At 45.4% G+C, this 144,179-nt stretch overlaps 1 protein-coding gene across 1 annotated transcript; it reads left to right on the top strand.

Annotated features, from left to right (window-relative positions):
* The first annotated feature begins 27,150 nt into the window (after nucleotides 1-27,150).
* On the top strand, nucleotides 27,151-142,367 carry LOC121276753 (paladin-like). Its single transcript, XM_041185299.1, is given in 15 exon segments — nucleotides 27,151-27,277; nucleotides 39,873-39,913; nucleotides 40,558-40,611; nucleotides 50,059-50,193; nucleotides 52,712-52,798; nucleotides 53,689-53,868; nucleotides 59,249-59,430; nucleotides 62,974-63,046; nucleotides 63,531-63,727; nucleotides 64,766-64,907; nucleotides 76,180-76,251; nucleotides 79,072-79,131; nucleotides 79,133-79,213; nucleotides 135,721-135,870; nucleotides 142,254-142,367. Coding segments are annotated over 15 exon segments (1,695 nt in total).
* Nucleotides 142,368-144,179: the final 1,812 nt, after the last annotated feature.

Below are 144,179 nucleotides of genomic sequence, written 5' to 3'. Positions count from 1 at the left end.
CTACCCTGAGGAACTCCTGCAGTTACGTCCTGGGACTGAGATGATTGACCGCCAAAAACCACAACTATCCTCCTTTGTGCTAGGTATGACTCCAACTAGTGGAGAGTTCTCCCCCGATTCCCATTGACTGCAGTTTTGCTAGGGTTCCTTGATGCTACACTTGGTCAAGTGCGGCCTTGATGTCAAGGACAGTCACTCTCACCTCATCTGTTGAGTTAGACCATAAGACCATAAGACATAGGAGCAGAAGTAGGCCATATAATGAGATCATGGCTTATCTGATAATCCTCAACTCCACTTTCCTGCCTTTTCCCCATAATCTTTGATTCCCTTAATGATTAAAAATCTGTCTATTTCGGCCTTGAATAGACTTAATTACCGAACCTCTACAGCCCTCTGTGGTAAAGAATTCTGCAGATTAACTATCCTCTGAGATAAGAGATTCCTCCTCACTTCTTTCTTAAATGGGAGACCCCTTATTCTCAGATTATACCCTCTGGTCCTAGACTTTCTCACAAGGGAAAACAGCCTCTCAGCATCTACCCTGTCAAGCCCCCTAAGAATCTTATATGTTTCAATAAGGTCGTCTCTCTTTTTCTAAACTCCAATGAGTACAGGCCCAACCTACTCAACCTCTCCTCATAAGAAAATCCCCCCATACCCGGGATCAATCTAGTGAACCTTCTTTGGACTGCATCCAATGCCAATACATCTTTCCCTAAATGAGTGAACCAACACTGTTCACAGTATTCTAGGTGTGGTCTAACTAGTATCTTTTATAGTTTTAGCAAGACTTCCCTATTTTCACACTCTATTCTCTTTGAAATAAAGGCCAACATTCCATTTGCCTTCCCTGTTACTTGTTGAACTTGTATGCTAGCTTTTTGGGATTCATGCATGAGGACCCCCAAATCCCTCTGTGCCGCAGCTTTCTGCAGTCTTTCTCCATTTAAATGTTATTCAGCTCTTCTATTCTTCCTCTCAAAGTGCATAACCTCACATTTTCCCTCATAATATTCCATCTACCAAGTTTTTACCCAGTCACTTATCCTGACCGTAGACTGTAGACTCTTTGAATCATCCTCACCACTTGCCTTCCCACCTATTTTTGTGCCATCTGCAAACTTGGCAATAGTACGTTAATTTCCCTCATCTGAGTCATCAAGATATATTGTAATTGTGGCCCCAGCACTGATCCCTGTGGCACTCCACTAGTTACAGGTTGCCATCCTGAAAATACCCTCATTATCCCAACTCTCTGTCTTCTATTAGTTAGCCAATTCTCTATCCATGCCAATATCCAACCCCTAATACCATGGGCTCTTATCTTATTAAGTAGCCTTATGTGGAGTACCTTATTGAAAGCCTTTTGGAAATCCAAATATATTGCATCACTGGTTTATCTATCTATCCTGCTTTTTACCTCCTCAAAGCATTCTAATAAATTTGAGAGGCATGATTTCTCCTTCATGAAGCCATGCTGACTCTGCTTGATTATATTATGTATTTCTAAATGCTCTGCTATTAGATCCTTTATAATAGAGTCTAACATTTTCCCAATGATGTTGTTAAGTTAACTGGCCTATTGTTACCTATTTTTGTCTTCCTCCCTTTTTGAATAAGGGTGTTACATTGGCAGTTTTCCAATCCTCTGGGACTTTTCTGGAATCTAAGGATTCATGGAAGATTACCACCAGCACCACCTGTGACCCTGGCGGAACACAAACTGAGTGTCAGTGAGAAGGTTGTTTTTGAGTAAGCGCTACTTGATAGCACTGTCAACGACCCCTTCCATCACTTCGCTGATGATCCAGAGTAGACTGATAGCATGGGTAGAGGGGTTGGGGGATGGGATGGTGGGGTGGTGTTGGGGTGTAATTGGCTGGTTTGGATTTGTCCTGCTTCTTGTCAACAGGACATACCTGGGCAATTTTCCACATTGCCAGGTAGATGCCAGTGTTGTAGCTGTACTGGAACAGCTTGAGTAAGGGCACAGGAAGTTCTGGGCACAAGTCTTCAGGGCCATTGCTGGAATTTGTCAGGGCCCACAGCCTTTGCAGTTTCCAGTTCCTTCAGCCTTTTCTTGATATCATGCAGTGAATCGAATTGGATGAAGACTGGCATCTGTGATGCTGGGGACCTCAGGAGGGAGCTGAGATAGAGCATCCACTCGGTACTTCTGGCTGAAGATGATCGCAAATGCTTCAGCCTTGTCTTTTGCACTGATTTGCTGGGCTTCCCATCATTGAGGATGGGGATATTTGTGGAGCCTCCTCGTCCAGTGAGTTGTTTAACTGTGCACCACCATTCACGACTGGATGTGGCAAGACTGCAGAACTTTGATCTGATCCGTTGGTTACGTGATCACATAGCTCTGTCTATTGCAGCTGTTTTTGCTGTTTGGCATGCAAGTAATCCTGAGTTGTAGCTTCATCAAATTGACACCTCATTTTTCGGTATGCCTGGTGCTGCTCCAACATGCCTTCCTGCACTCTTCATTGAACCAAGGTTGATTTCCCACATTTGATCGTAATGGCAGGGTGGGAGATATGCCAGGTCATGAGGTTACAGATTGTGGTTGTATACAATTCTGCTGCTGCTGATGGCCCACAGTGCCTCATGGATTTGTGTTTTGAATTGCTAGATCTGTTTGAAATCTAACCCATTTAGCTTGACAGTATCATATAACACAATGGACGGCATCTTCAGTGTGAAGACGGGATTTTGTCTCCACAAGGTGGTCACTCCAACCAATATTGTAATGGGCAGATGCACTGATGACTGGTAAATTTGTGAGGACAAGGTCAAGTAGGTTTTTTTCCTCTGTTGGTTCCCGCACCACCTGCCATGGACCCAGTCTAACAGCTATGTCCTTTAGGGCTTGGCCAGCTCAGTCAGTATTGGTGCTACCGTGCCACTCTTGGTGATGGACATTGAAGTGCCCCACAGAGTATACTCTGTGCTCTTGCCACCCTCAGTGCTTCTTCCAAGTGGTGTTCAACATGGAGGAGCACTGATTCATCAGCTGAGGGATGGTGGTGGTAATCAGCAGGAAGTTTCCGTGCCCATGTTTGACCTATGCCATGAGACTTATGGGGTCCAGAGGCATATTGAGAACTCCCAGGGCAGCTCCCTCCCGACTGTATATCACTGTGCCGCCACCTCTGCTGGGTCTTGTCGGTGGGACAGGACATATCCAGGGATTTGAGTTTTGAATTGTTAGATCTGTTTGAAATCTAACCCATTTAGCTTGACAGTACCATATAACATGATGGAGGGCAACTTCAGTGTGAAGACAAGGACTTCGTCTCCACAAGGTGGTCACTCCAACCAATAATGTAATGGGCAGATGCACTGATGACTGGTAAATTTGTGGGACATTGTTTGTAAGGTATGATTCCATGGGTATGATTATGTCAGGCCATTGCTTGACAAGTCTGTGAGACAGCTCTCCCAGTTTTGTCACAAGACCCCAGATGTTAGTAAGGAGGGCTTTACAGGGTCGACAGGGCTGGGGTGCCATTGTTGTTTACGGTGTCTAGGATGCTGCTGGGCTGTCCATCCGGTTTCATTTTTTCTTGTAGATTTCATAGTGATTTGCTACAACAGAGTGACTTGCTAGGCCATTTCAGAAGGCATTTAGGAGTCAACCACGTTGCTGTGGGTCTGGAGTAACATGTAGGCCACACCAGGAAAGGAAAGCAGATTTCTTTCTCTAAAGGGCATTAGTGAAGCAGATGGGTTTTTCCAACCAGTACTGGTTTCATGTCACTATTACTGAGACTAACTTTTTAATTTCAGATTTATTTACTGAATTTAAATTCCACCAGCTGCTGTGATGCGATTCGAACCCATGTCCCCAGCACATTAACCTGGGCCTCTGAATAGTCTGGTGACATTACCATGAGGCCACTGCCTCCCCGCAATACCCATTCACTGCTGCACTGGAATGTTAGTGGTCAAAGCTGTGGTCCTGAACTCACAACCTTCTGAGTTAGACCTCAATTGATATTACTGAGCCACACTGTACATCAGGAGCAGGTATCGATGAAGAAAGAGGCCTCGTGATTATTTTTATGTGCTGGTCCATCAGCAAGCTTTTGGTGCACTTCTGACACGGGCCTATGCCTGGCAGGGACTGGTTCTGGTAAGTACAGCAGGTAACAGATCTGCAGTTGCAGCCCTGAGAGTCTTTCAGCTGCCTTCCTATACCTGTGGTGAATAGCCGCTTTTCCTCAATCCCAGACTCTGTACAATTATTTTCATCCCAGGAACCCTTATTTGTACTGCTGAATTCTCATACCTTCTGCTTGTTTCCAAGGTACAATTTGAAGGAAGAATTTCAAGTTCATTGAGCCTTCTCCAAAGCATGTGCTCTACAGTTTGAGCATCTATTAATTGCTCAAAGAGTAAAGTTACATTAATAAGGATTAGTGTGTTATGCTGCAAGTAACCAGGAAATGCATCAATCTGAGATATGTCTAAAATTAGGCATCATCTAAATAGCACATTTATAATATAGTCACACTGGGAAAAGACACCCTGCAGTGTTTGTTATACAAACATCTCCATTAGCAGCATGAATGAGCCACTATTATATCCTTAGTGATCTCCTATTCATTTCTCCCAAATTTTTTTATGAACAAATTGATTCATGAAGATGTACAGTATAGCTCTAACCCTTTAAGTGCAATAATTTTGATAAAATGTCAAATAATTGGGATTAAAAAACCAACAATATTGTAAGTCTGCTGTAGATTCAGAAAACATGGGTGACTCTTTCCTCAGTCAAACTGTGTGATAAAGTATTTCAAATAGGTTGTGAAAAATACTCTGGGTGAGAAATTCGATTGTGTTGATTTTTGGGCACAGGGGCTGCGGTTCACAACTTATCCAGGGCCAATGCAAATAGGATGGTTAAGAGAGAAAATTGGTCCATCCACCTCATTTCCATGAGTGTGGCATGGAAAGGTGCCACCTGCGTACAGTCATGATCTCCATTCTTGTGCAGGCCTCCAGGGGGCTGAGCGCTATTCTGTAGAAAGCATGTGGTCCAGGTAATCTCCCCTAATTAAAAGGTCAGTCCCTATAGAAGAGAGGTAGCAGCAGTGCACTGATGGCTGTTGGATAATTGCTTTTGGCTACTGACAGAATTGCCTTGTAACAGCAAGGGAAGGAATGGTCTCGCAGCTTTAATGAGGCTGCCCTGGGAGAATTCTGCTGAGAGGCTAAAGCCAGGAAGAAGGCTATGTTTCTGGTGTGATGAGGATCAAGGATCCCCCACAGTTACCCTGTGAAGCAATTGGAAGCATGTGGCGAGGGTAGTGAATGTCCAGAGTGTAGCACCATGCACCCAGCAGCAGTGGTGAAAAATTTTAAGGACTTCAGGGATCAAGATGAGCGAATGAATGAGTACACCACATCTTGCAATAACCACACCAGCCTCACTGCAACACAATGCAATGTACCCACATCACTTACCCAGCACCACTTCCTGACACTCAAGACCCACCCATAACATTTTTTTAATTCATTCATGGGACGTGGATGTTGCTGGCTAGGCCAGCATTTACTGTCCATCCCTAATTGTCCGTAAGAAGGTGGTGGTGAGCTGCCTTCTTGAACCACGGCAGTCCATGTGGTATAGGTGTAGCCACAGTGCTGTGAGGGAGGGAGTTCCGGGATGTTGACCCAGTGACAGTGAAGGAACAGTGATATATTTCCAAGTCAGGATGATGAGTGGCTTGGAGGGGAATTTCCAGGTGTTGGTGTTCCCATGTGTCTGCTGCTCTTGTATTTCTAAATGGTAGTGGTTGTGGATTTGGAAAATGCTGTCTAAGGAGGCTTGGTGAGTTCCTGCAGTGCCTCTTCTAGATCCTACACACTGCTGTCACTGTGTGTCTGTGGTGGAGGGAATGAATGTTTGTGGATGAAGTGCCAATCAAGGAGGCTGCTTTGTGGTGTCAAGCTTCTTGAGTGTTGTTGGAGCTGCACTAATCCAGACAAGTAGAGAATATTCCATCACACTCCTGACTTATGCCTTGTAGATGGTGGACAGGCTTTGGGGACTCAGGGGCTGAATTACTCATCGCAGGATTTCTAGCCGCTGACCTGCTTTCGTAGCCACAGTATTCATATGGCTAGTCCAATTCAGTTTCTGGTCAATGGTAACACCCAGAATATTGATAGTAGGAGATTCAGTGATTATAATGCCATTGAATGTCAAGGGGCAATGGTTAGTTTCTCTCTTGTTGGAGATGGTCATTGCCTGGCACTTGTGTGGCACAAATGTTACTTGCCACCTGTCAGCCCAAGCCTGGATATTGCCCAGGTCTTACTGCATTTGGACATGGACTATTTCAGTATCTGACGAGCTGCGAATCGTGCTGAACATTGTGTAATCATCAGCGAATATCCCCACTTCTGACCTTATGGATGGAAGAAGGGTCCTTGATGAAGCAGCTGAAGATGGTTGGGCCAAAGATACTACCCTGAGGAACTCCTGCAGTGATGTCCTGGAGCTGAGTTGACTGACCTCCAACAACCACAACCATCTTCCTTTGTACTAGGTATGAATCCAACCAGTGGACAGTTTTTTTCTGATTCTCATTGACTCCAGTTTTGCTAGGGCTCCTTGATGCTACACTTGGTCAAATGCAGCCTTGATGTAGAGGGCAGTCACTCTCACCTCATCCCTGGAGTTCAGCTCTTTTGTCCATGTTTGAAACAAGGCTGTAATGAGGTCAGGAGCTGAGTAAACCTGGTGGAATTTGATAAGCAAGTGCCGCTTGAAGCAGTATTGATGACCTCTTCCATCCCATTCCATGATGATGGAGAGTAGACTGATGGGCTGGTAATTGGTCGGGTTGGGTCTGTCCTGCTTTTTGTGGGCAATTTTTCACATTGCCGGGTAGCTGCCAGTGTTTCCGCTGCACTGGAACAACTTGGTTAGGGCGATGGTAAGTTCTGGACAATAAGTCATCTGTTCCATTGCCAGAATATTGTCTGGGCCCATAGTTTTGTGGTATCCAGTGCCTTCTGTTTCTTGATATCAGATCCTCACACTCCACCTTACCTACACACACCTTGGAAGCATACCAACTGCACACACCTTTCACCACCTCCACATACCTCAAGCTATTTGGCTATGTAGGCATCACCCAAACATTCTGACATAATCAATGACATTCTTCCCTCTGTCTGGGAGGAGAAGATTGTTCATAGCGGCTGTGAAAAACAGAGTACTGGAGGAGGACGAGCATGAGTGCATTCCCTCAGGTCCCTGAAGGAGATGGTTCAGTGTATCATGGTCAGCAATTCTACAGAGTCAGTGACATTTGGTGTAGTGGAAGCCATCCTGGATGGCAGTAAATTGCACCTTCTCCACTCACTCCTCACCCTCATCCTGAAAAGTCCCAGGAAATGGAGACTGTTAGAGTGATCTTGGGCTCCTGATTTCCTCCCCACATCTCCGTCCCTAATCTCCAACTTCCCCTTAGGGGAAGAAGTGCTGGCAACTCAGTCCCTGCAGAAACAAGTGGAAGGATGAGAGGAGGATGATGCACCATCATTCGACCTAACCCTTGCAGCCACCAGCTCAGATACTGGCACTGAGCACAGCTTACAGGCCAGTTTCGTGTCAGGATCTACACATGGTGAGTCATTGGGTATGAGTGGTCAGCAGCTAGGACGGGGGATAGATCAGCTTGTGTGTAAACGCGAGGTCGTATTCAAGTCCTGCTGCATGGAAATCAAATTAAGACTTTGTTGGAACAGATTGTAGGTGAACACTGATGACCATTCTTGATGCATTGACTAGCCTGCCAGATAGCAACAGTCACTGGCTAGGACCATGGAGGAGTTTGGCGTCATTATGGCACAGGGTATTACACAGAGCTTGGAGGCCATTCTTGCCATTGTAGAAGTGATGGGCACCTCCATGGCAGCACTGCCAGGCTGGCGCATAATGATGCATCTGTTGGCTGCTGTCTCTGCTTCCAGTGCAGCGCAAGTGAGACCTCCTGATGTCCATATTGCTGTGGAAGCTCAGACAGAGGCCATGAGGTCCCTGGCTGCTGTCAGGCAGGCTCAGGCTGCTACCATCCAGTCTACTGCCATTGTAGATGCTGATCTCACTGCTCGTCATGGAGTGCAGGCTTTCACAGCAGTCCAGCAAACACTGCTGCGCAGATTGAGAACTGTTGAGTTGCTGCCTCGAGGGACTATCAGTTGTTTGGTGGAGCACACTGCTCTCTCTTAGGATGACAGCATTCATGTTGCCACCACTGCCACTCTAACAATGCCTTTGCTGTTGCATCTCAGCCAGCAAGACCTGACTGCTCCTGCCCAGGCCCAATTGGTGCAGTCTGAAGCCAGGCTCACAAAGTCCAGAGCTGCTCGAGGACATCTTGCAAGGCCATCTGCCATTTCACCATTGAAGGACAGCAGCCCTATACCAGCCATGCTGCAGCCACTGGAGTAGAACTGCATAGGAGCACCAGGCAAGGGTACCCACAGGACAGACACGAAGGGAATTCGCAAGCGTAATTGGTTCTTCTTTTTGTATTATTGATGTATTTCTGGATAGAGTTGTTGTGTGAAGGTTATTCTATTGGCCTTTATTGAGTAATATAGACCAAGTGGACTTTGTCATGGAAAGTGGGGAATTGATGTTTTGTAAGGGGATGGTGGGTCCATGTTGGGGGTGGAAAGTTCCTTTCAGCTGAAGTGAAGCCTCACTATACAGGCCCTCTTGCTCTGGCCAGTTGCAGTTGGTGCATGTGATCTTCTCCTTTCTTCTTTCTCTTCCACCCTCCCTACCCACCTACCCACCCCCCTCTCCCCCACCTCCGAGATTACCTCCTGAGATCTGGAGGCTGTGACTAGGCCCTCATTACAGAAAATTGTGGACAACACAGCACACTGTCAAAATTATTGGAGACCCTCTTGGACATATACTACAGCGACAATCCCAGTGAAATCTCTTAGCAGACTAATGGCTTGCTCTGAGATGTTACATGTCGCTTCATGCCTCTTTGAAATTCCTTCAGCCTCTCTGTTGTCAGCAGAAACCTTCAAACACCTCCAGCAACTCAGGACAGTGTTTCTACTAATTTTGCCTCGGCACAATTAAATTAAAAGTACCTCTGCTGCAACCTGTTGTGTAGCCCTTTAAATATCCCCAGAAAAGGGCCCAACTGGCTTTCTAAGTCTTGTTATTTCAGAAGTGAATAAGAGAGATGTTACCTGCACACTTGTTGTCCAAGTTTAGCATTACATCAGCCTGTTCACATCTGTGACATCTGATCTTGACATTTCAACCTCTTCAAACACACGCAGTGGACACACCTGCATGGTCAACTCCAGTTGCCTGAAACCACGTGGCCCACATGGGGAGGGACCAGCGACACCTCCTGTGCTATGCAGGTGGAAGTATGTCTGCATAGCCCTGCTAGAAATGGTGCTACGCGATTAAATTTCACACACACATACACACACACACATACATACATACACACACACACACATACACACACATACACACACAGTTGTATAGGACAAAAAAAACTAGGACATTGACTACTTCTTTGTGAAAGTAGTTAGTAGATTTGAGTTTGACTCCTACGCCTTTTTGTTTCCTCCTCCATTGTTTCCTCCACCAAGTCCCAAAATGTCTACCATGCAAAAGTAACTGTTTTTGTCTCTCCCTGCTAATTCTCCTGCAAGGTTAAACCTGAAATGTTAACCTATCCTTCTGTTTAATTTTCTTCTCTTATTTTAGATTTCCAACCTTCATGCTTATCCTTCTACACTTTTTAACTCTCTATTCATGAAATGTAGCTTTATGCTTAATTTTTTTCCCAATCCATCTTCAGCACTGTAGCTAGGCAGTCAGGGGGCAGAATCTTACTCCTCGCAGGCAAGCACGCGCCTGACCCGATTGGGCATAAAATAGCGTGAGGAGATGTTGGGCCGGTGTCCCGATCCCATCCCGCACACGCGCAATCTTCAGGTCGGCGGATGCGCATGGGTGTCGGAGCCACGCCCATCAACCACAAAGAGGCTGTTTAAGGCCATTAAAAACCCAATTGAACCAGATTTTATGTTGCCCATGTGGTTTCGTGCTCGTTGCACAGGCAAAACAGGCAGGCAGGCAGCCCACATTTAGCAAAACTTCATCCAAGGGCGTGATAAAAAGGGTCAGCAGCATTGTCACTGTGAGTAGTGAGAGCTTTAGGAGATAGTTTGCTGCTGGTTGCTTATTTGAATTGACAGCTTCATCTCTGTTCTGAGCTTCATTCCCAGCATTTCCAGGCTTAATTTCAGGACTCATTGGTGTCTCCAAGGCCCCTGGAGGATTTTGACCGTGTGGATGCTTCCAGGTATCAGATAGCCTTGTGCTACCCTGGTAATGGGGATTGTGGTCTCCGCTGGAGGCATCTCCTTTGAGGAGGAAGAGAGGATAAGAAGGGAGAGGAGGCCAGGGGTCCCAGTGCAGCTTCCAGGGGGTGACCTGTGAGAGGAGACATGGCACATGGGGCTCATGGCCAGCAGTTAGTCCAAGGTGGAAGGGGCTGCAGAAGACGCCACTATCCTGCTGCCAGGGCTTACAGCTGGCGATGCAGCTACTTCAGCATGTCTGAGGTGCAATGCTGAAGGAGGCTCTGCCCCTCCAGGGAAACTGTGACCTCCATTTACCAGATAATTGGGCCTGAGATCAGCTCCGACTGTGTAGGTAGACACCCCATGCCAGTGGCTCTGAAGATCACAGTGGCCTTCAACTTCTATGCCTCTGGCTCTTTCTGTGGCTTAGTGAGGGATCTGTATGGAGACTCCCAATTAGCTGTCCATAGTTGCATCAAGCTGGTGACAGAAGCTCTGTTCAGGTGGGTAATGACCTTTATTCTTTACCGTATGGACGAGGCCAGCCAGGTTGAGTGAGCCGGAGGCTTCGCAGCCATTGCTGGCTTCCCCCGCATCCAGAGTGCAATAGACTGCACACATGTGGCCATCAAGGTGCCAGCGGGTGAGTTGGCTGCCTTCGTCAACAGGAAGGGATTCCACTCCATGAACATGCAGATAGCGTGTGACCACAGGATGCAGATTCTGCAAGTCTGTGCAAGGTACCCTGTCAGCTCCCATGCAGCTTACATCCTGAGACACTCACAGGTTCCGAGGCTCTTCAGTGCTCCAGCCCAACTGGATGGATGGCTGCTGGGTGATGAGGGCTACCCATTGAAAAGATGGCTTATGATTCCTATCCGCCACCCAAGAACAGAGGCTGAGCAGCGTTATAATAGGAGTCATGCCTCTACAAAGGCGGTGATAGAGAGGACTACAGGGTCTTCTGAAGATGTGCTTCTGATGCCTGGGCTGTTCCTAGGGGTTCACTACAATACCCCCTGGAGTGGGTGTCACTGATTGTGGTTGCATGCTGCGCTCTCCACAATCTGGCATTGGCAAGGGCCACAGTGGACGAATCCAGCAGTGAGTCAGAAGAGGAGCACGGCGAGGAGAACACTGAGGGCGTGCAGGCAGACCTCTGTAACCTCCAGGGAGTCAGTGACATCAGGGCCTTGATCCAACGCTCCTGCAGCTAGGCAGCCAAAGATCTGCTTCCACCTCATGCCAGGGCTGCTGCCTCCATCCCAGATGTCTGACAATTTCCTTTGACCCCAAAGTCCACTCAGTGCCTGTGTAATAAAGTTTAGAGCCATTCGCGTCCAGCATTAGACATTGGCATACACTGCACCAAAAAAAAAGGTGAAGCATACTCAGGCCATGATGACAAAAACAAAATTTATCTAATGTTGACAATGCAAACAAATTAACATAACCTTCTTTGGTCTTCATTCACAGCCCAGTAAACATAAACAATACACATTACACAACAGAAGATCACCTGTGACCAGTCCCTCTTCTGCTAATGGTGCCTTAAACTTACGTTTGCAAGTGCTACATCCCCCCTGCCCCTTTGCTGGCGCCCGCATTGGAGACAGCCTGCTGTCTCTGCTGTCTTGTTGGCCTTGATGACCTTGGTGGTCATCCTCTGGCCAGTGGAGCCTGTGCTGGCCCCACCTGGGAGGGAGCAGCCAGTGCCACGACTGGCATCCCCCCAGTCATCGCAGCCTCAAAAGATGCCATGATAACTGGCTGAGGGGTGGAGGAGCTGCTGCCATCAACCAGAGTGCCCTGAGAGAAGCATGCAGAGGCCACAGGCAGCTCGTGTGCCGATGTGAGATCGCTCTGCACCTCTCTGCTCACCGTTGATGGATGGGCACCTAGCTGGGATACTAGGTGCCTCATCCATCTCCCACACTGGCACTGGCCATCAGAGGTCATTGCCTATGTGAGGGCTTGAAGGTCCGAGTGCAACCCCAAGAAGCCCTGATTCTATCCCTGGGGCTGCCTCTCCATGAGAGTCACCACTCTCTCATTGGAGGCGGCAGTGCGCTGGGTCATGAGGGTCAACACAGTGCACATGCTCTGCATGGACTTCTTCACAACAGGAACCATGACACACATACCTTCATGGATCTCCAGATCCTCCCGCACATCACGCTGGACGTCCGGCATCTGCCACCTAATGGACGACTTCAGAGGTTCATCATCAGCCTTTGACTTAGCATCGTCCTGGTCTCCAGCAGTCCTCTGACTGCCAGCATCCTGGGCGTAAAGTGCCCTCACCGCTGTGCTCCAACATTCTAGCCGAAGATCTAATGCCCACTGAGGTGCTGGTATCTGCACTGGTTCCTGGTTCAGAGAGTGGGTGTGACGCAGGTGCATGTGAAGCCTGGTGGTCCTCTGGGGTCAGGGTTGGCTCTTCGGGGTCCTGCAATTGAGTGCATGCTGGTGAATCTAAGGGAGAAGAAGGACATGCCATTAGTTAAAGTCATCATACTGTCACTGTGCATGCCAGCACCTTGGTGAGACAATGGAGATCTGCATCATGGTGCCATCGTTTTTCAATGATCAGTGGGGAATCCAGTTCTGAGACTCCCATCAAAGAAGAGACTACAGAAGAATGTTTGCAGCATCCGAAACTCTCACCTCTGTGCACTGCACTCTTAACTTCATCTGACACCCCAGCCGCTCTGTGGCCAGTTGACCAAGGTTCCTCTCCAGCTCCTGCTCGAATCTGGTTAGGATAAGGAGGTTAGTGGGGCCTCTGCAGGTCCTTGACCTTTCTATGGTGTTAAGGGCCATCTTCTCCTGAAAGGACAGAGAAGCATTGATTAGTCCATTCTCTACCTGCAGCGCCATTGCAACCTGGCCAACCCCAGCTGAGGAACACCTTGCAGGGCACATCCGAGTCGTGGCCCTCAAGCTGCAAGGCACTCAGTCCAAGTAGCCAGGGCTCACCCCCTTGGCCAGCTCTGGTGTGATTGACAGTGGCACTCAGACTCTAATACCCTTGAGCTCCATGGGGGGATGGCCAGACTTAACACTTCAACACACTGATCCATGCCAACACGGTACTCACCCTTCCTGAGTGCAGCAGGTCATTAAACCTTTAGCGGCACTGCACCCATGTGCGCTGCACAATTTTGTGGCTGCTGACCTGCACTGCCACCCCCACCCAAGCTCTTTTTGTCAGATGCGGTGGCTTCCTCCTTCATCTCTGGGATGAGTTTGGCCCTCCTGGCAGCCTCCAGGAGGACCGCGAGGCACTTGTCCGAAAACCTGGGCGGGGGCGTGGGGATGGGGGGGGGGTCCAAGTGCCCACCAGATTGGCCTTCCCACCTGGCGTCTCCAGCCACACTTGAGGCCATGACTTCAGTGTTCAGAACACTGCAAATGTGTTCTTCCCTCGCAGCCTTCAAGGAGCTGCCTGTGCAGTTTTTCAACCAGCGGCCAGGTCGCCATTGGACTCGGCCGCTGACAGGCTTTCACCCTGCCTGGCCCTTCCTGACCATTGGGAAGACATGTTTCATGCTGGGCAGGCCTTAATTGGTCAGCCAATGTGAAATCGTGGTCGGGGGTTGATCGCGGGCAGTGGCCTATCTCCTGACCTATCACAAGCCTGCCTTTCACATGTGCCTGCCAAGGTTAAAATTCAAGCCAGGCTCTGATATGAGTGCTTGCATAGTTTGGATTCCGAGAGAGAGAAAAAAACAAAAATACCTGGCAAAACTCAGCAGGTCTGACAGCATCTGCGGAGAGGAACACAGTTAACGTTTCGATTCTGTATGACTCTTCAACAGAACTAAGTAAAAATAGAAAAGAGGTGAAATATAAGCTGGTTTAAGGGGGAGAGGGGTGAGTCAGTTTGCATTGAGCTTCACTGGAGCAATGCAGCAGGCGAAGGATGGACATGTGGGCATGAGAGCAGGGTGGAGTGTTGAAATGGCAAGTGACGGAGATTTGGGTCATGATTGTGGACAGACCGAAGGTGTTCCGCAAAGTAGTCACCCAGTCTGTGTTTGGTCTCTCCAATGTAGAGGAAACCACATTGGGAGCAGCAAATGCAGTAGACTAAATTGCGGGAACAGCACCTCATCTTCTGACTAGGCACTTTACAGCCTTTTGGACTGAATATTGAGTTCAACAATTTTAGATCATGAACTCTCTCCTCCATTCCCACCCCCTTTCCGATCCCCCTTTTTTCCAATAATTTATATAGATTTTTCTTTTCCCACCTATTTCCATTATTTTTAAATGTATTTCCATCCATTGTTTTATCTCTACCTTTTAGCCTATTTCGTCCCTTCCCCCCACCCCACCCCCACTAGGGCTATCTGTACCTTGCTCGTCCTGCTTTCTACCCTTAATGTCACCTATTAGCGCATTCCTTAGATAATATCACCACCTTCAACACCTCTTTGTCCTTTTGTCTGTGACATCTTTTGGCTATCTCCACCTATCACTGGCCCTCTATCCAGCTCTACCTGTCCCATCCCCCCTTAAACCAGCTTATATTTCACCTCTTTTCTATTTTTCCTTAGTTCTGTTGAAGAGTCATACGGACTTGAAACGTTAACTGTGTTCACCTCCGCAGATGTTGTCAGACCTGCTGAGTTTTTCCAGGTATTTTTATCTTTGTTTTGGATTTCCAGCATCTGCAGTTTTTTGCTTTTATCTTGGATTCTGAGAGGATCTTGTAAGCACTTGTGAGCACCCCCCTGTGTTTACACAATTACATCCAACACCCCCAGCAGCAGAATCTTAGAATTGAGAGATAAATATTGGCCAGCACACTGGGAATAACTCCTCTGTTTTTCTTCAAAATAGTGCCATGAAATCTTTTACGTCCACCTGAGAGGGCAAACAGGGGCTTTGGTTTAACATCCCTTAAGAGAGACAGCAGGTGGAGGCAACAAGCACCTCATCTGCCGGCTGGAGAGCCAGCGGGACCCCTTTGTTGCCTCTTTTTGGGAAGGCCCTCTGCATCCTTTGCCAATCAGGCAACTCATAGGCCAGCAACAGGCCTGCCTTCCTCTGGGATCAAGGATCCTGGGGGCATACATCCAATCACAGGCCAACAGCTCTATTGAATGGCAGTGCCACTGGATGGTGGTGGCTGCTGTGAATATCGAGGATGGATCCAGGCCAGAGGTGAGAGATGGGGGAGGAGGGCCTGGCAGCAAGGGTAGGGAATGTTTCTCAGTGGCAAGAGAACAGGGGACTCTGCAAACAAACTCATCAGGCTTTGTTTGTCATGGTCCCTGCAGCTGAGTCCCCCACCATTGGGTTAATAATGGGTCAATTGATGGTGAGGTGGGAATGCCTTCCAGACATGGCTTTAATTGGGGTGGAGGTGGGATTTGCATGCCCCACCCTCCTACCTGATTAAGTGGCCTTGCCCCACTAAACTCACCACAGGGGAGGGCACAAGATTCCACCCAGCAATTTTGGCAGTTTAGCACTCCCTAATTTCTTCCTGGAGCATCAGCCTAGATTGCTATGCTAAATGCCCTGGAATGGGACCTGAACTCAGAGGTGAATGTGCTATCAACTGAGCCATAGCTGACACACAGGGGAGAATTTTTGCCACAGCGGGTGGGCTGGGCCGGAGCAGGTGGGGGTGGACGCAGAGCTGATTGCCACCCATGATCGGTTGCATGCTAGCATTTTATGCGGGCGGGCCAATTAAGGCCTACCCAGCGTAATGCGCAGCTGGTAGCGCACAGCGCTATCTGTGCGGGTAGGGGGAGGAAAGAGATTCAGGGCTTGCGCTCTTTCGTGCATGTGCGGGAAAGGGCGCAGCAATCTCCCTGAGGCACAGAGCTGCCTCAGGGAGATTAAGTTGATAATAAAACTTTTGAATAAATAAAGTGAAAGATTATTTAAACATGTCCCCTCACGTGACAGTGTCACATGAGTTGGGATATGTTTGTGAAGTTTGCAAAATTTATTTAATTATTTTATAAAATCTTCAGGAAACCTCAGCTTGCCTGTGGATGAGGTTTCCTGAAAAACGCGAAGCCTGCTTAGGCTCTTCGCCTGCCTGCCAACCTTAAGGTTAGACGGGCAGCATTCTTAACAAGGATAATTGCTTTTTTAATGGCCTTAATAGGCTGTTGACAGTTTAGCGGGCGTACAGCCACTGAACGAAATATCGAAATGACGCGCGATGACGTGGGGACGCATGCCCGGTGTCATCATGTGTCATTTTATGCGTCAGCGTGTAAGGCCCACCCCCGCACACCGATGGCAATATTCTGCCCATGAGCTTGGGATAACAAACATATTTCAGAGAGGAAGGATGTACCTCAATGTCCCTTCTCTCCACTGCTAATCAGTAATATTGAGCAGTTACACTCAGTATTAGTCAATGACTGATATGTGAGTCATTGGGTACGGTCTTTTACTCGGTACCACACAAAACCCAAAGAATGAAAATGTTGGTAACTATAGGACACATATTATAGTACACATATTTAAGGTACACATATTTGGCAAAGGAACCGGTGGTGAGGAGTGGATGGGGCATGTGGGGACGGAGAGATGAAGAGAACTTCCTTTATGAAGTGAATTATTGTGGTGTGGAATGCAGTGCCTCAAAGGGTGGTGAAAGGACTTCCAATAATAACTTTTGAAGGGAATTGAATACACAATTGAAAAGAAAAATAATTGCAGAGTTACGAAGAAAGAGCAGCAAAGTGGAACTAATTAGATGGTTCTTTCTAAGAGCTGGCATGACCCTGATGGGCCAAATGGCTTTCATCTGCACTCCATGTTTTTAGGCATCTGTGAATGGACAACTGACAGTTTATGCCATGTCACTGGATAAATTTTAATGAGCAAGAGGTTGAATGTAAAATGATTTTGCCAAAAGCTCCAGATTCTATTACTGGAAGTTCTTCATGTATATTTTTGAGAGAATACTCTTTAATATTTGAAAATATAACAAAAAGGATTTTTTTTGATTGACTCCTTAACGTTCATCTAAAATACCTTTATCCAAATCTTCAAACTCCAGGAAATCATTTGTTTCAATGTTTGAGCAGAGCCTGTCATTTTGTTTCACCAAGATGATGATTTTATTCCTTACACCCCACGTAATCACAGTGACCTGCAGGAAAATCTCTACAGTTTATCTCCAAGTGGTCAAGTGGGAAAACTGGAATTAATCATTAAAAATGAGATATGAGAATTTCCAAAGTTTTCTAAGTGACCATTGATATCTGTTAGTTATGTTGATCATTGCAATTATTTAAAGGTTTAATTACTACTTGTTTATCTGTAAAGTGAAGCTTTTAAAGCCTTTGCTATCAATTGCACCTTGTTGATCTGTCTGTAGTGTGACACAATCTCTAGATGTGGACTTGGTCCATTCTGTGATGGTCACTGTACCACTTCTGAAATCTGAAATGTTTTTGGTATTAATTTGATGTATGTGGATGTCACTGGTAAGGTTGACATTTATTATTCATCCCTGGTTGCCTTGAGAAGGTGGTGTTGGACGACCTTCTTGCATCACTGCAGCTATTCTTTAAAATGCTTTGATATAACTGCATGGCTTTCTAGCCCACTTCAGAGCACAATTACGAGTCAACTATATTGATGTGCAACTGGAGTCACACATAGGCCAGACCTAGTAAAGTGAGCAGGCTTCCTTCCCTAATGGACATTGGTCGGCAAGTAGGAGCTTAGGAACAGGAGTAGACTATTTAGCCCCTTAAGCCTTTTCTGCTCACCTATGGTTCAACTCCATATATCTGTGTTTGCCCCATATCTCTTCATACCTCTGGTTAACAAAAATCTAACTTCTCTGATTTGAAACTTGATTTACCTTCAATTGCTGTTTGCAATACAAAAACAGAATTACCTGGAAAAACTCAGCAGGTCTGGCAGCATCGGCGGAGAAGAAAAGAGTTGACATTCCGAGTCCTCATGACCCTTCAACAGAACTGGTGTTTGATTCCAAACTTCCACCACCCTTTGTGTGAAGAAGTGTGTCCTAATATCAGTCCTGAAAGGTCTAACTTTAATTTTTACACTACGCCTGCTGACCTAGGGCCGGATTTGACTCCTGAGGAGAGTGGAACAAGGCGGGAAATTTCCTGACTCGCTGGATCTGCCTTGGTAAAAAGTGCTCCGAGTTGTGAGATTCCGCTCCAGGAAGTGGGGGAAGGGCATGTGTAGGATGAAGGCGACCTCTGAAGCAGATGCTAGGAGGACACAGGGATGGGTGAATGCCGAGGCGAGCAGATTAGAAGGTCTGCCTTTGTGCCAGTTCTATTTGAAGATTTTAGGCCCTCAAGCCCTCCCCTCTAATACCCCCTCATCCGCACCCAGCCCCCCCCGCAAGGGCCTTCATATCCCCATTCCAACTCAGTGCCAACTCATCCAGTATTCACCATAAACTTCAAAAAATCAAATACAGCTCCAACAATACAGATTTGATAGTGGAGCAAACTCACATTCATGAAAACATCAAAGCTTTTAAATCTCCTCAAGTGGTTAAACTCTTATAAAAACAAACAAACTTCTGTTCATACACCTAATTCTTTAATAGCCTCACTAAGCTGTCAATCAAACTGTGAAATTAGAACCCCCTGCTAAGATAATTGCAGCTTTTGAAACTCTTTCAACAAATAACTCTATTGAAACTGCTGAAACAGATCCTACACTAACTGGCCTGTCAATCAAAGCAGTCCAGCAGAGATTTTTTTTAATAATCACTGACAGCTACAGCCAATATTTTTCCAGTTTAAAAAGTGGGAGATTTTTAAAAAACTTCAGGTTATGATAGTTAAGCAAACCTTAACTGCCCTTCAAGAGCATTAAGGTCTTTCTATCAATTTGTGACTCACACTGTAATTTAAGGCCCTTGGAACAGCCAAAATGGGTTCTGTTTTATCGCAGCACAAGGTTCAAATGGCTCTGCTGAGTTTGGGTTTCCCACCTGTGTGAATTACGCCCCACCCACTTTGCCTACTGGCAAAAATTGGATCTGTTGGAGATGGGGATGGGGCTTCTGTATCTGGATCCTGCCCACCATTTTTAAAGGTCTATGGAGTCTTCCTGACTCCGAAAAAAATGGCCCCTAGACTTCCCGATCAGCAAAAATAGTTTCTCTATCCTATCTGTTTGCCTTAACATCCTGAACATTTTGATCAAATCACACCCATAAACTTCTAAATTCCAGGGAATAGAAGAGTAGTTTGGTAATCTCTCCTCATAATGTAACACTTGGAATCCAGGCATAAACCTAGTAAGCATATGCTGCACACCCTCCATGGCCTTCCTAAGGTGTGGTGCCCAGAATTGCAGTGCTCCGGGTGTGGTCTAAACAGAACTTGGTATAGCTGAAAAATAATTTGTTACATTCCTCTAGATATACATGCATTCCATTTGCCTTCTGTTATTTGTTAAACAAGTTGTATTTTTACAACAGATTCATGGTCACTTTTACTGACAGGTTTTTATCTCTTGAATTATTTTTAAGCTGAATTAAAGATCTCCATCTTCCATGGTGGGATTTAAACTTATGTCTCTGGATTATTAGTCCAGTAATCAGACAACCAATTTAAAAGTTTGATGTGTTTCAAATTACTGTCAGAGGAAGCTCAAATGTAAACTGAGGGTAATTTTATGAATAGAACAGTAGGCAGCCTCGTCTGTGAACAGCAATACCTGACCTGTTGGCTAGATTCCTCCCAGCAGGATTTGCAACTGCAGTGCACGGAAAAGGATTCCAGCATTGGTCGCAAAGATCTCAGTTGCTCTAGCTGTGATGAAGTGGGGTACTGTGTGGCCAATTGATTATTAAGGCTAGGATTGGCACCGATAGGGAAGACCGAACCTGATCATGGGGCATGAGATTTGGATATGCAACACCACTCAATGTGAGGTTAATTACATCATTGCTACACCCAGTCTCACTGACTGGGTAGCCCACTTGAGGATTCAGTGATACGTGTATGCGCTAACACTAGTATAACCACACCTGATGTGAAAGAGTTGACACTTAGCGGGTAGGGCAACCTGTGTTCAATGGGTCAGTTAATGCACTGCTGGCTCAGGTTCAGCTAGGGTACTACACATAGTTAGAGAAATAGGAACATCTACCCTTGTACCATTTGAGATTCAGCACCTTCTGTAAGATGGGAACCTTATGGCTGTTATTGTTCATGAAGAGAAAATTTGGGCGATGACTTAGAGTCAGACAAAGGCTGGGGAGCTGAGGGAGTCAAAAGTAATGGTACACCAGCTGCAGTGCCGAGTTCAACACTCACAGTTCTAGAGGCAATAGTTAGATTTTGGTTTGAGGAGGATCCAGCCACAAATAGTTTTTTTGATGATGCCATGAAGGAAATACGTTTTAATTCTCTACGTTGTAGAGGAAACTTTGGTCTGAATCCTGAGAAAATCTGTACAAGGCAAAGTAATCCTTCCTTTTCTGATATATTTAGCTGTTGGATTTTGCTGCTTTGAGCAACAAAACTTACTTTGTATACAATGGTACTGAGCAATTTGTCGCTGAGGCTCTCCTGAGGACGATTGAGAATGAAGGTGACGTTCGTGTCTCAGAAGAGATCTAAAGATGCCACACCCTTATAGTGCCGTCCTTCAGGTGGTTTTATTAATTCGTATTTTGGATATAGTGGTTGAGATTTACTTTCAACTGTTGATTCAACCTCTCTTACTTTCCCCCTGACATTTTCAGCTGATATTGTTAATGGTTCTTTACCAGTCCGCAGTCTTGGCATTGGTTAACCACACCATACTTCTGCAATGCCTCTATTCCATCACCCAGCCAAATAGAGCTGCCCTCTCTTGGCTTCATTCCTATCTGCCCAATCATGGCCGGAGAATCAGCTGGAATGCATTCTCTTCCTGTTCCCACACTATTACTCTGTAGTCCCCCAAGATTCTATCCTTGCCCACCCCCCCATTTCTTATCTTCAGGCTGCCTCAGTAACATCATCTGTAAGGGGGATCATTAAGGGGCACGCGAGGAGACAAGCGACTATGCTGGAGTGAGACGGAGACTGAGTGAATAGCAATTTAGGTTCACATGGAAATTCAGTGCATGGGGAAAAGAGGTGTGGTTTACATAGGAATTATTCTAAGTTAATTAAGTGAGTAATTAAATTAAGTTAACTAATTAACATAAATAACACTGGGAAGACAGGTGTTATGTTGCAGCTGAGGAATGCGGGAGCTTTTAGACGCCAAGGCAATTCAGGACAAACACATCTGCATAAAGTGTAAGCAGCTAGAGGAATTCTGGATCAGGATTATTGACCTGGAAGCCAAACTACAGAAACTGTCCAACATAAGGGAGGTGGAGAAATAACTGGACACTTTTTATTCCAGAACAAAGTCACAACTCTTAGAATAGGGTCATCTGTTTTGGTCAGCAGTGAGGGACAGGATGTGACTGTGAATGTGGAAGGTAATGGGACTGAGCAGACAGTTGTGTAGAAACCTTAGACCTTGCAATTGTCAAACAAGTTTGAAGCATTCACAACCTGTGTGGGAGAAAGTGAGGTCTGCAAGGTGGATAAGCAGGCTGGCCATGACACCATGGCACCGGAGCCATTCAAGTGGGGGGAGCAAACAGGAATGTAGTGGTAATAGAGGACAATATAGTGAGAGTAAAGAGCGAGAGTCCAGAAGGCTGTGATGCCTGCCCAGTACCAGGGTTTGGGATATCTGCTCAGGGCTGGAAAGGAACTTGCAGTGGGAGGGGGGCGATCCAGTTGTCATTGTCCATATAGATACCAACAACATAGGCAGGACAAGGAAGGAGGTTCTGCATAGTCAGAATGAGAAACTAGGTACCAAGTTAAGAAGCAGAACCTCAGAGGTAATAATCTCTGGATTATTACCTGAGCCACATGCAAATTGCCTTAGGGCAAATAAGATTAGAGAGTTAAAGGCATGGCTCAAAGGCTGGTGTGGGAGAAGTAGGTTCTGGTTTGTGGGGCACTGGCACCCAGTTTTGGAGAAAGTGGGGTCTATACCATTGGGATGGTCTACACTGAACTGCGCTGGGATGCATGTTCTTGCGAATTGCATAACTAGGGAAGTAGAGAGGGCTTTAAATTAAACAAGGGGAGTGAGGGATCAAGCTTGGGTAGATATGGGAAATCAAGGGGTAGATTCAAGGCAGGAGACCATAACAATAATATGGGAAATGAGGGTCATAGCATAGCAGGAAAGGACAGAGAGATGAAACTTAAGAAAACATCAATAGTCAAGACTAGATGTTACAAGGGTAACAAAAAGACAAAACTAAAGTCTCTATCTGAATGTGCATAGCATTCATAACAAAGAAAATGAATTAATAGCACACATTGAAGTAAATAAATAAATGTCATAGCAAGTTCCAAGCTCTCATTCTCTCTGGTTAAATAAATTTCTCCTGAATTTCCTATTTCATTTCTTAGTGAATATCTTATATTGCTGGCCATTAATTTTGCTCTTCCTCGCATGTGAAGCCTCTCTCTTTTTCAGTTCACTCTGTCAATACCTTTCAAAATTTTACTCATTCACTCCTTATCTTCCTCTTTTCTTTCTAGAGAAAAGATACCCGGCCTGGACATCTTTTTCTGAAAAGTGCAATCTACTATTTATATCTTCCACCCTCTCCAGTGTTTCTCTATCCTTTCTATAACATAGCAACCAGAATAGTACGCAATAGTCCAACTGTGGTATAACCAAGCTTTGGTACAGATTTAGTATAATTCTCTACTTTCCAACTCTATCCCTCTGGAAGTAAATATTAGAAGTGCTGGTTTTGCTTTTTCTAATTAAGCTGAATTGCTGCTTTTAGTGTTTTTAATGATTTATGTATTTGTACTCCCAGATCTTTTTGCATCTCTACCCCATTTAGATTCTTAGTTTCCAAGCAATATCTGACTTAATTACTTTTCTTACCAAAAAACAATAGCTCATATTTATCTATGTTGAAATTCATTAACTCCCAAGCATTTATACATCTTGCAAATGTATTAATGTTTTCTTGTAATGCGTTGCAGTCCTCCTCAGTACTGGCTGTCCTGCCTACTTCCTCTCCACTGCCGCCCCCTCCACCACCCTCCTGATTTGGTGCCATCTGCAACTTTAGAAATTATCTTTCGGATTCCAAAGGCTAAATTGTTAATATAAATTGTGAACAACAGTGGTTCCAGCACTGACCCTTGTGGGAACCCATTTTACACCTTCTGTCACATTCAATAGCTACCTTTTGCCCATACTCTCTACTTTTTGTCTTGCAGCCAGCTCACTACCCATTCTTGATACTTGTCCCCTGACTCCACATGCTCTGACCTTATTCATTGGTTTATTATATCGTACCCTATCAAAGGCCTGTTGAAAATCTAGTTAAGTTACATCTACTACATTGCCCTTGTCTCTTCAAAGAATTCAATGAGTTTGGTCAAGCAAGACTTTCCCTTTTCAAATCCATGCTGACTATTCATTGTTATATTTTTTGTTTTTAAATGTTTTTAAATTCCCTCAGTTAGTAGGGGCTTCATTATTTTTCCTACCATGTTGTTAAGATGACTGATTTTAATTCGCTGGACATCTGTCTTAAATATAGATATTGTGATAGCTATCTGGCACTACACCTTTTTCTAATTAATTACTCAACCTATGCAATGGTGCCTCTGTTATGTCTTCTCTAAATTCTTTTAAAATGTGCAGATGTAATCTGTACGGCCTGGGATTTTACCTTTCCGTTTGATTAGTTTATTTAATATTTCTTCTCCTTTTATTTTGAATATGATTATATCATTTCTAGTCTCCCAATGTCACGTTTATCTGATCTGTCTCCCTTGTAAATATTGAAGCAAAGCAATTATTTAATATTTCTGCCATTTCACCACTGCTGCATTTGATTCTATCATGCCCAGCCCTTCATTCCCATCCAGACTTTTTTCTTATTTATATGCACGTAGAATATTTTACTATTTTGTTCCATGTTCTTTGATAAATGGCTCAGTTGGCAGTATGCTCGCCTCCGAGTCAGAAAATGTTGGGTCCAAATTCCACACCAGGACTTGAGCATTTAATCTAGTCTGAGCCTCCAGTGTGAGGAGTCCTGCATTGTGCAAGGTGACATCTTTTGGGTGAGGTGTTAAACCAAGGCCTACCTGGTCTGGTGGTTCAGATTAATGGCAAAAATCCCAGAGCACTTAGAAGTACAGTAGGGGTTCTCCTGGTAGACCAACCTGCATCCTTCTTTCAACTAGCATCGCTAAAAACAGACTGATTGATTCTTATTGTATTTGGGATATTGCTGTGTACAATAACAGCCATTTTTCTTACATAACAGCATTGAGAATAATGCAATATAAAATGCTTTAAAAACGATTAAATGCAACTTTATTTCAGCACATGAATAAAACACATGATTGGCCAAAGTGCAGCTAACTAATTAATAACCTGCCCTACGTATTGTTCTCCAGATATAGATGGTTACCTTTGCCATTTGATGCTGCAATGGAAGAAACAGACTTTCTTAATACATTCAGGGTAAGTCGAGGGCATTTAATGAGGATAATGTGAAATGTGATCAAATAAATCATGATTTAATTAATTTTCACTAGGATGGATGCCAGACATGAAGAGATTAAAGATCTCCTGATTTCTCGGGCTCAAGGAGGTTACAACCCCACCAGATGTTGCAGGCTGAAAGATTAAACCTCACCAGATATTCCAGGCTCAGAGATTACAATCTCAGCAGATGTTCCATGCTGAAAGAGGTTGAAACCTGCCAGATGTTCAAGCACTTTGAGAATGAATATCTGCAGCAGATCTACATTCTATTAGGCAAAACAAAATTTGGGAGAGGTGCTAAAACTTTTTTCCAAATACAACATTGCAATCTAAGCAATTAACTGAATTCATACACCAGACAAAATAACTTCATTATCAATAAGTAATGTCAACAAGCACTGGAGATACAGAGGATGTGCCTTACAGGGGTAGTCTTGTATTTAAATACAGCATTGAGACTTACCACCCCGTTTTCAATATAAACTCAACAGTCACCATTTTAATTGCTCATTACAGCATGGTGGCTGAGGAGTGCATCTCACCTGTCTATGCACATCAGAGTTACATTACACCAATGCAATCCTGATTTGCATATTAACCTGTGCCTTGTTAATGGTATAAATTAAGGTTAAGTGTCTACAGGTCCGGGCACTCACTGGATTTAGTTTACTCAAAAGACTATGAAGAGGCACTCCACATGGGTCTGGAATGCATCATCAGGCCCCAAAATATTATTTAATTTTAATTTAATTTTGTTAAGTTTCCATTGAAGTTTTTGCTTTTAATACTGCGTCCCTTTAAGAGACTGTTAATTTGTTTTATTGGTGTACTCAAAAGAGTATAAAGAGACACTGCTCGTTACATGGGAGTCCTCCTTTTTCCCATCAGGGATTTGGTGTGGAGAGTGTTGCACACAGCAGTCCCGTGCAATAGGAGATTATATCGGTACATGGACTCCCAGAACGCCTGCAATTTCTGTGGCCTTGAGGAGCCCGTGTTCCATGTTTATATAAGTTGTGTGAGGTTGCAGCCCCTGTTCCACTATTTGAAGGGGCTGCTCCTCAAGTTTTGCTTGCACTTCAGCCACACGCTCCTGATCTTTGGCTACCCAGTGCATAAGGGGCCAGGGAGGAGGACCCATTGGCTAGGTGGTCATAAACAGATCCAGATAGTGGGCAGTTGAGGGGATCATTCGGTCTAACTGCCTGCCCCTCTTCCATGGTTATATCGCGCCTGGATATCCTTGGAAAAGGTGCATGAGATGTCTGCTGGTACGCTTGAGGCCTCCCATGGCCGATGGGCACTGCAGGGGCTGGAGTGCTTCGTCTCTCCTCAAAATGTTGTTTTAATTTAATTTGATGAGTTTCCTTTAAAGTTTTTGTTATTGTTACAGTGCCCCTTTAAGGGGCAATTCATTAGTTAATTAGTTTATTTGTTGTACTCTAAAGCATATAAAGAGGCACTTACTGAGACTGATGATGGTTTGGAGATTTAGGAGCTATACATTTGTAATGTGTAATTTTGTGAATAGATTTAAAACAGAGTAAAGATTGGCTTCTGATCTCCTCCTTCATCAACTGCCTATAAGAAATTTAATATGGTAGCAAAGGATCATTGCTTAAAGGTGAAGAAAGTTTTTTAAGACTGAAGGTTACAACCTGAGTAGTTCTTGTGAAGAATGGCTGAAAGAATGTGTAAATTCTCAGGGCATGATTACCCAACGATGTTCTCAGAGTCTGAACTTTATGAGTGCAGTTGAGGAAACTGAGTGCAGACTTGGAGTTTGGTGAGAGTGGGAGATTCAAGAGTTAATTTTATTCTTAAATTTTGCTGTTAAAATCTAATCTAGTGTGTAATTAGCAGTAACTGAAAAGTACTGTGTATGTCCGCAGTAAGTAATTGCAACTCGGGGAACTTCCACTCAGAGTCATTGAGCTGGAGGCTGAGCTGCAGACTCTGCGACACATCAGGGAGGGGGAAAGTTACCTGGATACTTTGTACCAGGAGGCAGTCATACCACTTAGGATAGGGTCTTCTGATTTGTTCAGTGGCCAGGGACAGGAGGGTGTGACTGCTGGTGAGACAGGTAAGGGGACCCAGAGGGCAGGAGTGCAGGAATGTGAGCCTCTGGGGTTGTACACTAGGTTTGAGGTTCTCCCAGCTTGTTTGGATGAGAGCAGGGGCTGCGGAATGTATGAGCAAACTGACCATGGTAACGTGGTATGGGAAGCCATCAAAGTAGGGGGAGCAAAAGTGAATATAGTCGTAGTAGGGTTCAATATAGTGAAGGGGATTGAAGCTGTCCTCTGCAGCAAAGGTGAGAGTCTAGACGGTTGTGTTGCCTGCCCAGTGCCAGGGCTTGGGACATCTGCTCGGGGCTGGAGAGGAACTTGCAGTGGGAGGGGGAGGATCCGATTACCATGGACTATGTAGGTACCAACAACATAGGTAGAGATAGAAAAGAGATTCTGCATAGAGAGTATGAGGAGCTAGGCACTAAATTGAAAAGCAGAACCTCAGAGGTTATAATCTCTGGTTTATTACATCTGCAAATTGGCATAGGGTACATAAAATTAGAGAGATGAATATGTGGCTTAAAGACTGTGGGGGAAATGGGTTCCAGTTTGTGGGGCACTGGAACCGGTACTGGGGAAAGTGGGGGCTGTACCTTTGGGGCGATTCACACCTGAACCGGGCTGGGACCAGTGTTCTTGTGAACCACAGAATTAGGGAAGTAGAGAGGGTTTTAAACTAAATATTGGGGGCAAGGGATCAAATGTGGAAAGATGCAGTGTATCAAAGAGTAGAGACAAGGGCCGGGATTTTCTGTGCCCGTCAGCATCGGGTCTGTTCAGTGGTGTGAACAGATAATATGGCACGGCCTGAAACCAGTTTGCGATTGTCAGCTCAGCCCTCCGATGTCGGGCCATGTTCCCTGCCATTGGACATCAGGAACCTCATTGTAATACATCTGCATGTCATTATTAGGCCTGCGTGCCGGAATTGTCTCCCCTCTGGCTGGATCGCCTGCCCACTTTGGCGGGAAAGCACATCCAATGTGTTTCAGAATAGCCCTTGGCGGGTTGCACTTTGAGGAGAACTCGGAGGCGAATACACAGTAATGTTGCACAGCGCTCCCCAGGGTTGCCCGTTGGCCTTTAAGCTTGAGGTATATTGTGGGGGTTGGCAAGGGCGGCTCTGCGCTGGAGGTGACTTGGGGGTGGGGGTGGGGGTGGGGGGGGGTGCAAGGGCAGCCGTGTGGTTGAGGGAGCTTGGGGGAGGGTGGGGTGGGCTAGGGCTGTCCTGCAGTTGAATGTGGTGCCCAAGCATTCAGGGTGGGGGTGGTGGGCAAGGGAAGTGACCATGCATTAGGGTCACCTCATATAAAGTGACTATTCCTCTGCAACTGAGACAGTTCAGGATCAGCCATTGATATGAATGGAGCCAGGCCTCTAGCTTCTCTGTCCATTCAAGCAATGCAAAGGCATCAAAGTGCCACAAGTGCTACAGAGCTTTTCACTCCTTGAGCACAGAGAACAAAGTAATGAGTGTTTTAGTGGCTTCAGATGACTGGGCACGTTGTACAATCTCCTTGCTAAAGCTGGCCATGGAGCAGTTACTGGTGGAGGTGCTCACAGCTCCTTGCAATGTCATCATCTTGGTTTGAACTAGTCTCCCCTATGGTTCAAGTTAACAGTGCAACCTTGCAGTGTGGGTTAGGACAATGCCTGTGTCTGAGCTGAGAGCACAGTGTGCAGTCCAGTGGGCAAAGCTGCTGCCAATTGGTCAGGTGGAGTGGGGCGGAGGTGGTTTGCGTTTCGGGCAGCCATGCAGCACGCTAAATTCTGGCCATTCAAGTGTTTACCAGCATTTTCCATGAAGTGTTAAAGGGCCTTCACACTTAACCAGGACAGATTCTTAGTACACCCATGCTAACCCAGGCATTTCTCTCTTTCATCCTCCAGGAGGAGTACATCAGAACATGGAGACTGGTGAACTAGCTGAATACCTCATGGTGTACAGAGAGCAAAGATGATGAAGGAGAGAGGGACAGAGGCACCTGGCTGCACAGAGGGAGGAGCAGCGCCCTCCAGTAGGAGGGGTGGCTGGGGCTCCCGCTCACACTGCTGAAGAGCCACAGTGAACCATAACTGTTTGGTGCTTAGTGATACCCAGGGTCTATAGACGCCGCCGTTCATTCCTGCAGATGACCAAGACCCAGTGTTGCCAAAGACTGCGTATGTCCAGGGAACTGGTCGGTCACATCAGCCAGCTACTGCAGGATTTGATGCCACGTGGAGATGGAGGGCAACCACTGTCAGTGGTTGTGAAAGTGACGTGGCACTCAATTTCTATACCAGCAGCTCCTTTCAGGGCTCCACAGGTGACCTCTGTGGGATCTCACAAGCCTCCACTCACAAATGCATTCATGAAGTCACAGATGCCATCTTTGCGAGGGCACACAACTTTGTGCATTTTGCATGTGACCAGGGCAGCCGAGTTGCAACAGTAATTGGATTTGCCCAGATCTCGGGTTTCCCACAGGTGCAGGGTGCCATTGACTGCACTCAGGTGGTGCTCAGATCTCCATCGCAACACACAGTCAACTATGTCAACCGCAAGGGCTTCCATTCGCTGAATGTGCAGCTGGTGTGCGAACACCACAAATACATCCTGCAGGTCTGTGCAGTGTTTCCAGGCAGTGTGCACAACTCCTACATTCTCAGTCAGTCACAGACTCCTGACATCTTCCAGGATCCACAGAAGCTGCAGTGTTGGCTCCTCGGGAACAAGGACGCAGAGGATGTAACTGATGACACCTGTGCAGCAGCCTCAGACTGCAGCAGAGTGAAGGTACAATGCTCGTGCTGCAGCTCACAACTTAGTGGAGCAAACCATCAGGATGCTGAAAAGGTGGTTCTGGTGCCTAGATGGTCTGGTGGAGCCCTGCAATATAGTCCACAGAGGGTGTCATGCATCACCATTGCCTGCCGCGTCCTTTACAACCTGGCGCTGCAATGCGGAGAGGGGCTGGCTGAGGAGGAGGTGGGAGAACTGGTGGTCTCCTCCGATGAGGAGGACATTGACCATGATGAGGGTGAGGAGGTCCTTGAAGGCAACGACGATGGTGATGAGGCCCTTGCATTGGCCAGATGAGGCAGGCTCTCTTGGGAGGCCCACATACTTGCTAGATTTGTGGATAATGATGATGCCATGCAGTGAGGAGACACACATTGATCCTCACATTGCATCTATCAATGTTTGACTCCAGTCTGGCTTATGGCAGCACACATACTCTCTGTGATATGCTCTTGTCATGGAGACACAGTGAAGGCCCTAATAGTTGCTCGATTACAGGAGGATGATGACAACATGCAGTGAGGACACTCCATAGGTCTTCACATAGCCTCTGAGAATGTCTGGCTCCTGTCTGGCTGAGGGCAGCTTGCTTGCACTCTGTGATCAGGGTCATATCATAGAGATGCAGCCATGAAACTTTAGGAGCATCTGATCCTTTGTCCGCTTTCAGCACCTGACTCCCTCAGGAGCACAGCATCACTGGTCACAGATGCTGAAGAGGTGGTAGCCAGCCCCACCTTAAAGGTGCTGAGAGCACATAGAGAGAATGAAGGACTATGTGGCATCTGCCCACGACATTCTGGCAGCAATGACAAGCACCATCAAGGTGCAGGCATCAGGAATGTGTCCAGTGAGGGTGAGGCTGGACCATCACTTTGGTCTGAATGTTACATACTGCATAGGGAAGAGGCCCTGGACTGAGACACTTGCATTTATCTCATGCAGAAAGGTTGCACATCTGAATGACACGAACACTGCTCATCAGAACAAGAAGCCATAGGCAGGGAGACATTCTTGGGAGTTTATTTACAATAGTGAAAATTATGTGCAAGTGATTAACACCCATGCCCAGGCTGTGCAGTTACATCATCCTCACCTTCGTAACCCTGCTGCTACATCTTGTTGCTCCCCGGACATCTACAGCAGAGGTGGAGGCAGCCTGCTGACTGACTGCGATGACCTTGGCAGGTTTCCTCTGGAGGGCTCTGGCTGCTTTCGAGGTCCTGCTGTGTGGCAGTGGCATCCTCCTCGGCCTGTGGAGCTGGAGCAGTGAGGTCACAGGAAGAGGGGAATCGGATGGGCTGGACACTCCTGCAGTCACCTGGATGGATGGTGCCGAGAGGGTACACCTGCTGATCCTCCTCCCAATTGGTGCCAAAGGGTCCTTGGTTGACTCCTTGCGAAGAAAGGATAGCTGGAGTGAGGTCGAGCTGCCCAGCACCCCTCTCACGTAAACACTGTTGGAGGCCATCTATGGTGCGGTGATGGAGTTGAGCCCGTGCAGCAGTCCAGGAATGACTTGCTGGACCAAGATCTCCATGGCAGTTGCCATCCTACCAGTGTTGACCTCGATATGTTGGCATGTCAGTGCTATCACCTCAGTCTGAAGGCAGACGGACTCCTCCACCATGCTTTGCAATCTTAAGAATGCATTACTTCCTGATGTTTCTGAGCTTGCTTTTTCAGCTCCAGCACCTGTGACATGACTGAGTTCAGAAGTTCATCATCTGACTCAGACTCAGCAACGTTCTGGCTTCCAGCAGTCCTCTGAGTACGGGGGATGTGGGAAGCCCCTGTCTCCGTCTGCTGTGGATCAGAAAGTACAATGTGCTTACCAGGTTGTGACCCCGAGTCTACTCTAAAGCTAGGTCCTACCGAGGTGTGTGTCACTGCCCTGGTGCAGGGTGTAGGTGAACGCTGTGACAGGACTTTAAGGTGGGTGCCTCCAGATTCCTCTTCAGAGGTTTCTTTGGGGCTTGATTGGAGACCCTGGTCGTGGACTCTGTTGGCAGCTTCCCCGGTGTGCCTACAAAAGCAAGGAGAGATAATTAGTGTATGGCAGTGGCCTGTGAAACAGGACACATCACTCACAGTCTGGTTGCCTAATGGACATTGCACTGCTGGATCCTTACCGCCATCCTCACTGTCAGCACAGGAATGGTCCAGATCATCGCTGTTTTCAAAGTCCGTGAGGACCTTAATTTCAGGCATTTCTCCACCAGTCAGTGACCTCTCCCACTTGTTGTGAGCCAGCTTGTCCTGCATGAATACAGATGGAGATAGTGCAAGCAGGATGCCTGCCAGGCCAGATGATAAGTATAAAAACAGAATTACCTGGAAAAACTCAGCAGGTCTGGCAGCATCGTTGGAGAAGAAAAGAGTTGACGTTTCGAGTCCTCATGACCCTTCGACAGAACTTGAGTTCGAGTCCACGAAAGAGTTGAAATATATTTCAACTCTTTCTTGGACTCGAACTCAAGTTCTTTCTTGGACTCGAACTCAAGTTCTGTCGAAGGGTCATGAGGACTCGAAACGTCAACTTTTTTCTTCTCCGCCGATGCTGCCAGACCTGCTGAGTTTTTCCAGGTAATTCTGTTTTTGTTTTTGTTTTTGATTTCCAGCATCCGCAGTTTTTTTGTTTTTATCTCAGATGATAAGTATGCCTGGCATGTGTGGGTGGTGAGTGGTCCTATGGATGGGATGAGGACAATGAAGGTGAGTGTGAGAGAGTGAATGGCAATGTCCCTTGAACTGGCCTGTGGATGTGTGATGTGGTTGTAAGTGTGTGAGTTGAAAGTGATCAGAAGAGTGACTTACCCTGGCAGAATGGAGGAGTTCATTCATCCTCTTGTGGCACTGGGTGGCTGTCCTGTTTTGAAGGGCGTTGGTGCTGACCACTGCTGCCATTGCCTCCCACGCCAGATTAGTGAGGCTGCGGTCCATCCTGTGGCCAGAGAGGGGGTAGAGGACAACTCAGCGAGCCTCCACTGCATCCAACAGGCCCTCCAGGGATGCCCCATTGAAGCCTGGCGCTGCAGTTTTCCTGCCTTTCGGGGCCATATCTTCCATGCAGCAGTTCTCGCTGGAAGCACTGAGAGGTGTGCACACAGCTTCACTTGAAATATGGCACCTGGCGTGATGAAACGGCGAGATGATTGGGTGGCGGGTGAATGAGAGCCTGCCCACCATAGTAACGATGTGTTTCCCAGGAATGCATAATTAATGCAGCAGGTTTGGGACAATACGGCATGAGAAGCCGCCACTGCGGCCGGCAGGTAAACCATCATTTTACCCATCCACTACGGCACTTAATGCAAATCTGGGATGATTCTGCCCGTTGTTTGTGAATATTATTTGTTAGGTCCTGTTTAAAAAGCAAAAAGGGTAATTTGTTAATTGTATAAATTAAGGTTCAGTGCCTACAGTGGGGGATCCAACATTGGATAATGATTTATGCACAGATAAAGAGACACTTATTGACACTGGTGGAAGTTGAAGAGTTAGGAGCTATACTTTTGCGATTTCTCACTTTGTGAATAGATCTAAAGCTGAGTAAAGATTGACTTCTGGTCTCCTCCTTCACCAACTGGCTATAAGAAGTTTAATATACTTGAACAAGATACCAGTGCAATAGTGGTCTGGAAGGATGAGAAAGGTCTTGGAGCTAAGGTTAAAAACTTACCTTTGTGTAGCAAGAAGTGCTCCTCCAATCTCCACAAGAAATGTTGTGGTCTCTCCTGTCCTAGATATTCCACTCCTCGTTACTTTCCAAAATCCCCTTCATGTGCCTGCTTGCTGGTGAACCTATATAGCATCAGAAAGGGTAATTACGACTTGGCTTGATGGTGTAAAACAGATAATACCGATTAAGTTGTTGGTTAAAAATATCTCCTGAATTTGTTTTCAAATGCCAGCAGAGTGGAAGTGGCTGTTAATTGGCCAATTAATTGATTTAATTGGTCACCCACCATGGCATTCGGTTCCCCTTCCAATGCCTTCTGTTACCATTTAATGAAGCTTCTCGTCTTCCAGCCCATCTCCAGAGGGCTGGTAACATTCAGTCCATTAACTATCATTGGAATATCAAGTAGATCCATTTTTTGATAGTTCTGGTGTCTGCCCTTTCTGTGTTATTTGACGTTCTGATTTTCAAGGAGTGTCCAAGCATCACCTTCAAGGACAGTTGCAAACCACCTCCTGCCCTCCTCTTTAACTGTCAAACGGGAGTGGGACGCTCTAACCTTGGAATGATAATAGGTGCGCTGCTGATAGCTCACAGAACAACATTTCCTCAGATAGAAAGATAAGGCATTTGAGATGGGCTGATATTGTACAAAATAGTGATTGCAATATGAGGTTGTTTCTGTTCTTTAATCAAAGAGTACAAAGTTTCATACATATCTTAGAACATCATTAATTTGAGTAAATAAAATTATAATAAATGTAGAGATTTGATCACACTCTGAATTGCTGAAAAGGTTCTTCCAATATCCTCAAAATGCTACTTCCACGTAGAGCAGAGGCATTTTCCACAGTTGCTAGACCTTTGACAGAGTTTTCAGCACTGATCCGCAAAATCTAATTGCAACACTATTTGGGGGCAATTTTTGCATAATCATTCCAAAAGCACCATGCAATTTGGATGTTTTATCAAAGTGAAAGGACAAGGTTAAATCGTTTACTTTGCATACTGTTTATCACTCATCTCCTCCTTTGCTGGAATCCAATAATCCTGGTAAACTGTTGGGGAGCTAAGAATTGTGGGTTTTGTGTGCCACATAATTCTGTCCTATCTCAGCACACATTTCCCCCTCTCCATGCTGTGTCTTCCAACTCTAACCTCCTCTTCAGTCCATGAGCGACAGCTTCTCTGGAACTTCCTCCCTAAATCCCTCTGCTCTCTATTTCACTGCTCAAATGTCCAGTGTGTATCAGCCTAACTGAGGGAGGGATTTTACCCCTTCTTACTTTGGCTTGTTCACTGGCTTCAGAGTTGGTTAAACTGGTAAATTATTTGCCATTTGCTGCTAATTATTTTGCAGCACTCTTCCAGTGCCGTGGTTAGATGTGACTCATTCAGGCAGAGATTGCAAGGCTGAAATTCCTTGATTAAACTAGAGCAGATCACACCATGGTGGGACTGGAAAATGGAATGCCACCCCAAGTTTTAGCTCTGGGCAGGTTTGGTCGGGTGGGTGATAAGGTGACTTGGAAGATCATCTGCTGCAGAATCAGCTAGCTAATCCCTGGCCTTCATTAACCTACAGCTGGAGCTACTACCCTCCCTTTCCAAGTGGGAAATGGATGGAGAGTTGCTGCCAACAACTGAATAATCAGGAGGCCCATGGAAAGTCCAGCTGGAGGGAAGTGGGGTGGCGGAATAGAGGGAAGTCTCGTGCAGGGAGATTTAATATTTCCTTGCGGAGCCTGGAGGAGCACCAAAGCAAACAGCTTTCCTGTTTGGCCTCTTCACCTTAACAACAGGTCCCAGTTCATCTCAGCCTCATGGAAACCATAGCATTTTCTCTGCCCAGGCCTGAGTTAAATTTGCATTGGAAATAGAATCTCCCCACTCCCACGCCACCTCCCCCCAACCACCCCCTGACCACCACACACTCCCCCCACCTCATCATTAACTTCGTGTATAGTTTAGCCCATCCAAAAGCCTGTGTAAAAATTACTGTCAGCAAGATCATGGCAATTTGTGGGTGATTAAATAATGTTTGTGATTTTAGTCCTCCTTACTAACATCTGGAGGTTAGTGCCAAGATTGGGAGAGATGTCTCACAGACTAGTCAAGCAACGGCCTAACATAGTCATCCTCATGGAATCATACCTTGCAGATCATGTCCCAGACACCACCATCACCATCCCTGGGTATATCCTGTCCCACCGGCAGGATAGAAAGAGCAGAGGTAGCGGCACAGTGGTATACAGTCAGGAGGGAATCCTCAACATCAACTCTAGACCCCATGAAATCTCATGGCATCAGGTCAAACATGGGCAAGGAAACCTCCTGCAGATTACCATGTACTGCCCTCCCTCAGCTCCTCCATGTTGAACACCACTTGGAGGAAGCACTGAGGGTGGCAGGGGCACAGAATGTACTCTGGGTGGGAGATTTCAATGTCCATCACCAAGAGTGGCTCAGTAGCACCAATACTGACCAAGCTGGCTGAGTCCTAAAGGACATAGCTGCTAGACTGGATCTATGGCAGGTGGTGAGGGAATCAACAATAGGGAAAAACATACTTGACCTCATCCTCACCAACATACCTGCCGCAATTGCATCTGTCCATGACAGTATCAGTAGGAGAGACCACTGCACAGTCCTTGTGGAGGTAAAGTCCCACCTTCACATTGAGGATACCCTCATAGTGTGGCACTACTGCTGTGCTAAATGGGATAGATTTCAAACAGATCTAGCAACTCAAGACTGGGCATCCATGAGGCAAAGTGGGCCATCAGCAGCAGCAGAATTGTACTTGAACATAATCTGTGAGCTCATGGCCCAGCATATCCCCCATTCTACCATTACCATCATGCCAGGGGATCAACTCTGGTTCAATGAAGAGTGCCAAAGGGCACGCCAGGAGCAGCACCAGGCATACCTAAAAATGAGGTGTCAACCTGGTGAATCTATAACACAGGACAACTAGCGTGCCAGACAGCATAAGTAGCAAGTGATAAGCAGAGCTAAGCGATCCCACAACCAACGGATCAGATCTAAGCTCAGCAGTCCTGCCACATCCAGTTATGAATGGTGGTGAACAATTAAACAACTCACTGGATGAGGCGGCTCCACAAGTATCCCCATCCTCAATGATGGTGGAGCCCAGCACATCAGTGCAAAAGATAAGACTGAAGCAGTTGCAACAATCTTCAGCCAAAAGTGCCGAGTGGATGGTCCATCTCAGCCTCCTCCAGAGGTGCCCAGGATCACAGATCCCAGTCTTCAGCCAATTCAATTCACTCTACATGATATCAAGAAATGGAAGAAGGCACTTGATACCGCAAAGGCTATGGGCCTTGACAATATTCCGGCAATAGTATTGAAGACTCCAGAACTTGCTGTGCCGCTAGCCAAGCTGTTGCATTACAGCAACAACACTGGCATCTACCCAGCTATGTGGAAAATTGCCCAGGTATGTCCTGTACACAAAAAGCAGGACAAATCCAACCTGGCCAATTACCGCCCCATCAGTCTACTCTCGATCATCAGTAAAGAAATGGAAGAGGTCATTAACTGTGCTATCAAGTGGCACTTGCTTTGCAATAACCTGCTCAATACTGCATGAGTGTCCTGGGCCCAACCATTTTCAGCTGCTTCATCAATGATCTTCCTTCCATCATAAGGTCAGAAGTGGGGATGTTCGCTGATGTTTACACAATGTTCAGCACCATTTGCTACTGCTCAGATACTGAAGCAGTCCATGTCCAAATGCAGCAAGACCCGGACAATATTCAGGCTTGGGCTGACAAGTGGCAAGTAACATTCGCACCACACAAGTGCCAGGCAATGACCATCTCCAACAAGAGAGAATCTAACCATCAACCCTTGACATTCAATGGCATTACCATCACTGAATCCCCCATTATCAATATCCGGGGGGTTACCATTGACCAGAAACTGAACTGAGCTAGCCATATAAATACTTTGGCTACAAGAGCAGGTCAGAGGCTAAGAATCCTGTGGCGAGTAACTCATCTCTTGACTCCCCAAAGCCTGTCCACCATCTACAAGGTACAAGTCAGGAGTGTGATGGGATACTCCCCACTTGCCTGGATAACTGCAGGTCCTGCAACACTCAAGAAGCTTGACACCATCCAGGACAAAGCAGCCCACTTGATTGGCACCCCATCCACAAACATTAACTCCCTCCACCTCTGACGCACAGTAGCAGCAGTGTGTACCATCTACAAGATGCACTGCAGGAATTCACCAAGGCTCCTTAGACAGCACCTTCTAAACACATGACCACTATCATTTAGAAGGACAAGGGCAGCAGATAGATGCGAATACCACCACCTGGAAGTTCCCCTCCAAGTCACTCACCAATCTGACTTGGAAGTATATCACAATTCCTTCACTGTTGCTGGGCCAAAATCCTGGAACTCCCTTCCCAATAGCACTGTAGGTGTACCTTCACCACATGGACTGCAGCAATTCAAGAAGGCAGCTCAGCACCACCTTCTCAAGGGCAACTAGTGATGGGCAATAAATGCTGGCCCAGCCAACGAAGCCCACATCCCATAAATAAATAAAAAAAAACTACTGACCCCATGACCTGTTTCTGTCAGTAGATATCCATGTTCCTTCGTATGCCTTTTCCCAGGAGGTAGAAGTGGCATGGGCAAATCTTCCGCCTGGTCTCTGATCCATACCAAGTAGGTGAGGTAGGCGGACTTCTCAGGCAACCTCAGGAATTGTATCCTTTATACTTTTAAGAGATTTCAGCAGAACTCTTACCAACTGTGAATTGCGTTAATCCCCAAGTTTGCCTGGAGAAAGGTAATTTTACAACGGAGGAGAACAAATACCTCAATTTAAACACTGATGGCTCCGATTGTAGCCAACGTTACTTTTAGGCCTCTTCTGCCTTCAGCTTGGAAGTTCCCTGGGGCCCTCTGAATTTTGTTTCTGCCTCATGGTTTTGTCAGTGCCATGAGCTCACCCCATTTGTGACAATCACCTGGTCACCACAATTTATGATGGGATCGCACTTCCACCCATGTAGCATGCCCATTAGGATTAGCTAGTAGCCTATGTGCTGCTTTATTCTAAGCCTGCCTGACATTGAGAAAGGAAAGGAGTTAGGCTGTGCCACGATTTCACTGCTGCCCCTATTTGTGATTTAATCCCATTTTTGAATAAGATTGAAAAGTTTGTGCGTGGGGTGGTTGGGCAGCAGCAGACATGAAAACCATGTGGCAGCTATTCAAAGGCTGTAGCATAAAGTGAAAAGGAAATTTGTGTTGGTGGTAGTGAATGGACAGAGTATAAGGTGACATATCTAATTTGATGTTTGTGAATGCTGAGCACAAGTTAGCTGCTGTGCCTAACCCACAAAACAGCAGTGACTGCACTTAACAAATTGTCATCCACAAAGTATTTTAGGGCACCTTGGCCTGAATCTTCCAAGGGCTGGCAATCACAATCGGATTATCACTCCGCCCTGCCAGAGCTGGAACTCTGCATTTCTGGCTGGGACTTCCGATCCCGGTTTCTCCAGAAATGTGGGGTGTACCTGAAATGGAACTGTTTCTGCGTAGTGCTGGGTCATCAGGGAAGACCAGGCTCTGCCCCTTTTTGCAGCACCAGCTGTCGTATTCTGGTTAGTAAAGAATTTAAATGTCCCAAAGCTTCTTTGAAAAGCTACAGAGAGAATGTGGCTGGGTGAGGGGGTAGGTTGGGTGAGGTAAGTGATTAAGGGTAGGTAGGTGGGTGAGGGCCGCAGTTGGCAGGGTTATAGGTGAGTAGTTAGGTAGAGTGGCAAGGCGGTAGCTGGTAGGGAAGTAGGATGGCAGGTGGGCGAGGAGGTAGGTGGTTTGGGGGACAGTTAGAATGGGTTGGGAGGGGTTGGCAGCTCAGGTGCTAGTCAGGTCGGATTAGGGTGGTGGGGGGAGCTGGGCAGTGGGGGATAGACAGATTGGGTTGGAGGCTAGTCAGGCCTGATCGGGGTGGAGTCAGGCATCAAGGGGAGTTGGGTGGTGGGGTCAGGTCATGTCGGGTGGGGGCGGTGGTAGGTGGTGGGGGCTAGCCAGGTTGGTTTGGAGGGAGTTGACAGGAAAGGGGAAGTAATTTTCTTCTGATCAGTATTAATTTTTGTTTGATTACGCTCATGCTTTGAGATGTTTCACTGCATTAAAAGTGCTAGGCTAGATAAATACAAGTAGCTGTTTTTGAAATTTTGCTGCAGGAATTTCACCTAAAGAAGGTGATAGCATTTGAGACTGATGACCACAATCCAGTAAAAGCAGAGGTAGCAGCTGAATGGAGGGTGGTCTCAGTCTCAGACTGCACAGTCACCCATGTCCCTTGTACCTGGCAGCAAATGGGAAAGAATGTATTGATATCAGGGATAAAGTGAAGGTGAGTATGTTCCTCAATTTTTCTCACATTTCTTGTGAGCCTACCAAGTCTGGCACAAACTCAAATTGGGAGCTGCCAAATCCTCTAGGTGGTACCATTGGAAACACTGTCCACAACTATTGCTTCTTTGCATGAACTCTAATTGTTCCTGAGACGCATGGCACACCTGGAATCCCGAAAATAATTTGATCATCATCCACTGGCTAAGCTGTTGAGTCAGGAGCCATTCCTTTAGATTGGAAATTTGTGCATGTCAATCCACTGATTATAAAAAGTGAGGAAGGGAATCCAAGGCACTATAGTCCATTTAGCCCAATGTCTGTTAATCTATAATTAAGGATAGAGTGACTGAACACCTTGAAATTTTTCATCAGAGAGAGTCAGTATGAATTTGCAAAGGGTAGGCCATGCCTGATGAATCTGATTACATTTTTTTGAAACGGTGACTAAAGTAGTGAAAGGGTATTGTCTATGAATGTTATTCATATGGATTCCCAGAAAGCATTTGATAAAGGCGCTCCTAAGAGGCTGTTAGCTCAAATTGAGGCTCATGAAATTGAAAGCAAATTATTGACTTTGGTTAGGAAATTTGTTGAGCACCAGGAGATAGTGAATAGTGATAATTGTCAGTTTCTCTTAACTAGCAAGATGTGACTAGTGGTATCTGCAAGGATCTGTACTGGAACTTTGACTATTCGGTATTTTTCCTAATCACTTTATGATGGCATAGGAAGTCACATCCAAGTTTGCTGATGATATAAAGATAGGCAGTATTGTAAGCAGTGCGGATAAAATTATTAGATATTAATAGATTAAATGAATTATAAACTGTGGTAAATGGATTCCAATGTAGGCAAATGCATGTCTTCCACTTTGGATCTAAAAAGCATAGAACAAAATATTTTCTAAATGGTGAAAAGCTAGAAACAGTGGAGGTCTAAAGAGATTTGGAAATCCAACTACAAAGATCATTGAACGTAGATCATAAACAGGCATAGAACATATGCTGGCCTTCATATCAAGGGGACTAGAATACAAGGAGGTGCAAGTTATTCTACAGCTAAACAAAGCCCTGGAGTACCTAGGGTGCTGAGATCAGTTCTAGACAACAAACTATAGGAAATGTATATTGGACTCAGAGGGTGTGCAGATTTAAATTACAAGGAGAGACTACCCAAACTGGGTTATTTTCTCTGGAATTTATAAGGGAAAGGAAACTAATATTGTAAATAGAGAGAAATTCTTTCTGTTTGTTGGGGAGTCAAGGACTAGATGGTATAGGCAAAAAACTAAAGCCAGACCTTTCAGGAGTGAAGTTAGGAAACATTTCTATGTGAAAAGGGCAGTAGACATCTGGAACTCTCTTCGCTAACAGTAATTGATTGTTAATTTAAATTTGAGATTACTAGATTTTTGTGAAAAGGTATTAAGGAATGTGCAATTATGCTACAGATCAGCTATGATCTCACTGAATGGGAGAATAGGCTTGAGGGGCTGAATGGTCTATTTCCATTTCAATGTTCCTAGAGTGAAAGATTCACATCCCTGGAGACAAGTTAAATTGAGGAAGTTGCAAGTAAGAAGGGAAGTCAAGTGAAATGCTTTCACCCAAGGAGTAATGTTGTTGAATGAACTAAGAGAGAAGGATACTGAAGTGTACAATAATCATGGGGGTCAAGAGACTGTTTGATGGATTCCCAGAGCGGGTAACGATTGAGGGATATGGGAAGAAAGTTGGTTGGTTTGATTGAGAGATATAGGAGAAGGCCAGTAGGTGGGATGATGGTCAGAAGTTGAGATTGAGGGACATGGGTAGGTAGGGTTAGTATTGGAAAAATATTCCTAAAAATGCTCCTGTTCTATTTTTATAAATATGATGCATGAATTTCGTCCTGATATCATTCAGTTTCATACATCTTTCATCTAAATGAAATAGCTTTTAGTTCTGTTGAAAGGAAACTGCTTGGTTTCTGTGAGTTTGATTCTATTATTAATAACCAATAATATATATTTTTAAACCTTTTCAATGAGCCATCTTTGTAATCTGGCGACATGCTAATGAGTGGTTGATAATCACATGGTTATAAACTTAGATATCAAAAGAGAGGAGTTTCTGGTCAAGAAAGTCACTTGCACATCATTGAAAGCTACAGCACTTCATTCCCAAATGGCAGGAGAATTGTTGAAGAAGTGAGTACACTTTATTCTCTGTATTCTTAGTATTTTTTGTTGGGTAATCTTATATTTGTGTTGTCTTATCTATCATCTCAGAAATCTATTGGTCCTTATTTCAGGGCTGTCCCAACTGTCAACTCACCTCTTATCCTTCTCACCTCTAGCAAAAGAAATCCTGAAGGTATTCTTCAGTACGGTATCTGTTCATGTAGTATTTGGTAACACCCTGGTGTATCAATGGCTGGAGCCCATAACCTTCCAACTCAGTGGCAAGAGTGTTACCACTGAGCCAAGGCTGACACTTATCTTTACTTTGTAACTGGTGAAATGTGGAACAAAGTATTAAAATAAACTTGGAACACAAATCTGAACTGCAATTTATTTTTAAACTACTTATGTATCCTGACTGGCTTTAAAAGAACAACCACCAACTTAGAAACAGAAAAACACATTTACAAAATAGACAAATTAAATTAATCGCAAACCCAATTAAAAGGGGGGTTAGAATAAATTTGATCTTGTCGAGTTTAGCAGAATGTAGAATTTTCTGCTACTTATGTTGTACTTGGTGTATTCCTGTATAATACATTTAACCCCAAAGCCTGGAGGGTTCAATATTACTCTCCATAGATCCAGAGAATGCTGAAGTACAGGAAGGTAAAAGACAATAAGGTCTCTGTCACTTTTTTGTTGCCTTGGGATGTCCAGATGGCCACAAAGAGGGAGATCAAATTCTGTGCCTCTGGCATGCATAGGACAAGGGTGAGCCCTAGAGGTGAGATGATTTAAGGTGAGATGTTTCTCAGACTTCCTGCTGTAGCTTCTTCTCCGTAGGATGGAAGAGCACCCACTTTACATGTGCTTGAAAAAAATAGGCACTAGGGCTTATGCATTAGTTTCTATTGGATTGGAGAGTCTGAGAAACCAAGCAGCAACACGAGAGATTGGAAAATTAAGCATTACCTGTCTCTTCCAGCATCATGGCCCATTCCCACCTCTACTGGCATCCCCAGATAAACCTTTAACCCTGGAGGATCTCTGGCTGCTGTTGGAGATCAGAAAACTCTGAGGCTGGCAGCTAAACCCACAGTTCCAACTATGCCCCAACAGCTGTTTCCCAGTGCAAGGCCCTACCATGGCACGGGCGTGGCAAGGCCATGCAAATGACTTGACCCATCAAATTTGTTCTTGAGATCTGGATAAGCACAGTATGTTTTGAATCTATGGTACTTGTTCAGTGTAAAGGGGAGGCAGAACTTTGGGGCTTCACAGGATCACAGAAGTGTTACAGCACAGCCAGAGGCAATTTGGCCAGTTGTGTCTGTACTGCTCTCCGAATGAGCAATGCATTTAGTGCTATTTTGCCACCTTCTCCACCAAAACCCTGCACATTTTTCCTTTTCAGATAATAATCTAATTCCCTCTTGAATTGCACCTCGCCACACTCCACCACACTCTCTGGCAGCATATTCTAGATTCTAACCGCTCAGAATCACAGAATCACACAGTCCAGAAGAGGCCCTTCAGCCCATCGAGTCTGCACCAACACGTGAGAAACACCTGACCTACCTACCTAATCCCATTTGCCAGCACTTGGTCCATAGCCTTGAATGTTATGATGTGCCGTTGCTTATCCAGGTACTTTTTAAAGGATGTGAGGCGACCCGCCTCCAGTACCCTCCCAGGCAGTGCATTCCAGAGCATCACCACCCTCTGGGTAAAAAAGTTTTTCCTCACATCCCCCCTAAACCTCCTGCCCCTCACCTTGAACTTGTGTCCCCTCGTGACTGACCCTTCAACCAAGGGAAACAGCTGCTCCCTATCCACCCTGTTCATGCCCCTCATAATCTTGTACACCTGGATCAGGTCACCCCTCAGTCTTCTCTGCTCCAACGAAAACAACCTAAGTCTATCCAACCTCTCTTCATAACTTAAATGTTTCATCCCAGGCAACATCCTGGTGAATCTCCTCTGCACCCCCTCCAGTGCAATCACATCCTTCCTATAATGTGGTGACCAGAACTGCACACAGTACTCGAGCTGTGGCCTCACAGAGGTTCTATACAACTCCAACATGACCTCCCTACTTTTGTAATCTATGCCTCGATTGATAAAGGCATTTCCCCTGCTCATGTGACAGAATCACAGGAGGGGATATGTTTTTAACATTGCTAATTTTTTATTTCTGATTTTTAAAATCTTCAACTCCTTGAGGCAGCTCTGTGCCTCAGGGAACTATCATTGTGCACATTCGCGCACATGCGTAATCTCCTGCACTCGCCCTCCTCCTGACCCCGCCCTGGCAGCGCTGAATGCTGCAGCTCGCGTTTCACACTGGCTGGCCTTTCTAGAATACTGCCGCACTGGAGACCTCAAGAAGTGTATCAGTACAATTAAACTGGACAATTTATGAAACACAGGGGAGAATTTTTACTCCCTGGGTGAAATAAATAGGCCAATTGCCTGCGAGATTCTGTGAGAGACCCAGTCTATTTTAATAACCAGGCCTCATTATGGTGCAATGGATGAGGTGCCCACCCAGTTCCGTATCTAGAGACAGATCCCTTGGTTCCAATTCTCATCAAGGGGATGACAGCTGAAACATCAATTTGTCTTTACTCTGCACAGATGCTGCTGAGTGCTTCTGGTATTATCTGTCTTTGTTTCAAATTTTGCATTTGTACCTCTTTTACCAAACCTTTTGTTCAGTCCTCCTAATATCTCCTTCTTTATTGCTGTCCATTTTTACCTGATTATGCCTCTGTGAAGGGGCTTGATGTGTTTTTCTACATTACAGGTGCTATGACAGGCTGCTCATGGGAATGCTGTTGTTTCCATGGAATAAAAAGCTATAAACCCATCTGCATAATGGAAAAGAGCCACAATTGTTTATGTCACGAGATTCAATGCTCGAACAAGAACTGAGAGCTCATTAATATTTGTCATGTTGTATTAGATAGTATGTCAACATGTGAAAAAGCAGCACTAGAAAAGATTTCCATTCAACTGGCCAACTCCAAAAACTCAATCATCTACTCCCTCAAATATCCATCCAATTTTCCTTTAAACCTTTCTGCACCTCCTTGGCAAACCTCCTTGGCCAGTCTATTCCAGCATTCACTTCCTCCTGTGTAAAGTAGTTAAATCTAAATGGTCTATGAAGTTTTCCTGCTTCATGTTTGCAATCTCTAACATATTGGAAATCAATTTACCTTTTCACTTAAAAACCATGAATACTTGAGTAAAATTACCTCTGAATCCACCCTTCTCCAGAGTAAAGATTTGCAGGACATCTGATCTCTTCTCATAGCTTATGTGCTTCATTTGTATACCAGTTCCTCTGTCCTTAGAGTTGCAAGCTATCACGAGATGTCAGCCTTGGTTCAGTGCCAGCGCTTCCACTCTTGAGTCAGAAAGTTGCTGTCCAACTCCAGTGCCTTGAGCATATAATCTAAGATGACAATTCGGTGCAGTACTGAGGGAGTGTCGCATCATTGAAGATGCTGCCTTTCAGATGAGATGTTGAGCCAAGCCCTCATCCGCCTCCTCAGGTGAATATAAAAGATCCCAAGGCACCATTCAAAGATGAGCACAGGAGTTCTCCTGGTGTACTGCCAAAATATAACCCTAAAGTAACATCACTAAACACAGATTATCTTGTCTTTTCTCATTCATAATTCTGGGACCTTACTGCGTACAAATTAGCTGTCATGTTTCTCCTCATTGTAACAGTGACTGCATCTCAATAAGTAGTTCATTGGGTGTGAAGCACTTTGGATCGAATGAGGTGATGAAAGGCGCTTTTTAAGTATGCAAGTTCTTTCTTCCTTCATCCTTTCAAGATCTATATTGTTCTTCCATTCTCCCTCACTTTGTGCTCCTCAAGACATATTCAGCAGTTTAGGGTAGACCAGTCTGTAGCAATTACGGCTAATAGAGGAACCGGTTCAAAGGGCTCGATGGCCTAATCCTGTTTTTCTGTTCCTAATCTCTCATTAGTCTAGGATCTAAACTCTGTTCCTGCTAAAATTTAAAAAAAAATTCTGGAAACATTCAGCATGTCCTGCAACAACTGTGGAGAGTGGAGAATAGGGATCATTTTTGCAGTATCTGTAGTATATTGATATTTATCTCCTCCCCAGCTAATTTTGCTTTTTGAGATTCTTGGGACTATAGTCACTCAGATCTCCAGATAATTTTAATTTGTTTCTCAGACATGAAAAAAAAATTGCAGCAAGTTTCTGGAAGTTCAATGGCAATCAAGTTCTGTATTTTTAGTACTTATATAATAAAATGTATGCACTAATTCTTTATACAGTAATGCTGGGATGTTATTTGTGATAGACTTTGCCTTGTGTGTACTGGGTCTGGGAGATAAGATTAATGGATTTAAAAAATTTGTGTTCAAATTGGAAAGATGCTCTCAATAAATAGTGAAATCTCTTCAAAACCATTTAAACATATATTGTAATTTTGACAAAATTAATATCAATTTTTAGAAAAATTGTCTTGCATTTTTTTAGGGAATCAGTTCGCGAGAAAACTTGATCAGCAAAACCTTCCAGATCTTTCAGAGATATTTGTACCTAATTGCTTTCAACAGCTACCTCCATGAACAGAACAAAAACAGAATTACCTGGAAAAACTCAGCAGGTCTGGCAGCATTGGCGGAGAAGAAAAGAGTTGACGCTTCGAGTCCTCAAGACCCTTCAACAGAACTGATTTTTCTTTACAAGGAGAGGGTTGAAATATAAGCTGGTTTAAGGTTGGGGTGGGGGGTGGGGGAGGGAGGGGGGAGAGAAGTGGAGGGGGGGTGTTGTTGTAGGGACAAGCAAGCAGTGATAGGAGCAGATCATCAAAAGATGTCACAGACAAAAGAACAAAAGAACACAGGTGTTGAAGTTGGTGATATTATCTAAACAAATGTGCTAATTAAGAATGGATGTTAGGGCACTCAAGGTATAGCTCTAGTCGGGGTTGGGGGCATAAAAGATTTAAAAATAATGGAAATAGGCGGGAAAAGAAAAAGCTATATAAATTATTGGAAAAAAAACGAAAGGAAGGGGGAAGAAACAGAAAGGGGGTGGGGATGGAGGAGGGAGCTCAAGACCTAAAGTTGTTGAATTCAATATTCAGTCCGGAAGGCTGTAAAGTGCCTAGTCGGAAGATGAGGTGCTGTTCCTCCAGTTTGCGTTGGGCTTCACTGGAATAATGCAGCAGGCCAAGGACAGACATATGGGCAAGAGAGCAGGGTGGAGTGTTAAAATGGCAAGCGACAGGGAGGTTTGGGTCATTCTTGCAGACAGACCGTAGGTGTTCTGCAAAGCGATCGCCCAGTTTACGTTTGGTCTCTCCAATGTAGAGGAGACCGCATTGGGAGCAACGAATACAGTGGACTAAGTTGGGGGAAATGCAAGTGAAATGCTGCTTCACTCGAAAGGAGTGTTTGGGCCCTTGGACGGTGAGGAGAGATGAAGTGAAGGGGCAGGTGTTACATCTTTTGCGTGGGCATGGGGAGGTGCCATAGGTGGGGGTTGAGGAGTAGGGGGTGATGGAGGAGTGGACCAGGGTGTCCTGGAGGGAACGATCCCTATGGAATGCCGACGGGGGGGGTGAAGGGAAGATTTGTTTGGAGGTGGCATCATGCTGGAGTTGGCGGAAATGGTGGAGGATGATCCTTTGAATGCGGAGGCTGGTGGGGTGATAAGTGAGGACAAGGGGGACCCTATCATGTTTCTGGGAGGGAGGAGAAGGCGTGAGGGCGGATGCGCGGGAGATGGACCGGACACGGTTGAGGGCCCTGTCAACGACCATGGGTGGAAAACCACGGTTAAGGAAGAAGGAGGACATGTCAGAGGAACTGTTTTTGAAGGTAGCATCATTGGAACAGATGTGACGGAGGCGAAGGAACTGAGAGAATGGGATGGAGTCCTTACAGGAAGCGGGGTGTGAGGAGCTGTAGTCGAGGTAGCTGTGGGAGTCGGTAGGCTTGTAATGGATTATGGTGCACAGTCTATCACCAGAGATTGAGACAGAGAGGTCAAGGAAGGGAAGGGAAGTGTCAGAGATGGACCACGTGAAAATGATGGAGGGGTGGAGATTGGAAGCAAAATTAATAAATTTTTTCAAGTCCCGACGAGAGCATGAAGCAGAACCGAAGTAATCATCGATATACTGGAGAAAGAGTTGTGGAAGGGGGCCGGAGTAGAACTGGAACAAGGAATGTTCTACATACCCCATAAAGAGACAGGCATAGCTGGGACCCATGCGGGTACCCATAGCCACACCTTTTATTTGGAGGAAGTGAGAGGAGTTGAAGGAGAAATTGTTCAGTGTGAGAACAAGTTCAGCCAGACGGAGGAGAGTAGTGGTGGATGGGGATTGTTCGGGCCTCTGTTCGAGGAAGAAGCTAAGGGCCCTCAGACCATCCTGGTGGCGGACGGAGGTGTAGAGGGATTGGACGTCCATGGTGAAGAGGAGGCAGTGGGGGCCAGGGAACTGGAAATTGTTGATGTGACGTAAGGTGTCAGAGGAATCACGGATGTAGGTGGGAAGGGACTGGACAAGGGGAGAGAGAAGGGAGTCAAGATAACGAGAAAGGAGTTCCATGGGGCAGGAGCAAGCTGACACGATCGGTCTACCGGGACAGTTCTGTTTGTGGATTCTGGGTAGGAGGTAGAAGCGGGCCGTCTGAGGTTGGGCGACTCTCAGGTTGGAAGCTGTGAGAGGAAGATCCCCAGAGGAGATGAGGTCAGTGACAGTCCTGGAAACAATGGCTTGATGTTCAGTGGTGGGGTCATGGTCCAGGGAGAGGTAGGAGGAAGTGTCTGCAAGTTGACGCTCAGCCTCCGCGAGGTAGAGGTCAGTGCCCCAGACAACAACAGCACCACCCTTGTCAGCGGGTTTGATGACAATGTCAGGGTTGGACCTGAAAGAACCAGTGCAGTAAGTTCAGAGAGAGAGAGATTAGAATGGGTGAGAGGAGCAGAGAAATTGAGACTACTAATGTCGTGCCGACAGTTCTCAATGAAAAGATCAAGAGAAGGTAAGAATCCAGAGGGAGGGGTCCAGATACCTCCATGAACAGGTCAGAAATGTTACTTTTTATGTGCAACTCAGTATGGATTACAGTGTAGATTATATTGATAGGAATTTAAATGTCCAAATTCATTCGCAAATGAAAAAGACATGAAGGGTACTGTCCTCTGAGGTCCTACCTGAAATTGAATAGGATTAGGATGGATTACATGCAATGTGCATCCAAAATTCCGATCTATGTCCCGGGCAGATGAGACTCCCTGTTGGGAGCAAGAAAAAAAAACTTGCATGTATAGCACCTGTCACGACCACAGGACATCCTGAAGTGTTTGATAACCAATGTAGTACTTTTGAAATGTAGACACTGTCGTAAAAAGTGGAGACCAACTTAAACACTCAGACAGATCCCACATAAAATGATAAGATAATGAAGTGGAGCTGCTAGCCGGACATTGCTGCGGACCTTCCTACTGGACCTCCTGCTTCCCTGATCTGCCTGCCATCCTTAATTAGATGGGGCTCCCAGAGGTGACTTCATAATTAGCCACCTCTAGAACGGTTGCGATCGATGTCTCGTCGCAGCCATTTCTGGGTTCTCGATCCAGAATTGAAGCCGACTTTGGGATTGGGTGTCAACTTTAAAAATTCAGCTCAGGGTCTTGGTTTAATGTCTGATTTAAAATACAGTACCTCCATGAATACAGAACTCCATCAATGCTGCACTGAAGCATTAACTTAGATGATGTGCTCAAATCTCTGTATTGGGACCTGAACCCACAGCCTTCAGACTTGGACATAAGAGTGCTATCACTAAGTCAAGGCTGACATCTTGGAACATAAGGTTATTGGGGTATTTAAAAGGCATTAAACATCTTGTGACACCTTTAGTGCATGAAAATATTCTTATGTGAACTGTTTTTATCTGTTTCCAGTATCCATTGGCTTTCTCAGTCATGCTCAGTACTTGGATGCGTAGGAAACCTTTCTTCTACAGGTTAATGAGTGCTATGCCCAGATTTGAGTTGAAGTCTCCTGCTAATCTCATCAGTGGTCGGCTTTGTATGCTAGTAAGTCGCTCGCATTCATTGAGAACTTGAACAGCTTCTTTCAAGTGAGTCTAATTCACTGAGAGGGATACACAATTGTGGAAAGGAGGTTTCCTCTTGTGGGTGAGTCCATAACTAGGGGTCACTTTTTTAAAGTTAGGGGTTGCCCTTTTAAGAGAGAGACTAGGAGAATTTTTTTCTCTCAGAGGGCTGCGCAACTTTGGATCTCTCTGCCTCAGAAGGTGGTGAAAGCAGGGTCATTGAATATTTTTAAGGCAGAGGTTGATAGGTTCTTAATTGGCAAGGGAATCAATGAGCAGAAAATTTTGCACAATGTCTTTGTGTCCTACTACATCTCTGTTCCCTAAACAACTATTTCAACTACTCCCTGGTCACTGTATGAGGCTGAACCAACAACAACAGCAACTTTTATTTCTATCTGTAAAGTGCCTTTAATTAAATGAGAAGTTCCAAGATGCTTCACAAGAACATTATAAAACCAAATATGACACTGAGCCACATAAAGAGATAGTAAGTCAGTTGGCCAAAAGCTTGGTCAAAGAGGTTGGTTTTAAGGAGGAAAGCCAAGGAGAGAGGCAGAGAAATAGAGGGAGGGAATTCCAGAGTTTGAGGGCGAGGCAACTGAAGGCACGGCCACCAATGGTGGAGCAATTATAATAGGGAATGCGCCAGAGGCCGTAATTAGAGGAACGTAGGTATCTCAGAGGGTTGTAGAGCTTGAGGATATTACAGAGATAGGTGATGGAGGGATATGAAAACAAGGATGAGAACTTTGAAGTCATGACGTTGCTTGAATGGAAAGTAATGTAAGTCACCGGGCATGAGTTGATAGGGGAACTGGATTTGCTGCAAGACATGGGCGGCTGAGTTCTGGATGACCTAAAGTTTACAGAGAGTAGAATGTAGGACACAAGCCAAGAATGTGCTGGAATAGTCAAAATTAGAGGAAATGAAGGCATGAATGAAAGCATCAGCAGCAGATAAGCTGAGGCTGTGTGAAAGTCGAGGACATTACAAAGGTGGAAATAAGCAGTCTTAGTGCTGGCACAAACATGATGTTGGAAGCTCATCTCAGAATCATATCTTACACCAAGATTGTGAATACACCGGTGAACATAAGAACATAATAAATAGCAGCACAAGTAGACCATTTGGCTCTTTAAGTCTATTCTGCCATTGAATAAGATCATGACTGATCTGATTGTGCCTTAACTTCAATTTCCTGCCTGCCTCCTGTAACTGCTGACACCCTTGTAGATCAATCTTAGACTGTTGCTAGTGAGAGGGATGGAGTCTGTAGCTAGGAGACTGTTCACAATCTTTGTGTCATATTTGACCCGAACATCTGACCCTACATCCTTTCCATCAACAAGACTGCTTACTTCCAACCCTCAGTTGTTTGGCAGTACAGAACTTGAATATTGGTGAAAAAAGAGACATGTTGCTGAAGCTTTTCATCTGGCACTCATCAGGACAAATGCAAGAATGCCAAATTTCAAACAATCACAATAATTTATACTACAGGAGAAAAGGGTGTTGATTGGCTGGCAAGTTAACTCTGATTGGCTAAAGTGTTGCCGACCCTTCGCTCCTGAAACCCTCATCATGCTTTTGTTGTCTGCTGCTTGTGTCTTAACTAACACCAAGTCTCATTCATCCATCCTCACCTACGTTGGCTCCTGGTTGAACACGACCTCAAACTTAAAATTGTCATCCTTCTGCTCTAATCCTTCCATAGTCTCACCCTGCTTACCTCTGTAACCCCCTGCAACTTTGAATGAACTCTTTTGTTTCTCCAATTCTGGCCTCTTGTGCATCCCGATTCCCTTTGTCCGTTCATTGGCAGTTATGCCTTCTATTGTCTAGGCTCTAACCTCTGGAATTCCCTGTTTAAATGTCTACACATCCCTGTCCCTCTCTTCTGCTCCAGAAACTCCTGAAGACCTATCTCTTTGCCAAGCTTTTGATTATCCGTCTTTATCTCCTTTTGTAGCTTGGTGCCAAATTTTATTTGATAGCGCTCTTGTGAAGTGCTTGAGACATTTTGCTATGATAAAGGAGCTAATTAAATGTAAGTTATTGTTGTTGTTTTTGACTGTATATGCAGTGGAAATGCATTTCATAGTAGAAGCCATTTGCAATATACTGAAGAATTGGACGAGTGTTGTATGATCCACTCCAAATTTATTACTAATGCCTAAATGTGGATTTTCCCACATTCTCACTCACCATTTTCCAATATAGTGACACATTAATATTTACCCATAAAACTCCTAATAAGGCCTGAAAAACAATTGCACTTTAGTCATGTGAATGATTCAAACACATGAAAAGACCCAATCAACCCTTCAGTCTATGCTTTAACTGTTTCTGTTCGCAGCTGTTTATTGCACGAATAACTGCATTTAATAATAAGTGCCGAATGAACACTGACCATATTTCTTCCTCTAATTAGAAAGCTCAATGTAATTTTAACTCCTTTACAGGAGCAAATTAACTCTCTGCATGTGACCTGTAGCTTGCTGATGAGTCACTGGATCTTGATGAAATGAGCACCTTGAGACAGATGAAAGTGGCAAACTACAGACAAGTTTCAAAAATGCCTGTATGTGGAATGGCACAACCCAATCCAGAGGTCAGCAATGCCATTCATTTTATCATGTATTCATCCAGATTCAGTAGAACAGCCTCAATTACACTAATTGAAAGCTTTATCCTACAGCTCCTCTAAATATTGGTCTTGGATCCTATATACATTGTAGAGTCAGGCAGTTTCTCTATATATTGTTGGCATCTCCTTCAAATGGTGGTTGGTGGAATATATAAAATGGTGGGTAGGTCTATTTACTGGTAGATAGATTTGAATTCAGGGAGCAACTCCTGTAAATAGTAGTTTTTAGCTCCTGAATAAATGCGTGGTAGGGAGCTCATCTAATTACTGCTGGACAAATTTGATATGTAATGGCAGAAGGCTCCTCTACAGTTCCTCTAAGTACCAGTCAATAGTGTTGTTTATTTGCTGATTGAAATCTCCTCTAAATACTGGTCTGCTATATAATGGTGGATGCTTCCTCTTTAAATTAATGGACACTAGTCTATAGCTTTTTTCTGTATACTGCAGAATAGCTCTTCTACATACCAGTGGTTAATGCGCTCTATATACCAATGGACAGCTCCCCTACACACCAGTATGCCTGCCCCCTATACACTGGAGGAAAGGGTACTTCCCTTTCTCTACTGGTGAACAGTGCTTCTACCAGTGGGCAGATCTTAAATATTGGTCAGCAGACGTCCTATATACTAATGGGCTACTCTTTATAAACTGATTGACAAATTCTCGACACACTGGCGGGCATTTGTTTCTGATAGGTTACAGGCTTAATTGTGGGTTGAATCAATTTCTGCAAATAACAAGAAAAACTGAGGCATTTATGCTAAAATAAGCTGGAGAACAGGGTGACCTGAGATCTGAAAATAAAATCATTTTGATTGCAGGGATTGGTGCATATTCTGTCCTACCTGACAGGGGATTGCAGGAAGTTTACCAGAGTTCTGTGTCTGAACCTGCGAGAGAAAGCAGTACTGGAAGGAGATGGGAAAGTCTACTCACTCAGGGAGGTCAATAACCTCCAGCAGGAGATCATCATCCCTGCTAAAACAGTGGAGCAACTGGAGGTGCACACTCTTTGTTTCTAGTTACTAATTAAATGGTGGTTTTTAGTATTAATCCTCCAAAAGCACTTGGGCCTTGGAGAGAACCTTCTGCTTATAAACAGCTTTCAGATAGAAGTTAGATTTGCTTATATTGGATGTTCTTCAATCCGTTCCACACATTCATTAACAAGGCTGGCTACCCTTCCTGTGAATACCAGTGATACACCCTGTGATTCTATTCTGTACCATTTTCAATCACTAAAACTTAATGCAGCCATCAAGGTGCTATCTGCCCAGATCAGCACACATCAACACACATCACAACCACCCAATGGTGCCTAGGACTTTAAAGCTCTATTCTGCTGACTCATTCTCATTGTTAAGGAGGCTCCATTAATCTAGCAGAATCAAAGGCCACAAAATATATTAATTTGATATAAGACCTGAAAATGGGTGGGTGTAATTGAAATGTGTGACCAACCTCCAACCATTGTGTCCAATGCAGCCAAGCACAAAATTTGTGCTGCCTGCTCTTTTAAATGATTGTAGCATGCAGCCCTTACTAAATGTCCTGTTGAATGGCTGCATGACAGAGTAGGGCCCACAAAATCATGAGAGGTTAGCCTGAATTCAAGCTGGCCTCCACTATTCAAAGCCAACCTGCATCTCTTGAGTAGGTTTTGGGAGTCATTCTGAAAGCGAGTTTGACCTGGGAAAGACATGGAATTGTGCAGCATGGCAGATAGCAAACTCTGAGATTATCTGAGTTGCACTGAGGTGCCTTGATTGCAGAGGTGCAGAGGAACGGAGATATCATCTATTCATAAGGGGCTAGTCAGACCTCCAGATTAACTCTAGGGAATGGGACCAGAAAGCTGTGATGGTCAATGATAGGAGTTCAGCCCGAACCTGGATGTAGTGCTGCAAGAAATTCAGTGGCCTCACACAAGTGATAAAGGTTAGTAAATGCATCTTCAAATGCCAAAGGCCACTAACTGCACCACTATCATCATACACTGATCAATGCAAAACAATTCTATCACAACCAACAATCTCCATCAATCACGACTCACACCTTAACATCCATATCTTCACTCACCATCATACATTCAGCACTGCTGCAAGCCTCACACCCCCACTTGCACTGATGCCAGTTTTTCAACCATGATAGCCACATCATACATCGAGGAGACAGTGCTGTTGCAGTAATGTCACTTGACTTGTAATCTGGAGGGCTAGGGGGCACATGTTCAAATTCCACCATGGTAGCTTAGTAGCTGGTGAAATTTAAATTCAATTGATAAAATCTGGTCTCAGTAATGATGACCAGGAAACCATCACTGATTGTCATAAAAAGCCATCTGCCTCACTAAAGCCCTTTAGGGAAGGAAATCTGCCATTCTTGCCCTGGTCTGGCCTACATGTGACTCCAGACCCACAGCAACGTGGTTGACTCTTTATTGTCCTCTGAAATGGTCTGGCAAGCCACTCAGTTCAAGTGCAATTAGTGATGGACAACAAAAACTGGCCTTGCTAGTGATGCCTATGAAAGAATAAAAAAAGCATTACAGCAGACTCACTGACACATTTCCCCCTCTCTTGCAGAAATGGCAGCACATAAGGAGAAGCGGCAGCACCTAGCTGGCCGGAGACATGTCCTTAAAACCAATGGAGGAGTCATTGGGGTGCCCATCGCTGAAGCTGTGGCCAGAGATTGGGTTGAAACCACTGAAGATGATGGTGTGCATACACGTAATCCTACTTCTCACACATCACTTACCCCTCACTGCACAATCCCTCCTGGTTTATGAGCTGCAGATGCACCTCTTTATCCACACCCCTTGTCTCACCACAGCCCTACCCCTGGTACCTTTCTCCTTTCAGATTCTAAAGAACTGCAACCTGGTCTGGCAGAGGTGGGAGGGAAAGAAGTAGAAAAGCAATACAACAGTGATGGTGAAGAAACACCATTTCCCACGCATTCACAGGCACCAGTTCAGATACTGACATTATATATACTTTAAAGGACACCTTAGAGGTGGGATATGCACATGAAGGGCCGAATTTAATAACTCCTGGGAGCAGGCTGAGAGGCAGGGGTAGAGCCTATAATCTGGTGGGAAGGCATGGGGAGAGCCCGTTGCCTTCCCGACTGCCCTTGATTAAGTGATGGGTGGAAAGGTTTGAGGATGGCCTTCCTGCCCTGAAGCCAATTGAGATCCTCAGGCGGTCAATTAATGGTCACTTTAGGGCCTCATCCTATCACCACTGGTCACCTACTCATGGTGGGGCAGACAGCCAGGTATACCCCTGTGGAATCAATGGTGAAACCATCCTGATCTCATTGGACACCACATGCCCCATGGAGAGCCCCACTGGTGGCCAGGGCCCCTCCTGAAATTAAGAGCTCCCCTTGCCCTCCACATCCCCAACAGCCCCTCCCCCTCATTGGGGCCTGGCTGACTGGCCCTGGCAAGCCCTCCTCAGTCACTTATCTTCTTCTCAGGCCTCCAACAATGCCTGCACACTCCAATGCCAACAGTGGCCATCACTTCTGGGGGCACTGCTAGGATGAAGAGCTATAGGCCATCTGATTAGACAGCAGCTCTTGGCAGCGGGCTCTTTGCCTTCAAAGGCATTGGAACCCCGACAGGGGTCTGGGCTCCAGGAAGTGGCTGCAACAGGGTTCCACTGAACAGGGACACTGCTGTGGCCATTAAATTCACCTCAGTGAGGCACTGGGCATGAGTGGGCTGCAACCCGGCCAGGGTACAAGGTTAGTGCTGGAGTTAGCTCACTAGGTGGAAAAGTTGCAGCTGATTTCTGCTACAGAGGACTCAGATGAGTTCAATGGTACAGCATGCAGAAGGCTGATGGGTATGCACAATGAAATGCTTAGTACATTGGCACATCTGCCAAAAAGCCTGCAGTCAATATCAAGAGCACGGAGGAGTCCAGTACCAACTTGGCACAGGGTTTTGCAAGAGCTTGGGGCCCATCCTTTCCAGCGTAGAAGTGATGGTCAACTCCATGGGAACACATCTAATCCATGATGCAGTGTCTGATAGCTAATATCACAGCTTCCATTGCAGGACAAGCAAAAGCCACCCAATGTCAGAGTGCCATAATAAAAGTTCAGACTGAAATCATGCAAGCTCAGACTGCTGCCATGATAACTCTGGACACAGATGTTCAAAGGGGCTTGCAGAATGTCACAGTCATCCAATAGACATTGCTAGGATTGTTGAGGCACTACCACTGGGCAGCGACAGTGGCTCCATGGAGCGTGAACCAGTTGACCTCCATCAGGGTTACAGCATTTGTCCTCCCAACACTGCCACTCCCTTGCTGTTACCTGTTAGCCATCCAGCCTGAACTGCTGATGCCCCATGCTGAGGTTGTGCAGTCCGAAGCCAGGCATTCTAGACTGAGATTTGGTTAAGGTCATCCTGTAAGGCAACCTGCAGTCTCCACCAATAAAGGTCAGCAGCCTTCCACCAGCCATGCTGCAACCACTGGAATAGCATTGCATAGGAGCACTAGGACAGGCAAAGACCCATGGAAGGCAGGCACTAATGGAATTCATAATGGCGATCAGTTGACTTTTGTGTAAATATGGAAATTTCTAAATTATAAATTTGGCTTGGACCCTGCACCATGGGGAAACCAACAATCCTCACAAAGCCATGTGTTCATTCTGCCATCATCCTCTCTGGCAAGCTAGAATGAAATTTATTGAGCCCTTTTGGAATACGGAACGTTAGTGAACTCCCTTAGGCAACAATGGACAGAAAACTGGGTGATGTTACACATATTGCGAGCTCCAGCCTGGAAGGAGACAGAAGCTTAAAAGCTAATAGCCACAGTCACCTTCATAGCCATTAGCAATGCTATCCTCTCCCTGCTCTGTTAGGACATCCTTAGTGAAGCAGGGACATCTGACATACTGTTCTTCACAGAGTTTCAGGGAGGACTGGAGTAGATCACTCTGGGTATATATTAATTCCTGCTGAATGCCCTTCCTCCCCCTCCTTCTCCTCACACTTCCAGCAGCTTATCCTGCTCTGTGTTGCCTCTGGTCATTCTCCTGGCCATGCTGTGGGCCAAGGGGGATGCAACTCCTGCACCAATGTCTGGAAGCAAGTGGTTTGTGCAGAATCCCTGAATTCAAGACTGAGTCCTTCAATATGTGTCACACCACTCCCTGTGTAACTTTAAACAACCCTGGACATCACCAAACAGTTGTATAATCACAGCAAGAGCCAATATAAATTAATTAGCAACTAGCATGAAAGTAGCTGAAGATCTTTTTAAATAGCACAGTGAGGGTTGCTTCATGCCTCTGAACACATGTTCAGCTTTGCATGGTTAAGACAAAGTGTTAGCCGGAGTGTTGAGCTGCAAAGTGTCAGTGCTGACATCAAATCATGATTAATGTTACGATCTGCATACCTTGAGTGGAAGCTTCCAGTGTGCTTCTGGAAGCACACCATTTCCAAAGCACTATCCAGCGCAGCCAGCATTAGAAGTGTGTGTGTGTGTGTGTGTGTGTGTGTGCAGTGGATGCCATTTTGGAGACAAAACAGCAGCTGTAGCACCAAAAAAAAATGCTACACATTCGATTTCTAACGATAGGCTCATTGAATGATGGAGCACAGAAAGAGGTCAATTTGTCCATTGTGCCGATGCTGGACCTTTGAAAGAGCTATTAGAACGACTCTCCCCTTCTTTCTCCATTGCCCTCAAAGTTTTCCTTTACAAGTCTATGCTCAATTTTCTTTTGGAAGTTACTATTGAATCTACTCCTACCACCACCTGCCATTCAGGCAGAGCATTCCATATCATAACAACTCACTGCATAAAATGAATTCTTCTTTTTCTATATTATCTTAAAACTATGTCCTCCGATCATTGACCCACCTGCCAGTGGAAACAGTTTTCTCTTATTTACTTTTGAGTTGAATACCCACATTAAATCTCCCCTTCAACTTCCCTGCTCCAAGTAGAACAAGCCCAGTTTCTTTAATCTCTCTACACAAGTTTTGGAAAATTATACCACTCCTGCACTGATTGGACAATGTGACTCAGCATCCACTTTATGGTCTGAATTTCACACTTGGTGTGAGTGCCAAGTTGGTGGGGGCCCAGAAGTGGACGTACAATCTGCTCCCGGGTGAGATCGTGTTCTCAATGTGATTTTACTCTGGGTGGCCGCCCAGCGTGAAAAGTGTCTGCTCGATGGCTGGAAGGGCCGGGTGGGGGGCGGGGGGCGGGAGCCTGTCGGGTGCTGGGTCCAATGGCGACCCGGTGACAGATTTAAAAGCAGCAGAGGTAGCTCCCTGAAGGTTACCAGGGGACACATTGTAACTTTGGAGTTGTTTCTTGAAACATTTTTTTTCAGTTGCATTGGCACTTGTGCCTGCTGGGCGTGCCAGGCTGGAGGGAAACTCCTGTGGGCACTCATTCCCCCACTCCTGACCGGTTCTTGGATGAGTGCCTGGGAATCCTCACGGAGGAAGTCAGTGCCAGGTGGGACATCTTCATCCCGAGGGATGGCAACATGAGGTCACCGCACCTGACCAAGTAAGTATGGGCAGAGGCGGCAGGCCAGGTCAGCGGCCATGATGTTGTGCAGTGGACCTGGGTGCAGTGCCACAAAAGGTTTAATGAACTGCTGCGCTTGGCAATGGTGAGTACCGAGTTGGCATGGATCTGTGTGGGGAAGTGTTAATGGTTGGCTGTCCCCCTGTGGTGCTCAGGGGTGTAAGAGTCTGAGTGCCAACTGTCAATGACATCGGCACCAGCCAAGGCAGTGAGCTCTGGCTACTGGCCTGATTGCTTTGCAGGTTGAGGGCCACGACTTGGATGTGCCCTGCAAGGTGTTGTTGAAGTGGGGTTGGCCAGACTGAAATGGCGCTGCAGGTAGAGAGTGGACTAATCAATGCTCCTCTGTCCTTTCAGGAAAAGAGAAGCCATAGCAACATCGAGAGGTCAAGGACAGGCAGAGGCCTCCCAAACCTGCTCATATTGATGAGGAACAAGATGAATGCCTTAGAGATGGAGTGCCTGCGCCCAGGCATTAGATCGTCAGCTACAATGTGGGTGCACAGCGGTGAGGGCACACACATCCGTATGAGGAGCAGGTGGAGGCAGAGAGTGCCCAGGGTACCTGCAGTCAGAGGACTGCTAAAAAGAAGGACCATGCTGAGTCTGAGGCAGAGGACAAACCTATGGAGACATCAATTAAGTGGCAAATGCTGGATGTCCAATGGGACCTGGCGGGGATTCCTGAGAGTTTCCGTACCATGGTCTCTGACATGGAGGAGTCCATGCGGAGCATGTGAACTATTGTGACCCTCAGCACTGAGTGCACTGCCTCCTCCATTGAGAGAGTGGCGACGCTCATGGACAGGCAGCTCCAGGAACAGAATCAGGGGGTCCTGGAGTTCTGCTCAGACCTGCAAATCTCACACAGGCATTGACCTCAGGTGGTCACTGCCAGTGCGAGAAACCGTTGAGGTAGCCAGTATCCCAGCTATCAAAGGCGAGCAGGGAGGTCCGGAGCGATCTCATCTTGGTGTACGATCTGCTTGTCGCCTCTGCGGGCTCCTCTCAGGATGCTCCGGATGATGGCAACAGCTCCTCCGCCCCTCTGCCAGTGACTGTGGCATCTGATGAGGCTGCAATGACTGAGAAGTGCCCAGCTGTGTTGCTGGGCCCTCCCTCTGGGCCCTCCCTCCCAGGCGGGGCCAACAAAGTCTCCTCTGGCCGGAGGATGACTGCCAAGGTCATCAAGGCCAACAGGACAGCACAGTCAGTAGGCTGTCTCCAATGCCACTGCCAGCGAGGGGATGGGGGAGGGGGCAACAAGTCGAGCACTCGCAAACGTAGGTTTAAGGCACAGTGACCGCAAGAGGGACTTTTCACAGATGAACTTCTGTTCTGTCATGTTTTGTTAATTTGTTTACTGCTGTGACCATTAACATCTTATATTGTTATATTCACTTTCTGTGAGTGTCAACATAATATAAATTTTGCTTTTGTGTTAATGGTCTGCGTATGCTTCACTTGCTTTGTAGGTGCAGGGCCTGCCAATATCTCAGGCTGGATGTGAGTGACTAGAAACTTTATTGCACATGCACTGAGTGGACTTTGGAGTGGATCATTTCAAACATTTGGTAAGGAGGCGGCACTCCTGGCATGAGGTGGAAGCAATGCTTTGGCAGACTAGCTGAAGAAGCGTTGAATCAAGGCTTCCCTCATGTCCCTGAATGTTCCAGAGATCTGCATCCACGTCCTCATCCACGTCTTCCCCGGACTCCTTTTCTGATCCACCATGGAGTCATCACCTGTGACCTGTGAAGCTGCCTCAAGATCCTCTTCTCCCAGCGGGTCACCTTTGTCAGAGCCAAGTTGTGGAGAGTGCAGCATGCAACAACTATCAGAGACAGATGCTCTGGAGGGTATTGAAGTGCCCCCCCTGAATAGTCCAGGCATCTGAATTTCATCTTCAGCACACCCATGGTCCTCTCTATCACTGCCCTTGTAGAGGCATGACTCCTATGATACCTCTGCTCTGCCTCTGTTCTTGGGTGCTGCAGAGGTGTCATAAGTTACCCTTTCAATGGATAGTCCTTGTCACCCAGTAGCCATCCATTCAGTTCAGCTGGAGCCATGAACAGCCTTGGCACGTGTGAGTGTCAGAGAATGTATGTGGAATCTGCGTCTTGTGCTCACCCACTATCTGGATGTTCATTGAGTGGAATCTCTTCCTGTTGACGAAGGCACCCGGCTCACCAGCTGGCGCCTTGATGGTCACATGTGTGCAGTCTATAGCACTCAGGAAGCGGGGACCCCAGCAATCGCTGCAAAGCCTCTGGCTCGCTCTGCCTGGCTGGCCTCGTCCATCCGGAAATGAATAAATGTCATGACCCACCTGAACTGGGTGTCAGTCACCCTGCTTCACGCAACTGCGGACAGCTGATTGAGACACTCCACACAGATCCCCGAAAGACCTCTGGAAAGAGCCGGAGGCATAGAAGTTGAGGGCCACTGTGACCTTCAGAGCCACTGGCATGGGGTGGTTACCCATACAGTTGGAGGTGATCTCAGGCCCAATCATCTGACATATGGAGATCACAGCCTCCTGGAGAGCTGGAGCCTCCTTTGGCACTGTACCTCTGACATGTTGAAGTAGCTGCAGCATTGTCTACACACTCTGGAAGCAGGATAGTGGCAGATTCTGCCACCCCTTCTGTCTTGGACACCCTGCTGGCCCTGTTCCCCCTTTGCCTGCGCCTTTCCTCCCACAGGTCGCTCCCTTCGATGTTGCCTATGGACACTTGGCCTTCTTTCCCTTCTGTCCCTCTCTTCCTCCTCAGAGGAGGTATCACCAGTGGAGCAGACAATCTGCATTACCAGAGAAACAGAAGGCTGTCTGTGACCGGAAGGGTCCACATGGTATAAATCCTCGGGGGGCCTTGGAGACACCAATGAATCATGACATGAAGGTTAGCAATGCAAAGACTGAAGATCAAAACAGAGATAAAGCTGTTAAGTTTCACTAAGCAACCAGCAGCAAACTATTTCCTGAACTCCTCACTACTCACAATGGCAATGCTCCAGACCCTTTTTATCCCACCCTTGGATGAGGTTTCATTAAAAGGGGGCTGCCGGCCTGCCCATTTTGCTCGTGAAATTGTAAAATCGTGGACAATAGGGTTTTTAATGGTCTTAATTGGCCCTTTAATTGTTGGCAGGCACAGCTCAGACTCCTGTGCGTGCCCGCCGACTTCAATATTGGTCGCGTGCGTGATGATGTTGGGATGCATGCCCGATGTCATTTCGGGCAATTTCACGTGCACTCGGGACAGGCACACGCCCGCCCTATCAACATAAAATTCTGGCCTATGTTTAACTGCAACTCTTCAGTGACTGGAATGAGCATTGAGTCTATTACCACACTTTTTTTCTCCTATTTCAACACCATTCACTAAGTCTGTCACTCATTTTTTCCCTTAACTGTGTAAGTTTATCTGCCATAATTCTGCTCACTTGCAAATGTTTACTGTGTCCTTCTCTACTTCCTTGGCAGTATATTCTCTGATTCAACTATCCTTCCTCTAGGTACCAATTTTGCAATCAAGGCAAAATTGGGACTGTGCATGCTCAAGGTGACATAATCATACTGGCAGTTTTGGTACCAGGCGACACCAGCTTTTGCCATGGGAGATCCTTCAATTTAATTGACTTGAAGTGTAAGAAACATTCACTTAACAGGTTGGCCTGAAATACACTTGGCTGGGAGAACGAATACATCTTTTCTACATTGTCACAATCATTCCTTCAGATGTAGAACTTTTAATGATGTAGGAATCATGTACATTTTGAGGTTCAGGTTTGCAGCTTGCTGTTTGGGCAAAACCAGCATTGTAGATTGACCAATGGTTATAGAAACTGCTAAAATTTCAATTCTATTGAAACCAAATGGCCATTGAACCGCAATGAGGGTTTTAGGCCCAGGTGGCAAGTTGAAAATCCACCCCTTTACTTTGTGGCTTGAGTTATTAAAGAGGGAATCTGTTGCCTGTAGCGGTCATGAGTAGCACCAGGTAAGAAGTTGTCCTCTGTCTCATGGTAGTTGAGGCTTCAGGTTCAACTTGTTTCTCTTTTGTATGGTGCAGGAAGTTGAGGCTGCTTCCAAAATGGATGTGTTGAGCTCCAGGAATGCCATAGAGACTTGGCATGAGGAAACAAAGCAGCTGAAGCAGTTCACCTCTTGCAACACTTTACAGGAGGTTTATAGCCAGATAGCCATGCAATATCCTCAGCTGCAGTACCAGCGTATTCCAATTACAGACTGTGCAGTGCCCAGAGAAGAGGTACTTATGTTGATTTTCATTCTAGTTGTGACTGCCGATCTTTGTTGTTCCAAACAGGGTACAGAAGAAAGGATTTGCATTTATATAGTGCGTTTCACAATCTCAAAATGTCTCAAAGCTCTTCACAACCAATTAAGTAATTTTGAACTGCAATCACTGTTGTAACAGGAAACACTGAAGCCAATTTGCACAAAACAGCATTCCACAAACTGTAATGGGATAAATGACCAGACAATTTTAGTGCTGTTTGTTGAGGGATATGTATTGGCCAAGGCATTGTGGGGAACTCCCTTGCTCTTTGAGAAGTGTGATGGGGTCTTTTACATCCACCGAGAGGGTAGGTGGAGCTTTGGTTTAGCATCTATTTCAAAAAAATGGCATCTTTGCACTGGAGTGTTAGTCTAGATTATGCACTCAAGTCTCTGGAATGGGATTTGAACCTCCAACTTTCTGAATCAGTGTCAATATGCTGTCAGTAAGAAATATTCTTCACCCAGGCAATTTTTCTCTGGGTTATGGACATTTAAGGCCTGGTCCTAACCTTGCCCCCGGTGGAACTAAATCATCACAATGTTGTGGGGTCCTGCTTTAAGTATGTAGATTGGAGCCCAATTGCCATTTTAAACCCAGGGCCTGCACATGGTTGTGCTGTTCTGGGCCCCACATGGAAACTTAGACCTCCCCTCACCTTCTCAAACCTCTCTTCATCACTTACTAGAGTAAGTGGCCCTCTGGCCCCCAGTGGCAGCTTCATGCCATTCACATCGAGGGGCCAGCTGATGATTCCCACCATTCGGGCATAAGACTGGTGCCCAGGCAGAAGTGTCCTCAAGATTTACATTTTCACGCTCCTCAGTCAGCAGGGGCCTGCATGGTTTCATGTGTGTCTCAGCTCCTGAATCTACATGATGCCTGTTAGGAGTTAAAATCCAGGCTTGGATACATTCATTGTCCTTTCTATTCCGGACAAGCCCTAAAATGAAACATAATCTAATTTATTTGATTATCAGTTTGATAATTGCTTTTCTTTATTTACGGGATTTTGATGTCTTCCTTAAGGTCGTGAGATCAAATTTAACCAGAGATAAAATCTCAGCCATTATCTTAAACTGTCGCAATGGCAAAGAAAGAACTACAATCAGCATGGTCATCTGCCTGATTCTGACCTGGCACATTAATGTGAGTTCTAACATTTCTACAGTGCACTTTTAGATTTGTCTGTTTAACATATATATTTCTTTTTTGTTGATTATTGTTTGGAAGCAGAAAGGGCCATCGATGTAATACAATAGCTACATCTCTCATTGTGGCCTGGATGTTTATTAGACTTGAGCTAATACAGTTTTTATTTAGAATTGTTTAAAGCTTGATTTAAAAAAAACACAAAAAACAGTGTGCATAGACAAAAGAAACAGAATTTAACCAAACAGTCTAACTCATTGTGAGCTGTTCTATCATTGAGAGGCAGGAGATCAGGGGCAAAATTGAGTCTTTACTGTTCAGTTGTCTTGCTTTCAATGTCTTTTCTACAGTGGTCTTGGGTGGTGCAGTGGTAGTGTCCCTGTCTCTAAACCAAAAAGCTCTGGGCTCAACTCCCACTTTAGGACTTGATGGGCAAGGAAGGAGTTTTTGTATTGTGGCCAAACAGGTTAAGTATCAATTTGTAAATACTTCTAATATATGGCAATGATAGGTGGTGAGAGTGGGAGAGATTCCTGGTCAGCCATGGGTTGGAAAGAAATTGGAGCCTCTACCATCACTAACCATAGCTCCAGACTATGACATGCATGTAAAAGTGTATGTTGCCTCAGCAACTTGGACTCCTTGGCGACCTGTTGGTTTGATGGCTGATGTAGATCAGATTGATGCCAATGGAATGGGATTTGATCCCTGCTTCATGCTGGGATGGATTTGGGACCTACTCCTTGCCCTATCCATGGCAAAGATTGTAGTGCTGTGGGTTAGACCTGCCTTTGGGCAGAGAACTTAAGAAAAAGAGCGATCGTCTTGGTGTAGCTGTTGCTAAGATTGTGTTGGCACCATTGATAGCTTGGATTGAACTTTCTTCTTGTGTGACAATACACTAGCAGCAAATTATGCCTACATTTATTTGTATTTGTGAGCATACATTAAAATAAATGAAAGACATTTTTGGGGGCAGTGAATTTGAAAAGTGATGGTTAGATCTGATTGGGTACCTTAATATCTGTTGTGTCAGCTGTGGCTTAGTGGTAGCACTTAAGTTTCCGAGGCAGAATGTTGTCGATTCAAATCTCATTCCAGAGATTTGAGCATGTGCTCTAGGGTGAAACATCAATGGAGCGCTGGGAGAGTACTACACAGTTGGATGTGTTGTCTTTTAGGTGAGATGTTAAACCGAGGCTCTATTTGCCCTCTCAGGTTGTCTTTACTCTTTCATAGGATGTGAGCAATGCAGGCTAGGCCAGCATTTGTTCCCTATCCTGAATTGCCTTTGAGAAGGTGGTGGTGAGCTACATTCTTGAACTGCTGTAGTCCATGTGGTGTAGTTACACCCACAGTGCTGTTAGAAAGGGAGTTCCAGGATTTTGGCCCTGCGACAGTGAGGGAATGGCAATATAGTTCCAAGTCAGGATGTGAGTGGCTTGGAGGAGAACTTGCAGGTGGTGGTGTTCCCATCTATCTACTGCCCTTGTCATCTTGTAGATGGTAACACTGCTGCCCCTATGCGTTCGTGGTGGAGGAAGTGAATGTTTAAGGTAGTGGTTGGGCTGCCAATCAAGTGTTTTGTCCTGGATGATGTTGAGATTCTTGAGTTTGTTGGAGCTGCACTCATCCAGGCAAGTGAAGAGTATTCCATTACACTCCTGCCTTGTGCCTTGTAGATGGTGAACAGGCTTTGGGGAGTAAAGAGGTGAGTTACTCGCCTCAGAATTCCGAGCATCTGACTTGCTCTTGTAGCAATATTTATATGGCTGGCCCTATTCAGCTTCTGATCAATGGTGACCCCCCCAGGATGTTGGTAGTTTGGTAGTGCCACTGAATGTCAAAGAGAGATGGTCTTTGCCTGGCACTTGTGTGGCACAAATGATATCTGCCATTTCTCAGCCCAAGCCTGAATATTGTCCAGGCCTTGCTGCATATGGATATGGACTGCCTCGGTATCTGAGGAGTCGTGAACGGTACTGAACATTGTGCAATTACCTCTGACCTTATGATGAAAGGAAGGTCATTGATGAAGCAGCTGAAGATGGTTGGACCAAGGGCACTACCCTGAGGAACTCCTGCAGTGATATCCTGGGACCGAGATGATTGACCTCCAACAATCACAACCATCTTTCTTTGTGCTAAGTATGACTCCAACTTGTGGAGAATTCACCCCCTAATTTCCATTGACTTCAGTTTTGCTAGGGCTCCTTGATACACACTCGGTCAAATGCTGCTTTGATGTCAAGGGCAGTCACTCTCAACTCACTTCGGGAGTTCAGCTCTTTTGTCCATGTTTGAACCAAGGCTGTAATGAAGTCAGGAGCTGAGTGGCCCTGGCAGAGCCCAAACTGGGCGTCAGTGAGCAGGTTATTGCTAAGCAAGTGCTGCTTGATAGCACTGTTGATGACACCTTCCATCAGTTCACTGATGATGGCGAGTAGACTGATGGGGTGGGGTACTTGGCTGGGTTGGATTTGTCCTGCTTTTTGTGGACAGTATATACCTGGGAAATTTTCACATTGCTGGGTAGATGCCAGTGTTGTAGTTGTACTGAGACAGCTTGGCTAGAGGCGGGGCTTGTTCTGGAGCACAAATCTTCAGTACTGTTGCTGGAATATTGTCAGGGCCCATAGCCTTTGCAGTTGTCAGTACCTTCAGCCCTTTTGTGATATCATGTGGAGTGAATCGAATTGGCTGAATGCTGGCATCTCTGATGCTGGGGACTTCAGGAGGCCTGGTGCATACAAAAGATCCCATGGCACTATTCAAAGGGGAGCAGGGGCATTTGCCAGTGTCCTGAACAATAGTTATACCTCAGCTTGAGGTGTCTATTACTTTCCCAATTCAAAAATGAAATACTGTTGGAAACTGAAATGAAAAGAGAAAGCGATAAGAATATTCCGGAAGTCAGGCAGCATCTGTGGAAAGGAGAAACAGAGTTAATGGCTGGAATTTTCCTATCTCCCCATAATTTCCATTGGAGAAGCGGGAACTCGGAATGTTCCCAGCTGATGAATGGGGTGGGCCGTTGTGCACAACCATGCGCTCCCGCCTACTTAATCACGCACGCGTGTGGTTCATGACCACCTCGTGGTGGGGCGGCAGGAAGTCTTGCGGTAGGAAGTCTTGTGGCAAGAAGTCACATGCCACCACCCACCCGCCCCCCACCCCCCCACCAACCCCGTCATGTCCAAGTGCCACATTTAAAAGGCACCCAGGCAGCCAGTAAATCAGCATGCCTGAACTTCAGAAGGCACGAAGTACCGGCCCCACGCTTCAGCGATGCCTCCCTGGAGACTCTCCTCAGGGCCATGGAGGACAGGAAATGTGTCTTCTTTCCCAGGGATGGGAGCAGGTGGCCTATCCAACTCACCACACCAGTCTGGGAGGAGGTTACCATGGTGGTTAGTGCCAGAGGGGTGCAGAGGAAGACGGGGAGGACTGGCCTGCAGTGCTGGAAATGGATGAATGATTTAATCCACGTTGCCAGGGCAAATGGACCTGCTACACTCTAAACACACCTCAACATTTTTCTGAGTCTGGTGTGGGATGTGGGCATCAATGGCAAGGCCAGCATCTATGTTGCCCATCCCAAAAAGCCCTTGAGAATGTTCTTGAATGTTGCCTCATTGTCCCACTGCAGTCCATATGGTCTGCTGGTAGGGAGGGAGGGGTGGGGGGGTGATGTTGGAGTGGAGGGCAACTTGCAGATGCCACTGATGCCATGTCTCTGCTGGCTTGTCCATCTAGCTGCTAGAGGACCTGGAGGGGGCTGCCAAAGCAGCCTTAGGGACTAGCAACAGTGCATCATTCACATAGCACACACAGTTGCCACAATGGGTCAGTGGTGGAGGGATTGAATGTTGAGTGTGCTGGATGGGGTGTCAATCAAGTGCTCTGCTTTGTCCTAGATGGTGTCCAGTTTCCTGAGTGCTGTTGGAGCTACATTTATCCAGGCAAGTGTTTAGTATTCTCTCAAACTCTTCAATTGTGCCTTGTGCATGGTGGACAGGTTTTGGGGAGTCAGGAGTTCATGTATTAGCCACAGAATTAGCAGCATGCGACCTGCTCCTGCATCATAGAAATGCTCACAATCCACCTATCTATCTTTCTGCCGGAGAATACAGCACACAACAGGAGAAAGGGAGAAGACAGGAGGGGGCATGCCCTAGATCTGGCCCCTCACACAATTCGAACAGCAGGGGAGGTTCATGACCAGGCCTGTGCTGAGGGTGAGGTTGGTCTCCCCCAAGCACCCAATGAGGAAGCATGCTTAATCTCTGAAAATCGGAACCTGAGGGTGATGCTGTGTGAATGTAGGAGCCAGACTAGGTTGTCACTCATTCTCTATTTCCTCCATTCCAGGTGCCAGCAGCAAGTTGGGGAGGCCAGCCCCTGCTCCAGTAGTAAACACCAGCCGCCAGGACAGCTCTGAAGATGACGAGCACTTCTTCATACCTGTAGAGCTGTCACAGCATTCACCTACAGCCTCCACTGGCCCAGAGACACACATCTCGGTGGATGATGTATCTTGGTTAGGTTTAGGCTCACACTCTGGTGGTCACTTCACAGATGTGTCCACAGCAGGAGCAGGCAGTGAGAGCCAAAATCTCTGGCACTCAGAGGACTGCTAGACAAGAGGGCTCCTGCTAAGCCTGAGTCAGATGATGAACCTCTGGAAGCAGCCATGGAGAGGATGCTGGAGTATCAGAGAGATGCAGGGGAACATCAGACAGTGGTGTCAGAGGCCCACAACAGAGTGGCACATGAGGCGGAGGAGTGAGTCTGACACTGACGCATGGTTCCAGTATCTGAGTGCATGGAGGTCTCCATGGGGAGGAATGCGGATATCATGGAGACCCTGGTCCAGCAGAATGCGGAGTTTCTGCCGGATAAGCGCTCTGACCTGCACTTCATCGCTCTAGCCACGGGTAAGTTTGTGCAGTGGCTAGGCGAGAGAGGGACAGGGCACCTTGACCTCCCTACAGGTCTCTTACTTCTCAAGGAGTCAGGAAGGATCCTTTGGACACCTAAAGGAAGGAGGAGCATTAGGTGGACAGCCATGGGGCTTCCTCCCAGGACACTCCAAGGGTGTCCATGCATTTCGAGACCCCTCCGGCTGTGATTCCATCAACTCCAGCCTCTGACACCGCTGAGGATGCACCTGCCCCAGAGCAGGAGACCCAAAGAAGACCGGGGCCCTCCAGGCCCCGCAGAGATTGCTCACCAAAGTCATCACTGACAAGAAGGCATAGTGGTCAGCAGGCTGCCTCCACCTGTGCTGCAGATATTGGGAAAGCACCTGGATGTAATGGTGGTGTAAGGAAGATGAAGAAGTATTAAATTAACACTGGTGACATGGGTGTTAATATGGTATATAGTTTTAGCACCCTTGTAAATAGATGAATCATTTCACTTCATGGAGGTATCCTAGGATTTTCTTGCTGCTGCTTGTGTTATTACTTGTGTGCACTCCCCTCCCTTCCAGGGAGACTGGTCTATGTCCCTGTGAATCATAGCTGCATAACCCTTTGCTAAGGCTCATGCAAGCCATGTGCGAGAAGCCTCCCACTCACACTATTCCCCATCCCTTTACTGCCCTCTAGACCCTATAGAGAGACCTTTGCCTTGTCAGGATAGGTTATCATAGGTTCTCCTTCATTGTCCAGCTGAGCTTCAGCTCTACCTGATGACCCTCCTCCCACCAAGAAGTTTTTCTTTTGGACATTGAGGGCTTCGACTTCCTAATCTGCCTGTGCCTCAGGATGGTGTGTGTTACCTTCCAGAGTCCAACACCTTTTCCCCTCCTCTTGTAACCCACTCCCTATACCCCATCGCCATCGACGCTCCACACCCCATCCCAGTGTTAGCTTCAGCTCCTCATCAGTTACCTTTCAAATGCCTTCTGTCCCTGCTGAGTCCGCACTTGTCACAGTGCCCATGCTCACCCTGACTCTGCTCTGTCCCAGATTGGTGTGAAAATTCTTATCCCTGAAAATGAACCCAACGAGAACTACTCCTGCCAGACCCAGACACTCACCCTCCCACCCTACTACATCCCACCACCCCCTCTCAAGTCACGGTACCCTCCTCCCACCAGTACCCCCGGTTCACCATCTACCCCAAGATTCCAACATTGGCAGCTCTGACCCCTCCCTCTGAACAACTCCCGTGCCCCACCCACCAAGCCTTCCTGCTTCCTGGTCACCGGCGCCACCCCCCACCACGCCAGGTTTGTCCAGTCACGAACTGGACCGGCATGAATTCCCGCTGTCGGAGTGGAAGATATGCCGGGGCGGGAGTAATGATTCCGGTCTGCTGCTGTTTTAATTAGCATCATGTTGTGTAAATTCAGCTCTCGACGAGCTTCAGCTGAAAAGCGACTTGTTGCATCACTAGAGACCGGAAGCTCCCGCTGTCATCTTGCTGTTTCTTGCCAAGGGGAACCCGATTTTTTTCATCCCAGCGTATTCTCTGCCCTCACCGGGAGGGGAAATTTCCAGTCGGTGCATCAGCTCTATGACCTCTGGCGTATTTTTTCATATAGTTTTATATTCTCCATTTTCAAATACATATCTCATCATTGTCAGTTTCCCTTCATTATCGAGATGGCCATTTCTTGCGTGCAGAGAGTCACCTGCTTGCATTTTTAACATGGGGCAGAATCATCCCAGATTTGCACTGTGCAGTAGCGGGGGTGAAAAGCGATGTTTTACCTGCTGGCCGCAGTGGCAGGTTTTCACGCCATATTATCCTCTTCCCGGCACGTCCTACCTCATTAATAATGCCTTCATGATGCCCTCAGCCAGACAGTCCCTCAGCTCCATCCAGGTTCTCACCTCCAGCCAAGAGGACTCCTTCTCCATTGATGAGGTGGGAATAAGCAGCCTGGAAGACCCATCACAGCGTTTACCCACATCCTCCACCAGAGCAGAGACACATACCTCGGTGGGACCTCGATTTAGAGCAGGCTTGGGTTCACAATCTGGTGGTCACCACATGGATACGTGTCTGCAGCAGGAGAAGGCAGGTTCAGCAGAGCACCTGGCACTCGGAGGACTGCTGGGGAACAGGCATCTGTGAGGACTGAGTCAAATGACAATCTGCTGGAATCGGCCTTCCAACTAATCGCGGAGAGTCAGCAGAATGTGGGGGAACACCACTCAGAGCAGTCGGAGGAGTACGTCCACCTGCCCCCTGATGAAGTGGTGTCCACACGTGCGTGCATAGAGTTCTCCATAGGAAGGATGGTGGATGCCATGGAGACCCTGGTCCAGCAGAACGCAGAGATGTGTGTGGTCCTGCACTCCATCACGGTGGCCATAGGTGAGTTCCTGCAGTGGCAATGCAAAGGGGAAATGGGGCACTCGATGTCCCTCCAGGTGCTCCTTCCCCCGCAAGGAGTTAGACCGGGGCCCTTGGGCACCTGAAGGGAGGAGGAATGGCAGCTGGACAACTGGGTCATCCACTCAGGAATCTCAGAGATTGCTCCCCCGAGTCCCCTTTGCCTGTGACCACTTCAACCTCGTCCTCTGTTACTGCAGAGGGAGCAGCCAGCCCACAGGAAGACAGCCAAAGCAAGCTGGGGCTCTCAAGGCCTCGGCTTTCCGGAGGACCCAAGCTGAAGTTATCAGAGGCAACAGGGCCAACCATTGCACAGGCTGTCTCCACTCCTGCTGCGGATGTCAGGGCAGCACCTAGAAGTGGTAGGCCTAGAAAAGTAAAAAATATTCTGATCACACATGGCTGCACAGGGGAACATATTCTGTCATTTTATAACCTGAAAATGTATTAACTTTCACTGAATAATGTGTAAAGTTGTCTTTCAGCTTCATTTATGGGTTTCGCGAGTCGTCCCATTGCATCGCCCTGCCCCCCACACTAGTAGTTCAGCTATATGCAGATGGATCATGAGTGATTCTGGAGGGAGATGTGTGTATGTGGCAGGGCCTTTTTGAGCCTTGTGCAAACACTTTCCCACGCACGCAGAGCCTTCATCCATCACACTCATCTCAATGTCCTGAGCATTTTCAATGCTGCCTGCTGGGGTTCTCTCAGTTGTCCATCTGAGCTGAGCTGCATCTCCGCCCACCCACTGATCACACTCCCAATGCAGCACCTGTGCCCATCCAACACGAGGCTCGGCTCATTTTCAATTTTGACAACCATGGTTGCAGTCAATTATATTGTTAACTCCCCATCCTTTCCCCTCGCCCGGTTGCTCATGCCCTTTCCCCCATCACCATCGACCCCCTGGCATCACCTTCCACCTCCCCACCATCACCTACCAACCAGAAACCCTTTCTTTCAGGGATCTCCAGGTGAACATGCACATTCCCTACCTTACTGAGAATCCCACCCCCATCCATATTGACCTCCCTGACCTCTTTCTTCCCACCTCCAGGGTCAGTGCCTGCCTCCAAGTCCCCACCAACCACCCTCGCTGTCCCTCCTACTGTTACTGACACACCCACCTTCAGTTCGCTCCCCAGGAAGCAGTCATTGACTCCACAAACCCTTCCATTGCATGTTCACCTGGACATCCTCCCCCTTATTCCCTCCTCCACCCTTACTCCCTCCCTCCACCCTTACTTCCACCTCCACCCTTACTCCGTCCCCCACCATTACTCCCTCTTCTCCCTGCATACCTCCCCAACCTCCGAACTCCCTCCCTTATGCCTTCCTCCCCCCTTACCCCTATCTCCACACTTGCTACATTCTCTCATGTTACACCCTCCTTCCCAATACTCCTCCCTCTCCCGTCCCAACCTCTCTTCCCCCACAGACACCTTTGTTCTCCCCGTCCCAGCCTCAACCCCTCGACACCTTTGTTCCCCCACTGCAACCTCATCCCCCCGGTACACCTTCCTCCCACACTCACAGCTTGATCTCCCTCTCCCCCACCACCGATCATCTGGCGCAGCCCATGGCCAATACTGTGATGTTCCGAATCAGACCCAAAGCGTCAACGGAGACCTCCCACTTTCTGTGAGCTGCTTTGCGGTGGAGCCATGTGTACGAGGATCCACCCAGCATGCGATGCATGTGTTCCTCCAGGGTCCGATAGCTGAGGGGTCCAGCATCATCATCTCCTCGGATGTCAGCGCTCTGAGCAAGCCTTAATAGTAAGTGCCAACTTCTGCATATCAAATTTGTCCAGACGTGTTCTGGACCGGTGTGATTTCCTGCCGGTATAACAGTACATCAGGAGTGGGGGTCGATTCTGGTTGGGCTTTACTTTGCATTCCATTATCCAGATGTAAATCGAATTCACGCTGGCCTCCAACGTGATTCATTTTCCATCATGGCGGACACCATCGGATGATCCCGCTGTGCTTTCACGCTGGCGTGAAACCGATTTCTGCCCCTCCTGCCAAATTGTCTCCCCCACCCGCCATTACTCCAGCTGCCAATGGGACCGGATGATTCCGTCCATGATATGGAGCCTGATTGGGGATGTGCATGGTGCCCCACTGTACAGGCATGGATGAATTGTTTGATTTTGTTGGGACTGCCCCGTCTTGCTAGCTTGCCTTCTGCCCTTAGCTGCCTGTATTCTTTGCTATTTGAAGGAAGCAATACAACTACTTAATATACTCCCAGGGAGTTCTTTCTTGTGCATTTTTCTAACAGCCCATGGTGGACATGCCACATTTCCTGAGCATCGTCTTCAAGGAGCCCTTGAACTTTAATCTCTGCCACCTCTTAGATGGTGTCCAAGTTGAAGTTATGAATATATGACTGTCTTAGAAATGTTATCATCAGACATACATACCATCTGAGCTGATCCCTGGTGCTGAGTGTTTTGATTCTAGACATTTCTACTCTTTGAAATATCTGTGTTGGGCACTTTGTCCTCCCATTTAACATCCATGATGTTCTGAATGCATGTTTTGAGAAACCTGTCCAACCACTTAATATGTCTGAATAGGTAATCCTTGTCTCACAGGCATATAGAATAGGTATTGTCACAGCTTTGTGCACAGCTAGTTTTGTTGTAAGTTTGGTATCTCATTTCTTCCACAGTCTTTTGCATAAGTGGGCAAGTGCTGAGCATGTCCCTCCATTTCATTGTCAATGCAGGCATTTCTGGAAAATGTGCTTCCAAGATAGGTGAAGTTATCTACAACTTGTGTCATTGATAGTTATAATAAGTGGGGTGTAGTCAAAATTTGGTGGTGGTTACTGGAGTATTTTTGTCTTGCATAAGCTGATGGTTAGCCCTAGTTGTCAGACACTTTTGAAAAACAATCCATGATCCTTTGAAGGCCATGCTCAATGTGACATGAGGGCACAGTCATCAGCAAACAGCAATTCCAGTATCGTCATCTCTGATATCTTATTTAAGGAATTCAGTCTTTTCAGGTTGAAGAAATTGCCATCTGTTCTGAATTGGATTAATATTTCATCAAATGCCCCAGAAAGCACGGGAGCAAAGAATATACCGAAGACCACATGTGCCACACCCCTGCTTTACAACATTAGAGACCAGTATATTCATCACAGTCAGAGACTCTGGTCGTCATTCCATCATGAAACTGCTGTGTCAGATTTACAGCTCGATTAACACATCCAAGTTTGGCTAAGACTTTCCATAAGGCCTCTCTTTTTATTGTGTGTCAAAGGCCTTCTTCAGGCCAACAAAGGCACAGAAGAATCCTACCTGCTGTTTGCAGCATTTCTCTTGGATTTGCCGGAGGGTGAAGATATGTGGCAAGTACCCCTGCCTTTCCTGAACCCACTTTGACTTTTTGGCAGTACACAGTCTGCTATGCGGAACTGTTGAATAACAATTTTGCTAGAATCTTACCAGTTATCACAAGAAGTGAGATCCTTTAATGTTGTCACACACAGATTTTTGTGCTTTTTCTTTGTGCAAGTGAACAATCATGTACATATCTAATTGCCTTTTAAGTGACATGATAATCTTCGAACGTAATGACTTGTGGTAAAGCATTCCATGTTTAAAACACCCTTTGTGTGAAAGTGTTTCCTCTAACTTCCCCCATTAGCCTTCCAGCAATAATCTTTGCTCAGATTGACAACCCAGTTGTTGCCTTCATGGACTTTATGTTGTTGCCGGTTTATCAACCTATTGGGAACAGTCTTAAACTACTTAGCCTCTATTTATTCTAATCCTTTCAAACATTATTATTTTTCATGTGGACCGTGTTTGAAAACAGCGTGTCTGATACTTTTTGTCATATTATGTAATTTTTGTTTAAGCTGAATTAACTTCAAATTAGATGACTTCTTTCCATAGGGATTTCCAGAGCCTTTTGTAGAGGATATTGTAAGCATTCCTGATGCCAAGTACACAAGGGGGGAGTTTGAGGTAAGAAGCTACAATATTTCTGAATATGACTGCGCAGAAGATTGACAATTTTTACAAATGTATAGATTTGGAGTTGAATTTTCATAGGTCAGGCTGATATCAAAGCACTTTGCTGTGATTTTCTGATCTGTGTTGGTGACTCACTGGTAGTTGCTCACCACTGATAAATCCTTGGAAGCTTTAGGCTGTAAAGATCTAAATAAAGGCATCTACGCTGCTATTGAAAGATGGATTATGATACCATTCCTGTCTCCTGTCCTCCAATGGAGGTGTTAACCTATTAAAAACAAACCAGTTAATGCCTGTGTTAAAATGCAAGAACAACCACTTACATTTATTTAGCACCTTAACACTCTAAAAAGACACAAACCACTTCAGGGGAGCATTTTCAGAAAAATCTGACGCTGAGTCACATAAGGAAAATTTAGGACAAGCAACCAAAATCTTGTCAGAAAGGTGGGTTTTAAGGAGTGTCTTCAAGGACCAAAGTGAGGTAGGGAAGCATAGATATGTAGGGAGATAATTCTGGAGCTTTGGACCCTTGCAGCTGAGGACATGATGATCAAGAGTGGGGCAAAGAAAATCAGAGATGCATAAGGGAACAGAATTGGAGAAATGCAGAGCTCTAGGGAGGTTTATAGGGCTGGAGGAGGATATAGAGGTAGACAGGGGTAAGGTTGTGAAGGGATTTGAACACAGGGATGAGCATTTTAAATTAAATGTATTTCTGGGCCCAGAGCAAATATAGGTCAGTGAGCAGAAAGAGTTGGGTGAATGGAATTTGGTGTGAGGTAGAAAATAGCTAGCAGAGTATTGGATGAGCTGAACTTTATGGAAGATAGAGGATGGGAGTCTGGCCAGGTGAGCATTAGAAGAGTTGAGTTTGATAGTAAAAAAATTATGGATGATGGTTTCAGCAGCACTTAGGGTGAGGCAGGGGTGGAGATGTTGATAGAAATATGTAGCCTTCGCATTGGAGAAGACTTAAGATCAGTAGTTCAGCTCAGAGTCAAATAGGAAGTCTAGTTTGTGAACAGTCTGGTTCATTCTCAAACAGTGGCCAGGGCATGAGTTAGAATCAATGGCTAGGGAATGGAGATTGTGGAGATTGTGGCTAAGGACAATGGATTTTTGCTTTCCCAATACTTAAATTGAGAAAATGTCTTCTTATCCAATACTGGATGTCCGACTAGCAGCATGGCAAATCAAAACGGTGGAGGGGTTACAAGGTGGTGGTGAGGTAGAGCTCAGTCTTATCAGTTTACAGAAATCAGACATGTTTTCAGATGGTGTAATCGAGTGACAGTATGTAAGTGACAAATAGGAGGAATTCAAGGATACATCCATGGGGGACTCAGAGCTAGCTGTACAGGAATGGGAAGATAAGTCATTGCAAGAAATTCTTTGGCTACAACTCTATAAATAAGAGTAAATAAGAATGGAACCAGGAGGGGCAGTCCCATTCAGCTGCACAACAGACAGGCATTGGAGGAGGATCATATGGTCATTCATATTCAAGATTGTAGACAGGTCAAGAAGGATGAAGAGTGATGGCTACAGTCACATAGAATGCAACTTGTGACTGCCACAGTTATTTCAGTGCTGTGGCAGGGCTGTAAAGACCACAATGCTCTAAGCATATATTCAATTTGGAGGGGTTTGTTTGACAATGCTTTTATAAAGGAACAGCTTTAAAGGCAAAAGGTTGAGTATGTGGAATAAAAATGAAAACTCAGCTTAAAAAAGTTTGAGCCTGAATCAAAGGTCATAAGGCAAACTTACCTCTACAAGTCTTGGAAGGAAAACATAGAAACCAGAGTAGGCCATTCAGCCCCTCTGCATTCTCTGCCAATCAGTTATATCATATCTGACCTGTATCTCAACCACAGTTTTCCATCTTTGCTGCATTAATATTGATACCCTACCTAACAAAAATCTATCTTAGTCTGCAAAGCTTCAATTGATCTAACGCTTATGTAGTATTAGTGTGTTCAGCGTTGATAGGGTTAATGTGTGGGACTGGCGAGACAGTACTATCTACATGATGATATAAGAAATATGACCAAGAGTCTAGAAAGAGGATGCTCATGGCTTGACTGAGTAACACCTGACCTTGTATACCTGTAAATAGTTATGTTCCTCCAATAAACCAGTTACTGTTTAGACATATCTACGACTGGAATCGTCTGCTCCCATTGACAGCAGGCATCATGGCATGTGTGAGCAGACAATATGGTGAGAATGCCAAAAATTGATTTCACACTGGTGTGAAAGCACAGTGGGATTATCCGATGGTGTCCACCAAGGCAGATCGCAAATCCCGCTGGAGGCTGCCGTGAATCCAATTTGCATCCCGCAAATCTTCTCGCAACACAATCACTGAAAAAAGATACATTGATGATAGAAATACACACATCGGCTGTTATTAGGATCATGTCACCATTTGGAAGTTTTATGTCAGACATCAATGTAAAATATGGAATGAGGAGTCACATGATCTCAAAGCCAAAATGTCTGAAAATATGAGTTAGTTGGGCTGAATGACCTCCCTCAATTGCGCAAGCCCTTGTGACAGGATTTTAGGCCAGATGAGGAAAGATAATATTTTACAATTGGGTCACTATTAGATTGTAAAGTGATCATATTGCAAGTACAGACCAAAAGAAAGTATGCCACCTATGATCACACATCTGAAAAACTATTAACAGCATGCCTATGATTGGCTGTACAGCATGTGGTCAAAGTTCGTCATTGGTACAAAGTCAGAAAATGATACCCTAAGCTTAATTTTTTATGTATCTCCAACTATATTTCCCTCAGGCCATTCTTAATCTGGTTCATCTTCTTCCAAATGGTGGTGAGATGAAGAAGGAAGTGGACTAGAGCTCTTGATGCAGTGAGTGATTCAGTGACTCCCATGATGCATCACCTAAGAGAGCTCATTGTCAACACTTATAAGAAGGTAACACTTGACCTATCATTTGTATATTCCAAATGGGGCTGTGTCACTTACTACCAACAGAAAATTAATATATTTTATGTGTTTATTTTTAATTTTCTATTATGGTGACAATTTATTCAATGAACATATTGGGGTTGATTTTCACTTCCTTTGCCAGCATTAGCATTTTGAAAGGGGCCTATTCCCCGGTGCCTAAAGCACCTGCCTATTTTAGGTAATTAATCCTTTTTGATAGGGAAATTGGGACTTCAAAATCATGGGGCCTCTTTGTGCTACTGAAATGGATGGTTGATCAGTGTACTCCCCCAGTCTGTCACCCAAAAGCCAAAATGTGACAACATTTTCTGGTTATCTATAGTTGGAGTGAATGCAGAATGATTGGTGATTTTGCACAGAAGGTAGATTGCTAGATCCCTCTGAACCTTGGGACTCTGCAGTTGTTCTCTGTTTAAGTAATACTTTGTTTTTTAATTCTTCCTGCCAAAGTGAGCAACTTCACATTTTCCCACCTTATACTCCATCTGCCAGATTTTAGCAGGCTCACTCAGCCTATCTGTATCTGTCTGCAACTTCTTTATGTCCTCTTCATAACATACTTTCCTACCCATTTTTGTCAGATGGTTACATTAATGCTAAACTTGAAACATTACTTACAGTGATTTAATTACACTGTCAGAAAAAGACAAGATAATAAGGACATAGGAAATAAGAGCTGGTGTAGGCAATTTGGCCCCTTTGAGGCTGCTACTCCATTCAATAAGATCATGGCTGATCTACCTTAACTCTACCTCCCCACATTATCCCCATATTTCTTAATTTCTCTTTTACCTAAAATGTATTGATCTCAATCTTGAATATATTCAATGACTGAGCATCCACAGTGTTCTGAGGTAGAAAATTCTGATTCACAACATTTGTATGAAGTAATATCTCCTCACCTCAGTTCTAAATTGTCAGCTCTTTATTCTGTGACTATGACCCTGTCTTCTTGATTCCCTGTTGAAATGGTGTTGATTACAGAACGTGTCTGATAAAGAAGCCTTTGTACTCTTCTGTATGTTAACAGCAAGCCTTTATTAACTACTTGTAACTATATACATATATTGGGTAAAACATACAAGCAAGGAGTACTCCATTTTTAGGTCTTAACACGTCACTGCTCATCACTACACTGATTCTAGGTTTGGGTCATATGCCTTCTTACGCTACTTTGTGGTCAGTACTGTACTCAGTCCCACAGTAACCCTGTATGTGTCCAACCCTTAAACTGTACCTCCCCCCAAATTTTCATCCCATGGATACATAGTTACATTAACTTACTTTGTGTCTTACATTGTTATTAATTTTGTGCATTTACCTTGTTATTTCTGTTTTAATTCTATTTCAACATTATTGCAGTTACTGTATTAGCATTATTACAACGTTCTCACTTCTTCTTACCCTATTAACCACCCCCCCTTCAAGTCCTTGAATTTAGAGGTTCAGGCAGTCTGGAGGCATTATAACCCTTCCACATCTTGTTCGTTGTTCTGTCGGAAGAGTGGTACACTCTGATGGTTCTGGCTCTTGTTGGTTTGGAGGGTGACTGGCATTTAAGTAATGATTTCATTCTTTTCTTCCATTACTTTATGTTGAACCACACTGGTCAGTTTGGCTGTTGCGTTGATCCATGGTTCCTTGAGTGAGCCCAAGTGGAATTAGAAGTATAGAATTGTGATCCATGTTAAAGATGTCTAAAGTTTGTGTACAGCTTTAAGGTCTTACAGGCTTTCAAGATGGCATCGCTGTACACTGCAGTACCAAGGATTTCCTGCAATTGCTGGTTTTGGCAGGCTCTGCAAATGGTGGCAGGGCGCATCTGAAAGAAAGTTTTTAACAATGGCTGCATGGGTCACCTTTCTGCCGACTTATTCTGTTCAGTGATTTACTGTTGCGAGTAGCAAGACATTCAAATTCAACACACGTTTGCTGTTTTACAAATCAGACAGTCGCGACATTCCCAAGAGCTGAGTAACTTAATTATTTATTATTTTTTTTAACTCAGAGGCCACGTGTTGAGGCTCCAGGTCAGGGACCGGGCTTTATTGATGAGTCTTTGTTCAAACGGCGCTTCTGAATCTGGATTAGTAAAATGGGTTCTCAGGACCAGCTGCAGCCTGGAACTTAAAAAGATTTGGCTAAGTGCTGCCTCAGGGAGATCAGCGCCAAATTTAAAAATGGTCAGGGAACAGAAACAAAATTTTCCTGACATGCCCCCTCATGTGACACTGTCACATGAGTTGGGACATGTCCGTCACTTTAACTCTAACCTTTACTAAATTTTCAAAAACCCTCATGAAACCTCTTCCCATCCGCTTTTTCTGAAGCCCGCCAGGGCTCCCAACCTGCCCACCAACCTTAAGGTTGGACACGCAGGTCCATTAATTAAGTCAATTACTTTTTAAATGGCCTCATTTGGCCATTGATAGGTCAGCGGGCGCACAGCTGCTTCGGCTGTGCCTCCGCTGACCTGAAAATTGAAATGACGTGGGGTGACATCGGGAGTTCCGCCCGACGTCATCCCATGTCATTTTACGTGTTGGCGAGTGGGCCCCAGCCCCCGCTCGCTGACCTAAAGATTCTGGCCGTAAGTCTTCATTAACTGCTTGTAATGATATACATATATATAGTAAAGAGTATAGGCGAGGAGCTATCTCCATGTCTAGGTTTTAACATGTCTCTGCTCAACACGACACTGACCCTAGGTCTGGGTCATATGCCTTCTTACATCACTGTATGGGCAGTACTGTACTCAGTCCCACATTAACCCTGTATGTGCCAGATCCTTGTACTACATTCCCCATCTAGGGAAACATTTTCTCAGCATCTATCTGAAGAATTTTATGTATTTCAATTAGATCTCCTCTCTCTCTTCTGAACTCCAGAGAATATAGGCCTGTAGAAAACTCAATCTCTCCTAAAAGGATAAACCCCACTTCCCAGGAACCAGTCTAGTGAACATTTGTTGCACTATCCTGAGGGCAAGTATTTCCTTTCTTAGGTAAGAAGACCAAAACTGCATACAGTGATTCTAGGTGTGGCCTCACTAATTCCCTATACAATTGTATTCAAACCTATTTATTCTTATATTCCAATCCCTTTATAACAAAAGCTAACAAAACATTTCCCTTCCTAATTACTTGATGTAACTGCATGTTAAAATTATGTAAGTCATGTACAAGGACATCCAGATCCCACAGAATGCAAATATTTCCCAATCTCTCGCCGTTCAAAAAATATTTTGCTTTTTTATTTTTCCTACGAATGTTGATAACTTCACACTTCGCCAGGTTATGTTCCATCTGCCATGTTCTTGCCCACTTACCAAATCTGACTGTATCCCTCTGTAGCCTCTTTTTGCTTCAGCTTCTGTTTTTGCTTGTGTTGGCACATCTGTATTCTGTCAACATTTATAAATGTGGTTAGCGCTAGCTGAATCAGGCATGACCCACTGACGTGGTAGTTATGATAATGAAAACTTATAATTGAATATACTTATAAAGATGAGTCTTGAAGGTTTCAAGTGATGAAGTGATGGGGCTGTGGCTATTCCTTTTGGCAAATTATTCCACTGTGAAATTGTTCTTGGTCTGAAAGATTGCTGGTACACTGTCTTGGGAACAAATGGTGTTTGTAGTTTGTGCAAATGGTTACCTCATGTTTTGTTATTGCTGGAGGGCACCAGGTACTTGTTTCTGTCAATTCCCACCAGTTCATTCCATACTTTATAGAACATGGTCAGCCTACTTTTCTCCCTCCTTTGCTGCAATGATTCCCTTTCCAAATCTTTGATCATGGATAAGACACTAATGTATTTCTCATATTGATTTATGCAGAAATGCACAGCACATCTTTGGATTACTTCAATCTTATTTTTGTTGCAATATCAAAGATTCTTCCTCAGAAATCCAAGGACCCTGTTTGCTTCAAATTTTATCTGCTGAATACGGGAGCCTCACTGAAGACTGTTTTCAAGATGAACCTCCAGGAATGGTTTTGTATCGACCAGTTGGAGAGTTTGGTTATAGAACTTGAATTTATCTGTATGTGGGTCCTTTTTGTTAGTGATCCACATGACATGGCATATTTTGGCATGGAATGCCATCTCTCATTGGTTCTGCCATTTTTGCAATTCCATCAGCTCATCATGCAATTATTTAATATGATCGTAATTTTTCCCTGATGCATGGATCATGCAGTCTTCTGCAAATAGTCACATATCCTTTTTTTAACTTATTGGGAAGACTGTTTTTGTATGTCAGGAAGAAAAAGGATCTCAACACAGTTCCCCACGGCACTCCAGACAGGATTTCTCTAAGAGAGACAACGTCATTCACCATCATACACCACACTTTGTCTGCTGGTTAAGAAGTGCTGAATCCTATTTAATAATGCTCCCCTGATTCCGTAGCAGTGAAGTTTGAACAAGAGCTTCTCATGGAGAACTTTGTCAAAAGATTTTGAGAAATTCAAAATTACCATGTGAGTCATTTCATCGCTTTCAAGACTTGAAGCTAGGTCATCAACAGTCAGTAAAAGATGTGTTTTGGCAGATTTGAAAACCATGCTGACTATCCACTAAGATATTATGAGCTTCAAAGTGCTTCATGACATGAGAATGAACAATATATTCAAGCATTCTCAGCTGAGAGATACTGGTCTGTAGGTTTCTGGCTGACTTTTATCCCCTTTTTTGAATATGCCTCAGATGTTAGCCTATCTCCACTGGTCTGGTAAGTAGCTGGTGTTGATTGGCTCTTGAAAAGATAGGTCAATATTGGAGCCAGTTCACCAGCTGCTAACATTAAGATCCAGAGAGTTAGTTCATCTGGACCCAAGGCTTTATTGATATATATTTGCATCCTCCTCCTCTTATTTTCCCATCTAACTTTGTATCATCAGCAAACTTAGATACGTGACACTCAGTTCCCTCACCAAAGTCATGAATATCGATTGTAAATAGCTTAGGTACAAATCCTTGTGGTGCCCTGCTACTTACAGCCCATCTAAAAATGTCCCATTTACTCCTACTCTTTATTTTCTGTCTATTAGGCAATCCTCAATTCAAGCTAATATATTTTCTCCAATTCCAAGTCCCAATTTTGTGTAATAACCTTTTTGAATGCCCTTTGAAAATCCAAATACACAACATCCAATAAGTGCCAGTTATCCAACTTGTGGATTATATCCTCAAAAAACTCTAACAGCTTTCTCAAGCACAATTTCCCTTTGATAAATCTGTGTTGATGCTGCTTAATCATATTATGATTTTTGAAGTGACAATGTCCCGAACAATAGATTTTAACATTTTACTCACTATTCACGCAAGGCCTATTGGCCTATAGTTTCCTATTTTCTCTCTTCCTCCTTTCTTAAGCAGTGAGGTTATGTTTGTTGCTTTCCAACCCTGGGGAAAACCAATGCATCCACTATCCCTAACAACAAATAACATATTCAACTGCTTTTCAATAAGAAAGATCCCAAAATTTTAGTTCCCAGTAGTGTTTGACAGAGTATCTGATGAGATGTCTCTGTAATCTCCTCTGGCCCTAAAACCCTCCGATATACTCCTCCAATTCCGGTCCCTTGAGCATATTCAATTTTAATTGCTCTACCACTGGGGCCTTGCCTTCTGCTGCCCTAAACTCTGGTACTGAACGGGAGAATTTATAAATTGAAAGCAAGGAAATGGGAGAGCAATTAAACAACGACTTTAGTTCTGTCTTCACAGAGGAGGACACAAATAACTTCCCAGAAATGCTAGGGAACCAAGAGTCTAGTGAGAAGGAGGAATTGAAGAAAATTAGTATTACTGAAACAATAGTGCCGGAGAAATTAATGGGACCGAAAGCTGATAAATCCCAAGGGCCTGATAATCTACATCCCCGTGTACTAAAGGAGGTGGCATTGGAAATAATGGATGTGTTGGTTGTCACCTTCCAAAACTCTGTAGATTCTGGATGGCAAATGTAACCCCAATATTTAAAAAAGGAGGGAGGGAGAAAACAGGGAATTATAGACCGGCTAGCCTAACATCAATTGTAGGGAAAATGCTAGGGTCTATTATAAAGGATGTGATAATAGGACATTTACAAAATATCAGTGGGATTAGACAGAGTCAGCAGGGGTTTATGAAAGGTTTGACAAACCTACTGGAGTTTTTTGAGGATGTAATTAGCAACATAGATAAGGAGAACCTGTGGATGTGGCGTATTTGGAGTTTCAGAAAACTTTTGATAAAGTCCCATATTAGAGGTTGGTGTGCAAAATTAAAACACATGGGATTGAGGGTAATATATTGACATGGATTGAGAATTGGTTAGCAGGCAAGAAATAGAGTAGGAATAAATGGGTCTTTCTCAGAGTGGCAGGCAGTGACTAGTGGGATACCAGAGGGATCAGTGTTTGGGCCCCAGATATTCACAATATATATCAATGATTTGAATGTAGGAACCAAATGTAATATTTTCAAGTTTGCTGACAACATGAAACTTGATGGGAATGTGAGCAATGAGGAGGGTGTTAAGAAGCTTCAAGGTGATTTAGACAAGTTGAGTGAATGGGCAAATACATGGCAGGTGCACTATAATGTGGATAAGTGTGAAGTCGTCCACTTTGGTAGAAAAAACAGAAAGGCAGAGTATTATTTACATTATTTATATGGTGCTAGATTGGGAAATGTTAATGTACAAAGGGACCTGTGTGTCCTTGTATACCAATCACTGAAAGCAAGCATGCAGGTGCAGTAAGCAATTAAGAAGGCAAATGGTATGTTGGCTTCATTGCGAAAGGACTTGAGTACAGGAGCAAGGATGTCTTATAGCAGCTATACAGGGTGTTGATGAGACCACACCTGGAGTATTGTGTGCAGTTTGGGTCTCCTTACCTAAGAAAGGATATGCTTGGCATAGAGGGAGTGTAGTGAAGGTTCACCAGACTGATTCTTGGGATGGTAGGATTGTCTTATGAGGAGAGATTGGGCCGACTAGGCCTGTATTCACTGGAGTTTAGAAGAATGAGAGGGGACCTCATTGAAACGTATAAAATTTGGACACAGCTGGACTGACTAGATGCAGGGATGATGTTTTCTCTGGCTGGGAGTGGGGTCTAGAACAAGGGGTCACAGTCTCAGGATATGGGCTAGGCCATTTAGGACTGAGATGAGGAGAAACTTCTTCACTCAGTAATTTCTCTGTAAAGTAAAAGCAACTTCTGCTGAAATTCCTGCTGCCCCCCCTTCCTCTACCCTGAAAGTACTGATACTGATTCAGTTCAGTAGACCAGTGTAGGTGGGAACCCACAGAAGTGTTCGAGCCAAGGCCATGGAGTGCAACTCTCCGGATAAGAAAAATCTGCCTACCATGAAATCATCCATCACTGTGGTCGAGTATGTAACAAAGCAAATGTAGTGTTTAACTGGACAAGGACTACAAGCCAGACAAAGTCAAGCTTCAACTGCACAATACTTTGAGTATCCAGTCCTGGCCATGGAGACACAAGGGGACATTCAAGGTTTGAATGCAATACAGAGAAAAGCCTTGAGATTGCTCCAAATAATCCATTGGCATCTTCACAAAGAGCTGAATCCATATCAGTTGAGAAGGAGGATGACTGAGGGTTAGTGTGGTACTAAAATGTTAACCTTAGCTCAATAGTAGCACTCTGAATTGGAAGGTTGAGGGTCCAGAAACTTGAGCACGTTATTCAGACTGACACCTCGATGCAATACTGAGGGAGAGCTGCACTGCCAGATATGCTGCCCTTCAGATGAACTGATGCTCCATCTGCCCTCCCAGGTGAACCATTTCAAAGAAAAGTAGGAATGTTCTCCCTGGTGTCCTGGCCAATATTTATCCCTCAACCAACTTCAATTAAAAGAAAATCTTGCTATTATCACCCTTCCAGCAATTTGATGTGGGCAAATTGCCTGCTGTGTTTTGCAACAGTGACTACACTTCAAGCTATAGGGTGCTTGGGATGTTCTGTGGTCATGAAAAGCTCTGTATAAATGCAATTCTTTTTACTTCTTTATTTCTTTAAAAGCGCTGCTTTATTTTGTTTTCTCTCAGGAGAGGTTGAGGAAGGAAAGTAATGTTCTCTAAAGCAATGGGATAACAAGAGGACTGGGAGGGAAGTTATCGATAGAATAATTGGAGAGGGATCTTGAGTGCAGCCACAACAATCAGCTGAATGAATGAATGATCATACGCGGACTCTGAAGGGAGCTGAGCTGAATAGTGTTTTTGTGCTGTAGATTTTCTCATGTTATTATCAAAGATATTGGAGAAAGTGAACTTTTCAGCTTTGAAGGGAGCTGACTGAATGACAAGTGGCCCTGAAGCAGTATAAAAGGTAGTCAACAGTATCTAAAAGATAACTCCAGAACAGCAGTTCAAATTAAATCATGGAAGTCACAAAAAGGGTCACAGGGTGGAACTGGTAAAAGACAAATTTTGACTAACATCAGGAAGTTCTTCATAATATGAATGATCAACACATAGATTGGACTTTTGGTGAAGTTGCAGGACTAAAAATCCTGGAAATACTTTGATGTTATTAAGTATTGGACTGTGTTTCTCATTATATAGACTAAGGTGGGATGAATGGACTTTCTTGCCTTTTGTACTTTGGCAGAGTTCTCCAGCTTTTCCACATGTGAAGAGTACTGATTATAATAAAGAACTCAGACCATTTTTTTCACAATGCACAGGATGATCTACCATATTACGTTCACTTTGAACTTCTCGCTGTTTAGTTTTCGCAGAGCCTTAAGAATGCTGAACAAATTCATTGTGATTCTCATTCTCTGATGCTAGAAGTTGTGAGGTGCTATTAAGGATCTAGCAATTTCAGTGTTGTTTTTGTCGCCACCCAGTTTACACTGTGATGACCATCTGGCTTGCAAGCATTCTCCTTAACTGATATATATCTGAACTGCCTGAACTTGATTGTGACATAAATCCATGTAAAGTTGCAGAAAATATTTTACAGTTCAACATTCCCAGCCATACAAATACTGTGGCTACAAGAGGAGGTCAGATGTTGGGAAATCTGTAGTGAGTAACTCACCTCCTGAATCCCCAAAGCCTGTCTACCATCTACAAAGCATAAGTCAGGAATATGATGAAATGCTCCACTTGCCTGGATGAGTGCAGCTCCTACAACACTCAAGAAGCTTGACACCATCCAGGACAAAGCAGCCTGCTTGATTGGCAACCTATCCACCATCTTAAACATTCACTCCATTCACCACTGATGCAGAGTGGCATCAGTGTGCATCATATACAAGATGCACTGCATCAGCTCACCAAGGTTCTTTCAACAGCACTTTCCAAACCTGTGGCCTCCATCACCTGGAAGGGCAAGGGCAGCAAATGCATGGGAACACTACCACCTGCAACTCCCCCGCCAAGCTACACATCATCCTGGCTTATCACTGTTCCTTCACTGTCGCTGGGTCAAAATCCTGGAACTCCCTTCCTAACAGCACTGTGGGTGTACCTACACAACATGGACTGCAGCAGTTCAAGAAGGTGGGTCAGCACCTCCTTCTCAAGGCAGTTAGGGATGGGCAATAAATACTGGCCTAGATAGCGATGCCCAAACCCTGTCAAAGAATACATTTTTAGAACAGCTGCGAAGTCCATTCAACAATGCAGCAGGCCCAATGGATTAGAGACATCATGTGATCATTCCAGGATAAAAGGCTTGGAAAAATATGCACTACTTAAGGTTATAATGAGGGCATATTTACATTGAGTTAGTCATCTGGAGGACCCTATATCTCATAGAGCTAACCCTAGAATGCATTTGCCAAAAGTGGGACAGTCATTTTGCTGTAATTTCTGATTTGATTAAACAAGACAGAAACTGGCTTGATTCCAGGAGCAGACGGCTATGAATTGAACTATTCATCATATTTTAACTAAAAAAAAATCAGCATAAAGTGAGGAACATCTTAACAAAAAAAATAGTTAAATGAGAAAAAGATAATCCGTCCTGAAAAGAATTTCTTAAATGTCTTTTGTTAATTTTTCAATGATCTGTCTACATTATGTATACAATTTTGCAATAAACAGCATTGTGTAATACAAATTAAATATTGGGAATGACAGTAAAACAACCTCTATTATAGACCTATAAAAATGGTCCTTTCACTATTCTCAACTAACTAAATATTAGCTAGTATAAGAAAGGCTTGCATTTTTATAGAACCTTCATGACCTCAGATATCCCAAAATGTTTTCTAGCCAAGGAAATAAATTGTTAAAGTGCAGTCACTGTTACAATGTAGAAAATGTAGTGGCTAATTTGCACACTGAAAGCAATCCACAAACAGCAATATAATAATGGCCAGATAATCTGATTTAGTGATGTTGGGGGAGGGATAAATATTTTTCTTCAAGTTATGCCATGGAATCTTTTATGTCCATCTGAGAGGGCAGACTGGGCTCCATTTTAATGTCTCAACAAAAAGGCAACATCCTTGTAAGTGTGGCATTCCCCCATTCCTGTATTACAATGTCAGCCTAGATTATCTCGTGAGTGGGACGTAAACACACCTTTGACCCTGAGGTGGCAGCATTACCAAATGAGCCACCACTGACATGTAAAGGTTCAGTGCTAAGATGCAGTCCCATGAAAGTGGCATAGGTTCCATGGAAGAGGCAAATGTTCTGCCCTCTCAGCTTGAGAGCATGCCTATCCCCATGCTATACGCTCAACCGATCTGGGCCTGATTGTCACATGGGCTGCTAAGGTATGACATTCTGCAGCTGGACATTCTACAGGTAGAGCTGCTCAAGAGCCCTCAATGGAGGTCCAACAACTTTCCACCTACCAACTGTGTCTTTATCATTACTATTCTTGGTGTTCCTCCACTGCCTGCCAAGGTTGCATTACTTGGGTGTCTGAAAGGAAAAACACACAATAGTAGGGTTGAGGTGAGGAAGGTGGGCATGGGGGAGTAAGAGATACATTGGGGAGGGGAGAGTAAGATATGCAAAGGGCAGAATTTTTCTCTCCTTGGGCGAGCAGTGCCTGACTCGAATGGGACAAAAATAGCATGCGATATTTCGGTCGACAGGCGCATGTGGGAGGGAGTTGACAGTGCGCCTGTCGCCAATTGAGAGGGTTGGTAAGCCCATTAATTCATTAATTAAATAGAATTTTTCCCTGCCCGTCCAACCTTGTGGTTGGCGGGTGGGCGAAAAGGCCAAGCGACCTTTGGATTTTTGAGGAAACCTCATCCACGGGCAGGATGAAATTTCCAATGTTAATTAAAAATAAAATAAAAATGTTTAAACCTCATTGCTAACATGTCCCTGCTCATGTGACAGAGTCACATGAGGGGACATGTTTACCTTAATTTTTAAAACTTTATTTTTAATGTTATAAATCTTCAGCTCCCTGAGGCAGCTCTGTGCCTTCAGAGGGATTTTTGGGAGCCTACCCACGTGCATGCACTGACTTCTGTGCCCGCCCTCCTCCCCCCACCCACCCAGGTAGCGCTGACCATTTCAGCATGCAATTCATGTTAATTGGCCAGCCAGCATGAAATCGCAGTCGGGGCCTGATCACGATGGTGGGCCAATGCGCGGGTGCTCCTGGGCCTGCTTGCTGTGCCTGCCCACCAAAGGGAAAATCCTTCCCTTGGTTACATCATCTGCAGCTTGTAAATCATAAGGGGAAGTGTGATGTGAGAAGGATGTGGTATGACAATATCATTTTCAATGGTTTCAGCTCCTCAGCTAACCATGGCCTTTTCAAAGGGCAGCCCAATAATGGTTGCAACTTCTCCTCCATAGGGATAAGGATGTGCAGTCATGCCTGCCCGTCCCTGGTTAGTTCCTGCTACCTCTGCTGGGTACCACTTTATCCTGCAAGAGAGAAAATGATTACAGTGTATGTGGAGCAATCAGATTGGATGATGTGCCTGTCATGGTTAAAGCTAGCAGTGGGCGTAACATGTAAGATGCGGGTGTGTGGCTTGTAGAACTGCTCAGTGTGTGAGGGTGAGGTGAAGCATCTGAATTTTAGCTTTGAGTCTTGATTGATAGAGATACAAGTGAGTAATGGGCATGTGGTGATTGAGGCTACTGTTGCAGTGATAGGGTATGTCATTTCAAGGTGTATTCATTGACTTTGACTACTTGTGCGAGGTTACTGAACTTCTTGTGGAACGGCAAATAGGTCGTCGCAGCTCCCAGTGTCTTTTGACTGTGTATCTGGAGGGCATCCTTCCATGATGTGAATACAGGGCATTGCTTTGTCACCAAATCCTCTAGCAAGACATCTATTGCAAACCACTCCTGCGCACACCTTGTAACCTATTCTCTCCACTGTTGTGCCATTACTTAGTCCTTCTCAAGTAAAATTCTCTTCAACCATGACTCCCAGTACCGACTACAGTCATAACACATATCCCCTTTAAAAGATGCTTGCTAGTTTTGCACAGTGCAGATGAGCTTGACACAGTGCAGGATAACTTTACACAATGCAGGCTAGCTTTACACAGTGCAGGCTAGCTTTACACAGTGCAGGCTAGCTTTAAACAGTGCAGCCTAGCTTTACACAGTGCAGGCTAGCTTTACATAGCACAGGCTAGCTTTACACAGCGCAAGCTAGCTTTAAACTGCACAGGCTGGCTTTAAACCATGCAGGCGAGCTTTACACAATGCGGGCTAGCTTTAAACAGTGCAGGAAGCTTTAAACAGTGCAGGCTAGCTGTCCACAGTGCAGGCTAGCTTTACACAGTGCAGGCTAGTTTTACACAGTGCAGGCTAGCTTTAAACAGTGCAGCCTAGCTTTACACAGCGCAAGCTAGCTTTAAACTGTACAGGCTGGCTTTAAACCATGCAGGCGAGCATTACACAATACGGGCTAGCTTTAAACAGTGCAGGGAGCTTTAAACAGTGTAGGCTAGCTTTACACAGTGCGGGCTAGCTTTAAACAGTGCAGGCTAGCTTTAAACTACGCAGGCTAGCTTTACAGCGTGTAGGAAGCTTTGAACTGCGCAGGCTAGCTGAAACAGCGCAGACTAGATTTACAGAGTGCAGGCTAGCTTTACACAGTGCAGGAAGCTTTAAACAGTGCAGGCTAGCTTAAACAGTGCAGGCTAGCTTTAAACAGTGCAGGCTAGCTTTAAACAGTGCAGCCTAGCTTTAAACAGTGCAGGCTAGCTTTAAACTATGCAGGCTAGCTTTACAGAGTGTAGGAAGATTTGAACTGCGCAGGCTAGCTGAAACAGCGCAGACTAGCTTTACACAGTGCAGGCAGGCTTTACACAGTGCAGGAAGCTTTAAACAGTGCAGGAAGCTTTAAACAGTGCAGGCTAGCTTTACACAGTGCAGGCTAGCTTTACACAGTGCAGGCTAGCTTTACATAGCACAGGCTAGCTTTACACAGCGCAGGCTAGCTTTAAACAATGCAGGCTAGCTTTAAACTGCGCAGGCTAGCTTTACACAGTGTAGGAAGCTTTGATCTGCGCAGGCTAGCTGAAACAGCGCAGACTAGCTTTACACAGTGCAGGCAGGCTTTACACAGTGCAGGAAGGTTTAAACAGTGCAGGCTAGCTTAACCACTGCAGGCTAGCTTTAAACAGTGCAGGCTAGCTTTAAACAGTGCAGCCTAGCTTTACACAGCGCAGGCTAGCTTTAAACTGCGCAGGCTAGCTTTACACAGTGTAGGAAGCTTTGAACTGCGCAGGCTAGCTGAAACAGCGCAGACTAGCTTTACACAGTGCAGGCAGGCTTTACACAGTGCAGGAAGGTTTAAACAGTGCAGGCTAGCTTAACCACTGCAGGCTAGCTTTAAACAGTGCAGGCTAGCTTTAAACAGTGCAGCCTAGCTTTACACAGCGCAGGCTAGCTTTAAACTGCGCAGGCTAGCTTTACACAGTGTAGGAAGCTTTGAACTGCGCAGGCTAGCTGAAACAGCGCAGACTAGCTTTACACAGTGCAGGCAGGCTTTACACAGTGCAGGAAGGTTTAAACAGTGCAGGCTAGCTTAACCACTGCAGGCTAGCTTTACACAGTGCAGGCTAGCTTTAAACAGTGCAGCTTAGCTTTAAACAGTGCAGGCTAGTTTTACACAGCGCAGGCTAGCTTTAAACTGCGCAGGCTATCTTAACGCAGTGTAGGAAGCTTTGAACTGCGCAGGCTAGCTGAAACAGTGCAGACTAGTTTTACTCAGTGCAGGCTAGCATTATAAAGTGCAGGAAGCTTCAAACAGTGCAGGCTAGCTTAACCACTGCAGGCTAGCTCTGAACAGTGCAGCCTAGCTTTAAACAGTGCAGCCTAGCTTTACACAGTGCAGGCTAGTTTTACACAGCGCAGGCTAGCTTTATACTGCGCGGTCTAGCTTTACGCAGTGTAGGAAGCTTTGAACTGCGCAGGCTAGCTTAACCACCGCAGGCTAGCTTTGAACAGTGCAGCCTAGCTTTAAACAGTGCAGCCTAGCTTTACACAGTGCAGCCTAGCTTTACACAGTGCAGGAAGCCTAAACAGTACAGTCTAGCTTAAACAGTGCGGGAAGCTTTAAACTGCGCTGGCTAGTTTTAAACTGCGCAGGCGAATTTTACAGAATGCGGGCTAGCTTTACACAGTGTAGGCTAGCTTTACACAGTGCAGGATAGTTTTAAACAGTGCAGGCTAGCTTAACCACTGCAGGCTTGCTTTACACAGTGCAGGCTAGCTTTAAACAGTGTAGCCTAGCTTTACACAGTGCAGGCTTGCTTTACATAGCACAGGCAAGCTTTACACAGCGCAAGCTAGCTTTAAACTGCACAGGCTGGCTTTAAACTGCGCAGGCGAGCTTTACACAATGCGGGCTAGCTTTACACAGTGCAGGATAGCTTTACACAGTGCAGGAAGCCTTAACAGTGTAGGCTAGCTTAAACAGTGCGGGAAGCTTTAAACTGCGCAGGCTAGCTTTACACAGAGCAGGCTAGCTTTACACAGCGCAAGCTAGCTTTAAACTGCACAGGCTAGCTTTAAACTGTGCAGGGGACCTTTACAGAACGCGGGCTAGCTTTACACAGCGCAGGCTAGCTTTACACAGTGCAGGAAGCTTTAAACTGCACAGGCTAGCTTTGCACAATGCAGGCTAGCTTTACACAGTGCAGGAAGCTTTAAACAGTGCAGGCTAGCTTAACCACTGCATGCTAGCTTTGAACAGTGCAGCCTAGATTTAAATAGTGCAGCCTAGCTTTAAACAGTGCAGGATAGTTTTACACAGTGCAGGCTAGCTTTAAACTGCGCAGGGTAGCTTTACGCAGTGTAGGAAGCTTTGAACTGCTCAGGCTATCTGAAACAGCGCAGACTAGCTTTACACAGTGCAGGCTAGCATTACACAGTGCAGGAAGCTTTAAACAGTGCAGGCTAGCTTAACCACTGCAGGCTAGCTTTGAACAATGCAGGCTAGCATTAAACAGTGCAGCCTAGCTTTACACAGTGCAGGCTAGCTTTACGTAGCACAGGCTAGCTTTACACAGCGCAAGCTAGCTTTAAACTGCACAGGCTGGCTTTAAACTGCGCAGGCGAGCTTTACACAATGCGGGCTAGCTTGACACAGTGCAGCATAGCTTTACACAGTTCAGGCTAGCTTTACACAGTGCAGGAGAGCCTAAACAGTGCAGGCTAGATTAAACAGTGTGGGAAGCTTCAAACTGCGCAGGCTAGCTTTACACAGTGCAGGCTAGCTTTACGCTGCGCAAGCTAGTTGTAAACTGCACAGGCTAGCTTTAAACTGCGCAGGGGACCGTTACAGAATGCGGGCTTGCTTTACACAGCGCAGGCTAGCTTTACATAGTGCAGGAAGCTTTAAACTGCACAGGCTAGCTTTACACAATGCAGGCTAGCTTTACACAGTGCAGGAGGCTTTAAACAGTGCAGGCTAGCTTTACACAGCACAGGCTATCTTTACACAGCGCAAGCTAGCTTTACACAGCGCAAGCTAGCTTTAAACTGCCCAGGCTGGCTTCAAACTGCGCAGGTGAGCTTTGCAGAGTGCTGGATAGCTTTACACAGTGCAGGCTAGCTTTACACAGTGCAGGCTAGCTTTACACATGCAGCCTAGCTTTACATAGCACAGGCTAGCTTTACACAGCACAAGTTAGCTTTAAACTGCAAAGGCTGGCTTTAAACGCGCAGGCGAGCTTTACACAATGCGGGCTAGCTTTACACAGTGCAGGCAAACTTTAAACAAGGCAGGCTAGTTTTACACAGCTCAGGCTAGCTTTAAACTGCGTCTCCTAGCTTTACACTGCGTAGGTAGCTTTGAACTGCGCAGGCGAGCTGAAACAGCGCAGACTAGCTTTAAACAGTGCAGGATGCTTTAAACAGTGCAGGCTAGCTTAACCACTGAAGGCTAGCTTTACATAGTGCAGGCTAGCTTTACATAGCACAGGCTAGCTTTACACAGCGCAAGCTAGCTTTAAACTGCACAGGCTGGCTTTAAACTGTGCAGACGAGCTTTACACAATGCGGGCTAGCTTTACACAGTGCAGGCGACCTTTAAACAGTGCAGGCTAGTTTTACACAGCGCAGGCTAGCTTTAAACTGCGCAGGCTAGCTTTACACAGTGTAGGAAGCTTTGAACTGCGCAGGCTAGATGAAACAGCGCAGACTAGCTTTACACAGTGCAGGCAGGCTTTATAAGTGCAGGAAGCTTTAAACAGTGCAGGCTAGCTTCACCACTGCAGGCTAGCTTTACACAGTGCAGGCTAGCTTTAAATAGTGCAGCCTAACTTTACACAGTGCAGGCTAGCTTTACATAGCACAGGCAAGCTTTACACAGCGCAAGCTAGCTTTAAACTGCACAGGCTGGCTTTAAACTGTGCAGGCTAGCTTTACACAATGCGGACTAGCTTTACACAGTGCAGGATAGCTTTACACAGTGCAAGCTAGCTTTACACAGTGCAGGAAGCCTAAACAGTGCGGGAAGCTTTAAACCGCGCAGGCTAGCTTTACACAGTGAAGGCTAGCTTTACACAGCGCAAGCTAGCTTTAAACTGCACAGGCTAGCTTTAAACTGTGCAGGCTAGTTTCACCACTGCAGGCTAGCTTTGAACAGTGCAGCCTAGCTTTAAACATTGAAGACTAGCTTTACACAGTGCAGGCTAGCTTTACACAGTGCAGGAAGGTTTAAACAGTGCAGGCTAGCTTAACCACTGCAGGCTAGCTTTGAACAGTGCAGCCTAGCTTTAAACAGTGCAGCCTAGCTTTAAACAGTGCAGGCTAGTTTTACACAGCGCAGGCTAGCTTTAAACTGCGCAGGCTAGCTTTACGCAGTGCAGGATAGATTTAAACAGTGCAGCTTAGCTTTACACAGTGCAGGCTAGCTTTAAACAGTGCAGCCTAGATTTACACAGTGCAGGCTGCTTTACATAGCACAGGTAAGCTTTAAACAGCGCAAGCTAGCTTTAAACTGCACAGGCTGGCTTTAAACTGCGCAGGCGAGCTTTACACAATACGGGCTAGCTTTACACAGTGCAGGATAGCTTTACACAGTGCAGTCTAGCTTTAAACAGTGCAGGGTAGCTTTACATAGCACAGGCAAGCTTTACACAGCGCAAGCTAGCTTTACACTGCACAGGCTGGCTTTAAACTGTGCAGGCGAGCTTTACATAATGCGGGCTAGCTTAACACAGTGCAGGATAGCTTTACACAGTGCAGGAAGCCTTAACAGTGCAGGCTAGCTTAAACAGTGCGGGAAGCTTTAAACTGCGCAGGCTAGCTTTACACAATGCTGGCTAGCTTTACACAGCGCAGGCTAGCTTTCCACAGTGCAGGAAGCTTTAAACTGCACAGGCTAGCTTTACACAATGCAGGCTAGCTTTACACAGTGCAGGAAGCTTTAAACAGTGCAGGCTATCTTAACCACTGCAGGCTAGCTTTGAACAGTGCAGCCTAGCTTTAAACAGTGCAAGAAGCTTTAAACAGTGCAGGCTAGTTTTACACAGTGCAGGCTAGCTTTAAACTGCGCAGGCTAACTTTACACAGTGTAGGAAGCTTTGATCTGCACAGGCTATCTGAAACAGCGCAGACTAGCTTTACACAGTGCAGGCTAGCATTACGCAGTGCAGGAAGCTTTAAACATTGCAGGCTAGCTTAACCACTGCAGGCTAGCTTTGAGCAGTGCAGGCTAGCTTGAAACAATGCAGCCTAGCTTTACACAGTGCAGGCTAGCTTTACACAGCGCAAGCTAGCTTTAAATTGCACAGGCTGGCTTCAAACTGCGCAGGCGAGCTTTACACAATGCGGGCTAGCTTTACACAGTGCAGGATAGCTTTACACAGTGTAGGCTAGCTTTACACAGTGCAGGAGAGCCTAAACAGTGCAGGCTAGCTTAAACAGTGCGGGAAGCTTTAAACTGCGCAGGCTAGCTTTACACAGTGCAGGCTAGCTTTACGCAGCGCAAGCTAGCTTTAAACTGCACAGGCTAGCTTTAAACTGCGCAGGGACCTTTAGAGAATGCGGGCTAGCTTTACAAAGTGCAGGCTAGCTTTACATAGTGCAGGAAGCTTTAAACTGCACAGGCTAGCTTTACACAATGCAGGCTAGCTTTACACAGTGCAGGTGAGCTTTAAACAGTACAGGCTAGCTTTACACAGTGCAGGAAGCTTTAAACAGTGCAGGCTAGCTTTACACAGTGCAAGACGCTTTAAACAGTGCAGGCTAGCTTTAAACAGTTCAGGCTAGCTTTACACAGCACAGGCTATCTTTACACAGCGCAAGCTAGCTTTATACAGCGCAAGCTAGCTTTAAATTGCCCAGGCTGGCTTTAAACTGCGCAGGCAAGCTTTACAGAGTGCAGGATATCTTTACACAGTGCAGGCTAGCTTTACACAGTGCAGAAAGCTTTAAACAGTGCAGGCTAGCTTAACCACTGCAGGCTAGCTTTACACAGTGCAGGCTAGCTTTACACAGTGCAACCAAGCTTTACATAGCGCAGGCTAGCTTTACACAGCACAAGTTAGCTTTAAACTGCACAGGCTGGCTTTAAACTGCGCAGGCGAGCTTTACACAATGCGGGCTAGCTTTACACAGTGCAGGCGACCTTTAAACAGTGCAGGCTAGTATAACACAGCGCAGGATAGCTTTAAACTGCGCAGGCTAGCTTTATACAGTGTAGGAAGCTTTGAACTGCGCAGGCGAGCTGAAACAGCGCAGACTAGCTTTACACAGTGCAGGAAGCTTTAAACAGTGCAGGCTAGCTTAACCACTGCAGGCTAGCTTTACACAGTGCAGGCTAGCTTTAAACAGTGCAGCCTAGCTTTACACAGTGCAGGCTAGCTTTACATAGCACAGGCTAGCTTTACACAGCGCAAGCTAGCTTTAAACTGCACAGGCTTGCTTTAAACTGCGCAGGCGAGATTTACACAATGCGGGCTAGCTTTACACAGTGCAGGCGACCTTTAAATAGTGCAGGCTAGTTTTACACAGCGCAGGCTAGCTTTAAACTGCGCAGACAAGCTTTACACAGCGCAGTCTAGCTTAAACAGCGCAGACTAGCTTTACACAGTGCAGGCAGGCTTTACACAATGCAGGAAACTTTAAACAGTGCAGGCTAGCTGAACAACTGCAGGCTAGCTTTACACAGTGCAGGCTAGCATTAACAGTGCAGCCTTACTTTACACAGTGCAGGCTAGCTTTACATAGCACAGGCAAGCTTTACACAGCGCAAGCTAGCTTTAAACTGCACAGGCTGGCTTTAAAATGCGCAGGCTAGCTTTACACAATACGGGCTAGCTTTACACAGTGCAGGATAGCTTTACACAGTGCAGGCTAGCTTTACACAGTGCAGTAAGCCTAAACAGTGCAGGCTAGATTAAACAGTGCGGGAAGCTTTAAACTGCTCAGGCTAGCTTTACACAGTGAAGGCTAGCTTTACACAGCGCAAGCTAGCTTTAAACTGCACAGCCTAGCTTTAAACTGCGCAGGGGACCTTTACAGAATGCGGGCTAGCTTTACACAGCGCAGGAAGCTTTAAAATGCACAGGCTAGCTTTACACAATGCAGGCTAGCTTTATATTGTGCAGGAAGTTTTAAACAGTGCAGGCTAGCTTAACCATTGCAGGCTAGCTTTGAACAGTGCAGGCTAGCTTTAAACAGTGCAGCCTAGCTTTAAACTGTGCAGGCTAGTTTTACACAGCGCAGGCTAGATTTAAACTGCGCAGGCTAGCTTTATGCAGTGTAGGAAGCTTTGAACTGCGCAGGCTAGCTGAAACAGTGCAGACTAGCTTTACACAGTGCAGGCTAGCTTTACACAGTGCAGGAAGCTTTAAACAGTGCAGGCTAGCTTAACCATGCAGGCTATCTTTACACAGTGCAGGCTAGCTTTAAACAGTGCAGCCTAGATTTACACAGTGCAGGCTAGCTTTACATAGCGCAGGCAAGCTTTACACAGCACAAGCTAGCTTTGAACTGCACAGGCTGGCATTAAACTGCGCAGGAGAGCTTTACGCAATACGGGCTAGCTTTACACAGTGCAGGATAGCTTTACACAGTGCAGGCTAGCTTTACACAGTGCAGGCTAGCTTTACATAGCACAGGCTAGCTTTATACAGTGGAAGCTAGCTTTAAACTGCACAGGCTGTGTTTAAACTGTGCAGGCGAGCTTTACACAATGCGAGCTAGCTTTACACAGTGCAAGCTAGCTTTATACAGTGCAGGCTAGCATTAAACAGTGCAGCCTAACTTTACACAGTGCAGGCTAGCTTTACATAGCACAGGCAAGCTTTACACAGCGCAAGCTAGCTTTAAACTGCACAGGCTGGCTTTAAAATGCGCAGGCTAGCTTTACCCAATGTGGGATAGCTTTACACAGTCCAGGATAGCTTTGCACAGTGTAGGAAGCTTTGAACTGCGCAGGCTAGCTGAAACAGCGCAGACTAGCTTTACACAGCGCAGGCAGGCTTTACACAGTGCAGGAAGGTTTAAACAGTGCAGGCTAGCTTAACCACTGCAGGCTAGCTTTACACAGTGCAGGCTAGCTTTACACAGTGCAACCAAGCTTTACATAGCGCAGGCTAGCTTTACACAGCACAAGTTAGCTTTAAACTGCACAGGCTGGCTTTAAAATGCGCAGGCTAGCTTTACACAATACGGGCTAGCTTTACACAGTGCAGGATAGCTTTACACAGTGCAGGCTAGCTTTACACAGTGCAGTAAGCCTAAACAGTGCAGGCTAGCTTAAACAGTGCGGGAAGCTTTAAACTGCGCAGGCTAGCTTTACACAGTGAAGGCTAGCTTTACACAGCGCAAGCTAGCTTTAAACTGCACAGCCTAGCTTTAAACTGCGCAGGGGACCTTTACAGAATGCGGGCTAGCTTTACACAGCGCAGGAAGCTTTAAAATGCACAGGCTAGCTTTACACAATGCAGGCTAGCTTTATATTGTGCAGGAAGTTTTAAACAGTGCAGGCTAGCTTAACCACTGCAGGCTAGCTTTGAACAGTGCAGGCTAGCTTTACACAGTGCAGCCTAGCTTTAAACTGTGCAGGCTAGTTTTACACAGCGCAGGCTAGATTTAAACTGCGCCGGCTAGCTTTACGCAGTGTAGGAAGCTTTGAACTGCGCAGGCTAGCTGAAACAGTGCAGACTAGCTTTACACAGTGCAGGCTAGCATTACACAGTGCAGGAACCTTTAAACAGTGCAGGCTAGCTTAACCATGCAGGCTAGCTTTACACAGTGCAGGCTAGCTTTAAACAGTGCAGCCTAGATTTACACAGTGCAGGCTAGCTTTACATAGCACAGGCAAGCTTTACACAGCACAAGCTAGCTTTGAACTGCACAGGCTGGCTTTAAACTGCGCAGGAGAGCTTTACACAATACGGGCTAGCTTTACACAGTGCAGGATAGCTTTACACAGTGCAGGCTAGCTTTACACAGTGCAGGCTAGCTTTACATAGCACAGGCTAGCTTTATACAGTGGAAGCTAGCTTTAAACTGCACAGGCTGTGTTTAAACTGTGCAGGCGAGCTTTACACAATGCGAGCTAGCTTTACACAGTGCAGGCTAGCTTTATACAGTGCAGGCTAGCATTAAACAGTGCAGCCTAACTTTACACAGTGCAGGCTAGCTTTACATAGCACAGGCAAGCTTTACACAGCGCAAGCTAGCTTTAAACTGCACAGGCTGGCTTTAAAATGCGCAGGCTAGCTTTACCCAATGTGGGATAGCTTTACACAGTCCAGGATAGCTTTATACAGTGTAGGAAGCTTTGAACTGCGCAGGCTAGCTGAAACAGCGCAGACTAGCTTTACACAGTGCAGGCAGGCTTTACACAGTGCAGGAAGGTTTAAACAGTGCAGGCTAGCTTAACCACTGCAGGCTAGCTTTACACAGTGCAGGCTAGCTTTACACAGTGCAACCAAGCTTTACATAGCGCAGGCTAGCTTTACACAGCACAAGTTAGCTTTAAACTGCACAGGCTGGCTTTAAACTGCGCAGGCGAGCTTTACACAATGCGGGCTAGCTTTACACAGTGCAGGCGACCTTTAAACAGTGCAGGCTAGTATAACACAGTGCAGGATAGCTTTAAACTGCGCAGGCTAGCTTTATACAGTGTAGGAAGCTTTGAACTGCGCAGGCTAGCTGAAACAGTGCAGACTAGCTTTACACAGTGCAGGCTAGCATTACACAGTGCAGGAAGCTTTAAACAGTGCAGGCTAGCTTAACCACCGCAAGCTAGCTTTACACAGTGCAGGCTAGCTTTAAACTGCGCAGGCGAGCTTTGCAGAGTGCAGGATAGTTTTACACAGTGCAGGCTAGCTTTACACAGTTCAGAAAGCTTTAAACGGTGCAGGCTAGCTTTACACAGTGCAGGCTAGCTTTACACAGTGCAGGCCAGCTTTACACAGTGCAGGCTAGCTTTACACAGTGCAGGCTAGCTTTAAACTATGCAGCCTAGCTTTACACAGTGCAGGCTAGCTTTACATAGCATAGGCTAGCTTTTCACAGCGCAAGCAAGCTTTAAACTGTACAGGCTGGCTTTAAACTGCGCAGGCGAGCTTTACACAATGCGGGCTAGGTTTACACAGTGCAGGCGACCTTTAAACAGTGCAGGCTAGTTTTACACAGCGCAGGCCAGCTTTGAACTGTGCAGGCTAGCTTTACACAGTGTAGGGAGTTTTGAACTGCGCAGGCTAGCTGAAACAGCGCAGACTAGCTTTACACAGTGCAATAAGGCTTTACACAGTGCAGGAAGCTTTAAACAGTGCAGGCTAGCTTAACCACTGCAGGCTAGCTTTAAACAGTGCAGGCTAGCTTTAAACAGTGCAGCCTAACTTTACACAGTGTAGGCTAGCTTTACATAGCACAGGAAAGCTTTACACAGCGCAAGCTTTTTTTAAACTGCGCAGGCTGGCATTAAACTGCGCAGGGGACCTTTACAGAATGCGGGCTAGCTTTACACAGTGCAGGATAGCTTTACGCAGTGCAGGCTAGCTTTACACAGTGCAGGAAGCCTAAACAGTGCAGGCTACTTTAAACAGTGCGGGAAGCTTTAAACTGCGCAGGCTAGCTTTACACAGTGCAGTCTAGCTTTACACAGCGCAAGCTAGCTTTAAACTGCACAGGCTAGCTTTAAACTGCGCAAGGGACCTTTGCAGAATGCAGGCTAGCTTTACACAGTGCAGGCTAGCTTTACATAGCGCAGGAAGCTTTAAACTGCACAGGCTAGCTTTGCACAATGCAGGCTAGCTTTACACAGTGCAGGCGAGCTTTAAACAGTGCAGGCTAGCTTTACACAGTGCAGGAAGCTTTAAACAGTGCAGGCTAGCTTTACACAGTGCAAGAAGCTTTAAACAGTGCAGGCTAGCTTTAAACAGTGCAGGCTAGCTTTACACAGCACAGGCTATCTTTACATAGCGCAAGCTAGCTTTACACAGCGCAAGCTAGCTTTAAACTACACAGGCTAGCATTAAACTGCGCAGGCGATCTTTACATAATGCGGGCTAGCTTTACACAATGCAGACTAGCTTTACACAGTGCAGGAAGTCTAAACAGTGTAGGCTAGCTTAAACAGTGCGGGAAGCTTTAAACTGCGCAGGCTAGTTTTAAACTGCGCAGGCGACTTTTACAGAATGCGGGCTAGATTTACACAGTGCAGGCTAGCTTTACACAGTGCAGGATAGCTTTAAACAGTGCAGGCTAGCTGAACCACTGCAGGCTAGCTTTACACAGTGCAGGCTAGCTTTACACAGAGCAGCCTAGCTTTAAACAGTGCAGGCTAGTTTTACACAGCGCAGGCTAGCTTTAAACTGCGCAGGCTATCTTTACGCAGTGTAGGAAGCTTTGAACTGCGCAGGCTAGCTGAAACAGTGCAGACTAGCTTTACACAGTGCAGGCCAGCATTATAATGTGCAGGAAGCTTTAATCAGTGCAGGCTAGCTTAACCACTGCAGGCTAGCTTTGAACATTGCAGCTTGGCTTTAAGCAGTGCAGCCTAGCTTTACACAGTGCAGGCTAGTTTTACACAGCGCAGGCTAGCTTTAAACTACGCAGGCTATCTTTACGCAGTGTAGGAAGCTTTGAACTGCGCAGGCTAGCTGAAACAGTGCAGACTAGCTTTACACAGTGCAGGCTAGCATTATAATGTGCAGGAAGCTTTAATCAGTGCAGGCTAGCTTAACCACTGCAGGCTATCTTTACACAGTGCAGGAAGCTTTAAACAGTGCAGGCTAGCTTAACCACTGCAGGCTAGCTTTGAACAGTGCAGGCTAGCTTTAAACAGTGCAGCCTAGCTTTACACAGTGCAGGCTAGCTTTACGTAGCACAGGCTAGCTTTACACAGCACAAGCTAGCTTTTAACTGCACAGGCTGTGTTTAAACTGTGCAGGCGAGCTTTACACAATGCGGGCTAGCTTTACACAGTGCCGGATAGCTTTACACAATGCAGCCTAGCTTTACTCAGTGCAGGAGAGCCTAAACAGTGCACTCTAGCTTAAACAGTGCAGGAAGCTTTAGACTGCGCAGGCTAGCTTTACACAGTGCAGGCTAGCTTTACGCAGCGCAAGCTAGCTTTAAACTGCACAGGCTAGCTTTAAACTGCGCAGGGGACCTTTAGAGAATGCGGGCTAGCTTTACACAGCGCAGGCTAGCTTTACATATTGCAGGAAGCTTTAAACTGCACAGGCTAGCTTTACACAATGCAGGCTAGCTTTACACAGTGCAGGCTAGCTTTAAACAGTGCAGGCTAGCTTTACACAGTGCAAGAAGCTTTAAACAGTGCAGGCTGGCTTTAAACAGTGCAGGCTAGCTTTACACAGCACAGGCTATCTTTACACAGCGCAAGCTAGCTTTACACAGTGCAGGCTAGCTTTACACAGCGCAAGCTAGCTTTAAACTGCCCAGGCTGGCTTTAAACTGCGCAGGCGAGCTTTGCAGAGTGCTGGATAGCTTTACACAGTGCAGGCTAGCTTTACACAGTGCAGAAAGCTTTAAACAGTGCAGGCTAGCTTAATCACTGCAGGCTAGCTTTACACAGTGCAGGCTAGCTTTACACAGATCAGCCTAGCTTTACATAGTACAGGCTAGCTTTACACAGCACAAGTTAGCTTTAACCTGCACAGGCTGGCTTTAAACTGCGCAGGTGAGCTTTACACAATGCGAGCTAGCTTTACACAGTGCAGGCGACCTTTAAACAGTGCAGGCTAGTTTTACACAGCGCAGGCTAGCTTTAAACTGTGCAGGCTAGATTTACACAGTGTAGGAAGCTTTGAACTGTGCAGGCTAGCTGAAACAGCGCAGACTAGCTTTAAACAGTGCAGCCTAACTTTACACAGTGTAGGCTAGCTTTACATAGCAGAGGCAAGCTTTACACAGCACAAGCTAGCTTTAAACTGCACAGGCTGGCATTAAACTGCGCAGGCGAGCTTTACACAATGCGGGCTAGCTTTACACTGTGCAGGTTAGCTTTACACAGTGCAGGCTAGCTTTACACAGTGCAGGCAGCCTAAACAGTGCAGGCTAGGTTAAACAGTGCGGGAAGCTTTAAACTGCGCAGGCTAGCTTTACACAGTGCAGGCTAGCTTTACACAGTGCAGCCTAGCTTTACACAGTGCAGGAAGCTTTAAACAGTGCAGGCTAGCTTTACACAGTGCAGCCTGGCTTTACATAGCACAGGCTAGCTTTACACAGCACACGTTAGCTTTAAACTGCACAGGCTGGCTTTAAACTGCGCAGGCGAACTTTACACAATGCGGGCTAGCTTTACACAGTGCAGGCGACCTTTAAACAGTGCAGGCTAGCTTTATACAGTGTAGGAAGCTTTGAACTGCGCAGTCGAGCTGAAACAGCGCAGACTAGCTTTACACATTGCAGGCTGCTTTAAACAGTGCAGGCTAGCTTAACCACTGCAGGCTAGCTTTACACAGTGCAGGCTAGCTTTAAACAGTGCAGCCTAGCTTTACACAGTGCAGGCTAGCTTTACATAGCACAGGCTAGCTTTACACAGCGCAAGCTAGCTTTAAACTGCACAGGCTGGCTTTAAACTGCGCAGGGGAGCTTTACACAATGCGGGCTATCTTTACACAGTGCAGGCGACCTTTAAACAGTGCAGGCTAGTTTTACACAGCGCAGGCTAGCTTCAAACTGCGCAGGCTAGCTTTACACAGTGTAGGAAGCTTTGAACTGCTCCGGCTAGCTTAAACAGCGCAGACTAGCTTTACACAGTGCAGGCAGGCTTTACACCATGCAGGAAACTTTAAACAGTGCAGGCTAGCTTAACCACTGCAGGCTAGCTTTACACAGTGCAGGCTAGCATTAAACAGTGCAGCCTAAATTTACACAGTGCAGGCTAGCTTTACATAGCGCAGGCAAGCTTTACACAGCGCAAGCTAGCTTTAAACTGCACAGGCTGGCTTTAAAATGCACAGGCGAGCCTTACACAATGCGGGCTAGCTTTACACAGTGCAGGATAGCTTTACACATTGCAGGAAGCCTAAACAGTGCAGGCTAGCTTAAACAGTGCGGGAAGCTTTAAACTGCGCAGGCTAGCTTCACACAGTGCAGGCTAGCTTTACACAGCGCAAGCTAGCTTTAAACTGCTCAGCCTAACTTTGAACTGCGCAGGGGACCTTTACAGGATGAGGGCTAGCTTTACACAGCACAGGCTAGCTTTACACAGTGCAGGAAGCTTTAAACTGCACAGGCTAATTTTACACAATGCAGGCTAGCTTTGTAATGTGCAGGAAGTTTTAAACAGTGCAGGCTAGCTTAACCACTGCAGGCTAGCTTTGAACAGTGCAGCCTAGCTTTAAACAGTGCAGGCTAGTTTTACACAGCGCAGGCTAGCTTTAAACTGCGCAGGCTAGCTTTACGCAGTGTAGGAAGCTTTGAACTGCGCAGGCTAGCTGAAACAGTGCAGACTAGCTTTACACAGTGCAGGCTAGCATTACACAGTGCAGGAAGCTTTAAACAGTGCAGGCTAGCTTAACCACCGCAGGCTAGCTTTACACTGTGCAGGCTAGCTTTAAACAGTGCAGCCTAGCTTTACACAGTGCAGGCTGTCTTTACATAGCACAGGCAAGCTTTATACAGCGCAAGCTAGCTTTGAACTGCACAGGCTGGCTTTAAACTGCATAGGCGAGCTTTACACAATGCGGGCTAGCTTTACACAGTGCAGGCTAGCTTTATACAGCACAGGCTGTCTATACACAGCGCAAGCTAGCTTTAAACTGCACAGGCTAGCTTTAAACTGCGCATGCGAGCTTTATAAAATGCGGGCTAGCTTTACACAGTGCCGGCTAGTGTTACACAGTGCTGGCTAGTTTTACACAGTGCAGGTCAGTTTTACACAGTGCAGGCTAGCTTTACACAGCGCAGGCTAGCTTTACACAGTGCAGACTAGCTTTACACAGCGCAGGCTAGCTTTACACAGTGCAGTCTAGCTTTTCACAGCGCAAGCTAGCTTTACACAGCGCAGGCTAGCTTTACTCATGTTACAGTGAGGCACCCTGTCATTTAAGAGAATTCCATTGTACTGATCATGTGACAGCACTGATAAATTACTGCACAGCGCTGGCAACTGGGAACTTTATGTTCGTTCTGGAGGTTTCTGATTGAGCACGTATGATGTGGTCTCTGCCCTGTGTCTTAACAAACTATCTTACATCAGTCTGTCTCCATTATTGATTGCAAGCAGTAATCAATAAGAACATAGGAAGGCATGCAGTTAGAGTTTGGTTGGCCAACAAACTCATTTACCCAAGACATAAATGTGGTGATGGGGATGGGATAAAGAACAAAAGAAAATAACTTTTAAGACAGGTGAACAAAGCATTGGAAAGAGCCGATAATTACATCACTGGGGAGGAGAAGAAGAGGGTGATTCTGTTGTCCTCATGTAGTAGCAAAACATACGGGCTGATCTGTAGCCTTTTGTCATCTAGCGCCAGACTCAAAGTCTTTCAAAAGTTAATAAGAATTGCACAAAATCAACTGAGACCAAAGCCCTCAGTTACTATGCAGCACTTCAAGTTCAATTCAAGGAACAGGCCTCCAGAGGAGACAATAGCTGGCTATGTGGTCATTTTGAAGTCTTTAACAGCATTGTGAATTCGGAACGTCCATTAGTGATACGTTGAGAGACCAGCTGATATGCGGGATTGGAGATAACACTATCCAAAGGCATTTGCTAGCCAAACCTGGACTAGACTTCAATAACGCATTAGAATTAGCTACAGTGATGGAGAGTGCTGTTAGAAATTCCGTGGTTATAAAAGAGACACAAAATGGCGCCGTCCATCTGGTCAAGCAGGACAACCTGTCAACTAAAGATGCAAAAACTTTGGACTCCACGGAAAGGCGGGAAACGCTCTTTAGCTCCAGACCATTGAAAAACAACAGTATTGCAGTGAAAAGCCACAAAATTAATGAGAGAAATACATCCAGGCCTCCAGTGAGCGAATGACAACTCAAACAAATCAAGTGCTTTATCTGCCACCACTATGGCCACATAAGGCGGCACTGCAGGTAAAGGCTAAAACAACACGATAAAGGCAGAAGAAAAAATCGTGAAACTTGCCTCATGGAAGAGTCTGAAGAAATAGTATCAGACATCCATTCATTATATAACCTCAAAGTGGATGGAACCGAGCCAATCCAAGTAAGTCATCACAGTTAACAGCCAACCCATTAAGATGAAAGTTGATATGGGAGTGTTGATGTCTGTCATTGGAGAGCGTACATTTAGATATCTGAGTAAAGGAACCCATCTTTTGAAGTTAGAACTTTCGGACACAAAGCTGAGGACAAACACAGGCGAAGAAATAAATTTGACAGGGGCATGTCAAGTCAAGGTGCAGTACGAGGAACAGTGCAAAATTACCCCTATTTGTAATGTCAGGCAGGGGATCCAGTCTCCTCGGAATTAACTGGTTGGGAGAGATAAATCTCGAGAGTCCGGTAAATTCCCAATTCAAAACCAGAAGTGTTGCAGCAAGAAAAAATGATTACCCAAAGACCCAACGGGAGAAGCCCATAGAAGTGTTACTCTAGGACAGAGTTCAAGCTAATGTCAGCATCCTTCGAGAGGAAATGGAAAATCTATTTAAAGGATTTTCGTGTGCTACAAAATTCAATCAGCTCCAAAATTGTGCCACTGAAAAGATATGAAAAAGAAAAGGAAGAGTTAAACCTGTCTCTGGCTGAATTAAGGAATGAGTTAGCTGAGAAGGGGCAACAATATGTGATTTTCCAGGAAATTATTAATGAAAATTGGAAATAATTGGAAGAGCTGAAGCAGCTGCTGCGTAAAAGCCCTGAAGTTTTAAAGCTGGATGACCCTGAATTTTCAGAAGAGCTGTTGGAAAACCCAAATACTGATTTCATTCATGTTCAGCTCACGCCTGAGTCTAGTCCAGCCAACAGCGAAATTAAAGAGAAGACAGAGATACGGGTCAGTGCTACCAAGAGAAGGACACATAGGAAGAAAAAGAGAAATTATTGACAGTCTTCAGAAAGAAAAACAAAATGATTTTTTTTTTCCCCCCTTTCTCCTCACACATCATGTAGCTCATCATTGTTTTGCTTTGTGCTTGTTGCCCTTTATCTGTTTCAGCTTGGAGGGGAGGGGCAGCAGGATTGAATGTGACTGCACCCGGAAGATTGTGAAATCATCCACTGAGGGACATAGAGGGCAACTGCCCCTGAAAAGGAGGTCTCTGAAACACCAAACGATGTTGTTTGGCTATGACATTCAAAACGTGTAGGAAGGCCTCCTGAGAGACTTGACCTGTAATTAGTTATTGTGTAAATAGTTAATGTGTTTTAAACTTGTTAGCTGTAGTTTTAAATTAAGAGGGAGGGATGTGGTAAAGTGAGGTACCCTGTCCTTTTAAGAGAATGTAAGTGTCCTGATCATGTGACAGCACTGACGAATGACAGTACAGTGCGGGCAATTAGGAACTGAGTGTCTAGTTCTGGAGGTTTCTGAGTGAGCACGTATGATCTGGTGCTCTGCCCTATGTCTCAATAAACCATCATGTTTACTCTTACATCAGTCTCTCCCCTTTAAACAGTGCAGGCTAGTTTTGCACAGTGCAAGCTAGTTCTAAACAGTACAGCTAGCTTTGCACAGTGCAGGCTAGCTTTACACTGTGCAGACTAGCTTTAAACAGTGCAGACTAGTTTTGCACAGTGCAGGCTAGTTTTAAACAGTGCCGGCCAGCTTTATACTGTGCTGGCTAGCTTTAAGTGGTGCTTGCCAGTTATGATTTTGTCCCCTCCACCTGCTGATATGTGCAACCAATGAACTGTGCCTTCAACACTGATTGGATCAAGAGACTGGAAATGAGCAGGCAGCATGAAGTTTGTGTACAGCCTGGATTGCAATCATCGGACATGGATTAATTGTACATCACAATCCCCATAATTGTTATTGTGGGTTATCACATTTAGCCCCCAAGGGGGTGAAATTGATCTTTGCTGGCAGTGCAGAACAGGCAATAACCTTTTCGAAGTACATTGAACTTCAGTGGAAAAGAAATCCAAACCAAGTGACCGATTCTATATTGGCCATTTTGCCGATTGGCTGAAGTCCAATTTCATCCCCTCGATGTCTTATACTACTACACCAATAGATGGCAATGTCGCTTCACAAACACTCCACTCTCACTGGAAGATTCACATGATTTGCATAGAGAAGATGAACAGAATTTTGCATACTGTAGTTCTAAACATCACCTTAGCACAATAGTTGCAATTGTAACCAATACCCTATTAGGTCCATGTTAGATATAATTCTTTCAAAAATCGTGTCACAAATAGAAAAGCAAAATATTGCACTTGCTGGAAATCGGTAATAAAAACAGAAAATGCTGGGAATGCTCAGCAGGTCAGGCAACATCTGTGGAGAGAGAAAAACAGAATTAACGTTTCAGCTTGCTGACCTTTTATCAGAACTGGGAGAAGTTAGAAATGTAATAGGCTTTGAGTAGGTGAAGAGGGGAGGGTGGGAAGAATAATAAAAGTGAAGGTCTGTGATGGAGTGGAGTGCAGGAGAGATTGAATGACAGATGGGTTGGTGGTGCAAGGCTGAAGGGAGTGATAATGAGACATGAAACAAAAGATTGCAATCTCTGCCCCAGCTAGTTTCCTTTATCTTTGCAGATTTTAGCTTTACACCTGCCTTTCTCTTGTTTTTGTTTTTGGACAGCAGTTGTTCACCATTCTGCAACATGCACCTCCTCTAGGCACATCTTTTGTTTCCTTACTTGTCCCATTACCACTCTGTGGTTTGCAAATACACAGTTAGGATTTTGTTGTGGGCCTGGAGAAGCAGGAAAGCGTTTTCAAGCCTCATAAAAAGAAGCTTTGGGCCACCCCTGCCCATACCCTATTGTGTCCAGAGCCCCATCTTTACTACTCAGCCCACTGCCGGGGATCGAATCCATGTGACCCCGGCTCTGGCTTCTGCCATTAAATTCCTGTTCCTGCCCACTGGCCAAGTAGTGAATTTGGCCTTGTTCATGTAGGAATTGGAGAACATTTATATTAATTGGAAAGGGGGGTGGTGGGCTGCGGGGTGTGTGTAGTTGAGGCTACAGAATGAGTAATAAAAGAATGGAATAGTTATTTTCTCAATACAAAATCCATTGATAGCTTTTGAAAGATAATTGGATAAATATTTGATGAAGATAAATTTACAAAAATATGAAAAATGGGACTAAGTGGGTATCTCTTTTAGATAGTCAGCACTGGTGTGTTGGACTAAATGGCCTCCTCTTGTGCTGTTAAAATTGTATAAGGGATGAACTTATCTCATTGCTTTTGGTGGTTTCCTTGAGTTTGCATGGCTCTCCTGGCATGGTTTTGGTCGATGAGTGTGAGAAAGCTTGTGAAAATTCAGCTCCTGTCAATTCATTTGAATCCCAATGACCATGATGACATCTCACTGAAGTGACTTGATGTTTGTTTTTGCCACATGGTAATGCATACTAACATTTTTAGAATTAATTCTTGAGATGTAGATACCACTGGAAAGGCTGCCATTTGCTGCCCATTCCTTGTTACCCTGAGAAGGTAATGGCTGATCTTCTTGAACTGTTGCGGTGGTTCGTATGGTGAAGCTGCATGCAGAATTTTCATACAACTTGGAAGGCAGTGGCAGTGGAGTGCGAACGCAGCCCAGGAGAGGTCAGCCACCCACTGCCAAAAGAGGATGAATGATCTCATCCGTTCCGCCAGGATAAGTAAACCATCTCATCATTCTCAAGTCACATGTTCACCAGCCCATCATGCATTCACAGAGATAAAAACAAAAAATGCTGGAAAAACTCAGCAGGTGTGGCAACATCTGTAGAGAGCAAAACAGAACTAACGTTTTGAGTCCGTATGACTCTTCTTCAGAGTAGGGATCCACAGGGATCTGACTCACTCCCAGCTCAATGGACACCACTACAACACACACCCTTACATCTCCATCTGGCCCCAGCCCCTCTGCTTATCTTGTCCTCATTCCATCCATGGCTCCATTGGCTACCCAAGAATGCCAGCCATCCTTCTCAACTGCTCTGCCATGTATTGTGCTTACACCCTCTCCATTTGTCTTGATGCAGGACAAGATCACACACAATAAGAGGGAGAGGTCCCAGACCAGGGGTGGTGTGGCAGATATCAAGGGCATGAGTAACTTTGAAAACAGAGCCATCGAGCTGGCCAGAGATGATGTTGACTGTTCCTGCGGCAATGGTGAGGTCAGTGGCAAGCACCCCCATGAAGATCCAACAGCAGATCATCCCTCCACCAATGCTACTCTGCCAACGCTACTCTGAGTCCAATGTTATGTGAGTTACGCGGCTGCCATGTAATAATAATCTCCACCTTCTCTCCCAGGCACATCTGTCATAAGCCCAGCACCCCCAGGCAACCTGGACCCTGGCCCCAGTGCCGAGAGTAATTCGGCTGAGGACCCTGAGGACAGCATCATAGAAAACATGTCACAGCACTCACCCACACCCCCCACCAGCCCAGCAATACACACTTCAGTGGGACCTAGATGTAGAGCATGCTCGGGATCACAATCTAGTGATCACAGCACACAACCTGGTCCACAGCAGGCGGAGGCAGGGACACCCAATGTCGCCAACATTTGGAGGACTGCTGGAGGCAAGGAATCTGCTGAATCCGAGTCAGATGATGAGCCTCTGGACTTGGTCCTCAATCAGTTGCTGGAGCTGCAAAGGCAATCACAGGAATACCAGGAAGGGATGTCAGCTGCATTCTTCAGATTTGAACAGACAATGGAGGAGTCCGTCCGCCTTTGATCTGAGGTGATTATGCCAACGCACCAAGGTCAACACTCGCAGGATGGCAATCGCCATAGAGACCTTGGTTCAGGACATCGATGCTGCAATGCTGTGTGTGCGGAGCTCCATCGCTGAGGCCATAGCTGGCCTCCGACAGTGTCAACGTGAAAGGGGTCAAATCTCATTCCAGCTTACCCTTATCCTCAAGGACTCAGCCAAGGACCCTCAGGCAGCCATAGGGAGGAGGTCCAGCAGCTGGACACCCCAGGGCCATCCATCCAGGTAACTCTGTGAATGTCCAGCTGGTCCAAAACCCCTCTTCCTGTGACCCCATCTGCTCCAGCTCCAAAGGCCATGGAGGGTGCCACTGCCACACAGCAGGACACCCTAAACAGGCTGGGGCCTTCCAGGTCTTGGCCCTTCAGAGGATGCCCACCAGGGTCATCATAGATAACAGGGCGCTGTAGTCAGCAGGCGGTTTCCACTTCCCCTGTGGATGTCGGGTTGAACCAAAGATTAAGAAAACTAAGGGCAGATTTCTTCGCTCGTCGGGTGGGTGTGTGCCCGACACGAATGAGCATAAAATGACACACAACGATGTCAGGTGGGTCTCCTGACTCACACAATATTTTGCTCGGTGGGTGCATGCAGGAGTTGGAGACCTGCCCACCATTCATTAAGAGGCCAGTTAAGAGCCTTGACAACCCAATTGATGACAATTTAACATTGCCCGGGCAAAACAGGCAGGTGGGCAGCCCACAATTTGCAAAATCTCATTCTGAGGAGGGATAAGAAGAGTCAGCCACATTGTCAGTGTGAGTAATGGTGAATTTTGGAACTAAGTTGCTGCTGGTGGCATATTGGTACTTGTTAGCTTAATCTCTGATCGGGTCTTCATTCTTAGCATTTCCACCTGTCATTTCAATGCTCGTTGGTGTCTCCCAAGCTCCCTGAGGATTTGGACCATGTGGACCCTTCCAGGTATTAAACAGCCTTCCCTTACCCTGGTAATGGGGATTGTGGTCTCCGCTGGAGGTACCTCCTCTGAGGAGGAAGAGATGGGCAGAGGGGAAAGGAGGCCACATGTCCCAATGCAACTTCCAGGGGAGGGACCTGTGGGAGGAGAGGCGCAGGCACAAGGGGCGCAGGGTCAGCAGGGAGCCCAAGGCTGAAGGGGCCACAGAAGATGCCACTATTCTACTGCCAGGGGTTACAGGCGGCGATGTCAACATGCAATGCCAAGGAGGCTCCATCTCTCCAGGGATACTGTGACCTCCATTTGTCAGATGATTGGGCTTGAGATCAGTTCCGACTGTGAGGATGGACACCCCATCCCAGTGGCTCTGAAGGCCACAGTAGCTCTCAACTTCTTTGCCTTTGGCTCTTCCCAGGGCTTAGTGGGGGATCTGTGTGGAGTCTCCCAATCAGTTGTCCATAGTTGCGCCAAGCTGGTGACAGAAGCTCTGTTCAGGTGTGTATTGACTTTCATTCATTTCTGTATGGATGAGGCCAGCTAGGCTGAGTGAGCCAGAGGATTTGCAGCGATTGCTGGGTTTCCCCGCATCCAGGGTGCAATAGACCGCACACATGTGGCCATCAAGGTGCCAGTGGGTGAGCCCGGTGCCTTTGCCAACAGGAAGTGATTCCACTCCACGAACGTGCAGATAGTGTGTGATCACAGGATGCAGATTCTACAAGTCTGTGCAAGGTATCCAGGCCACTCCCATGATGCCTACATCCTCAGACACTCCCAGGTGTCAAGGCTCTTTAGTGCTCTGGACCGACTGGATGGATGGCTGCTGGGTGCCAAGGGCTATCTATTGAAAAGGTGGCTCATGATTCCTATCCGCCATCCAAGAACAGAGGCAGAGCAGCGTTATAATAGGAGTCATGCCTCCACAAGGACAGTGGAAAAAAACCACCAGTCTTGTCAAGATGCGCTTCCGATGCCTGGACTATTCAGAGAGCACACAGCAATACCCCCCAAAGCGGGTGTCACCAATAGTGGTTGTCTGTTGCACTCTCCACAATCTGGCACAGGCAAGTGGGGACCCACGGAGGAAGAGGATGTTGAAGCAACTACACAGGCTCCAGATGATGAGTCCAGTAGTGATTCAGAGGAGAAGCACGGTGAGGAGAATGCTGAGGGCATAGAGCCAGACCTCAGTAACCTCCAGGGAGGCAAGGACACCAGGGACACCTTGATCCAATGCTTCAGCTAGGCTGCCAAATAAAAGCTATCACCTCATGCCAGGGCTGGTGCCTCCATCCTGGATCGCAGAAATGACCCTTTCCTTGGCCCCTAAGATACACTCAGTGCCTGTGCAATAAAGTTTAGAGCCACCCACGTCCAGCATTACATATTGGCCTACCCTGCACCTACAAAACAAATGAAGCATACTCAGGCCAATAACACAAAAGCAAATGTAATTTAATGTTGGAACTCACATAGTCTTGAACCGAACAATATCTGGTGTTGGTGGTTACACGATTAAAAAAAGGAAAACAAAATGGAGGAACAAAAGTTCACATGTGATCAGTCCCTCTTGTGCTTAAGGTGCTTTAAACTTATGTTTACAGGTACTATGGTTAGATGCTTCCCCCTCACTGGCACCAACATTGAAGACAACCTGCTGACTGTGTGTCCTGTTGGCCATGATGACCTTTGGCAGTTGTCCTCTGGCTAGTGGAGCCTGTGCTGGCCCCGCCTGGGAGGGAGTGGCCAGTGCCATGGCTGGCATCCCCCCCTGGTGCCATAGGGTCATCAGATGCCACGATCACTGGCAGAGGGGCGATGGAGCTGCTGCCATCATCTGGAGCGCCCTCAGAGGAGCCCACAGAGATGGCAAGCAGTTCATGCGCAATTGTGAGCTTGTTCTGGACCTCCCTGCCTGACATAGATATACGGGCACCTAGCTGGGATACTGGGTGCTCCATCCATCTCACACACGGACACTGACCATCTGAGGTCATTACCCGTGTGAGGGCTTGCAGGTCCGAGCGCAACTCCAGGAACCCCTGATTCTGTTCCTGGAGCAGCCTCTCCATGAGAGTCGCCATTCTCTCGTTGGAGGGGGCTTTGTGCTTGGCCATGAGAGTCAGTGCAGTACTTACGCTCCACAGGGACTCCTCCTCAATGGAGACGATGGCGTGCATACCTTCATGAACCTCTGCCAGATCCTCCTGCACACCCTGCTGGACAACTAATGGACGACTCCAGAGGCCCATCATCAGTCTTCAACTGAGCATAGTCCTGCTCTCCTGTAGTCCTCTGACTGCTGGAACCCATGGCACTCTCTGCCTCTGCCTGCAGCTCAAGCGATGTGCACCAAGATATTAGCTGCCGAGCTAATGCCCACCAAGGTGCTGGTATCTGCACTGGTGCCTGCTTCAGAGAGCAGATGTGATGTAGGTGCTTGGAGAGTATGGTGATCCTCTGGGGTCAGAGGTAGATCCTGGAGATCCTGTGCTTGGCTGCTTGGTGGCAGACCTAAGGGAGAAGAAGGATATGTCATTAGTTAAAGTCATCACACTGTCACTGTGCATGCCAGGCACCCTGGTGAGACAATGGGGTTCTGCATCATGGTGCCATTGTCTTTCAATGATCAATGAGGAATCCAGTCTGGAGGCTCCCATCAATGATGAAGCTGCACAAGAACGCTTGAGCCATCTGAAACTCTCACCCCAGTGCACTGCACTCTTACTTTCATTTGACACCCCAGCCTCACTGCGGCCACTTGACTGAGCTGCATGGCACCTCTCGAGCTCCAAGGCCTCCTGCTCGTATCTGGAAAGGATGAGGAGGCATGGGGGTCCTCCGCCAGTCTGTGACCTCTCAGTATTGTTATGGGTTGTCTTCCCTGAAAGGACAGGGGAGCATCGATTAGTCCACTCTCTAGCTGCAGCGCCATTGCAGCCTGGCCAACCCCAGCTGAGGAGCAACTTGCAGGGCACATCCGAGTCATGGCCCTTGAGCCACAAGGTACTCAGTCAAAGTAGCCAGGGCTTACCCCCTTGGCCAGCACCGGTGTCATTGACAGTTGGCACTCAGACCCTAACACCCCTGAACTCCACGGGGGAATAGCCAGCCCAAAACACTTCAACACACTGACCCATGCCAACACGGTACTCACTCTTCCTGAGCGCAGCCAGTCACTGAAGCGCTTCCGGCACTGCACCCACGTGTGCCACACCACTTTGTGGCTGATCACCCAGGCTGTCACTTCCTCCCATGCCCTCTTTATGAGGTGCGGTGGCCGCCTCCTCCCTTGTCTGGGGACAACGGTGTCCCTTCTGGCAGCCACCTCCTCCATGAGGATGGCGAGGCATTTATCGGAAAGACGGAAGGTCAAATGCCCAGCTGACCTTGCTTCCTACCTGGTCTCTGCGCCCTCATTTGCAGCTATGTCACTACTTCAACTCTCCTTGGGGCTGCCTGCGCTGTTTTTGAACCGGCTGCCATGTCACCATTGGACCTGGCGGACAACAGGCCCCCGTCTCCGCCCACCCCTTCTCGGACGTTCTTCAGCTGGCGTTCACGCTGGACAGGCCTTAATTGGCCCGGCAGTTTGAAATCGCGGTCTGGCCCCGATCCCGGGCGGCGGTCAGCCTCCCAACCCCTCTTGCTTGTCCCCGCCTAGCCCACCCGACAAGGGCACCATTCTGCCCTAAGAGGAACTATGAAATATTAGGAGTGCAGTGGTGGCATTGCACATTTCCTCTTGTGTTTGCCCCTTTTTTATTAAGAGCTGTGCTACTGTCGCTCAGGTGACACACCACAGCAACACCCCCCCCACCCCGACTTACTGTGGATGTCGTGGTCAGGGCATTGGTTTGTGTAATCTGGATATATGCTACCACAATGTTTGGCCATTTTCATCTCATTTCCAACAGCAGTGATGTGGCGCTTGTCATGTTATCTGTTCTTGGGGAAGGCACATCATTCAAATGATTTTCAGGGCCATCTCCTGCTCAGTGTTGTCTGTGTGACACAGAGGCAGAGGTGTTCTCCCATGTGGCATGCGTACTTGAAATGTGAAAGTGTAGTGTGGAAGAACAGAAGTGTTAACGCATGGAGGAGGCTGAAAAGTCCTGGAAATCCATGCATTCTGTCATCTGTCAGGGCTTCCATGCTATGACCCATACTGTAAGAGACTGTCTGTTTCTGTCTGGCGCACTTGCAACTTCCTGACTGAATCTAATCAGCTGAGCAATATGTGCGAGCACCTTTCCAACCTAAGTGCATGAGAGTCTGGCCTCTCAGCCAGACAAGTGTCCTTGCACTCAAACCTACAGCCCTGAGCATCTGTAACCGTGGAGGTGTGTGGTTTATGTCCACACAGCTATTGTTTCAATGTATGGATGCAGCAATGTGCATCCCCTCACCTGATCACTGGCCACGGTCACTAATGCTGGGAATGATCACACGTGGTGGGCCGTGGATCCATTGAACATGATCAGGAGCAGCCAGTCATGCCTTCAGGCAATATTGATGGGAGAAATGGGGCATGATGAATATAAAACTGAAGCTTCAGTGTGCTTCATATTGGAAACTAGGTGTCACCCTGAAGACTTCATGGTGTCAGAGATCCTTCAAATTGCCAGGGTCAGCATTGCCCATGAGGGCACAATATGTGAAAGAGGTGGCATGTTAATGACTGGCAGGCAATTGATTGAATGTTGCCAGCCTCAGGTGGTCCACATCTGTAGTAAGCTGAGAAGACATGAAGGCCACCATCCCTGAGTGAGAGTACTGGACTCAATGGGATTGAGAAAAAGGTGACACAAAGGACTGACTCATGTACTTGGACTGAGACCTGTCAAACCTCCTCGGCTAACTTGGCCCCAGTCTCGCTCATTGGTTGCACCATCGACATAGCTCAGTGTGCAGTGGTATTGCTGGATATAGATCGCCTCAAGGAGCGCTGTCCGATTGAAGGCTGCCACCTATGAGGCTACTCATGATAGTGGATCAGCTCCTGCATCATGTAGGCTGCTGTCATGAATGGAATGCTGCAGAGATCCTTGATGATTCAGCAGCTTCGGACCTTTGCTGACAGGACGTCCTCCTCCAGACAATGCCTCATCTCATGCTCCTAAGGCTCCAGCAATGTTCAGAGGATAATGTCAAGGGGAGTCTGCTAGGGAACGACAGATTCTCATTTTGATGTGCAGAGTTGAAACGGTAGGAATCGCAATTCTTCATTTCATGTTGGCCCCTCATGCAGGTCACTTTTCCACAGGATTCTCACTCCATCTTATCCTCTTCCTCCTGCAACCTTGCCCTCCCGTGCATGCCTCCCTTTTCTGGCCTGGGCTATGGACTCTTCATTTGCAGCGTTTGCTTCCTCGAACTCATCACTGTCACCCCCTTTGAGCTCCTCCTCATTGGAAGAGATGTGCAGCTCCTCCATCTCATCATCAGGCAAGTCCTCCCTACTTTGCAATGTCAGGTTGTGTAGCGCACAGCAAGATATGATGATCCGTGATACCCTGCGGGGAGTGTACTGGAGTGCCTGGCCTGATCTGAGCAGGCATCGGAATCACATCTTCAGCATCCCTACGGAGTCCTCCACCAATGTCCAGGTAGTGGCATGAGCCTCATTGTACCTTCCTCTGCAGGAGTCTGAGGCTGCCACATTGGCATCCTTTGCAGGTACCCTTTGTCCCCAAGGAGCCAGCCCTGGATCCTGTGTGGACCCTCGGAGATCTCCGGAACCTGCAGTATCAATGACAAACACGGGGAGTCAGAACTCGTCTGCAATACTAACCTTTGTGTCAATGACTCGTGAACAACTATGTGTTGATGGCCCTGGTTCCTGTGTCGCCAAAGGCTCTCCATATAAACCCGCTACAATGCGGGGAATGTATCCAGGTGATTCCCCCTCCTGCAAGTCATGAGCTACTGAGATGAGACTGCTTTGTCCAGGTGCCTGGATGTGCTGTTTTCAGCCCAGGGACTGGAATCCTCACACACAGCACTGTAAGACTACAATGCTTGGAGTATACAGGAGCATCAATATCTACACAGGCCATGCAAGATGTCAAGGGTAGCCTGAGGCTTGTCTTCTTGGAACTATCCAGCATTAATAATGCAACACGCTCCAAAAACTTGTGTGGTGCTTAAGTGCATCTAACTTCATCATTGCTGTGGGGAAAAGTCATGCTGTAAGCAAGGGGTTAAACACAGGAAATCAGTTCGTGCCAGTTTGCACGATTAATGCTGCATGAATGAACATCGTTGCCTCAGTTTGCTGATTTCTTGCAATGCCATTGAGAGACTGCTAACATCTCTCAGCTGTGCCTGTCTGCTCATGTGGGAATGCACAGTTCCATTGGGTGGCCCTTTAATCACACACACACACCCCCCACCCCCGCCCACACACTCATCGCAGTCAGCAGAGCCCCCAGCAGCAGGGCTTGGTCTCATCATACTTTCACGATGGTAGCAAGATGGTGGTGGTGAGCTTTCACTGTCAGACCAGCTTGGACCCTCCCTGTGTGAGTGTGGAAACCACCTCAATCCTCGTCATCGCAGAAGTAAATGTTAAAGATTACCCTCCCTCATAGACCCCTCACTCCTCACCCTGTGTCCCTTGATCCCGATGTTCTTGTGGTGCATGTCTGTTAGTTAGGCCATGAACATTCTGAGGTAGAGGGGCCTATGCCTCGTGTCCACCTCAGTCCTCAACATCGTGAGGCCACTTGCACAGTTAAACATGTAACTCCCACCCCATCCACCAGACATCCTGGCATCCTCTCTCCCTTTACCAAGCCAGCCCTTGCCCCGTAGCCTTTGAACTTGCCAGAGGCCACTTCCCCACTTCGCCAAGCCAGCCCTCGTCCTGGAGCCTTCAAACTTGCCCGAGGCAAGTACTTGCCATCGCCATGCAGCACTGAGGAGACAGCCCCACCTTACCGCTGGTCTGCTGGGATCGGACTTTTGAGATAGCTCGCCATGAAACTGATGTGGAATTGCCACCAAACCAAACCAGGCGAATGGTCCTTGAATGGAGGAGAGGAGTGTAGGTTGCCAGGTACTCGTCGCTCATGTACTGTTGCAAAACACATTGGCTCGCAAGCCTCATGATCCATGTGGGGTGATGACTCCAGCGAGCAGGGATTATAATTAAATCCCAGTGAATGGAAATGATGATCCTGATGTTCAGGAGCAGGAAACGCAACCTGCCATTGGCAGTAGGAGCAAACTGTTTTTATGACGACGTAAAACCGAGTTTTGCAATCTCGCAAGATTTTCCGCTTCTGACCGCAAACGTGGAAAATCCCGACCCTGGTCATTATTACATTGTTGTTTCTGGGACCTTGCTGTGTGCATATTGGTTGAAAAATTGACTGCTGTATCCCCTACATTACGACAGTGACTACAGTTCAAAAATATTTAATTAGCTGTAAAGTACTTTGAGGTGTCCAGAGGCACTATATAAATTCAAGATTTTTCTTTTTCCCCCTTTTTCTATTTGTCCGGGCCTCTGGCTTACATGTTCAGTAACATAACCGCTGCATTACCGCACGTGACATTCAACCTCAGTGCCAAACTAATCAAAAAGGTTTTGTAAAAGCCTGCAAATACACAGTTTAGCATCTATATAGGGAAAAGATAGATTATGATATTTCGGGTATGAACCCTTCCTTAGATCATAAATTCCTGTATTTACAGTCTTTTTTTATTTACACTTTTATTTAAAGACTACCCCGTTGAATTGAGAAGCAGTCTTCTGGCCGAGTGCTGAATGAAATATTTTGTTTCAGTTTACAAGAGTAACTTGTATTATCAACCCTGCATAATCTTTGAGTGTCACAGCACTTTATTTTCTGAATCATCTCTATAATTTATAGTGACCTTAAGACTATTTCCCTGAATGAGGCCCTGTACTTCAGTTGTTTTTTATGAGGCACAGTGGTTTACTTTGGATCCGCACTCACTGAAGTCAGCAAATGTTTTCACACATGAAAATTAATCCAACAGATGTTGACTATGTTGATAACAGTCAATGGTTCAGTTGTGATGAGAATGTCCTGTGATGTAGGAATCAAAAGTATTTTTGGTGCAGTTAAAAGATGAGATTTAAAAGCCGAATTTTTTTTAAAGAAGAGGTCAGCAAATTCTCAAGTTCATTTACAGTTGAATCAGCTCCATTAATGGGGACAGTAACACTGTGGTAATGCTACTGGACGAGTGATCCAGAGGCCTGTGCTAATGCTCAGGGGACACGAGTACAAATCCCATGACAGGGGCTGAGGGAAATTTAAGTTCAACCAATGAATACATCTGGAATAAGAAGCTACTCATTAATAAATGATGATCATGAAACCACACCGGATTGCCGTAAAACTCATCAGGTTCACTAATGCCCTTTAGAGAAGGAAACTGCCATTCTGGCCTACATATGATTTCAGACCTATAACAAAGTGCTTGAATTTTAACTGCTCTCTGAAATAACCTCAGTTGTATCAAACTACTAGGGAAAGGTTGAATGAGAATAAAACCAGATGGACCACAGGGCATCGACCTAGGCATAGAATTATATTCCATCACAATCCAAAACATCATGGTCCAGCATATCCCCCACTCTACCATTACCATCAAGCCAGGGGCTCAATCCTGATTCAATGAGGAGAGTAGAAGAAGATACCAGGGGCAGCACCAGACGTATCTAAAAATGAGGTGACAATGTGGTGAAGCTACAACATAGAACTAAGCAGAAACAGCTTGTAATAGACAGAGCTAAGAAATCCCACAACCAGTGGGTTAGGTCGCACTCTGCAATCTTGTTACACCCAGTCTTGAATGGTGATGGACAATTAAACAACTCGCTGAAGGAGGAGCCTCCACAGACATTCCCCTCCTCGATGGTGGTGGAGCCCAGCATATCAGTGCAAAAGATGAGGCTGAAGCACTTGCAACCATCTTCAACCAGAAATGCTGAGTGGATGATCCACCTTGACCTCCTCTTGAGGATCCTAGAATCACAGGTGCAAGTATTCAGCCAATTTGATTCCCTTCATGTGATATCAAGAAATGGCTGAAGGCACCAGATATAGCAAAGGCTATGGGACCTGTTGGCATTGGGGCTTATCTATCAGGTTCTAGTGGAAAGCTTGTGAGGGAAATAAACATGTTTATGTGCCACAAAACCACATTATTAACATAGTCAGTAACTGATAACTTACTTAGGCTATTATCTCCCATGAAATAAAACAAATAAAGGATATGGCATGTGAATTGGTGCTCACATTGGTCAAATCCAGAGGGAGGTGATAGTGTTGAGTAGTGTTCTCTGCATACCGACATGAATAATATGCTTACCAGTGGATATGGCGTTGTATTATGATTTTGTATGACTCAAAGGAGTATTGGGTGTAAGATATAAGGACCACTTACTCCAAACATAACTATACCTGGGGTCCAGTTAGATACTACCTCCAGCTCAGTCTTTTATGATTGTACTAAGAATTGTACTCTGGTTTTTCACATCTGTCTCCAATAAAAGCTCAGTACTAGTGGAGGTTAAGCTTTTGAGTGGATAAAACGTCTCTGCAGAGCTCTTTTTAAGTGGTACAGAATTCCTGGGGCAGGATCTTCTGCTCAGCGTGCAGGTGCAGGCCCCGCACATCAGCGCATAAAATGATGCACGCCCGATGTCACTGCGCGTCAGTCCGATCTTCAGTTCAGCGGGTGTGCACCGGAGTCAGCTGCATGCCCCCTGAACTGTCAAAAGCCTATTAAGGCCATTAATCAACTAATCGAAGTACTTGTTAGGGCTGCCCGTTTAACCTTAAGGCCTTCGCATTTTTCATGGAGCCTCATCCACGGGCGGGATGAGGTTTCGTGAAGGGTTTATTAATTTAATAAAATGTTTCATGTAAATTCGTAAACATGTCCCAACTCATGTGACAATGTCTAAATAATTTTTTTTTATTTTTCACATCTTTATGGTTTTTCTTAGTCTCCCTGAGGCAGCCCCGTGCGAAAGAACGCAGGCCCCGACTCTACATCCTCTGCCCACCCGCCTGCACAGGTAGCGCTGAGTGCTTCTGGGTGCGTGTCACGCTGGGCGGGCCTTATTTGGCCCGCCCATGTAAAATAGCAGCATACAGCTGATCGCAGGTGGTGATTGGCTGCATGCCTGCTCCAGCCCAGTCCGCCAGATGGGGAGAAAATTCCCCCCCGGACATGTTTTTTCAGCCTTTGTGCAAAGCGGCAGGTTCAAAATATGAGGTGGATTTGTGGCGAAAAAGAGGAAAGAGAAATGTGGCTTTGTCACTATCAGGTGTCAGCCTTAGCTTGGAGAAAGCATTCCCACCTCTGAGCCAGAAGGTTGAGAGTTCAAGCCCCACTTCAGCAGCTTGTGTACATAACCTACGCTGACATTACAGTCAGGTATTGACTCCGGTGCACACCCGCTGAACTGAAGATCGGACTGACGCGCAGTGACATCGGGCGTGCATCATTTTATGCGCTGATGTGCGGGGCCTGCACCTGCACGCTGAGCAGAAGATCCTGAGTTAAAGGTATTGCCACCTTTTACATGACACATTAAACTGTGTCAGCCCTCTCAGGTAGAATTAAAGGACCTCATCCCATGGCACTATTCAAATAAGAGCAGGATGCTCTCCTGGCGTCCGGGCCAACATTTATCTCTCAACCAAAATCACGTGATCATTATTATCTCACTGTTGGCTGTGGCAATTGCTGTGCATAAATTGGCTGCAGTACTTCCTAATTTACAAAAGTAGCTACACTACAAAATTGCCAAAACACTGTTGTGGATGTCCTGAGATTGTGAAAGATGCTATCAATATGCAAGTTTGTACCTTATTTATTTATTCCTGTCTGTCTGTCTTGTAAATGTTTAAAAATCCCATGGTAAACAGACAGAGCACATGTAATAGAATCTCATTTATGGTCTCTCATTTAGTAATCTCATGTCCAATTATCAGGAAGGAGGTAGTAGGAGGGACAGTTAGTGGTGCTGCTCAAAGACCAAGCCATTAATTACATCTGTTAGATTCATGACCATATTTCATTTGTTTCTTCATTGTATGTCATTAAGACATAGCAAGCCAGAAACAGATGTTCAGCAGAAACAGACTTTAAACCAGTAAAAATAACATTGGGTATAAAATACAGCAATTAGATATACATAGTTGTTTTAGACTTATAGGATGTCTGGGACAGAATAGAGTTGGATATGTTTATGTGAAACTCTTTGGTACAAAAAAATCATGAATTTCCATTGTGTTGTATTTTCAATTGTATTGAATTTCATCTCTTAATCAAAACAGGCTGTTTACTTTGTATGCACTGTAATTAACACAGGAACATAAGAACATAAGAAATAGGAGCAGGAGAAGAATACTGCCCGTTGAGCCTGCTCTGCCATTCAATATGATCATCGCTGATCATGGGCTTCAACTCCACTTACTTGCCTGCTCCCCATATCCCTTGATTCCCTGAGGACCAAAATCTGTCTATTTCAGCCTTCAGTGATGGACCATCAACAATCCTTGGGGTAGAGAATTCCAAAGATTCACAATCTTTTGAGTGAAGAAATTTATCCTCATTTCGGTCCTAAATAATTGGCCTCTTATCCTGAAACTGTGCCCCTTTGGTCTACATTCTCCAGCCAGGGGAAACAAAATTTCAACATCTACCCTATCAAGACCCTTTATAATCCTGAATGTTTCAATGAGATCACATCTCATTCTTCTAAACTTTAGAGGATATAGACCCAATTTCTCAGCATCTCATCACAAGACAGCCCTTTCATCTCAGGCAAAAACAGAATTACCTGGAAAAACTCAGCAGGTCTGGCAGCATCAGCAGAGAAGAAAAGAGTTGACGTTTCGAGTCCTCATGACCCTTCGACAGAACTTGAGCAAGTTCTGTCGAAGGGTCATGAGGACTTGAAATGTCAACTCTTTTCTTCTCTGCCGATGCTGCCAGACCTGCTGAGTTTTTCCAGGTAATTCTGTTTTTGTTTTGGATTTCCAGCGTCCGCAGTTTTTTTGTTTTTATCCCTTTCATCTCAGGGACCAATCCAGTGAACCTTCATTGTACTGCCTCCAATGCAATTATATCCTTCCTTAAATATACCAAAATTGCATATAGTATTTCAGATGTGGCCTCACCAAAGCCCCATACAGTTGTAGCAAGACTTCTTTATTCTTGTACTCCTATCCCCTTGCAATAAAGGACAACATTGCATTTGCTTTCCTTACCTGCATGCTAATTTTTTGAGTTCCTTGTACGAATACACCCAAGTTTCATTGAACATCAACATTTACAAGTTTCATGTCTTTTAAAAAACACTCTGCTTTCTATTCTTAAGGCTAAAGTGAATAACCTCACACTTCCCCACGTTATATTCCATATACTAGTTTGTTGCCAACTCAATTAACCTGTCTATATCTCTTTGCATCCTCATGTGTGTCCTCCTCACAGCTTGTATTCCCACCTAGCTTTGTATTGTCAGCAAACTTATATATATTATTTTCTGTCTCTTCATCTAAGTCATTAATTAGATTGTAAATAGCTGAGGCCCCAGAACTGATCCTTGCAACAATCCACTAGTTATACACTGCCAATTTGAAAATGTCCTATTTATTTATTTATTTAAAAAAATCATTTATGGGATGTGGGCATTGCTGGCTGGGCCAGCATTTATTGCCCATCCCTAATTGCTCTTGAGAAGGTGGTGGTGAGCTGTCTTCTTAAACCGCTGCAGTCCATGTGCTGTTAGGAAGGGAGTTTCAGGATTTTGACCCAGTGATAGTGAAGGAACGGCGATATATTTTCAAGTCAGGATGGTGAGTGACTTGGAGGGGAACCTCCATGTGGTGGTGTTCCCATCTACCCGCTACCCTTGTCCTTCTAGATGGTAGTGGTCATGGGTTTGGAAGATGCTGTCTAAGGAGCCTTGGTGAGTTACAGTGGTGCATCCTGTAAATGGTACACACTGCTGCCACTGTACACCAGTGGTGGAGGGAGTGAATGTTTGTGGATGGGATGCCAATCAAGAGGGCTGCTTTGTCCTGGATGGTATCAAGCTTCTTGAGTGTTGTTGGAGTGCAGCAAATCACTGCCTTTCTAAGTACATTAAGTTTTCCTTAATGATGGATTCCAGCAATTTTTTGATGACTGTCGTCAGGCTAATGGTTTGTAGTTCCCTGTTTTCTCCTTCCCTCCTTTCTTGAATAGCAGTGTTACATTTGCTAACTTTCAATCTGCTGGCAGTGTTCCATACTCCAAGGAATTTTAGGAAATCATAGTCAACACATCCATTTTCTCAGCAGCTACCTCTTTTAAAATCCTAGGATGTAGGCCATCAGTTGTATTTTAGTCCCTTGAGTTTGTCCAGTACTTTCTCTCTGCTGATATTAATTACCTTAATTTCCTCACTCTTTTTAGCTCCTAGGTTACCATCTATTTCTGGTATGTAACTTGTGTCTTCTATTGTGAAGACAGAAAATATTTGTTCAATTTGTTCAGTTCTGTTGAAGGGTCATGAGGACTCGAAACATCAACTGTACTCATCTCCGTTGATTCTGCCAGACCTGCTGAGTTTTCCAGGTATTTCTGTTTCTGTTTATGTTTTGGATTTCCAGCATCCACAGTTTTTTGTTTTTATATCTATAATATTTGTTCAATGTCTGCCATTTCCTCATTTTCCAAAATAACTTTTCCTGTCCCTGCTTCTAAGGGACCAACCTTTATTTTAGATAATCTCTTTCTTTTTATATACTTCTAAAAGCTCTTCCAATCTGTTTTATATGCCTGGCTAGTTTACTCTTATATTCTGTTTTTCTCTTTTTATCAACCTTTTCGTCCTTGCTGGTTTCTAAAACACTCCCAATCCTCAGAGTTATTGCTATTCTTTGCAACATTATATGCCTCTTCTTTCAATTTAATACTTTGCTTAACCTCCTTAGAAAACCCCGGAATCTCTTTCTCATTAAATTTTTGTTTTACAATGGATTGTAATTTTCTTGAAAGTTTTGAATTGTTTCTTTAAATGCTTCCCAGTGTTTATTTATCACCATATGATTTAGTCTATTACCCAACTAACCTTAGCCAGCTCTCCCCTCATGAGTATTCAACTGGCTTTGTTTAAGTTAAAATTCTTCTTTGTGATTGGTATATTTCGATTTCAAATTTGCTGTGGAGTTCAATTGCATTATGATCACTATTTCCCAGTGGATCTTTTATTATGACATTATAATTAACCCTGCTTCATTGCACAATTCTACATACAAGATAGCTTTATCCCTAGTTGGTTCCACAACATATTGCTCCAGGTAACTGTCATGAAAGCAGTCTTTCAAACTCATCTTTCAAACCACCTTTGCAAATTTGATTGATCCAGTCTATATGAAGATTTAAATCCGTCCAAACCATTACATTAGCTTCGTTACAAGTTCCAATAATTTCTTGTTTATTAGTCTGTCCAATGGTGTAACTATGGTTATGGGACCTAAAACTCCCACCAGTGTTTTCTGACCCTTTCTATTCCTAATCTCCACCCATACTGATCCTAATTCCTGATTTTCTGAGACAAGATTCTTTCTCACTAATATCCTTATGTTATCCTTTATTATCAGAGCTATCCCTCTTCCTTTTCCATTTTGCCTGTCTTTGTAAAAGGTTGTGTACCCTGAAATGTTTATTTCCCAACCTTGATCACCTTGTAACCATGTCTCTGTAATAGCAATGAGATCTAAACCATTTATCTCGATTTGTTCCACTAGTTCATTAATCTTATTGTTGATGCTCTGTGCATTCAGTTAAAGTGAGTTCAATTTCTTTTGATTGTTATTCCCTGCATGGACTTACCCTATGAGGCACTATTACTGTTAAACTCTCTGTCCCTTCCTGTCTCACTCAATTTGTCTTTACCCACATCAATATACTTTTCTATTGCCTCAACTTTTATTTTTGGATTTATAAATGGCCCTTCGCCCATACTCTTCACTGTTAGTTTAGAGCCATTTTTCCTTACTCTGACCATATTTGCTGATGCTCTCTTATATTTGTACTCTGTCCCTTCCTGTCGACTTTGGTTACCATTATCTGTGTCACTACCCTGGACTATTGCCCTTGTCCTTTCTCTTTAATTTTCCAAATCTCCCCTCATGTGAACAACCCCCCCCCCATTACTATTTAGTCTGAAGCCCTCTCTACAATCCTAATTATATGCCTCACCAGGGCACTTGTCCCCCAGTGGTACAGCTTCCCCTTTCCCTAGGACTAGTGCCAGTAATAATGCAGAGATTATTACCTATCTGATTCTATGTTTTAATTTAGACCCTAGTTGCTCATACTCCCTCAGCAGAACATCTTTCTTAGCCTTATCTATGCCTTCAGTATCCGTGCACCACAACAACTGGATCCTTCCCCTCCCAGTCCAACTTCCTCTCCAGCCCGGAGGAGATGCTCTTACCCTGGAGCCGGGCATGCAACAGAGCCTTTGAAACTCATGCTGTTGGCTGCAGAGAACCATACCTATTCCCCTAACTATACAGTCCCCTACCACAACTACATTCCTATTCATTCCCTCCACTAGAATGCCTCCCTTCTTCCTAGTGCCATGGTCAGTTTGCTTATCCTCTCTGCAGTCCCTGCTGTCATCCACACAAGAACCTCAAACCTATTACAGGGCTGGGCCTCCTTTATTGCTACTTTCTGGGTCACCATACATGCCTCAGAAGTCACACCCCCCTGACTAAGTCAGAAGAGCCTAGTCTAAGGGATATGACTGCCTGCTGGACTAAGGTGTCCAGGTAACTTTCTCCCTCCCTGATGCAGTGTTGTGTCCAAAGCTGGGACTCCAGCTTATCAACTCTGAGCCAAAGTTCCTCAAGCTGCAGCCACTTACTGCAGATGTGGTTGTCATGGATCACATTAGTGTTCACCAGATCCCACATGCTACAGCTGTAACACATCACCTGTCTTGACACCTTTCTTATGTTTTATTTAACTAATTAGGTTTCAAGTTTAGAAATATCACTCAGCCGTTATCTGTAGTTATATTAAGTAGTTTAAATGGTTATGCTATAAATTTAATGTAATACTTAGATCTCCCCAGTAACGATTTAAACAACTGCCCCCATTTAGAGGGATAAAACCTTAAAACTCACCAACCAATCATCTACCTGCTCACTTAACTAATGACTAATGCCTATGGACACTCACCAGCTACTGGAACCTGAGGAAAAGTTTAAAAGCAGTTCCTCCTTCCACCACTGCACCAAATTCCCAAGTTAGCACTTGCTCCTTGTCGCCTCCACTTGGTGCTCCACTCTCGCTGTAAGGGAAGATGCAAAGTCCAATTTTATGGAGATTATTTTGTGTTTTCTGTCAAATTTTTTATTAATTTACTTTAATTTAAAGGAAACAAGCCATTGAGTGATGGTTTCAGGGGAAAAAAAAACCCATTCTCCAATTTGAAACCCTGGGTAAAATTTTTAGCTCAGCAGGTGGGCACGCGCTGGCCCCAACTGAGTGTAAAATGACGTGCAATGACATCGGACGAGTGTCCTGATGTCATCACACACTCATGAAACGCGCCAGAGTTGGCAGTGCGTCCGCCGATAATTACAAGGCCTATTAAGGCCATTAAAAAGTTAATTAAAATAAAATTTTCACTCCCTGTCCAACCTTACGGTTGGCAGGCATAAAGGCCAAGCAGCCTTTGCACTCTTTTGGGAACCTCATCGATGGATGGGGTGAGGTTCCCAAAAGCAAATAAAAATAAAATAAAAACTATTTTTTCATTAATAACATGTCCCTGCTCATATGACAGTCACATGAACAGGGACATGTTTTATAACATTTATAAAATCTTTAATTTTTTAAAAAATCTGTTCATCTCCCTGAGGCAGCTCTGCTTGCACTCCCCTCACACCCACCCACCTTCCGCATAGGCAGTGCTATTCGCTGAACCTCGTGTTTCATGTTGGGCAGGCCTTAATTGGACCACCAGTGTGAAATCGCAGTCCACCCCCGATTGTGGGTTATGGTTGGCTTCCTGCCTGCCCCGCCAAGCCCATTCGACATGGATAAAATTCTGCCCCATGTAATTTCTCTGTCCACTGCTTGCAGAACAGATATTGTACTCTGTTTTGGGAGACAAAAGTATCTCTTTTACTTTGGAAATCTTATTTGAAAACTTTTTTTCACAAAAACAATTAGAAGCTTAAGACTAGTACAATACTTAAACATTTTAAGGATTGCCAAAGGATCAAATTCATTCAAACTTTAGAAATGTTCTTTTTATCCCCTCCTCCCCTTTGCCATAATTTTCTTGCTTTCTATCAACAGTAACAACTTGCATTTATATAGCATCTTTTAACATAGTAAAATGCCCAATGGCACCTCATTAGAGGGCTCTCAAGCAGAATTTGACACCGCTTCATATTAGGACAAGTGACCAAGTACTTCATTAAAGAGGGAGATTTTAACAGTGCCTTAAAACAAGAGAGAGAAGTAGAGAGGTGGACACATTAAAAGGGGGAAATTCAGGGCTTAGGCAGCAACAGAACAGAGTGGGCAAGAACATACCGGATCGAGTAAAATGTGGGAGAGCATTAAGTTATCCATCTTGGAAGGAAGAATAGAAAAGCAGAGCATTTTTAAATGGTGAAAGTTGAAATATTGCTCTCCAAAGGGACCTGGTGACATGAACTGCTGAAAGTTAACATGCAAGTGCAACAAACAGTTCGGAAAGCAAGTGGTATCTTAACCCTTAATGTAAAGGGATTTGAGTATCAAAGTGAAGAAGTCTTACTGTAATTGTATCAGGCCTTGGTGAGGTCACACCTGGAGTACTGTGTATTGTTGTGGTCTCCTTATCTAAGGAAGGATTTACTTGCAATAAAGGTTCACTAGAGTCCTGGGGAGTCAAGAACTAGAAGACTGTCTCAGAATAAGGTGTCGACCATTTAGGAATGAGATGAGGAGAAATTTCTTCACTTAAAGGGTTGTGGATCTTTTGAATTTTCTACTGCAAAGGGCTGTGGATGCCTCATCATTAACTATATTCAAGACAGAGCTCAATAGATTTTTGGATACTAAGGGGATTAAGGAGTATGGGGGAACACAAGAACAGAAGAATTAGGAGCAGGAGTAGGATATTCCGTCTTTCGAGCCTGCTCCGCCATTCGATAAGATCATGACTGATTTGATTATGGCCTCAATTCCACTTTCCTGTGTGCTTCCCATAACTCTTGACTCCCTTGTGAACAATTTATCTTATGTAACTTAAGTAACTGAGGCCTGTCAGAGCTAGCCATTCAGATGTTACTTTCTTGTCTTATTACCTTTGTTATCAACAAGTAACCAGAAGAGAGCTCAAACCACTCATGTTAAAGTGGTCAACATGCAAGAGGAAATGTAAGAAGTGACATTAATATTGAATAAAAACATAGTAGTCTGAAAACACCAGATTGCAGCAAATCAGTCAGGTGGACCTCCAATTGAATAATTCAGTTGCTCCTATAAGTTATGTTTTCATGAACTTGATTTTAGTTGAAGTCCCAGGAATTTGAACGTGCCCATTTTTGCAGATTTGGGGAACGTTCCTGCATCCGAAGGATGAGGCCCGAGGCTCCCCCGAAATTAAGCCTTGGGCCATAAATGAATGAAGCCAATATGGTGATGGGAGCAAAGAAGAGTATAAGTTTGGGCCACCGCTAGCATTGCCATGGCCCTCAAGTAAATGGATTTGGTCAGGGAATTGCAGGGGCCAGAGATACCTACTTAAAAGTCATCTGAACTTCTATGTTTACCACATCTATTGCATTCTCTTCATCTATCCAGTCTGTCATTTCTTCAAAAAGTATAACATTTGTCATCCCCAGCTTGCTTTCAACAAGTCCATACTGACTGTCCTTGATTCCTCTGTGTATTTCTAAATCTTGAAAGGTAGATTCTAACTGTTCGTTCACGAGAAATATCCATGTTATCTTGCTTTCCCTTCACGGAAAGAGGTGTAACATTGGCAATCTCCCAACACAGCTTTGCTATCTAAGAATTGAGAAATTGTGGTCAGAGCATCTGCTGTCTCTTCTCTGACACCCTCAGTGCCATCAAGGTCATCCACCTTCAGTTCTGCTAATGTTTTCTGAAGGAATTGCTTTTAGCAACCTAGGAATTGCGACACAAAAAATAAATATCCACCTAGTTTACCATCTAAAATCCTGGTAGTCGCATAATACAATGATGATGAAGCTGTTGATTAATCATAGCAATCAACCTCCATTAATTACTTTGATGGAGTTTATCGCTGACGAGGTGTGTGAAAGATGATGTTATAGAGTTGATTTTCCAGGTAACTTTTCTTGGTGGAAACATTTAACTTTATTTACAAGGCAGCAGCAGCAGCAACTCCCTGCATGTATCTAACTCTATGGGCTGAATTTTTAGCTCGGTGGGTGGGCGCATGCCCAACCCGACAGAGCATAAAATGACGTGCAACGACGTTGTACGATACTTCGGTCAGCAGGTGCGCGCCAGAGTCGGCAGCGTGCCCGTCGACAATTAAAAGGCCATTAAAAAGTTAATTAGAAGAGATTTGTCACTGCCTGTCCAACCTTGCGGTTGGTGGGCAGGCAGAAAGGCCAAGCGGCCTTTGCATGTTTTTGGAAATCTCATCCACGGGCGGGATGAGGTTTCCAACATCAAATAAACATTTTTAAATTTATTTAATAACATGTCCCTATGTCACATGAGGGCGACATATTTTATAACATTTTTAAGATCCTTATTTTTTATTATGAAAACTGTTCATCTGTGCCTCAGGGAGCTTTTCCAGTGTGTACCCACATGCATGCATGAAGTTCGAGCTCGTCCTCCTCTCCCCTTCCCCCCCACACATGCACCACTGAGCGCTGCCGCTCGCGTTTCACACTGGGTGGGCCTTAATTGGCCCACCAGCATGAAGTCACGGTCCGGCCCTGATTGCAGGTGGCCGTCGGCTTCCCAACTGCCCCCGCCCACCCCTGCCTGCCCCCGCCCGCCCATGCTCGCCCCCACTAAGCCAGCCTGACAGGGGAAAAATTCTGCCCTATAGGAAAGAAGAACTCTTTCCTAGAGGTTCCCCATGCTGCTAACCCATTGGTTTACACAGATTAACAACACAAGATTATTCTTAAAGCTACAGTCCTATGTTCCTCAAAACTATAATTGCTACAGATGGTTTCAATCTCCTCCATAGCAGCATGTTTCTCTGTGTTAAATCCTTATGATAATAAAAAGAATTGGGAGATAATCACGCAACAATCTTCACTAATGAAAGGACTTAGAAGGAGAGCTGAAAATTGTTTGACAGTAAAGAAGGAACACAAAGAAAAAATGATCTTCAGCTGCCAGATAAGGGGAGAGGATAGCTACAAAAAACATTCACAGATCTCAGTTTACATTATGGCTTGGGAAGCAGACCACCTTTGCCCCACTCCAAGTGAAAAAGACTACTATTAGACTGCTATAAACTTCATGGCCTAAACAGGTGGACTGCAAAGTGGCTGCTCCCTCATGTTATCTGCAGACATTTACTTATTTATGTAATAGTGATGTGTGAAGGGATTACATTTATTTATCTATTAGCAGTGGGTATGAAAATCAACCAATCAAAAGAGACTTACCAGAGATCCATTACAAACCCTTTAACAGATTCTTTGGATTGAATTTTACAGTTAGGCAGTGGCCCTGCCCACCAGCTGAAATGTCAGGTATGACCCCACATCTGCTGGCCTGGGAAGCTTTAACCAGATTTTATGGTCCTCAGGCAATTAACTGCCTAAGGTAATGTCTTCAGCCTCCATGTGGGAGGACATCCCTCCTCCAAAAGCTGCCAGCCAATCAGATGACCAGCAGCTCTCGAGTCCCAGCAGCGTCACCAGGAGTTGTGGTCATTGCTGTCAGTCTCCAAAGAAGAGCAGCATGGATGCTGGAGTACAAAGTAAGTGGGGCGGACTTGCTGGGGCCAATCAGGGATCTTCAATGATGTGGAGGTGGGGGGTGTGGAGGTTCCATGATTAGGAGATTGAGGTGGGGGGGTTGGGGGGGTAGTGGTTGGGGAATGGTGTTCATGGAGGGATGGTTCTTTTCATTGGTGGAACCCTCTTTTGGGCACAGTGTGCCTGAACAGGAGGCACTCCACAGCCACCTCCCTGAGCCTGGTGGCCTTGCCATGTGGTTTGAACACCTCTCAGTGGGTGCCAGCTGGGCGGGAGTAGGGAGGAGGCCTTTAAGTGGTCAGTAATTGGCCATTTGTGGCCTAAATTGGCACAAGGATGGGTGGGCTGCCCAGCACCTATCTTGGCACTGGTACAATATCAATGGAGCATAGTATTGCCCACAATCCTACTTGATTTTATGACCGCCCCTCCCCAATCCATGCATGCAATTCCAGCCTTTAAATGGAATATGCACCCTCCCCCATACTCAGTGGCCTCTTGCAACATTGTAACTTTTGAAACAAAAACAGAATTACCTGGAAAAACTCAGCGGGTCTGGCCGCATCAGCGGAGAAGAAAAGAGTTGATGTTTCGAGTCCTCATGACCCTTCCACGTGCACATCTCCACAAATGAGGGGCCAGTATTAGTACAAATGGTATGAAGTTGAATATGATTCTGCAACAAGTATTAATCAATATTGTTATCTTTTCAAAACATTATTTGTTCCCTTTGTTTCAGTCGAAAGGGGCAAAGGATAAAGACATTGCTGCAAGCTTGCATTTACGTAGCCTGCAGTACCAGTACTTTTACCTTATTCTTTTTGACACTTATCTACACCTAGAGAAGCCAGGAAAATGGGAAAGGCTCTTCAAAGAATGGATGGCTGAGGTATGAAATCAAAGCACTGCACTGTTTGATTTCTGTTTAATCAGAACCCCTTTTCTCTTGCAGCATAAATTGTTGTGAACCTTTGGAATTTGGCATTTTTGCATTTGTCCTGATGAATGTAAGATGAAACATGTCTCTCTTTTCAGCAATATCCAAGTTCTGTACTACCAAGTAACTACTATTTGTGTGGAAAGGAAAATAATGTACATTGTACAGTGAGCATTGTAGTATGTGCCATCAATAGAACCGACTCTCACTTGAAAATTTCAAACCACTTTTGTTATTCATTCTCAGAATATGGGTATTATTGGCAAAGCCATCATTTATTGGCCGTCCCTAGTTGTCCTTGAGAAGATGTTAGTGGAATTTCTTTTTGAACCATGTATTGTGGCTTCACAGGTCACTTTGGAGGACAGTTACTAGTCGCCCACATTAATGTGGACTTGGAGTCACACATAGGTCAGACTGGGCAAGGAGACAAGGGATAATGACTGGGAAAGTTGGGGGGCGGTGGGTGGTGGGCAGTGTTAATAGGGAAATAAGTGGTGGGGTAAATTGACGATTGGCAGAGGGATGTTGTGGGGGTGCCAATTAGGGTATTGGTGAATGATTTGAACTCATCTGGATTATTATTCCAGTTCTCTGGATTACTAACCAGTAACATAACCACTGCACTACCGTACCCATATACTGGCATTATACATGATGCAGGCCATCATATGGCTTTGTATACCATTGGGAAAGGGGGTGGCTCAGTTGATGAAGCCAGTACATGTATCAAATGAATTCATGTGCAAAATCACCCACAAAAAGTTTCTGTAGACATAGGTCATAGGATAGCAAACAGAAATACTGTCAGCAACACAAATATTGATGCCAGAGAAATAGTTAATCCCCAGAGTGAGCAAGCCCTAACCCTAATCCCCTGAGACTCCTTGGCAAGTGAGCCACTAAACCTAACACCCTATCCATAACCCCTAATGCTAGCACGCAAAACCGAACCACTAACCTCTCTAACCCTTAAATCTAACTTTTAATCTTAACCCTTAAAATTAATCTGTAAATCTAACCATTAGTTCTAAAGCTAACATTCTAGCCATAACCCCAACCTCTAACCCTAACTCCCAGTCCTAACCTAAAATTTGAACCCAAGTCGTGCATTGTGAATAACCCGAAGCAGGCCATGTCAATAGTCCCTCCAGTAAGTACTTGGAGCAGAAGAAAGTACTTAGGTATCTGAAGAGAGCAGGAGATGGGATTAATTTTGGACTATTCTAGCAAAGAGCCAATACTGTCACAATGACAGGAGATAGGCTTCTTCTTGACTATTGGGTTGAGCCATATTGTGCTGAGCCCAATTCTAGAAAAGCAAGCAGCATTCTCACATTTGATGAAGATGCAGGGACTATGCACTGAGATTGCTATGATCCCTTCAATATGTTGACGTTCTGCAATCAGGTTTCCACCCTTGCCAGAGCACTGAAGCAACCTTAAACAGAATCAAAAATATTTGCAACTATGATGCAGTCTCCCTCCTCAGATTTCTGTAGCTTTTTGCAGCCTTTGACTTGCCACATCATTCCCTTCCATTGTCCAGCTTGTTGGGACTGCCTCCTGATCTACACCAGTGGCTTCTCTTCCTACTCCTGGACTCTTATCTTTGAATTCTCCTGAGGATCTATCCGTAGCAGCACCCCCCCCCACTACTTCTCATCTGCATCTGGCTAAGGTATTTATTGATTAAATTATTTGTCAGAGTAGATAGAAATAAACCATTTCCCCTGGTGGGAAACTCCATAACAAGTGACCACAGCCTTAAAATTAGAAGTAAGCTGTTCAGGGACAATGTCAGAAAGCACTTTTTTACACAAAGGACTCAGGAAACTTTTTTTCCCTAAATTACTATAGAGGCTAAAACAATTGAAAACTTCAAAACTGAGATTGATAGATTTTTGGTATGCAAAGCCATTCAGAGTTTGGGAAACAAGGTAAACGGGTGGAGTTAAGATACAATTCAGCCATGATATAGTTGAAGGCAGAACAAGCTCAAGGGGCTGAGTGGCCTGCTCCTATTTCTATAATCCTATATGTTGTACCTCTGTCATCCAACAACATAACATCAGGACCCACATGGATGCTGATGACTTCCAGCTTTGCCTCACTGCCATCTCCCTCCACTATTTTCTGTTTTGCCATGCTGCTTGTCTTATATTCAGTCCTGAATAAGTCTTAATTTTCTCTAATTAAACATTGGGAAAAGCAAAGCCATTGTCTTTAGCTTCAGCTGTAAACTCCATTCCCTCACCAATTCCATCTCCCTCTCTGACAATTGTCTGAGGCTGATCCAGACCATTCACAACCCCACAGGCTTCTAGTTGATGCTGATATGAGCTTCAGATTTCATACCCTCTCCACCACTAAGACCACCTACTTCCACTTCCATTATATATTCTGTCCCAAACCCCACTTTGGCTTATTTGCTGATGAAACACTCATCTATGCTTTGTTAACTCCAGACATGACTATTTCAATGCTCCATTGCCAGCCTTCCATCTTCCGCCCTCAGTATACTTGAGCTAATCCAGAGACTTAAACGCAGAATCATTGCAGTGCACTTTTCATGGATTTTTGAATTGTTGGAGGTGCTATATTTTGAATGAGATGTTAAACTGAAGCTTGGTCATCTCAGATGGATGTAAAAGATTTTAGTGCACTATTTGAAGAAAAGCTGAGGAGTTGTCCTGTTGTTCTGGTCAATGTAATTGTGTATACATATATACACATAATGTATACACACACACCCCTTAGCCTGTACCTCCAAAACAGATTAAGTGGTTAACTGTCTGATCATTGTTTGTGAAAACTTGCTGTGTGCAATTCCACTACTCTGATTACCTACAAAGCAAGGGCAAATACAGTTCATAAACTATTCATCAACAGTGAAGAGCTTTGGGGTGGCCTGAGGCTATGAATAGCGCAATGTAAATGCAAGGTTTTTTCTTCTTCTATTGCTGTTCATGGGTCCCTGCTGTGTACATATTGGCTTCCACAGTTGCCTACCAAACAACAGTGAGTGCACTTCAGAAGTACTTCAGATTGGCTGTCGGTGTAAGACGTGGAGGTAATGTGGAATGAAATAACGTAGAATTTTCAATAGACCACACATTACTATCACCATATGTTGCTTCAAATCTGATGAATATATTCTGATTGAATTTCTTGGAGTGACTGAGAGCTCCATTGTGGGATATGATGTGTGTGGGTTTGGTTTCTGCTGAAGCCTGGTACTTTAAAGACTTTGTGTGCCAGTTCAGTTCCTTCAGTGCTCTGAAGCTATAATGGTTCTGTTGAAGCCAGTTCATACTTTCTAAATATAAGAACAGCACCCCAACCTCAGAGATCCTTCAAAGTCCCAAGTATATTTTGAATAAATATGACAGCCTTCACTATACAAATCTCAAAGTTCAAAGTTATTCTGTGATGCCTGAAAACACCAAGACCCTAAAGTTCCAGGGGTTGAAGCAGAGCAGGACCATGAGCCATGGGGGAGAGGTTTGAATTTGGAGTGGATGTTCCAGGGGATCCTACCTTGTGTATTAGCTACATTTTTGGTTTTGGGGTGGGATTTTTCCTTTTGGATTGGGACTCTGACTTCAGGGTCAAATGGGAGTCACAAACCCGCACTGTGTGGGAAACTCACTTGGCAATGGTTTTCTCTGAATTGGGCAATTAGTGGCTAGAGGGCAGGCTTGCCATCCAAGCAAGGAGGGATGATTGACTTTCAAAGCTGGGGGAGCAATAGGAGGCTCTCCAGCTCAGGAGGAGATGAAGCCTGCAGTTCAGAGAAGAAAGAGAGGCTGCCTCATTTTAAAACTTTTAAACTAAAAAATAGACTCGGCATCTGGGCCACCACTGAGGAGAGGCGCCCCTGCAAAAGGCAGCCTGCAGCGATAGCTGATACCAGGTTGGCAGGGAGGGCCTCAAAGACTGCCTGAAGCACTGGCTTCCCGGTCTGCAGCTGGGAGGCCTCCTCCAGTCAGATGACCTCTTCCCTGACTCCTTCATCTGTCAGCATGTCGACTGGAAAACTCCACTCTACCTTGACAATAGGTCTTACTAGGCCATTACGTATCATTAATTGCCTATCCGCAGTTTGCATGTGGTTAGCCTTCGGCCACCAATCCAGTCTCCAGGAAAGCGGTCTGGGGTGGAGTGGTGCTAGCAAATCAGCATGCCAGCTGGCAACATGAATTTTTGTGCCTACCCATCTCTGCACTCACCCCTATTGTCGTCAGCGTCCTTCAACCTGCATGAGATTATGGACTTATGTAGCAAATCAAATCTGTGGGGGTGGGGTAGCTTCAACATGGTACACTTTTGCTGGTGGCTGAAGAGACCAATTCATGCGAGGCAGGTTCTGCCACAAGTACAGCATATGGAGTGGTTATTAAGTGTCGTTGTGGGTTGTTGTTTTTGATGTTGGGGGTGTTGCGAATAGAATGGTGCCAGAAAATCAGTACACTGGCAACACAAACTTTTGTGCCCACTCTCCTCCATACTTACCTCAAAATGGGGATGAAAACCTTGCCCTTGTTTGGTCATATAAATGAATATGAGGAAGGATAACTCACATTTACATATAGTCTTTCATGTCCTTAGCACATTCCAAAATCATTTCATTAGAAGTATGGTCACTGTTCTCATGTCGGGAAATGCAGCAGCCAATTTGCACACAGCAAGATCCCACAAACAGTGATGAGGTAAATGAACAGATCATTTGTTTTGGTAGCATTTTTTGAGAGATACATGTTATCCAGACTGAGAGAAAATTCCCCTGCTTCTCTTTGAAATTGTGTCATTGAATTTTGCCTTGCTCACCTGAGAAGCAGAAGCCTGAACTGAAAGACATTCCCTCAGTACTGCGCTGAAGGGCCAGTTTAGATTGTGTGCTCAAGTTTCTGGGGTGGCTCCTCAACCCTCAACATTCTGGCTCGAAAGTGAGCATGGGAGCACTGAACTAATGCTGACACAAAGAAGGAGATGCTCTTTGGATGATAATCAAGACATTACCAAAACATGAACATTCTGAATCTTTAAGAAATCTGGTCTGATTAATTTCTTGGCAGGAAACAAATTTGTTCAACACTGCTCATTTATGATCAAGCCTGATTTCAGACAGTCTGCTCTCAGGAAAATTTACCCTGGCAACCAGTGAAAGAGAGGCTGGGTGGGTTTTCACTGCTAAAGTAAAGAAACATATTTAGCCGTCTAATTTTTCCCGGGTTTAGACAACCATTTCAGTCGCAGTTTATTTGCACTACTTATATACTTTCATCTGTGACAAAGGACAGTTATATACAGAGCAGCAGTCCTCCTACAAACATCAAGCACTGGGAGCTCAATTCATACTTTCAGGGCCTCTTTGGTATTGAATATCAGTCTTTCATTGTACAAACTCTGAAGACCAGCTAGAAACATAATTGTAGCTGAAGGAGGATTAGTATCCATGACCTGCTCACACGGAAATAGGTTTTATTTCATTTTGTGTCTTTTAACAATGGATATTTTTCCAGATTTACAATGGAGAAGTTCTGTGACTGAGAAATCCTGTCACCTTTTGGTATATCTCTGGATTGTCAGCTGTTATTTACCTAACGCCAGGGATGTTTGCAGAAGAAAGTTCTTAAAATATCTTTGCAGATTAGAGTTCATTATTTTTTGAAGAGGAAAGTGTTCTGTAAATGTCATTGTGTATGTGTGAAAAGCTGCAGTTACTTCCCATTTAGTTGGTGCGTGCACTCCTCCTGCATGACATCAGAACATGTTCACAGGTGAGACAAGCCAGTAGCCGAGAGAGAGGAATCTCTGTCGTTCAATTGATCTGGTGTAAAAACTAAAGCACTTTATATTGTATGTGGAAAATAAACAAAACATTAATTTGATCATTATTCCAGGAAATCCATAGGGAAATTGATGGTGTTTTCCAGAAAGTTGTGGTGATACCTTGGAGGTTTCCCATGAAAGGAAAGGACCTTGCCTGTGGCTTCCTTTTCTCTGTAACTGACCCGAGACCCACATTGCAGGCCCCTGTCTCAGCTGAGGCCTTCAGTGCTATAGATCTTGTAATCTTTGGGGTGCTTCTGCCCTCTTTAAGGGCCTAGCTGCCATACCAGTGGGATTCTTGTGCTTGGTACTAGCAGGCACCCTCTTAATGAACATGGACCCTGGCTGCAGACTCGCTGTTCATGCTTAAAGAAACCTGCACTGGAAGATGGTTCAGAGCTGGGCTGGAAGAAGTAACACAGGCCGGAACTCTTTTCCAACTGGGACACTCCTCCACTCGTAACCCTATCCCCCATAATTCCCTTATTTGTTGATTACAGGTGGTGGTTCCAGCAAGTGTTTTTGAAATCTTGGACAAGCTGGGATTCTTGGAGTTTGAGGACCCAGGATCTATCCCGATGTGCAGGATGCGCTACAGATGGCAAAAGCAATGAGGCTACAAGACTCCTAACTTTGGGCATATGATTGAATAATTTGGAACCAAGCAAAATAACCATCAATTTTTTTTCATCTTTCCAAATCTCAATATCTTTCAGCCTCCCACTTTCAGTACAGGAAACTATTGAATTAAATTCTAATAGCGTGATGAGTTCAGGAGCAGGAGTTAATTCAGGATACTTAGGTGAGCAAGCTCAAAAGCTGTAGCATTCCTTTACATTTGTACCCAGGTGCACCCATATTCTGGGTGCTAACCAATTACGAAGCTTAAAAAACCATGGGTATTTGGGTGTAAGTGAGTTATGCTTGTGGATGAAATACATCCAAGTACCCTCAATCTTTTATGTCTGCCCATCAAACCCTCCATTCAACTGAACTTCTGCCCACAGAACTAACTGTGCTCTGTTCTTAAATTCAAATATCCTCCAGTTGAGCTTACTCAGGTGTGGATTTCTCCAAGTTGTGACAGAGGTTCAGGCAAATCAGGAAAGAGAATCATTTTTCTGCTCCTTGAGTTACAATTTTTCTTTGCTTGATCTCCACTGAGACCTCGGCTGGAATTTTCCAGCCCCTCTGTGGCGGATTCCCCCGGTGCAGCCAGCAAGCCATTGAAATCTCCGTTTACTGGAAGATCCCTCCGGCGTGAAGGGGTGGAAAATTCCGGCCCAGCTCTATATTTTCTGTTTCTTTCAATGCATTTTTATGTAAGTCATATCACAAATCTAAAAGCTTCCCAATTGCTAAATGTGCTGTGTCTGACGCACATGAATGAAGTTGAAATAAGTTAGAACTTATAGTTTAAGGCTGAAAGAAGAAATATGTGTTCTGGACTCTTTCATTGGGCCCCAATTCTTTACACTGATTAGGCCCATTTTAAATTTAGGCACATTCTAATGAGATTGGGAAGATACTTGAGTTTGACTTAACATTGGCAAATCGGTATGACTTTGTGTGTGTTTTCGGGCTTAACTTCTGGTTACAAGGCTGTAATAGTTTCTCATATAAGCACAGAGGTATTAAACTCTACCCAATTTTTTTAACTTACTTTTCTCTCACATCCACAGTGATATATTTTGGGATATTTTCTGCCAACCGTATCCATTGCTCTCTTATATTCAGTTAAATGCTCTGAAATGAGGCTGACTGATAATGACATGTATGCTCAATATGTATGGAATTATTTCACTATTTTAGCAAAGGCATCATCCATTTAAAATAAATGTGCACCATCTCTGCTAAAATGGTGGAGTCTTTCTAAAACAGCATGTTAAAACTTCTGCAGTATTGGAAGACAATGATACATAGCGCACTTGTGCCACTGATTCAGGGCAACCAAAGAAGAGCCCAGGGAGAGACTGAGAGAAAGAGAGACAAAGGAATAAAAGGAGACTTAGATAGAAAGAGAGGGGCAGAGAGACAAGAAGGAGGAGAGACAGAAATGGGGAAAAGGTGAGAGAGGGGGGAAGACATGGGGAATGTAAGGAAGGGGGAAAGTGATGGGAAAAAGAGGGAAGGAGGGAGAGGGGAAAGAGGCAGGAAGGGAGAGAGGAGGAAGAGGAAACACAAGCTGTTATAAAAAGACAATAACAAAGAATTGTAAGATGTGCTGTGAGAAAATTGCACTTCTGCTTTCTTAAATTGCATTTATTGTTTCGCAATTAGCATCTTCAGTCAGATAACCTTAATCAGTGGTTACATTTTTCCTTTTGTAATTTTACCTTTTGTAAATCACTATTTTGTGAGCACCACATTTTCTCTCTCAAAAATATGGATGATTGACTGGTAAGCAACACCAGGACGTGTGCAAG

The sequence above is a fragment of the Carcharodon carcharias genome, chromosome 4, assembly GCF_017639515.1.
Source record: "Carcharodon carcharias isolate sCarCar2 chromosome 4, sCarCar2.pri, whole genome shotgun sequence".
In the NCBI taxonomy this organism is placed as follows: domain Eukaryota; kingdom Metazoa; phylum Chordata; class Chondrichthyes; order Lamniformes; family Lamnidae; genus Carcharodon; species Carcharodon carcharias.
The sequence above is the reverse complement of the archived record's forward strand: the minus strand, read 5'-3'. Positions and strand labels throughout refer to the sequence as shown.